This window comes from Cibotium barometz, chromosome 57, assembly GCF_041138505.1.
Source record: "Cibotium barometz isolate CiBa-2024 chromosome 57, ASM4113850v1, whole genome shotgun sequence".
Lineage (NCBI taxonomy): Eukaryota > Viridiplantae > Streptophyta > Polypodiopsida > Cyatheales > Cibotiaceae > Cibotium > Cibotium barometz.
In genome coordinates, this window is record NC_141102.1 from 13,756,986 (window position 1) to 13,901,164 (window position 144,179).

The window sequence follows — 144,179 nt, forward strand, 5'->3', positions numbered from 1 at the left end:
TTAAAAACGAGCTCTCTCTCTCTCTCTCTCTCTCTCTCTCTCTCTCATATTACATAACTCATCCATCATCAAATTGGAACATTGTGACTTGCCCCCACTAAATTTGACACCACCACAAGTTATCAAGTTTCAAATGCAAAATTGGAATCTCTCTCTCTCTCTCTCTCTCTCTCTCTCTCTCTCTCTCCACACAACTCATCCATCATCAATTGTTTGAAGCCTATGACTAAATTAACAAGTAAATTGGCCTACACCAAATAATTTATCAAGGGTTCCACTCCCTCCCTATAAAATTGAAAGCCTCTCGTCCACTCCAAATTGAACATTGTTTGATTTGGCCAGATCTAAATTGAACCACCACCATCAAAACTCTCAAGGGTTTTTAACTCCCCCCTAATAACATAACACAAACACACTCATCTTAAATGTGATGAGGGGACCTTGAACTGAAAATCAATGCTACCATAAGGACCCAAAGAACCGATAACAGGAGGGAGCAAGGACACTAATAAGAGGGAGCAATGAGAACACGAAAACCCCCTTGACCAGTTGACCAAACGAAGGGAAGTGAGGGAGGAACGGTAAGGCCCACAAGCAGTAACAAACAGCACAATGGCAGTACTTGATGAAATTGGACAAGATTAGATGTTGCTACTCATGAAAACTAACAAAAAGTATGTTCCAAAGCAAGCTATAAAAAAGGGAGCTGTACACAACTCCGAATAAAAGCAAGAGAACATTGAAACATTAGGTTGGGGTAGGGTGACCACCAGTCAATGTCACATTCTGTTCAATTGAAAACCAACAGAACACTAAATCCCAAAGGAAATTCCATAAAATCTACCGTCTCCAATTAATGATATTACATCCATGCAAATTTGCCCCCCCCCAAAAAAATCCCTTACTTTTTACCTGCTGATTGAAATACTGACTTGTTACATGCTCACTCTAAAGACATAAACGGAATGGCACCAAAACAGCTCTAAAACACTAGCCAATCAAAAACACTAGCCAATCAACTCTGTAAGAACAAATCCCAACACCCTTGCAAAGAATCTGTAGACTCTAGGAAAAGCATAACTGCAAAGACAATCAGTAGGCTTCTCTCTTGATAAATTATTCAAACAAATGGATATAGAATTTTTTTCTCTACATGATCGAACACCAGCCTTTCCTCTCCTCCACGGTGGTCGTCTGCTGTGGGAAGCTCTTGAACTCAGATGGATCATATGAAAATTCTTTAGTGTCCAGTCCATACTGAAAACCAATCAGATGATAATAAGAAAACAATGTGATTCTCTGTAAGCTGTAAAGGGACAAGACTATCAATACCTACCTTTTCTCTCATTCTAGTACTCCAAGCATCTGTTCGGGCAGGACGATTATCAGAACCAGCTACAGTGGTATTAGTTCCTGAAGTTGTTTGCCTGTTCAACAAAGGTTGGCGGCTTGTCCTTGAAGTGAGGTACTCATCATCACTGTCGTAATCCTTCCTGCGATTCGATCCAAGTGCTCGCAAAATAACAGCCAGTAATAGAGCAAAGGCCTGTTCTAATTACCATGGAAATCATTATCAATGGCATAAGCCTCTCTCTCTCTCTCTCTCTCTCTCTCTCTCTCTCCCCCACATGATCAAGATCACGATTGTGTATATGTACCTAGCCATTTCATTTTCCTCTTTTTTTTAAAACAAAATCTTAGCCCCCTTTCTTGCAGAACTCTTCAATAGGGACTTATATGAAGGCTTTCCCCCATTCTTGGACCTCTCACACCATCGTCCCCATCCATAAAGCAGGAAACCCCACCAATCTCGAGAAGACCATTATGAAGGCCATACAATGGCCAAGATCTACGGGGCAGTTTTGGAGGCTGAGATCAGTCTTTTGGCAAAGAGACAACGACAGAGCCACAGGCCAGGCAGGCTTCAGGAGAAACTACTCTACGTTGGATCACATCTTTACTCTCCGAGTGACCATTAAGGAGGCAAGGGCACAGAAGAAAACTGTATATTGCTTTTTGTGGGTTCTTTCGCTCGGTCCCTATATCCCCACTCCTGGACCGCCCCCAGTAGGTTCAGTATCGATCGGATGTAGTATGGGGAGCGATGGCTTTATATGAGACAGTGATTGGCAGAATCCGGGCACCAAGAGGACTCTCAGGAGACATCCACAGTACTATTGGGGTCAAGCAGGGCTGCCTGCTATCTCCTACACTGTTTGGATTGTGTATAGGTGAGATGATAGATGACATCATCTGTGGACATACTTGGAGGGACAGAATAACGGTTGGCTCAGATGGTGGTGGCCATCTTGCTATACGCAGATGACATAGTATGATTTTTATTTTGCAGAGGGTTACGGAGACGTCTAGATGCATTGCAGCGATTTTGTGATGAGAGAGACCTCACGGACAACCTCGGCAAAACCAACGTCATGGTTTTTAACACCTACCAAGTGCAGGCTGGCCGGTCCTTTCTCTGTAAAGAAGTCCAGGTGGAGATCGTTTCATCTTATGTCTACCTAAGAGTGGTCTTCACAGGCCCGACCTTCTCCATGATACCTGCTACCCATGTACCCCTTGCAAGAGGATACACCTCCCTAGCATGCTTGGAGAGAGAGTGTCTCCAGGCCCACTTCCAGAGGAGACTCGCAGCAAGTGTTGGTTGTTCGACACTTCAACCCCGCAGCAAGTGTTGGTTGTTCAACACTTTACCCCCGCAGTACAGTGCCAGTGCCGATTTTTTGCGACAAGATTTCGGAGTGGATAACTGGCAGAGACAAACATGGCCTTCAGATGGAATGCCTCCCCCCCTTCAACTATAGCCTTGCCATAGAGCTGTTCAAGCTCACCCCCAAGCACAGGGGGAAAGTAGCGTCCAAGACATGGCTCCACGAGCCAAGTTCCTCGTGTCCCATACCACCAGTACACACCCATCGGATGTAAGCACAGAGTAGTCTCAAGGCCTTGAATCCAAGTCTTAGGAACTATTGCATGCCGAAGCCTTGCTGTACTTGATCCAGCCCTAAGCCTACTGCTTAGAAATACTAATGCAAAAGCAATGATTAGCCAGCAGAGAGAAAAGAGAGATGAACTCTGTTTTATGTATATTGATATGATACAAAAGATATCTTCGACTGTACAGCTTCCAAGGCCTTTGGCCTTCCAAAAGGGATACCTACAACCTCTAATGGACTGACTATGACCAGCCCCAAGAACGGGGATCAGATGATCTAATGACTGACTATACCTTTCTACTTATACACTCTTAGGAATATCCCTGCAGCCACCCGACTGCTGTCGGCCAGCAGAGGAAACATAAATAATATTAAATATCTTTTAATGATGCTGACATTATCTACATAGTGCTTATGTCTTGGCCGACCAGGGGGCGAGGGGGGAGGGGGAGACTTCTTTACATATCAGATACCCTAATCCTAACCTAAGCTTGCTGCCAATTCAGTGATTAGCAAAAGATTAGCCATGTCCGCGTGTGTGCACATAGCATTCCCTCCTGCTAAACTTGATGATAGGTTGGAAACCTATCATTCTTCCTCCCTGGACTACTGACTCTATACTTTGACTGCTTGACTTCTGACACTTTAACTCAAAACCCTGTCACTCCTCTGATTCCACTCCAAGTCTAGTTTGAGAACTGTGCATCTCATCTGTTCCACTTTGTCCCCATGCCTCCAATCCCTTTCTCTTATCACAGCTATGTTCTCCTGAAGTGAGAATGATTATGCTTGATGCTCCACCTTTGGAAATGATCTGAGAGCCAATGGTATGCTCCTTTGAGCACATATGTATATATATCTATATATAGACATACCACATATATCTATTCCCAGGGAACGCTTTCCTCTGGCTTTGCTTGCAACCGACCACCTCATAAATACTACCATGGCTGCATTCTTCCATGGATCTGTGCACCTTTCTTGGGACAGGATGGCTGAGCCTGAATGCTCCGATACCAATGTTGCATGTGGTCCTGTGGAGCCCTTTGTTGGTTTTCGGAGTCTTCACGTATATGTACCTGCTTGTGTCTGTGTGTGAACTGTGTGCGAATACTCTCTTATGTGAGTAAGTGAGGAAGTGTGTGTGAACCTCTTATAGCCGTTTTATGTGTGAATGTGATACGCAATAATGTCATAGGCCTAGCCATGTGTTATTGCCCCAGTAAATGTGATGTCATCATTAGGTCTTGCAATCTCTGTTTCTTGTATTTGAGTTTGTTACATCTTTCTCCTACAAACACCACCATGGATATCTTCAAGCCTCCATACCTGTTGCACTATGCTTACCCTAATTCCCACACTTGGTATCAGAGCCAAGTTTAGGGTTTTGTTTTCGACTATTAGTCTTTAGAGTTTATAGTCTGTGAGAGCCAAGAGGTTTCTGTTGACGGCAGCGATATGCTGCATCTGACACCCGTTCTGCGACAGATGTCGGCCGAAACTCTCAATGCCTCTGCTCGCCGACAAAGATCTGCAACAGTTGCGCCGCCAACAACTTACTGTGCGCTCCTCTGCAGTGCTGCAGTGGCCACTCGCCAGAGTACCCAGACCAGCACCGTCATCTTCCTCCGCAATGGCGAAGCAGCATTTTTTCATCTACTTTAAGTTTTAAATAACCTTCAAGTCACCGTGAGGCAGCACCTGACACCTAGAAGGGCCCACACACAACGGCTGCCGATGTTTGCCTATTTAGACCTCACCAATAGTCAGCCACGCAGCACTCCCCACTGCTCACCCCAGCTGTGCCACCTTGTTTTCGTCTATGTACGCTGGTGTTCATCTACTCCCTCAGCCTGTCTGTGGTTAGTACCTCCACATCAGCAACGTGCTGAGTACCTCCATATCAGCAGCAACCGCAAAAATGTACCTGCACAGTGTTGAATCAGAATCAGATTTGGGGCTTTCAGAAGTAGACGGTAAAAATCGTCGAATTAGAGCTCCCACATTCTTCAATATTTAGGGCTTTTGCAGAAATCAGTGAAAATCAGCCAAGTTGAAGATCTTGCATTCTCCAAAATTTGGGGGTTTTCAAAAATCAGGGCAAAATTGCAAAACTTAGGCCACTTCAGTACGATAAATTTGGGGCTTTCCCATAAATGTTGATTAAACCATCAAACCAGAGGCATTGCCTCGGTAAAAATTTGAGGCTTTTCCCAAATATGCAGAAAATCAACAAATTAGAGCTCCCAGAGCCACAAGAAATTGGGACTTTTCCAAAATCGGGCATCCTGCATCAATGAAAAACCTTGGTTTTCTTCATCCGCATCTTCAAATTTGTGCACATCAAGGGCCTCTGCCTAGGCCCTTGAGCCTAAAAAGATGGCCCAATAGTCAATTGCTTGGCAACACTGTCACAAAAGATCTTCACCGACATACCACCGGCATGGAGGGTTTTTTTTTTTTTTTTTTGGGGGGGGGGGGGGGGGGGGAGGGGGGGGGGGGGGGGGGGGATGAACTCCCAAAAATTATCTTTTTCCTGTGTGTGCCAAGGAACATCCACCCGCACCCCCCCCCCCCCCCTCCTCCACCCCCTGGAAAAAGATTTGTAGTAAGAGTTCGTCATGTTTGTTAGTTATATGTGTTTTGTACCACCTTGTGTTATAAAAGGCTCCAATACTTCAAATCTACCTCTATTTAGATCAGGGGCAGGGGCAGGGGCAGGGGGAGGGGGAGGGGGAGGGGTTGTTTTTTTGAGACTAATGTAAGTGAAAGTCATGCGTGGTTAAGCGCCTCTGAGCCTTTTGTGCCAAGCTCAATTGCCTCTGAACCACGCTTACTAGCCTCTGAGTCTGTAGCAGGGAACATATCTTAGATGGAGCATTAGAGTGTAGTGTTGAGCCCAAATCATAGTGGCTGTTGAAGGTCTATCTCAGGACATCTCCACCTTCACTCCGATGGGGCGTTTGTTGGGATTCAGAGTATTCACGTGTGTACCCACTTCTGTCTGTGTGTGAACAGCCCTTGTATGTGTGTGTGAACACCATTGCTCCACGAAGAGCTGAGCAAACTTGTGACTCTTTCCTGTCGACTTGGTAGGGATAAATCTAGCCGTCTTTGTCAATTGGCCTATTACGTGTACCAGATTGAGTCATGGTAATCCAACTCCAAAATCCATCAAGACATGTTGCGATTTGTCCTCCATGTCCAAAGGATGTAACAACCCTCCAGCTCTAAGCCTTTTAGCTTTCTTAAGCTAACACTAGGTACACTTCTACACACAATCCTCAACAAAAGATTTCATGCACGACCAATAAAAATGCAACCAACCAAGGCCAAGCTTCTACGTATGCTTGGGTGCCCTGCACTGAGTGCGTCATGGCACTGATGCAATATCAAAGCTTGGATATCCAAATCACTGGGTACACAAACCTTACCATCCTTGAACCCACCTTTAATGGAATACTTTTCCAATATCTTTCTTCAAAGAGCATTCATCGTAGTGTTAAGAACACTCAGATCTTGTGGGTTGCAACCGTCTTGGACCAATTGTAAGCGCCCCATACAACGTGGTATGCTTAACAATTAATATTCCCGTTTACTTTCGATAGTTATTCCACACTTAAAATAGATGAATAACAAAACTAACTCCAAATAACTCAATGCTAAAACTAATTACAACACGTGTGCATAAGATAGCAATACATATTGGAAGTAAAGTTGAGAGACATATGACGGAGCCAGATTGAGGATTGAAGATGGGCAAACCCCTCCCCCCCCCCCCCCCCAAGATGGGAATTTATTTCTACTCAATCCAAGTACTTTAGGATTGAGTTCAGTTACAATCAACTTGAGAGTGAAGAAGAAGTAATCTTCACTTTCACAGACCGTGCAAAAGTCTATGCTAATGAACATACAAAAACAAGCAAGTATGCAAATGTATTTTCTTACAATACATAGATAGTGAGAAGCCCGAATGGGAGAGAGAGTAATCAGCCTTCTTGTTGATGTAGAGCTTTACAATGGCTGCAACTTTGTACTTGATCCAAAGATGAAGGGAAAAGAGACTTTATAAAGATCATGTGGAAGCATTGATGGAGTGGTAGGGGTTGTACCCAAGTGGTGTGGGCTGCTTTAGGGTGAGTAGGGACTGATTTACAGCAAGGGAGTTGTGTGTAGAATGAGAGGAAAAGGGTTGTATTTATAGGAAAAGAGAGCTTCAAGGCTTAAGAGGGAACGTAAGGCTGAAAAAGACAGGTGTCCAGCCACATGTTAGAAGGTGGGCAAGTGGACGGACACTTGGAAACTCAAGTGACAAGTGTAGGGACACTTGTCCATTCTTCTAGAACACTTGGAGCTCAAGTGACAAGTGTTGGGACACTTGTCCATTCTTCTAGAACTTTCTGTGGTGAGGTGTCATCTGCCAAAATAGAAACCTCCAAATTTAGCAAGCACAATTAGGATGCAAAAATTACTAAATATAGTAAGTGATTCCTAAATTTTACGAAATCTTTTTTTAGGGTTAGCCTTAGGGCAAACCGAGATCCCTATTTTTTAGGAGATTTTAGGGACCCCCCAATATGGGAGTCAAATGAAAGCTCTTTCCGTCCACATTCTTTTTTTTTGGGTAATATCCAGTGCAGTATATTTATATGCTCATAAATTTACATGATGGGAGGTCTCCGAAATGGAGAGTATCCCAAAGATCCGAAACATAAAAAGAAAAGCTCTATGCAAGAAGCATCCATATCACCCTCATGGCAGGCATCATATAAGGATTGCCGCAATGAGGCTCGGAAAGATTCATATGACTTGTGAATCTGCCGACCCAAGTATGCCAAATTATGCTCACTCCAGATTGTCCAAAGAGCCCAATATCTCACCCAGGAGAGAAATAGTGAGTATTGAGACAAAGACCTCATAAATCTGCCAAAGAGCCAAAAATGTTTCCCAAATCTGTGACTCGGGAAACGGAGCTGAAGATAATCTGAAATTCTTCTGAGGAGGATCCTAGAACACGGGCAGTGCCAAAGCAAATGAAGAACAGTCTCTGAAGGAGCCTGACATCTTAAACATGTGGATGGTGCAATGCGACGTTTAGCAAGTGTGACCCCCATTGACAATGTGCCTGTCATACATCTCCAAAGAAAAAGTCTTTGTTTCAATGGCATTTTACACTTCCATAACATCCCAAGATTCTTCCGCCACCATGAGAGGGGCTTCCTTATATGCCACACAGAATTAGCATGTTGCTGAATCCATGGAGTAGGCTGAAGAAGCCTGTAAGCTTTGATGGAGGTTAAGGCGGGAAGAGGAACAGGATGAGTGCATGTAGCAGAGGGTTGCAGTTGCCAATCCGTAAGCCTGTCTGTGTCAGCCACGAGGAACACGTAGAAAAGGATGTAATAAATCAGCAATTTTCTTCCATATAGACCTATGATGCATTCCCAATGCATAGGAAGCAGTGGCCTGAGGAAAAGATAAGACATAGCCCTGATCATCTACCACATCATGTATGTATCTAATTCCCAATTTCATGAGATTGTATGCCCGAACAAGTTCCTGTAAAGCGAGTGGAATGTCAAAGATGGCACTCCAATGAATACTTTCTTTCCTCATTGAGTTTGTCCCCGAGCAATTATCAGGAGCCCATTTGACCTTAGAAAGTACTTGTTTCCAGTCAAGTATCAGAGCAGTAGAGAAAGGACAGCCAGGTATCTTCCCTACAAATCTCCCAATGACAACCTCCCAATGATCAGTAATCCAATGACCATAAGCACAAGTCCTCATGTTGACACACATGGATGCTAGCATACAAGTCCATGGCTGTTGTTGGCGGAAAAAAGTATGCAGCATAGTCGCCTTCCTTGCAAGTACATATATCTTATATTGAGGACATTAAGTCCACCATGCATCCTAGGAGAGCACACCATTTCCATCTTCATCAGTCTCAATGCTTTCACAGTAGTTTTTGTCCTCCATAACATCTCCATAGCTTGAGACATAAAGGCTGAAATATCCCTGGAGGACCAATGCAGCAAAGGCAAATAGAACTGGACATAGGACATTACAATGGACTGTACTATTCTGAGCCTGACGTGAAGAGCCCAAGTAGAAATCTTCCAGTATTCCAGTTTATGTTGAAGTCTTTGGAAGATCCATTTTAGCTGCTGCTTCCTGGTGATATTCCATCCTATGGGATATCCCAAATGCCTGACTACATCTTTGGAATGCACCACCTGACCCAGCCAAAGAATAGAATGCCAGTCCCATTGTTTCAGGGGAAGTAATTTAGATTTGTCAAAGTTGACATGCAATCCCGCTGCCAAGCCATACAATGAAAGAGTGGTCATAAGCATTTGAACTTCCCGGGATTCTGTGGCATAAAGAAGGAATCATCAGCATATGCTTGTGCCAAAAAAGATGCAGCTCCAGGGATTTTAAGACCAGTCATCTGTCTTGTGTTTGTAAGATGATCAAGATACATTAAAAGGGGATGGGTCGCAATGGCATATAAGAGAGCACTAAGAGGACAGCCCTGTCTAACTGATCGACCCAATGTCCATGACCGAGACAGATGACCCCCAAGAATGCACTGAGAAGTAGAGCCAGAATAAAGCCAATAAACTGCATTTGCCATCTTGGGACCAAAGCCCAACTTGGTTATGATTTGAGAGATAAAATCCCATTGAACAGTGTCAAATGCCTTAGCAATATCCACCTGCAATATAAGCACATCTTGATGCGAATACTTAGCATATTCAATTGCAGTCAAGGCATTGGATATATTGTCATGGATTTGTCTTCGGGCACAAACCCATACCGATGAGGATGAAGTCCCGCATCTAGTATCCTGTGAAGCCTATGCACAATCATTTTGGTAATGAGTTTGTAAACTACAGGCATCAAAGTAATAGGCCTCCAATCTGACATACGGTCACACAGATGTTTTTTGGGCACAAGTTTGACTATGCCATGCTTCCAAGAGTGCGGCAACTGATTTTCTTGCCAGGCAACATTGATCATTTGCAAGAGGACTTCTTTCAAATCATCCCAAAAAGAAATATAAAATTCCACTGTAAGGCCATCCCAGCCAGGGGACTTGTATTTGCTGAGGTGGAACAATGCATTATCAAGTTCTGTGTCAGTAAAAGGTCTCTCCAAGGTAAGAGCTTCATCCATTTCCACTATTCCAGAAACATATTGGAGAAATTCAGTCCTAGCCTCAGTCATTTGATTTGATGGGGAACTAGGAGCAGAGAATAATTTTTGGAAATAATTCTGGCATTCATCTTGGAGATCAGAGAAAGAGTGTGTCCAAGAGCCATCTAGCTTCCTTACCCTTAGGCATGAGTTTTTCTTTCGAGTAGCATGCAAGCCCTGAAAAAAGGCTTTTGATGAGCAGCCCTTATCCATGAGGGGCTTCATTCTTGCCCTAATCTGCCATTTGTGCAATTTCCTCTGATCATTAACAGTCAATTTAAATTGAGCATGTGAAAGGGAATCCTTTTCTGAATCAGAGAGAGGCCTTAACTGAGAAAATTCAGTCAATTGTTGTGCTGTCCTTTTTGCCCATTTAACCTCATTCCTCCATTCAGTCATATGCCAGTTGCCATACTCCCTAATGACATTCTGCATACGAGAGACAAAGCTGTCCCAAGCATAATTCATGTCCTCCTGGGCATGCAAAGGCAAGGGATGAATTGCAAGTTTGATCATTTGCTGGAAATAGTGATGTCGGAAATAAGCCTGATTAACATGCAATAATCTACTGGAGAGGGGTGGTAAATCATCCATGGTAAATCATCCAGAGGCATGCCAAGCTGCAAATTCATCCACAATGGGGCATGATCTGACAAGCCCAATGAGAAATCTATAAGGAGATGAGGGCTAAAATCTGCAAATTGTTGAGGGTAAAACAAATACCATCTCTCAAGCCTTGCCCAGTATGTAGTAAGTGCATTATGATGAAAAGTATATCCAGGCACTGACTCTTGGAGAAGCACCCATAAATCTTCAGCCTGCACAGAAAGAAGCATGCTGTCCCATTTCTGCCTTTCCAATGATAGCATATGAGATCTTGAAGTGGTGTTATCTCTTGGCAAAGGGGAATTATTAAAATCTCCACACATGAATGCATTGGATCTCCATGGATATCTGCATAAAGAATCCCATAATGAAGCCCTCATGGCAGAGGTCTGGGAAGCGTAGACCGATGCAAACTCAAGAATATCACCATTGACATTACATTGTATGACCATCCATCTGCCACTGCTGTCATTGAAGGCTAACTGAGGCTCCAGCCCATGTCTAACCAGTATGCATACACCTGAGTAGGTAGTGGTACCAGCATAATATATATCATAACCGCCAAAATAAACATGATGACCAACCATGGAGTGTTGATTATGCTCTTGCAAACAAACAATATCTGGCTGCATTTTATGTACATAATTCCATAAAAGCCTCCACTTTGAGACATTGCAGAGGCTCTGTACATTGTAGGTAAAGCACTTAAGTGTTTGAGGCATGAAAGAGGTATATACAGCAAAGTATCAGATATAAAAACAAGACATCAGAGAGGCCAAGCCTCTGCCTGCATGGGCTCCATTCCATCATGACCCATGAAAGACATAGCATTATCCCCTCTTCTGAATCACATATGGGGATGCCCTTCTTTCTGTCCACATTCACAAAATAGTAATGGTTTTTCAATCTGATGCATCTAACTCATGTAAAATGAAAATCAAGCAATCACTCTAACATAGACTTTAATTGGTCATGCCATCTTATCGATTGTAATTGTCTGTTCTAGGGGATCTAGCCCACACTTCCAGGCATCAATCCTTTCTGTGTACAAGCTTGACCCTGATATGCTTGAGTTCCGGCCATAGGCGCCCAATCAGGTCATATAGATGGAAGTGTGCACTATCCATGTTCTACCCGTGCACTATCCATGTTCTAGCCCACGGCGTGGACCCACCATGACCTATGGCCACTCACCAGCAGCCAACTCCTATGCATGAATCTATCCAAATGAATGGATTTTCTTGCTTATCTAAATTCAAAGGAAAACATGAAAAACATAGAAGAAAGTATAATTATTACAGAGGATACAAAGAATTCTTTCTTTCATTTTGTGTTGAGTCATGACAGCCCTCTAGCTTTCACTCCTCAGCTAAAAAGCTTCTTCGTATGGTTCAAGAATCCTTGGATAAGATTGCATGAACTTTTAAGTTTTCATCTATCCATTTTGCATCCGTTGAGGATAGATCTTTGAATTTCAGCAAAAACTTCCGAGTCACAAGGCCACTTCTAGTGCTTTGGTCTTTGTGAAACAATATCTGTTCTAGTTCTAGCACCTGTTCAGTTTCTTCCACCAAAGGTGGATCTTCAATGATGGGTTCTTTTGATTCTGGTCCAACATAAGGCTTTAGCGAGCTTACATGAAAAGCATTATGTATCTTCCAATGAGGTGGAAGATCAAGCCTATAAGATACTTCATTGATCTTATCAATAACTTTGAATGGCCCATAATATCTATTGGACAACTTTGGAAAAGATGAAGTTTGGCCGGTTCTTGCTTCAAACGGCTTTTATCAAATTTCAGCAAAATATAGTTGCCCTTCTCGAAGACCAAATGGCTTCGATGCTTGTCAGCTTCTTTTGTCGCTCCTGAGCCGACCTGATTGTGGAGCGGACTTGATTCATTGTTGTTTTCAAATCTAAAGCAAACTCATCAACAACAAAAATCTTATCTTTGGTGCGAACAATTGGTGGTGGAATCACTTTACCTTGTATAACCTCATTTGGAGCTTTTCCTGTAGATGAATGCACTGTATTGTGGTAGGCAAACTCCACCAAAGGAATGTATTTCTCCCACTGGGTCTTATGTTCACTAACATAAGCTTTGAGCATATCAAGGAGTCTAAGATTCATGACCTTTGTTTGCCCTTTAGTTTGAGGATGGAAAGAAGAAGAAAACTTCAAGGTAGTCCCCAAGTTTTCAAATAAAGCCCGCCAAAAATTGCTTGTGAACTTAGAATCTCTATCAGATATTATTTCACAAGGCATCCCATGTAATCTAAAAATGTGCTGGATAAAGAGCCGTGCAGCTTGTGCAGACTTCAGTGTTTTATGACAAGGAATAAAATGTGATTGGTTGCTGAATCTATCAATAATAACCCAAATCATGTCATGACCTTGTGGAGTTCTTGAAATAACTAAGATGAAATCCATAGTGATGGATTCCCAAGGAGCATCTAGAACTGGTAAGGATTGCAACAAACTAGGAGTCTTTTGTTTGTCATACTTGGATTTTTGACAAACCAAGCATATGACTCTATGAAGTCGTGTCTCTTCGAAGTGTGGGCCAGTAGAAGAAACTAGTGCACTCAAAGTGGCTGCCCTTCCTCGATGACCTGCATATGGAGATTGATGGCCTTCTCTCAACACTTTTTCTTGAAGAGGAAGAGTGATATAGAGGCAATTATTCATCAAGAGATAACCGTTCTGATAAAGTAATCTGTATGAGACCCTCCTTGCTATAAATTTGCCTAAACAGCTGCAAAATCAAAATCTTTCTCATATGTGTTCTGCAGCTCCTAAAACTCTTCATGATGGGCCACTGTCATGGTTGAAATTTGAGGGACTCTAGGAAGTGCATCTGCCACTACATTATGCTTTCCAGGAGTATACATAATCTGAAAATGAAACATGGATAGGAAGTTTTCCCATTTCGCATGTTTTTCTTTGAGTTTTGAAATACTTCAAGCTTTGATGATCAGTTCTAACCAGAAACCCGTTGCCTAACAAATAATGCTTCCAAATCTTTAAGAAGCTAGGAAGGATGTCACCAGCTTGGACATTTCCCAGTATGAAAGGGGTCTGATGGACTCCAGGATCTCTAAATATTTGGAAAGTACAAGCTTTGAGAATGGGGGATTATCCTGGAATACAAAGAACCACACTCCTAAAAATTTGGAGAGTTGCTATTTTTGGCTCAAATCTGATGGAAATTATGTTCACGTCATTACGTCTGGAATTGAGCAGATACCAAGAGTTGCCAAAGTACCTATGACAAATGGGCTACTAGTTGGGATATTTTTAAAGGTAAAGATTATGGGAGAACCCATCTCTTAGATTGGGACATGTGACAAGAAAGTGAATCAAAGTGAAACAAGTGGTCTCACACTTGTCAGAAAGTGGATCAAAGTGAGACAAGTGGCCTCACACTTGTCACTTCAGCTATTGTGTGTCTCTCCACTTGTCATTATAGCCTTCTCTTGCAATTTTAGCTCATGGGAGGCCCAAATTGACTCGTGTTGGACTGTGTTATGGCATTTGTATATGGATAATCCGGCATCTCCCGTGTGGAGAATAAGGCCCACAAAGCTTGTACATGATATTATTCTCCTTGGGTAATAAAATACTCCAAGGACGGGGTCAGCCCATTCCGGCCTCTATGCGATGTTACATGTGCAAGCTCCATTTTCAGATGTCACCAGCCAGGGTATTTCCTCGTATGAAAGGGGTTTGGTGGACTCCAGGACATCTAAAAATTTGGAAAGTACAAGCTTTGGGAATGGGGGATTATCCTTGAATACAAAGGATCACACTCCTAAAATTTAGGAGAGTTGCTATTTTTGGCCCGACTCCTATGGAAATTCTATTCGCGTCATTACATCTCGAATTGAGCAGATACCAAGAGTTACCAAAGCACCTATGATAAATGGACTACTAGTTGGGATATTTTTGGAGGTAAAGATTATGGGAGAACACATCTCTTAGATTGGGACATGTGGCAAGAAAGCGGATCAAAGTGAGACAAGTGACCTCATACTTGTGGATCAAAGTGAGACAAGTGGCCTCACACTTGTCACTTCAGCTATTGTGTGACTCTCCACTTGTCATTATAGCCTTCTCTTGCCATTTTAGCTCATGGAGCCCCAAATCTATAAATTGGAGCCCTCTCTCTTCATTAAAGAAGACTCTCTTGTTGCATACTAGCCTTCACCACCGTTACAGGCTGCCCTAATGATAGCTACTCTCTTTCTCTCTCTTGAAGGCTGTCCATGGAAGAATACTGGCTGTTGGGGACTGTTTTGGAGACTTCCATCGCTAAGAAATACTGAAGGCAAGGGTATTTAATCATTTTATTATGATTTCTAGCCATTGTACTTGTTGTACCAGCCCTTGTACTTGCTGTACCCATAGTTCATAACATACGTTTAGCAAACGCATACGCATTCGGATATGTAAGAATGTTTCGAGTATGTTTCAGGCTTGGGCCGAGTAACATGTGTGACCCATATAATACCTCATAGAAAGGACGAGATTTAGACAAATAGATACAAATATACATTGTAAACTCAAGCTCTCCAAGTTCCATTATAAAAACTTTAAAAGTTACAACACTTACAAGTTACATAAAGGCTCATTGCTTACGCAAAGGTCAAGCCTTAAGGCTAAATAGTGAAAACTAGATAAATCAAAGCACAAGTTGTAACTTGTAGCAAACAAACATCCATAGCAGAAATTTAAATACTACTCTAGAGATAAAATACTTCATGAAACTTGGAACTTTGGAAGAGCCTATTCTGCTGTATTCTCATCCCCTTCTACTTCTTCCTCTTCATCCTCATGAGAGGAAGAAGAAGAATCCTCATCATCATCATCTGACTCATCATCCACATTTTCCTCAATGCCTCCAACATTTGTGGTTGTGGCTATCATCAGGCTCTTGCATCTTCTGCAAAGAAATCAGCCTTTCATCATTTTTTTCCTTGTTGATCGTGGCCAAGGTGATCTCCATCTTCTCAAACCCTCGAGCCTTAATTTTTGTGATGAGTTGTAGATTAGTATGTATATAAACCAACATTTCTATATTGGAGGGCTTCAACCTGTTTCTTCTCTTAGTATGAATGAGAGAGAAAGTGCTCCAACTTCTCTCACATGGAGAGGCACAACTTCCTTGAGAAAGCACACGAATAGCAAGCTGCTGCAATTTGGGAGTACTTGCACCAAATGTCTCCCACCATTTCACTACTTGGTGCATTCTCTTCTCCTCTTTTGCAAGGGCACGAGAGAAAGAACCCCCCTCTGATTTATACACATCCAACTCATCAATCAAGATACCCTGCATCTCTGTATCATATCCAATATATCGCTCTATGACCGTCATCCATCCATCATGCACTTCATTGTCAAACTCCTGACCCTTCCCTCTCCAAATGGAACGCAAAACAAAACCTGTAGCATGTAAAGGAGAATGCATCATGTCCCATCTATTAACACAGAGATTTTGAACATCTGCAAGCTTGGTTGTATCAATGTCCTGCATGTTTTGTATCTTCTCCACCATGCGGTCAGTTAGCTCATAAATCAGCCCCATGGTTGCTCCTTCTCGATCTGCTAATCGAAGAATCTTCAAGATGGGTGCACATATCTTGACAATCATCTTGGCATCTTTCCAAAAAGAGGGTCCTAAGATTATTTCTGTAACCTCCTCACCTTTGACTGTGTGGGATGTTTACCATTTCAACCACTCATCAGATACCACCATCCTCCTTAAGCCATTATAAACTTTCTCATCCAACAAATTGGCCAGCACTATAAACATGTAGGCAAATCGAGTTTCAGCAGAGGCTTCAAAAGCTCCTTGTTGATACATTTCTTGAAGATGCTAAGTGCCTTTTGTTTCCTTGTGATGAAGGTCACAATCTTCCTTCCTTGCTCCAACACAGGCTCAACCCATGGCAAGTTGCCAATGTCCTCAACAAGGTTGTTAGAGACGTCAGAGGTGGGTATGGTACGCGCCTCGAAAGACTCGTATTTTTTAGAGACGTTAGAGGCATCTGTTTTATAACACGCAACAGTCATCTGGTGAAGGTAACACAGCATTCATAAGCATTTACAGCATTCTAACATAGCTTAGAACAGTCCACCATCTCCTTTTCTCAGCCTCAGGTGTGCAGCCCTTGGGAAGAGTGCATAGGCTCGAGATCAGGTCATCGAGGTGTTTCTACAGCCGTGTACAGTTCAGCCAATCTCCGATCCTCCGAGATCTTGCGTTTGGCTTATCTACAGTCCACAGTCATTCTCTCTAAAGAAATAAAGCAAATACTATCTCGTTTATCGAGATAGGGGGCCCTTCAGTGGGTAATTCGGGACCCAATCTGGTGTATGGTTCTCATATCTCTCTCTCATACCTCTTTAAAGTTTGAAGTATTAAAGTGGACTGCTAAACTCACGAAACTCAGGATACAGAAGACGGTGTGAGCATTTGTGTGACACGATCTTCCAATACAAAGACTTCCGCTGCATATCACATTGGTATCAGATTCAGATTGTCCACACACACCATATCCTAGCGTGGGAGCATCCTTGGATGGTTAGATTGCGTTCCGGCACGACCACCAACTTCAGCATCATGTCTACAGAAGAGAGTACTCATCAACCGGAAGACGTCTCCCCCGAAGGAGACCATGTTCTTCCGCCTACAGCAGACACCATAGCTCTTCTTAGAGCTCAGAACCAGCTGCTCATGGAGCGTCTCCAACTCTTGGAGGCAGCAACAGCACGTCCTTCTACACCTCCAGCAGCACCCGACTACATCTCCCTCTTCTTTCAGATGGAACAACAAAGGAGAGAGGACGAGGCCCGAAGGAAAAGAGAAAAAGCAGAAAGACGGGTCTATGAGGAAGCCCAACGCTGGATCGACGAAGACCGGCGTCAGGCTGAACTCGCCGCTCGGGAACACCAACGTGAGCTTGATCAAGAACGTATGTTACTCGAGCACCAATGGGAAAAGGAGGCCATACACTTGAGGTATCAGCAGCTCTCCTCAGTCTCCCCAGTCATAGGTGTCACCAGCCAGCAGTCCGCAGCAGCATCAACCACCATCATTCGCAATCAACCAAACTTCAGTAAGTATGATGGTAAGTGTGATCATTCATCTGTTAATCAATTTATTCATCAGTTTAATGCTCATTTTCCATTAGCTAGGATCACAGACCCTCAAGACAAAGTCCACTTAGCAGCTCCCCATCTCACTGGTGAGGCAGTCACTTGGTGGCAGCGTTGGTCTAGTATTCATACAGACCAGGCCACAGGTGTCACAGCCTTTGACTGGGACGTCTTTGTCCATGACCTGAAGACCAGATTTCTCCCACCCTAGTACATGACCGGTCTGAAAGACGAGTTCTATGGACTCAGACACAACGGATCCCCAGTGCTTCAGTTTTTCGGTAAGGTTATTACTTTAGCACAGCAGTTAGGGTTATCTGAGCAGGCTAAGATGGAGCAATTCATTCGTGGAGACGAGTTCTATGGACTCAGACAGAACGGATCCCCAGTGCTTCAGTTTTCCGGTAAGGTTATTACTTTAGCACAGCAGTTAGGGTTATCTGAGCAGGCTAAGATGGAGCAATTCATTCGTGGATTCGGTTCACAGTTCGTAACTTTGAACCAAGTACATATGACCGGGCTCTGACTCTCGCTCAGAATGAAGAAATGAAGCTTGACGGGGGCAAGCCCAAGCAGTCATCTCAATCCAGTACCAAACCCCAGCAGCAGCAATCAGCTGCACAGACAAGGAAAGGTAATGCGTCTTCTAAAGATGCTAAGAAGGACAGCAGTAATAGCTCTAGTTCAGGGGGTAAGAAGGATAACCTAAGAAAACCCCTGATGAAAAGGCTAAAGCAGGCATTACTGGAGGTTATCTTCCTCCAGAGGAGCAAAGGAAGTACCAGTCAGAAAATAGATGTTTTTTCTGTCATATTATAGGGCATGGTAAGAAGGATTGCCACAAATGGCAAGCGGCACAAGCCGCCAAAGCTCCTTTTGCCACAGTTACCACAGCCTCCCCAGCTCCTCCAGCCCCGCCTACTACCTCAAATGCAGTTCAACTTTTACCTTCCATGCATCCTATGCCATCCGTGGTATTTGATGCTAAGCAGGAGGGTGAGAGTGATGCTGCTCAGAAGAGCCTCATCCGAGCTTATGGCTCTGCCCAGGGCCGACAGTTTGTAGTCCTTTTCGATATGGGTAGTTCTGAAGATGCCATCTCTCCCCAGTTGGCTAATAAATTGAATTGCACATTAGTCCCATATCATCTGGATGTGGACGGGTTTACACCTGGTCTTCGCACCCACATTTCCCAGAAGGCACAGCAATTTGCCTTTGAAGTTCAGAAGGCCTCATTTCAACGAGATTTCATCGTCTCACCTCTGTTGGGGTGTGACATGATCTTAGGAATTCAGTGGTTCCGTCAGTATGAGCCTATTCCCAATTGGGGGCAGGACACTTTTACTATTTGTAAAGGTTTTCCTGAGCCTGTCATGATTCGTGGGGATAGAAGCATTCTTGGCATCCCATTGATTTCGCATCTCCAGGCCAGACGAGCTATCCGCAAGGGAGCAGAAGGAGCACTCCTTTATGTTCGTGCTCAAACAGCCCCTCCCTCATTAGTAGCATCCGTTACATCTTCAGTCCCTCAGTTAGCAGACCTCCTATCCAGACACCAGGATATTATGCTTAGGGACGATCTCCCGCCCAGTCTCCCACCCTCTCGCCTTGAGGACTATCACATTGATTTGGTCCCTGGATCAGATCCTCCTAGCAGGTTTCCCTATCGTCTTTCCAAGACTTTAGAGGGCGAGTTAGAAAAGCAGTTATATAAGCTTCTTCGAGCCGGATTCATTCGGCCTTCTTCCTCCCCATTTGCTGCACCTATCCTATTTGTCCAAAAGAAGGACAAGTCTGCACGCCTTTGTGTCGACTACAGGGCATTAAACAAACTCACTATCAAGAATAAGTTTCCTATGTCCAGGATAGAGTACATTTTGGAGCGTTTAGACGGTGCTAAGTTTTTCACTAAGATCGACCTCAAGAGTGGTTACCATCAGGTCCGCATTTTTTAAGCTAACATTCCAAAAACAGCTTTTCGGCCAAAGCGTGGTCACTACGAGTTCGTAGTCATGCCTTTTGGGCTTACAAATGCACCCGCAACGTTCAATAAGATGATGTCTAGGACTTTCGCAGTCCACATTGGGAAGTGTGTTTTCATATTCCTTGATGACATACTAGTCTTCTCAGCCACTGCGGAGCAGCATGAGAAAGATGTGGAGAAAGTCTTGCAACTTTTGCGAGATAATCAGCTCTACATAAACGCCAAAAAGTCTATCTTTGGTGTTAAGGAAGTTCAATATTTGGGCTACATCATCAGTTCCGATGGGATTAGACTGGACCCAACAAAGGTTCAGGAGATCTTAGATTGGGACATTCCTAAGACCGCCCAAGAAATCCGTTCATTCGTAGGTCTTTGTCAGGCCTATAGTACCCATGTCCATCAGTTTTCCAACCTTGCAGCACCTCTTACCGACTTGCTCAAGGGGGTGAAGACTCGCAAGCAGAAAGTCTCACTTACAGGTAAGGCACTTGATGCATTCCGTGCACTCCAGAAAGCTGCCTCAGAAGCACCTGTATTAAAGTTAGCATCATGGAACGAACCTTTCAAGGTCATCACTCATGCCAGCAATGTAGCCATAGGTGCAGTCCTCCAGCAGGACAATAGACCTGTGGCATATTATAGTAGAAAGTTGGATGTCGCCGAAAAGAATTATTCAGTATATGAAAAAGAGCTTTTGGGTGTGATCACAGCACTCAAACATTGGAAGCCTTTTCTTTATGGTGGACAGGCTTTCACAGTGAAAACAGACCACCAAGCACTTAAGTGGCTTCAGACTATGCCCAGTGCCCAGTGGAGTGATCGACAGGCCAGGTGGAGTCAAATCTTCCAACAGTTTGGAGGTATGATTGAATACATCCCTGGTAAGCATAACCCAGTAGTAGATGCTCTCAGTCGAAAGTCCAGCATCCAGGCAGTCCAAGAATCTACCATTCTCGAAATCACGGGGAAGGACTTGGATAGTATGAAAGACCAATATGTCGACTCCCCCGAGTTTTGTACTCAGTATAGTCTGGCCCTCACTTCTGAGCCTGGCCACTATTCAGTACAGAACGGTTGGTTGTTCTACAAGAATCGTCTCTGCGTTACTTGAGAAAAGCGTTCTGCTCTTCTCCACGATGCCCATGGCTCCTTAGTTGGAGGACATAGGGGTATCAACAGTACCCTCGAGAAATTAGAACGGTCCTTTTATTGGCCAAAGATGAGGCGTAATGTCCACGCACATGTACAAGCCTGTAAGATTTGTCAAAAGGTCAAGGTTCCCCATACAAAGAAGGCAGGTTTACTTCAACCTTTGCCTATCCCCGACGGACCTTTCATCGACATATCTATGGACTTTGTAGGGCCTCTACCAGCATCCACCCGATCCCGTAACACTCAGTGTTTTACCATTGTGGATCGCTTTAGTAAATTCTGCATGCTCATCCCATGCAAGCATACGGCCAGAGCCGAGGACGTGGCCCGTCTGTTTCTCAAGCATTGGTATCCAATTTGTGGTTTGCCTAGCACCATAACATCAGATAGAGATTCCAAGTTTACCTCGCATTTCTGGAGGGCATTATTTGAAAACTTCGGAACTAAGTTGCAGTTGTCTAGTGCATTCCATCCCCAGACAGATGGCCAGACAGAAATTTATAACCAGTTGGCCTTTGATGTTCTCAAGTCATATTGTCGTGACCAGCAGGCCAAATGGGAACATTATCTTCCTTTGGTCCAGGCCATCTTGAACGACACTCATTCATCCAGTGTCAAACGGACTCCATATGAAGCAGCCTTTGGTCGCCGTTTTTCTTCTCTTTTGACGAGAATGGTGTCTCCGTATTTAGAGGCTAATAAAACCACGGAAGCATTTTCCGAGATCATTGAGTCAGTCAAAGACCGCTTGACCAAAGCTCGGGAAGCATATAGCAGACAGGCAAATAACTCTAGACGAGATGTCCACTTCAAGGAAGGCTATTGGGTCTATTTGCGTATTATGAAACAGAGATTGAAACAAGTGGACAAACATTGTCCCAAGCTTTCATTCCATACTTTTGGTCCTTTTCCAATAGTCAGAAAGTTAAGTGATGTCTCCATGAAGTTAAAGTTGCCTACCAGTTGGACAATGCATGATGTTTTCCATGTTTCTTGGCTAAAACCATATGTTGGTCCAGAAGTGTTTGATGTTTCAGATGAACAGCAGCCAGACGTGTTAGACGAAGCAGAAGTTATTGAGCCTGAGCAGATCCTTCTTCACCAATGAAAGCATGGTTCCGGTCGGCGGATACATCAGTTCTATACGAAATTCCCAGATCGAGGCACCCACGAAGCCGTATGGCTAGACGAGGAGTTCTTCCAGGAGTACCCCCAGTTATTGGCGGACTACTTGGAAGCCATGAACCTGCCGCCAAGCTAAGCAGGAGGGAATGTCAGCACTCTGCACTCAGTGCATGGTGACAAGATGGCTCATCATCAGCAGTGCAACAATTGTACATTATTAGAACCCAGTAGGATGATAATTGTCGTATGCCGTGACCCCATTGTACATCCTCAGTCCAGGATAAGTCAGGCACGAGCTACGTAGGTCATTCCTCAGCCTTAGTGGGTCAGTCAATCAGTCAAGTCTCTTAACCCACTTGGAGAGAATCATTCATGTATGTAGAGTTAGTAGAAGCCTTAGGGTTTGCATCAGAAAGCACTCTGCATCCCTCATAATATGCATTCATATGCTTGTGCATCATTTAGAACATCCCAGAAGCCTTAGGGAATTTACTAGGATTTATCTGGTATTTTTTGGTATTTATTTAGCATTTATTGTCATTTATAAATATAAACTTTATTAAATAAATGACCAGCCATCTTGACCAACCTCTAGTTAGTATAAATAGGCTTGCATAGGGCTTTCCAAGGGAATGTAGGAAGGCTGCAAACTGTGCTGAGAGATGGGCTGTTTTGGGACTGTTCTAGGCTGTGAATATGCACTATGAATGCATGAACATGCTGCGTTTACCTTCACCTTGATGGCTGAAACAAACGATGCGGTGGATGTATGCTGAATTCTGCTGTAGGCTGAAAAACGCAAGGGGCTGAAGTGCTTTCTCCTTGGCTGAATGCTTCATGATGCATTTTGTTGATGATGAATGCCGATATGCTCAAGCGATGATGCTCCCAAGTGCTAAGGACTGAATCGCTTATGTTTGATTGATGATATGCAATGGAACAGAGCAAAATTGCAAATGATGCTACTTATGTGAGCTTGATGCTGGTCAGCTGGCTACACAGCTGGCCGACTGCATCAATAATGCCACACGACTTGTTATCATGGGATAAATGTTGAAATAATGTGTATAAAATGCTAGAAAATATGGTAAAAATATGGAATAATGCTGAATAATATTCTAATGCTTCTGCAATGGTCCATATGCATATGGGATGAATGTTATGCAAATGCAAAATGCTTTCTAATGCAAACCCTAAGGCTTCTACTGACTCTACATGCATGAATGAATGATTCTCTCCAAGTGGGTTAAGGGACTTGACTGACTGATTGACACTCTACGGTTGAGGAGGAATAACCTATGTAGCTCGTGCCTGACATATCTTGGACTGCAGATTACAATGGGGCCACGGCATACGACATTTTCATATCCTAAAGGGTCCTACTATTGTACAATGATGCACTGATGATGAGCCATCTTGTCACGATGCATACTAATGCATCTCTATATGCTGAAGAGGTGATACAAGTATGATATGTTATCTACTCCTAGCTCCATCCAGTCCCATAGTCTGGGTACAATATGTCATACATCCGATCTGAGGATGCCGTAAATGTCTGGAACATGCGTCTTGGATCAGAGCGAAAATGCGATTCAAGTAGCTAGGGTGCGGATTTAATAAATCCAAGATTATTGGCTATTTATGACTAGATTGTTATTTATAGTAGCAATAAGCACTATATAAGTGAGTCTTGTGTTATTATTGATTCAATGTAGTCTAGACCACGACCAAGAGGCTTAATCCTGCCATGGACGTAGGCATGGTTAGTTAGTACGAAAGGTACGGTACGGTACGGTACGATAAAATACGGTACTAATTGGTACCTTAAAATTTTTTGAGGTACGGTACGATATTAGTACGTTTTTTTTTTTAAATACTTCCTAAACTTAAAAATTGTAGACAAGAAGTTACAAAATAGTAGAACCATGAACATAATGTCATCATGCCATTAGAGTACAAAATTGCTACAAAAGGATAGGCCAAAAACTCATGGCATGGGCGACCGCCAACATGCGTACATACATGATACTACATACTACAATACATCATCGCTGGGCTAGAAGGAGATAGATGCCCAATGCCTAGAGAGCTATAACATATCAAAAGTCTACATCATCACCAACATCTGCATGATCATCAACATGATCACTACTAGAGTGTCCATCAAGAGAGTTCTCTGAAGAGGACTCTTCGAAGGTGGACGAGACACTCTGGGGATCATTCTCGCTAAGTAGGTTGCCATCATCATCAAACAAGGGCTCTCTAGGCAGTGGGGTATCATCATGAGGGGGCAATGGAATATCATCATGAAGGCGGGGATTGGAGCTCGAGGATCCCCGCCTCACATATGTGCGAAGGCCACCCTTTGCCGATGCCGAAGGCGGAGGCCTATGAACTCCAACTGCTCGGGCCCCCGTCCATGCTGACTCCTGGTGCTGCGAGTATCTGCTGCCACAAGCTCACTATAGAGCTCCATGAAGATTGCCTCGTCCTCCTCATCAGGCAATATGATCGCTTGCCTAATATGGCAATGGCAAGTGCACACGCTGACAAACAGCTCCCTATAGGCTGCAAATGGCGATGAATGGCTCTCTAGAAGACTGAAATTGCTCCACGCAACAGCAACAACAAAAACAACAACAACGACGACGACGACGACGACGACCCAAAAAAAAAAAAAATCGTACGGTATCGTACGAATCCGTACGGTACCGTGCCGTACAGCAAGTACGTACGATTTCAGTCGTACGACGTACGGAACTAAGCCTGGACGTAGGTAGTCTTGCCGAGGGTCCTTGTGGGTAGGCACTAGTGGTATGGGATGCCAGGGCTAGCTGGCATGGACTCATAGGAATGGAACCTTAGCCCCTGGCTCAAGGGAGGTTTGCGGACGTGAACCTACGGTTGGGTGGTGAGCTTGCCTGCACCCCTTTTATTTGGTTTCTCTAATCTTGTTTATGATGTATATTAGGTGATCCTTGGAAGGAGTCCCTCACACCTTCTTCTTTATCTTCTATTTCAGACATTGTTGCATCTCTATAGGAGCCCAAAAACAGTCCACACAAGAGATAAATGCATTCTAGAACATCAGCAACTGCAGCCCTCAAATTGTTGGGAGATCTTTGGCAGCCGTTTACTACCCGTATAGAGATTAATGCAAACCCTAAACTGAGGTAGCAGTTCAGTCCAGTTCACTGAATAGATTCAGCCGTCTTGTTGTACTCGTTCTTACTTGCAGCAGTTACAGCAGATACTACTTCGAGAGGGGTCCCTTCAGTGGTATTTGGGACCCCATTTGGTGTACGGACCACAGTGTACCATTCAACTATTCTCTCTATTCTTCTTCTTCTCTATTGTCTCCCATTCTTGCAAGATAAGCTCACTTGAAATCTTTGCTTGGATTTGTTCCTCTCACATGACAAGAATACAGTACAATCCAACAAAAGCTGCAACCACTAATTTGCAGCTCCCAATGCGCTAAAAAAGTCGCTGCCATGTCAATCCTAGCACCATACAAGAACTGCAAACTGTAGGCATATGCTCACTTATGGTAGTGCTATGTGTGAACAGGGCTTAACCAAGGGCACTTTTTCCCATGTGGTTTTTCCCCTTGGACATCAGGTGTGAAAGGACACTTAATATTTTGTACTTCTATATTATATGGATGTGGCACACATGCAAGGGTTGACTTGCATTTTGTGGATACCACACTTTTGGCTCTCTCTCTCTCTCTCTCTCTCTCTCATTTCTGTGTGTGAGCTTCTCTACCCTGCACCTAACCCTAATGTGCAGGTTTGTGTGTGTGAGTGTGTGAGTCCATCACCCAACATTTGGTATCAGAGCTGGGAGCTGGGAGCTGGCCCTGATATTCTGCTGCTGGAAAAATTCCTGCAAAATTCCGTCGCCACTGTGGTTCCGTCCGTCGGATTCCGTCGCCGGATTGTCTGGTTCCGTCGGAGCTCCTCCGTCCAGCCACCAGTTTCGGGCGGCACTAGTGGGGAGCCCACCACCTCCGCCCAGCCTCGCGGGCGGCACTAGTGGGGAGCCCACCACCTCCGCCCAGCCTCGCGGGCGGCACCGCTCCCGCAGCCGGCGTCCCAGCTGCACCTCCCGCCCGTCCGTCGGCGCTTGGGAGCTCCGTCACCTAAGTGCCGGCCTGGGCCGTCGACAATCCACACCACGTCGCTCCTGTCCGGCCGCTCACAGACGGGCCGTCCCGACCCACCCGCCGTCGCCGTTCAGTTCCGTTCCCACGGCGTCGACCATCGGTTCCGTTCCAGTCCCCGTCCGCCGTCTTCGTCGCAGCAGCCGCCGGCCGTCGCTCCTGCCATCCGACTGTGCTCCGTCTCGAACCACCGCCCACGTCGTCCTTCACCGACGACTCGACCCACCATCTGTTCGCGCTCAGTGCTCCCCGTGCTGGCCCACGGCTGCCGCTTCCGCCTGCTTGCCTGCCCGCCACCAACACGCCTGCTCGCAAGTCGACTCCAGCTGCTTCCGCTTCTGACCTGCTCGCCCGACACCTGCAGCTGGGTCCGACAACTCCTCATCGTTCCAGGCCTCCCTGCACGTCTGCCTGCTGCTCGCCTACGACTGGCCCCTCGGCTGCCCACAGCCATCCGCTCGCCCTGCTCATGCATTCTCTGCAACAGCCGTGTGCTCCCCGCCTACACTCTGCAAGTATGAGGTATTTCTAGTACACATTTTTTTATCAAACCCAAATACAAAATCTGCAGCCATTGCAGTGCAGGTCATATGCCGATTTTGCAGACAATGAATGCTGTGCAAGTCAGATTGAAAGGAAAATTGCAGGTGCAATTTGGGGATTTCTCCATTTCAGGACAAATTGAAAAAATTGGGCATTTTACTTTGCCTGCAATTTGGGGGTTTTCGAAATTGAGGTCAAAATCAGCAAATTGAACCTCTCTCATTTGCGGAAATTTGGGGGTTTCCAAAATTGAGGTCAAAATTGGCAAATTGAACCTCTTTCACTTGCAGAAATTTGGGGCTTTTGTGAAAATTGGCCAATTAGATGCACATTGAAGCGATTGGAGTGCATAAAAATTGGGGATTTTCTGATTGGAGCATGTAATTGGGCATTACACCTGCGATTTGTCGCGTATGTATACACATTGAGTGTAATTGGACAATTTTGTGTAGGTTTACACTTGCTTTGGTTTGCAGGCATACATTTGCACAGGACATTTGGTTGCCTGGCAGTGCACATTGGTGCTTGGTTTGCTTGCAGTTATACTTTGTTGACATGGCACAGAATGCTACAGATGTATTTGGTGTGCTCACCCACGAGGACAAGCTGGATGGATCTAACTACTCCCTCTGGAGTTTTATGATCCGTAATTTCCTGGTAGCCAAAGGGCTTTGGGGCATCGTGTGTGGTTATGGCACACGCCCACATACCATTCAGCCAGCCACGCCTCAAAGGGGAGGTGCTCAAAGAGCTCCTGATGTAGATCCTGCTCCCACACAAGAGCAGAAGAGATGGGACTCTAGAGATGCACAGGCCATGTCATTGATAGCCCTTTCAATGAAAAGGACTATTATTCCGCACATTCGTTCATGCAAGACATCGAAGCTTGCATGGGACACATTGGAAGCAATGTATCAAGTACGCAACGAGGCAAGAGTTGCCTACTTGAAGAGGCAATTGGATCTTCTTTCTATGGATGAGGGTGACTCTATGGCAGATCATCTCACCAAAGTGAAAGATTTGCAGGTAACAATTGCTCAACATTGATGAGGTTATCCCAGACAGACAGATGGTCACCAACACTCTTCATTCTTTACTGCCTTCCTACTTGGGCTTTCACACCTCTCTCAACCTCTCGATGAGAGGAGGTGGTGATCCCGTCACTTTTGAAGAGCTCGTGGGTTTACTCTTGCAGGAAGAGCAAACAAGAGCAAACATATCGAGCAACCGTGGTGGAGAAAAGGCATTTACAACCAAGGATAAGGGTAAAGCAAAGAGCTTTAGGCATGGGGGACAACAGTCTAGCAAGGCTGGTCATGGACAGCCCTCTTCTAGTGGTGAAAAGTCTGACAAAGGGGATGCAAACAAGCCCAAAAAGAAGGGCAAATGTCACTACTGCCATAAGCCCGGACACTACATCAGTGAATGTAGGAAAAGGATTGCAAAAGAGAAAAAGAAAGAAGCAGGCAATGCAGTAGCAGACTCTTCGGATGACAAAGCACAGCAATCAGCTAATGTAATCCAGGAAGAGTACACTTTTTTGGTCACATGCACTAGTGACACACCAGGTGCTTCAGACACTGATATGTCTTGCATTGCATATGACAGACAGAATGCATCATGGTATTTTGATAGTGGTGCTTCGAGCCACATCACTTCATGCAAAGATGTATTTCAGCACTTGGTTTATGCTTCAAATGGCCGCACTATATCATGTGCAGATCATACCACATATCCAGTAAAGGGAATTGGTAATGTCATACTTATTGCAGCCAATGGTGCCAATATATGTATGAAAAATGTATTGTATGTTCCAGGGATAAAGAAAAATCTGCTCTCCGTCTCAGCCATAAACGACCAAGGTTTAAAGGTTGAATTTGAAGATGGGAAGTGTTTGGTAAAAGACCCATCAAAGGGTTATGAAATGGTCACTTCTGGAACACGATACAAAGGCTTGTATAAGCTGGACAGCTATGACAAGCGCACTTATGATGTAAATACAATGGCTGCCCACACTCCTGCTATGCATGATGCAGAGCTATGGCATGCTCGTTTTGGGCATGTAAATTTTCAGAGTTTAATGCTTTTGCAGAAGCATCATATGGTTGATAATATGCCGCCTCTTGAGTCTCCACCAAGACATGTATGTGAGGGGTGTATTTTGGGAAAGATGCAACGAAAACCATTCCCCAAAGATGGAGCTGTTAGAGCTGAAAGTAAATTACAGCTCATACATAGTGATGTATGTGGTCCAATGCGGACACCATCCATAGGGGGGCATCTTTACTTTGTCACATTCATTGATGACTACTCCAGGTTTGCTTGGGCTTACCCTTTGAAAGCGAAAGCAGATGTGTTTACATGCTTTCGACACTTTGTAGCAATGGCTGAAAATATGTGTGCATGTAAAGTCCAAACACTCCACTCAGATAGAGGTGGAGAATACATGTCAAATGCATTCAAGGATTATATGCTTCAAAAGGGCATCAAACACCAATGTACTGTGCCTTATACACTGCAGCAAAATGGTGTAGCTGAAAGGAAAAATAGATCTCTCATGGAGATGGCCAGATGCATGGTGAAAGCACAAAAGTTGCCTCTCAAATTTTGGATGGAAGCTATAATGTGTGCAACTCATGTGTTGAACAGGTGTCCAACAAAAGCTTTGAAAACCATAACACCATTTGAGGCTTGGTATAGCCGAAAGCCTACAGTGGATTATATGCATACATTTGGGTGTTTGGCATATGCACATGTGCCAGAACAACTCCGAACAAAGCTTGATGACAAAGCAATTAAATGCATTTTTGTGGGCTACAGCAATGAAAGCAAAGGATACCGTCTTTATAATCCAACTACACGAAGGATTTTTGTGAGTAGAGATGTGGTATTTGCTGAAAATTCAGAACAGCCCATGGTCAGCTTGTATAAAAGCAATGATACAGGCATACAGAACATGTTTGATGGACTTTTACCAATTGCAATTAGGGGGGATTCAGATCAGCCAGCCCCTACACAAGAAAATCCACATGTAGAACATGTGGAACAGCCAGCCATTCAGCCCCCTTCTGTGGAAGAAGTGGAAGATCTTGTCAGGGAAGAGCAAACAGCCATAGACACAGCCAAGTCAGTGCCAAGATGGTTGCTGAAAACTTTGCAAGAAAGCAAACTTGCAGCTCCACTCACAGGTAGAACAACGGCTAGTTCTAGCCATGCTTTGAATGTACATCGTGGGGAGTCTGCATTCGCAATGGGTGGTCTCTTTGATTCAGAAGAGCCTTCTTCTTATGAAGAAGCACATGAGAATGAGCATTGGTTGCAAGCTATGCAAGCTGAAATTTCTTCTATCATGAAGAATAATACATGGGATCTTGTGGAATTGCCTAAAGGCAAGCATGTAATTGGCACAAAGTGGGTGTACAAAGTCAAAAGAGAGTCTGATGGTACTATTGACAGGTACAAAGCAAGACTTGTGGCTAAAGGCTACTCCCAAAAAAAGGGAATAGATTATGAAGAGACTTTTGCTCCTACTTCGAGAATGACCACAATAAGATCAGTGATTGCATTGGCTGCCCATAAAGGATGGAAAGTGCATCAATTGGATATCAAAACTGCATTCTTAAATGGGGATTTACAGGAGGAAGTATATGTAAATCAGCCCATTGGTTTTGTAGTTCCTAGTGAGGAACATAAAGTATGCAGGTTGCACAAAGCATTGTATGGGTTAAAACAAGCTCCAAGAGCTTGGTATGATAAGATACATGCTCATCTAACCAGCCAAGGTTATGAGAATAGTCCAGCTGAAAGCACATTGTATGTGAAGAAAACCGATGCCGATATTCTCATAGTCATCTTGTATGTAGATGACATGCTCATTACAGGTACAAGCAAAGCACAAATTTCAGATTTCAAAGCTGATTTGAAAGCTGAATTTGATATGTCAGATTTGGGGCCTTTACACTACTATCTCGGCATACAGTTTATGCATACAGATGATGGCATTGTTATGCAGCAAACTAAGTACATAAAAAGTTTGCTAAAAAGGTTTCACATGGATGAATGTAAGCCCATTTCTACTCCGGTAGAACCAGGTGTACGGCTTACTATGCATGATATTGGAGAGCCTTTTGAGGCCGGCATTTACAGCCAAGCAGTGGGATGCCTCATTTACTTGTGTAACACGAGGCCAGACATATCTTTTGGAGTGTCTTTGTTGAGCAAATTCATGCACAGCCCAAGCACAAAGCATTGGCAAGCAGTCAAACGCATTTTTCGTTATCTTAAGGGTACCCTGGATCTTGGTTTGTTCTATCCCGGGGGGGCAGCTTGCAGCTTTATGCATACAGTGATTCAGATTGGGCTGGTGATTATGATACCAGGCAATCCACCAGTGGGAATTGTTTTTTTCTTGGCAGCTCATGCATATCTTGGTTGAGTAAAAAGCAACCCACTGTTGCTACATCTACTTGTGAGGCTGAGTACAGGGCAATCTTTACAGCTACAGTAGATTGTGTATGGTTGAGGAGACTATTGGCTGATCTTCGTGAGTGTCAGCAGCACCCACCACCATTCTCACTGATAGCCAACGTGCTATGGCCGTGGCACGAAATCCAGTATTTCATGCACGTACCAAGCACATAGAGATTCATTATCACTATGTCAGAGAGAGGCTACATGCAGGGGAGATCAGTTTATCTTATTGCCCTACACAGGATAATGTTGCAGATCTATTCACAAAGGCTTTACCTCGAGAAAAGTTTGAAGCTTTCCGCAAAGCTTTGGGCTTACTCTCATGCAGAGAGTGATCTGCTACCTTGTACAGGTTCACACTTCCACTACAGGGGGGATTTGTAGGCATATGCTCACTTATGGTAGTGCTATGTGTGAACAGGGCTTAACCAAGGGCACTGTTTCCCATGTGGTTTTTCCCCTTGGACATCAAGTGTGAAAGGACACATTTTAACATATAATATTTTGTACTTCTATATTATATGGATGTGGCACACATGCAAGGGTTGACTTGCATTTTGTGGATACCACACTTTTGGCTCTCTCTCTCTCTCTCATTTCTGTGTGTGAGCTTCTCTACCCTGCACCTAACCCTAATATGCAGGTTTGTGTGTGTGAGTGTGTGAGTCCATCACCCAACACAAACAGCCTCCAATCTATTCTCACATGATCTATTGAATGATTCCACGACTAGGAAACAGAGTTGACTAACCAAGTACATTCTAACACAGTAGCGTGGGAGTCCAATTTCATATGCTTGGCTGACCGAACACCTGACACGAACACCAGGTGTGGCCAACAACAATACACTGAGTTTCCACAGGAATACACACGATATCATGGGAGGGAACACAACATAAACAAGGGGATACATGACTTGATTCAAGGCTTCCAGCAGGGTTCTCAAGCACTTCTCTGAACACCTGATTCACACTGGTAGACACTTACTGAACAATACCCTTTTCACTTGCATGGGAACACTCTTACATGTGTGAAACCTCTTATAAAGAGCTATACTTTGCACAAGTAGCACTATCAAGAAGTACTCGGAAAAAACCAACTTCTCAAGTACGCACTGCACAGACGAGGACGAGCGCCGCATCGGCTTCCAATTGCATCACTTTTCGTTGATGACCGAGCTGAGAAAAAGATGCTGTTGTCTAGCTTGCGAACCAGTATAACATGGAAGTGGAAGCAATACTCGATGGTATTCTTCACCTGCAGAGTTTCTATGTTATATGTCTGCTAGACTGCCAGAACACCGTTGGCAATAACACACTGGAAAAACTGTACCTACTTCAAGTTTCACCGCTTCACATTGACTTGCCATGTGGCTGCAGGAATATCACTGCTTGGATCGTTGCAAGAAACTGTCTGAACACTACTACACAATGTGGAAAGATGTGACAACTTGAGGTCCTTGGAGCTCTCAAACTTGTGAGGAAACCCCTTCCTGGACAACCTCAAGTCTGGCTGCTGGGGAAACTCCCACCTGCTAAGTTTCAACCACTGGTGCACTTACTAATGCTGTGCTTTTGTCAACTAGATCTGCTTTTGCAACAATGTAGTATTGTCACTTGGTCTCCAAGAAGCTGCCACCAGGTTCTCCCATTTCTTCAAGTATATCACTCTACGTTCTTCCTTCCCATCTTTCACGCTCTTCAAATTCGCCAAGGCGTTCAGCCCCAAGCTCGATAGTCTTTGGCTTCTTGGGCGGCCCCCATGCTTTTTGTAGTTCTTGGTCCATGTCTGCTATGAAGAAAAACCCACCTACTACCTAGACCTATACTTGCCTAGACTCTCTCTCTAGCAACCTAATGCAGAGAACCTAAGCTAAATGCATGCATGATTCCCTAGAAAGGACCTATGCTTTGACTCAGATTTTACATACTAAGCCGAAAGGTGCTATATCAGTGCTGTAGTTATCACTAATTTAAACACTAACAAATATGCACAAACTCAAAACACACACATAGAAGAGGTACAGACTTGTGTTTCAACTCTTTCTACTAAAGATGTATTAACTGAATTAATAATCATGAAGATTTACAATGCTTGAAGCAAATCTTGACACTTGAATGTTGTGCGTTCACTTCTACTCCATGCTAATGACTAAACTGGCTGCTCCGTGGGTTGCAAATTGTTGTCCCAAGGCTGCATTATGATGATCCAGTAGTGAGGACTGCTCGTCCAATTGCTTAATGCTGAGATATGACCCCTTTGTATAGGTACAAATCTGCCAATCAGCTAGTAGTTAGCTAGTTGGCTGGATCATCCACATGCCGGCACCCGCATGGGCTGATTGCAGCCCTAGTCCCTGCCCAAAACACAGAAGCTTGTCCATGTGACACCCAATTAGGGTGTGCACGTGACACCTTCACACTCCCTAGTTCCTGCATCACCTCTTTGGGAATCGCAAAATATATGAAATGTAACAGTTACATCCTTAGAATGTAATGGAGATGGCAAATGGTACTATCCTATGGATCATGCTAGGTGTAATTTGAGCTCGCAGTTCGCTGAAGGAGAGTGAGTTCATAATCCGATAAAGGCATGGTTGGGTGTATGCAGAGCTGAGTGTTGGAGCCCTGGGTCTTGATTGAGACTAGCCTTAGAGGTAGAAAGTGGACTCTGAACTCCCTTGGTGGATCCTGGGTGTTATATGATGGAATACATCCAGCAGTTGTCCATGGGCTATGGTTTGGAGACCTTGTATCACACAGAAGCATGCAAGGACCTTGGACTAACCACTGACATGGAGGCAATACAGTTCACACACCCAGCACACCCATCTGGAGGAAAACATTTGAACAATACCTTATGCAAGGACAAGTTATGCAGAGAAGTTGAGAACACCTTGACCACAAAACTGTACCTGCACAATTACTATACCCAAAGCGACCCACTGGAAAATGTCAGCTTTGTCTTCGATGAAATCCTCTATCCTGTCCAGTTCCCCAGTAGAATCGTCTGGTATAACCTGCAGAAGAAAAACCATAGCTCCTCATTGCAAACATCTGACCAGGAAAGCCAGCAAATAATAGGAAAGATCAGATGGAAGTACTAAATACTTACATCTTGCCAGTCTTCATCAAAAAAAATGAAGGCAGTCAGGGCCAGTTCTAAGATCATAAAAAGCCCAACAAAGAAGGAGTACTGTTATGTGTCAAGGAAATCCAAGAATGATTCACCGAGAAGTGCTCAGAAATATTGCAACAGAAATAAAGTAAGAGGATACGCAAGAGAGGCAACATCCATTTGCAGTAGCCGCCGCAATGTAGCCCGAACATGTGATCAAGGTTATGACAACCCCAACAATTAGAAACACATACAGAAACCTGTGGAAATCCACTTCAACAGGTTAATAAAGACCTTGAAGTATAATATTAATGGTTTCACATAAGACATAGGCCTAAACTTGCATTCAATCCATAAAAAGCTCATGCCATTACTTCTTAGATTAAGGCCGTCCATCGTACCCCTCTGCCTTCCATCGTAAAAGCTAACAACAGGCAGTACATGAAAACATGGGAGCAAGCCCAAGTCTGCCTGTCTCAAAGGGAGAATGTCGTTCGGCACCCGACTAGCGGGTTTCCAATCCATTAGAGTCTACAGTTTTGAAAAAGGCTGATTACAAGAGGCTGGCACTCATTTCCAAGCTCTCATTGACAGGGTGGTGAGTTAGAAAACGATTGCAAAGCCTCGATTACAAATCATTTCATATTATTCCTTGCAATCTCTGCAAGAGTTTCTTTGCAAAGAACTGTAGGAAGCTGCAGTGACATTCAAACACGCTTAGCTCCTTTGTCTTTGGATCCCACTGCCTTCTGCATGTACAATTCCATTAATTGTGGTCCTGAAGTGAACCATAAAATCTGCACTGCACCTATCAACCAGGGAAGTAAACTAGAGGGACAAAGCATCCACCCATCTTCCAGCTATTCAATTCCTTGCAAGTTGCCATCAGCATCCCATAAGCTAGCATTCAAGGCTCTCTGAAATCCATTACTAATGAAAAGACTCAAATCCTTTATTGTATGCCAGGCAACCCTTGTGGAATGCATCTTTTGGATCACAAGGAGAGCAGAAAACTGAACAATCATCCACATAGACACTGACGCTGGGTCCCAATGCTGGCCACGACACCACAACCCCCCCCCCCCCTCTTCAAAAAAAAAGCCCTACCTTCTTCTTGCAGAGTGTCTGCTATGGTCAAAGATGGACGAAGGCAGCTGGATGGAACTTGATGGAACTGGATGAACGAGATGGAAATCTTTGAAGTGTTACTGGTTTGGTAACGCATTGAGAGAACAATGAGGTAAATAGTGAACATTTAGCCATTGTACTTTCACTTTCATATTAGTAGTTCCATCTGTCAACTCCCATCCAACTATATCTGTCACTTTCCACTTTCCATTTGTAACTTTTCGTCTAAATCCGTCCGTCTAGGTGGCATTTTGCTTAAGAGAAGGCTGGGGACTGATGATGATAGATGAGGAGACAAGAATGGGAAAACTCCTTCCCAACTAGCACAAGTCAGCCAGCCCTTTGCAAGCCCTAAAAAAAGTGTCATAAACGTCACTCAGCAACTTGTACTTGGCTAGAAAGGTGCCCAACCCTAGGCCCCTTGGTCAGGTTGGTATGCACATGCTTAGGCTGCCCAAAACTAATTTACAACTGCCCCAAACAAGCCCATTTCTACATCGTGGTGATTTTCTACTGTTTTTGGCCCCAAATTATGGGATCCCAAATTACTCACTAAAGGGCCCTCTCCTATAGCTAGGAGTATTTGCTTTTATTACTTTGAAGAGAATGACTGTATGACTAACTTGGGACTGTAGATAAGCCAAACACAAGACCTTCGGAAGACCAAGAGTTGGGTTGAACTATACATGGCTGTAGAAGCACCAATGATGACCAATCTCAAGGCCAATGCACTCTTCCAAGGGAATGTAGGAAGGCTGCAAACTGTGGCTAAGAGATGGGCTGTTTTGGGACTGTTCTAGGCTGTGAATATGCACTATGAATGCATGAACATGCTGCATTTACCTTCACCTTGATGGTTGGAGCAAACAATGAAGTGGATGTATGCTGAAATCTGATGTAGGCTGAAAACGCAAGGGACTGAAGCGCTTTCTCCTAAGCTGAATGCTGATGATGTGTTTTGTGATGATGAATGCTTATGTGCTCCAAGCGATGATACTCCGAAAGGCTGAGGGCTGAATCGCTTTTGCTTGAATGATGAGATGGAATGGAATGATGCTATTGATGCTATTCATATGATCATGGGCTGCTGGTTGGCAGGCTACAGAGCTGGCCGACTGTAGCATTAAATGCTACACGACTTGCTCATGTGTTAAATGCTGAAATAATGTGATAAAATGCTAAAATAATACTAAAAAATATGGTTAAAAATGCTGAATAATATTCTAAGGCTTCTGCAATGGTCTATATGCATATGAGATGAATGCTATGCAAATACAAATCGTGATCTATGCAAACCCTAAGGTTTCTACCGACTCTACATGCATGAATGATTCTCTCCAAGTGGGTTAAGGGACTTGACTGACTGACTAACACTCTAAGGCTAAGGAATGACCTACGTAGCTTGTGCCTGACATATCTTGGACTGAGGATTACAATGGGGCCACAGCATATGACATTTCATATCCTAAAAGGTCCTAATGCTGTACAATGATGCACTCATGATGAGCCATCTTGTCACCATGCACTACAATGCAGAGTGCATATGACATTTGGGGTGAGCTTGTGAAACCACTAGATCCCTAAGTGTCACGTGCACACCTTAATCCGGTGTCACGTGGCCACGATTATTCCTTACAACCACCGTAAGGGCAAAGTTGAGGTCGTATATGGGCAGTTTGAAGCCGATTTGGTGGCCCTATAGGTGCCCAGAGGTGCCCAGGAAATGCACCAATGGTTGGGACATATTATGGGCACAATATGAACACATTTTATGACATTTTTTACGACTTTTTATGGCCTGAAAAGTGAAAACCGACCTGATTACGACTTGCTATCACTTTACTATATAAAGACAGGTCATGGGTCATTCATAATCATTCAAAGACAAAGATTGTAGAGCCAAAGTCCAAGGGCATGCAGTCTAACAGTTTGGATTAGCCAAGTACATCTCCAAATCAGCGTTTTCCATTAAGGCACAGTGGAGGACAGTAAGCATAAGTTCATTCATAGCATTCATAGTCTAGATCTACATCGCGGATCTATGACAATCATTGTAATTACTCATTCATTCAGTAACATATAGTAGGAGCAGGTAAGGTAAAGAGTCTTTCTCTTCTGCTTCTCTCTATTTCTCTATGTCATGAGTATGTGATTAGCATTAATCTTTATTGCTTTGCGTTAATTATCATTAAGCACGCTTTCACATAGTACTCATGTTACATTGGTATCAAAGCATGTCTAGGTCGTTCCTAGGAAAAGTTTTACATCAATGCTAAGGTTTGCATGTAAATCAGCAAATTACCGTTTTCGTTTTAGGGTTTTCTTGTTTGCATTAAATCAACCTTTTTGCATCAGCTTTTTGCTCATTGTCAGCATAGTATAGTATTGGAAAGTCTATATTTCAGTCTAGCATGGTTCTAGGGTGTCTAGGATGCATGTAGAAGGCTAGGTTTAGGGTTTTGGGACTGATTATGGCAAAAAAACAGCACGCGTTTCTTCTTGGAAACCATAGAAGATATTTTCGCTCTTATGAAAAGGCAAAGTGAAGCTAGTTGGGCAATGTTCGAACGGGCATCCCAGGAAAGCGTAAAGATTTACCAACAAGCATGTGAAGACAAAGATCGCCAAAGGAAACAACGTGAAAAAGAAGCAAGGCAAAGAAGGAAACAACGTGAAGAAGAAGCAAGCGAAAGAAGAAAAGACGACGAAAGCTGTGAAGAAGCATAATGGAAACAAATAAAGGAGTTTTTTGCCATGATGAGTCAAAGTACTCTAATGGAAGCAAGTGCCGTAAAGACCAAGAGGACAAGAGTACCGCAGTAGAAGACCAAGGACAAAGGGATGGCACTAGAAATCGTGTCGGATCCGCAGGTCCAGGTCAACCAAGAGGTGCAGTTGTTCGAGCATGGCGAGCCACAAACAATTCTGGATTCCATGTGAGTTCTCGATCATAGCCATCGAGGAGGTGACAATTCGCAAGGTTCCCACAATTATCTCCGAATCCATTGACAAGGAGGAGAAGATAAGTACTTAGGAGGAGAAGATAAGTACTTCAATTTCTGAGGTGTTCATGGAGTCTACCATGTCAATAGAGCTTCCAAAGGCAAAGGGGTAACTTCCATTCCCCGCAATTCCAGAGGAGAGTGTGGTGGAGACACCATATGGGAGACCTAGACCACAATCGAATCAACGATATGAAGCAAAGGTGCACCATGTCTCAAAGTTTAGCAGGAGGGGATGTCACGTGCACACCTTAATCCGGTGCCACGTAGCCATGATTATTCCTTACAACTGCCTTAATGTCAAAGTTAGAGGTTGTATATGGGCAATTTGGAGCCAATTTGGTGGCCCTATAGGTGTTCGAAGGTGCCCAAGACATGCACCAATGGTTGGAACATATTATGGGCACAATATGAACACGTTTTATGACATTTTTTATGACTTTTTATGACTTGAAAAGTGAAAACCGACCTGGTTACGACTTGCTATCACTTTACTATATAAAGGCAGGTCATGGGTCATTCATAATCATTTAAAGACACAGATTGTAGAGCCAAAGTCCAAGGGCATGCAATCTAACAGTTTGGATCAGCCAAGTGCATCTCCAAATCAGTGTTTTCCATTAACGCACAATGGAGAACAGTAAGTATAAGTTCATTCATAGCATTCAAAGTCTAGATCTACATTGTATCTATTACAATCATTGTAATCACTTATTCATTCAGTAATATATAGTAGCAGTAGGTTAGGTAAAGAGCCTCTCTCTTCTCCTTCTCTCTATTTCTCTGTCATGAGTATGTGATTAGTGTTAATCTTTATTGCTTTGCGTTAATCATCATTAAGCACGCTTCTGCATAGTAGTCATGCTACACTAGGATTATGTCTGCACCTACAAGAGGGGCAACCATGAAATCACACACAAATTTTGCACCATGGATGACGGATTAGCACGGCGAGCTTCAATCTTGATGCTCGTTGTCATGCCCGTGCTAAATCCCTCCACTTTCTTATCTATCGACGTGAAACGAAAAACGGGCTCGCCAAGCAGCCTGTTTTGTGACCACGTCCTCAATACTACCGAGGTCAAACAAGATGACTCTCTGGCCACCTATGTAGCCAAATGTCTTGAGCCATTCGTTTCACTCATACTCCTGGTCATGGTTGCATTGTCCGAGTTATTGGATCCAAAGACTCCAGCCACCGAGGAAGCACCTTGTGGGGTTTTGAACCCAGGACCTCCTGGTCCTAGCCAAAAACCTTCACCACTTGCGCTATCACCTCATTGGTAATTTTCTTGATATCTTGTCTTACATGGTCCATATTTGGGGGCCTATTGCATGGGAAATAAACTTGTGCACATAAAATATTCATAGTTTTTCCATACGGCAAATGCATACGGGTATGGAAGTGCGAAAAAAGTACGGTTCACACCCCAAGAAATTCCATACGTTGGATACCATACTGTTAGCAGTCATCTCCTGTCTGTATGTTTACACCAGGGCCTCTGTTGTGGGTGTGCCCGCCCGATTTAGGTGTTTTCTCATTTTTCCCCACTCTCCATATTTTTCCCTATTTTTACTAGGTGTGAGAGGCTGTCCTATGGCTCTTGGATTGATCCAAGTGATGGCTGACTACTCCTGCTGCTCCCCGCCTTTCTCTGTAGCTGGCCGACTTCACACGTGTGCTGGCCGACTGACAGAAGCTGGCCGACTGGGATTGCAGCAGGTCGGGTGTCTTCTTGTGGTTGTCGGCTGTCCTTGCTACTGGCCGACTGGATCATAGGGGCCATATAAAATGGCCCCTTGCCCCCACACATCTTGTATTCAGTATTTTGGGATTTCTTGTGTATATAGCAAAGTTACACACCTCTCTCTCTCCTTCTCTATTGCTGTGTTTTTCTGCAGTACACTTGCTCTTGAGTTTTCAGATTTTGTCTTCATCTCCGCTGCATATTCTGACATGGTATCAGAGCTCTAGGCACTTGATAGATCTTGGGAACTGTGTGAGCAAGAGGGGGGCTGTTTTGTTGCTGATTGGTGGACTGTTTTGGACCGTTCGGGAAGAGGAGAAGCAAGAGGAAGGCGGGCTAATTTGCTGCACAGCCACTTGCAGATTTAAGTTCTTCTTTTTTCCCACCCACCCACCCTTTTCAGTTACACTCCCGCAATGGCAAATTTACTTGAGATGGCTGAGAAGCATGTGAAGATCCCGACACTCCCCACGTTCCTAGTGCACCGTCAGTTGGACGGGAACAACTACGGCATATGGAAGGTAATGATGGAATATGTTTTGGAGTCTTACAACCTTGCTGATTTCATTGTTGTTGGGGTTCCACGGCCCGAGTTAGAGGAAGGGGAGTTACCCTCGATTCGGAAGGAACACGAGGCACAGGCACAGTTGTGGGATCGTGTCAGTGCCAGGGTCCGTTCTTTCATTTTTCTCAACTGCACACCGCAGGTAATCAATCATATCAAGCATATGACCCTGGCCAGAGGTATATGGCAACATTTGGCTTCTCTTTATAACAAAGTATCGCCCATGAAGAGGATCTTCTTGGAAGTACAAATGCGGGTGATGAATCCTGCAAAGTCGTCGACGATGCGGGAGCACATCAAGTCATCAACAAGCTGCAAGCTCTTCAGCAGGAAGTTCTCCAGGCTGGGAAAGAGATATTATCAGAGGATATGGCCATCACATTGCTGTCACATTTGCCCTCTCAGTACTTAGCATTTTACTCTTCTTTGATTCCAGTGGTAGTCTTAGCACCATCACGTGGGAGGAGCTTGTGCCCATGGTCTTGGACCAAGAGGAAAGATTCTCGAACCCTCCACAAGGCAGAGGTTCGGAGGCCTTAACTGGCCAACAGTCGAAAGGCCGGAATAACAACAAGGACAAAGGGAAGGCTTCATCAGAGAAGTCTTCTGAGAAGAAGCCTAATGCAGACCGAGAGAAACTAAAGGCCGACAGGACCTGCGATGATTGTGGCGAGAAAGGCCACTATTGGAGGAAGTGTCCTAAGCAGACTAGGAAGAGTGCTGATTCTTCAGCGTCAACTGCAAAGACTCCAGCCTTTGTGCACTTAGAGATGATGGACTCGGATGCTTCATCTTCTTCGAGTGAGGAGGTAGTTGGCTTCACCGCAAAGGATACTCGGGAGGAGTGAATTCTCGACAGTGGTGCTTCCAGGCACATGACTCCTTCCCGTGACTTCTTTTTGGATCTGAAACGGCAATCAGGTCGCATTTTCATTGGCCACAATTCCACAATTCCGATACACAGTGAGGGCCAGATGGAGATCATTCCCGACGGCAAGGGGGGTAAGCATTCCTCTCGTGTTCTTTACGTCCCAGCACTTGGTTTCATCTATTGTCAGTGCATGAGGTATGCAAGACTCGCTTCTTCCGGGTGGAGTTTGAGGAGCATTCAATTGCTCTACCAGACCGCGAGACTGACCAGGTTGACCGTTGTTTGGGAAGGCGGCGTGGAGAATGGTATCTACAAACTCTTCGCCCTCTCCTCATCGACAGGTTCTCACGTTGGTGACTGTGGCACTTTCGGTTTGGCCACTTAAATGTGGATGCGCTGCGGCGAGCTTTCCGGGACCAGATGGTGGTTAGCTTGCCAGATGTTGGCAACAGGCAAGGGCGTTGCAGTTCTTGCATACATGGTAAGCAGCATAGGGAATCCTTTCCGAAGCAGGCTTCTAGGCGGGCTTCGAAACCATTGGAGTTGGTACACACTAACTTGTGTGGACCTATGCAGACACCATCCTTGGGAGAATCTCTATACTTCATGCTGCTCGTTGATTGTTCCAGATTCACATGAGTCTATTTCCTTTCTAAGAAGGACCAAGTCTTTGCTCGGATCAAGGAGTGGCATGTGATGGTGGAGAAAGAGTTTGTCTCCGGGCTGACAAAGGAGGTGAATTCTCTTCAAATGCTTTCGTGAGATTTTCTGCAAATCATGGCATCAAGAGGGAACTGGCCAATACAGGTTCGCCCCATCAGAGAATGGAGTAGTAGAACGCAAGAATAGGACTGTGGTGGAGATGGTGAGGACGATGCTGGAGCATCGTGATCTTCCTCGTCCACTTTGGGGAGAGGTGACTCCCTTTGAGTCATATTTTGGCAGGAAACCTGATGTCTACCATTTCCGTGTGTTTGGGAGCGATACGTATGTACACATTCCGAAGAAGCAAAGGGGGAAGCTCGACTCCCAAGTCCCAAAAGCTTATATTTGTGGGATATAACTCTCTTTCCAAGAGATACAGGTTGTTTGACAAGGATGTGGCTTTGATGAGCATGTTCCAGTTTCCACTGTTGATGAGCCACCACTTCTTGGAGACCCATAGGATTCTGATGACGATTCCCAGTCTATTGTTCCAGCTGGACAACCACACTCAGTTCAGGAGGTTGAGCCCGCAGCTGGAGTTGAGCCCCCGCAGCAATAGGAGGCTCCGCATTCTGTTCGAGTACCCCGGTGGTTAGTGGACACCCTTCGGGAGTCAGGTGTCACGGAGCTTCCCTCCGAATGGACCATAGAGGACGGACCTCGAAGATCGCACAGAGTCCGTGACAAAAGTCATTCAACGGATCTTTTACATGTAAACTATGCTTTGATGTCTCGTATCATGCGGGACAAAGAGCCCACTTCCGTCAAAGAAGCCCTTGCAAAGGATACTCGGAGGAAAGCCATGCAGGTGGAACTCGATGCCATCGAGAAGAACAACACTTGGGAGTTGGTACCGAGGCCGTCAAAACGGTCAGTCATTGGTGTCAAATGGGTCTTTAAGACCAAATATGCGTCAGATGGGTCGGTGGACAAACACAAAGCCAGACTCGTGGGGCTAAGGGTTATGCTCAGTAGCCAGGCATCGACTATGAGGATACCTTTGCACCAACAGCGAGGATGACCACGATTCGGACCGTTCTTGCCCTTGCTTCTTCTCAAAGGTGGCCTCTGTATCAGATGGATGTCAAATTTGCGTTCCTTAATGGTGACCTGCAGGAGGAGGTGTATGTTGAGCAGCCTCCAGGCTTTGTGGTTCCAGGATCAGAAGGGATGGTTTACAGGTTAAGGAAGGCCTTGTATGGTCTTAAACAGGCTCCCAGGGCTTGGAATCAGAAGATTGATTCCTTCTTTCTCTGGACCAGATTTCAGAGATCGGTTGCAGATCCCAATCTGTATCTCTTTCGGGAATGCGGCATGGTTACGTTAATCATCCTTTATGTGGATGATCTCATTCTCACCGGCGGTCATTTGGAGCACATTGGAGTAACGAAGGTTGCCTTGTCAAAGGAGTTTGAGATGACCGACTTAGGCTTACTCCACTTCTTCTTGGGATTGGAGATCTGGCAGACCCAAAGGGGGTTTTTTGTCTCTCAACAGCGGTATGTTCATGAGTTGCTTGAGGCCTTTGGGATGGAGAACTGCAAGCCTATTACGTCGCCAATGGACCCGGACATAAAGTTGACAGTGAATGATCCTTGTGAGCCAGTTGATGCCTCTCTGTACCAGAAGCTGGTTGGTTCATTGATCTGGTTGTTGAACACTAGGTTGGACTTGAGCATTTCCGTGGGGCTATTGAGCTCATTCATGCAGACGCCGTTGAGGTCTCATTGGGATGCAGGATTGCGGATCTTGCGGTATCTGCAAGGTACGAAGGATCTTGGACTCTTCTACATAGGAGGGGGATTGATGGATGGAGTCAGACTCCAAGGTTGGAGTGACTCAAATTGGGGAGGAGATCCAGATACAAGGAGATCTACATCAAGCTACAATTTTTCACTCGGCTTAGGAGCGGTTTCATGGAGCAGTAAGAGGCAGCCAACTATTGCCTTATCATCAAGAGAGGCAGAGTACCGGGCTGCTTGTGGTGCTGCTTGCGAGGTTGTGTGGCTGCGGAGGTTGCTTGGCGAGATTGGGTTTCCACAGAAGGAGCCCACAGTCATCCAGTGCGATAACCAGAGCTGTATAGCTATTGCTCGGAACCCGGTCTTGCTTCTTTATTGTTCTACGGAGGACAATGCACTGGACCTCTGTTAGAAGTCATCTCCTGTCTAGTTTTATACACCAGGGCCTTTGTTGTGGGTGTGCCCGCCCTTATGAGGTGTTTTCCCATTTTTCCCCACACTCCGTATTTTTCCCCTATTTTTCCCATTTTTCTGAGGCTTGGGAGGGCTGCCAGGTGATGCCAGGAGCACTCTGAAGCTGGCCGACTGGATTTACATCAGTCGTGGGCTATCAGAGTGCTGGCCGACTTGTTCTGTCTAGGCGGAGGCATCTGTAGCTGGCCGACTGCTATTTTCAGCAGTCGTGGACATTTTTCTCAGTCGTGGGCTTTCCTGATGCTGGCCGACTACCCTCTAGGGGAGTATATATAGGTCCTCAGCCCCCATGCCTTATTTGTATCATATTCGGGATCTTCTTGTGTATATCAGAGCAGAGTTACACGCCTACATCTCTCTCTTTTTGTGCTGTTTTTTCTGCCTGCGTTTTTGCTCTTGTGTTCCCAGATTTGGTCATCATCTCCGCTGCATATTCTGACATGGTATCAGAGCCTAGGCTCTAGATAGGTCTTGGGATTTGTGTGAGCAAGAGGGGGACTATTTTGTGGCTGATTGGTGGACTGTTTTGGGCTGATCGGGAAGAGGAGAAGCAAGAGGAAGGCGGGCTGATTTGCTGGACAGCCACTTGCAGGTATCAGTTCTTCTTTGTTCCCACCCACCCACCCTTTTCAGAGTACATCCCCGCTATGGCAGATCTGTTTGAGATGGCCGAGAGACATGTGAAGATCCCGACACTCCCCACGTTCCCGGTGGACCGTCAGTTGGACGGGAGCAACTACGGCATATGGAAGGTGATGATGGAATCCGTTCTGGAGTCCTACGATCTCGTCGATTTCGTCGTTGTTGGTGTTCCACGGCCGGAAGTAGAGGAAGGGGAGTTACCGTCAACCCGAAAGGACCGGGAGGCCCAGACGCAGCTGTGGGATCGCGTCAACGCCAGGGTCCGTTCGTTTATTTTCCTCAATTGCACACCACAGGTAATCAATCATGTAAAGCACATGACGCTGGCCAGAGGTATATGGCAGCATTTGGCCTCACTTTACAACAGGGTATCGCCCATGAAGAGGATTTCCTTGGAAGTACAGATGCGGGTTATGAGCCCTGCAAAGTCGTCGACGATGCGGGAGCATATTAACAAGCTGCAGGCTCTTCAGCAGGAGGTTCTTCAGGCTGGGAAGGAGATATCGTCAGAGGACATGGCCATCACGTTGCTGTCACATTTGCCCTCTTCGTACTTAGCATTTTACTCCTCTTTGATTACCAGTGGCAGGCTCAGGACCATCACGTGGGAGGAGCTTGTGCCCATGGTCTTGGACCAGGAGGAACGATTCACGAACCCTCCTCAGGGTGGAGGTTCGGAGGCCTTTACTGGCCAACGGTCGAAAGGCCGTAACTCGGGCAAGGGGAAGGCTTCATCGGAGAAGTCTTCTGAGAAGATGTCCGTCGCTGACCGCGAGAAGCTGAAGGCAGAGAGGACCTGTAATGATTGTGGCGAGAAAGGCCACTACTGGAGGCAGTGTCCCAAGCGGAAGACCGAGAAGGGTGAAGACTCCTCAGCAATCATGAAGACTCCGGCTTTTGTGCACCTGGAGGTGATGGACACCGATGCTTCATTTTCTTCAGGCAGGGAGGAGATTGGAGGACTCTCCGCAACGGATACTCGGGAGTGGATTCTCGATAGTGGTGCTTCCAGGCACATGACTCCTTCCCGTTCCGGTTTACAGGATCTCTGCAGGGTTTCTGGTCAGATTCTTACTGGGGATACGTCCACTATCCCAGTTCACAGTGAGGGCAGGATGGAGATAGTTCCCGATGGCAGAGGGGGGAAGCATTCCTCCCAGGTGTTGTATGTTCCGGCACTTGGTTTTCATCTGTTGTCAGTGCATCAGGTTTGCAAGACTGGCGTACGGGTGGAGTTTGATGAGCATTTTGTTGCTCTCCGGGACAAAGCAACAGGCCAAGTGGTTTGGGAAGGTGGAGTGGAGAATGGAGTCTACAGGCTTTCAGCACTCTCTCTCCCAGGTCCTCAAGATTGTGATGAGTGGCAGTGTGGTAATAGCTACTCAGGTGTGGATACGCTGCAGGAGCGGGCTTTCCGAGACCAGGTGGTGGATAGCTTGCCAGTAGATGGCAGCAGTTGGCAAGAACTTTCCAGTACTGAGGTTGGTAGTTCTTGTGTTCGTGAGTCAGAGGAAACTGAACAGGTCACTTATGCTCTGATGTCTCGCAGTGTTCGGGACATAGAACTTCCAGTAGTTGAGGATGTTCTTTCCAGGGGGACCTTTCGGAAAGCCAGGCAGGTGACAGGTGCCTACTTGCAGAAGGAGATGGTTTCTCCAGGCTTTGTGGTTCCGGATTCAGAGGGGGTGGTTGACAGGTTTCATCAGGTTTCCAGGACTTGCTTGTGCACCGTAACAGGTGTTGATCCTTGTGAGCAGTGTGATGTCTCTGTGATTCAGAAGCTGTATGGTTCATGGATCTGGTTGATGGACACCGGATTGGACGGGAGCTTCCTGATGAGGCAGTTGAGCTCTTGGTTGCAGATGTCTCTTTGTGAGGCAGGATTGTGTTTCCTGTGGTTTCTGCGGCATGCGAAGGATCATGGACTCTTGTACATAGGAGGGGGATTGTTGGATGGAGTCCGACTCCACGGTTGGAGTGACTCGGTTTGGGGAGGAGATCCGGACACGAGGAGATCTACTTATGCCCGAGGAGCAGTTTTACGGAGCATGAGGAGGTTACATTGCAGGTTTGGGCTTCCACTGGAGGAACCCTTGGTCATCCAGAGGCACTTTGTTCGTGAACAGATTGTTGCTAATGACATCTTGCTGGAGTTCTGTTCGACGGAGGACAGTACGGTGGACCTCTTCACGAAGTCGCTATCAGGATTTGCTCAGGCGGCACCCCAGCTCCCAGTGGTTGGTTACACAGCCAGGAGCTGAGAGGGGGTGTTAGAAGTCATCTCCTGTCTAGTTTTATACACCAGGGCCTTTGTTGTGGGTGTGCCCGCCCTTATGAGGTGTTTTCCCATTTTTCCCCACACTCCGTATTTTTCCCCTATTTTTCCCATTTTTCTGAGGCTTGGGAGGGCTGCCAGGTGATGCCAGGAGCACTCTGAAGCTGGCCGACTGGATTTACATCAGTCGTGGGCTATCAGAGTGCTGGCCGACTTGTTCTGTCTAGGCGGAGGCATCTGTAGCTGGCCGACTGCTATTTTCAGCAGTCGTGGACATTTTTCTCAGTCGTGGGCTTTCCTGATGCTGGCCGACTGCCCTCTAGGGGAGTATATATAGGTCCTCAGCCCCCATGCCTTATTTGTATCATATTCGGGATCTTCTTGTGTATATCAGAGCAGAGTTACACGCCTACATCTCTCTCTTTTTGTGCTGTTTTTTCTGCCTGCGTTTTTGCTCTTGTGTTCCCAGATTTGGTCATCATCTCCGCTGCATATTCTGACAACCTCTTCACGAAGTCTCTACCTCAGACTATGCTCCGGCGGCACTCCAGCTCCCTGGGATTGGTTCCACATCCAGGAGCTGAGAGGGGGTGTTAGCAGTCATCTCCTGTCTGTATGTTTACACCAGGGCCTCTGTTGTGGGTGTGCCCGCCCGATTTAGGTGTTTTCTCATTTTTCCCCACTCTCCATATTTTTCCCTATTTTTACTAGGTGTAGGAGGCTGTCCTATGGCTCTTGGATTGATCCAGGTGATGGCCGACTGCTCCTACTGCTCCCCGCCTCTCTCTGTAGCTGGCCGACGGACAGAAGCCGGCCGACTTCACACGTAGCAGATCGGGTGTCTTCTTGTGGCTGTCGGCTATCGTTGCTACTGGCCGACTGGATCATAGGGGCCATATAAAATGGCCCCTTGCCCCCACACATCTTGTATTCAGTATTTTGAGATTTCTTGTGTATATAGCAGAGTTACACGCCTCTCTCTCTCCTTCTCTATTGCTGTGTTTTTCTGTAGTGCACTCGCTCTCGAGTTTTCAGATTTTGCCTTCATCTCCGCGACACATACGGCACCCTAAATTTAAGGAAAAACATGCTACATATGACAAAAAACCAAAGAAACTTAAAACTACAAAGATTTTGGGATTAGAAAAAACATGAATGATGTAGAGCCAAAATCCAAACTCCGGACGTTATATTACTGTTTACATCATACATCATTACATGTATGATCAATGATGTATCATGTAACATGTTACATAAGTAGGGAGCGTGGAGTGGGCAAATGCCAAAACCCGTCACCTGTAGGCTGTAGGCTACTAGGCTGTGCCATGTGGACAAACATGAGGAGGTCCAAGTCTCAAGAATGGTATAATAGTTCTAGGCTCTTGGAAGATCTTGGGAACTGTGTGAGCAAGAGGGGGGCTGTTTTGTTGCTAATTGGTGAACTGTTTTGGACCGTACAGGAAGAGGAGAAGCAAGAGGAAGGCGGGCTGATTTGCTGGACAGCCACTTGCAGGTTAAGTTCTTCGTTTTTCCCACCCACCCAGCCTTTTCAATTACACCCCCGCAATGGCAGATTTACTTGAGATGGCTGAGAAGCACGTGAAGATCCCGACACTCCCCACGTTCCTAGTGGACCGTCAGTTGGACCGGAACAACTACATCATATGGAAGGTAATGGAATCTGTTTTGGAGTCTTACGACCTTGCTGATTTCATTGTTGTTGGGGTTCCACGGCCGGAGTTAGAGGAAGGGGAGTTACCCTCGATTCAGAAGGAACGTGAGGCACAGACACAGTTATGGGATCGTGTCAATGCCAGGGTCCGTTCTTTCATTTTCCTCAACTGCACACCACAGGTAATCAATCATATCAAGCATATGACGCTGGTGCCAGAGTAGCATTTGGCTTCTCTTTACAATAGGGTATCGCCCATGAAGACGATCTCCTTGGAAGTCCAGATGCGGGTGATGGACCCGCAAAGTCGTCGACGATGCGGAAGCACACCAACAAGCGGCAGGCTCTTCAGCAGGAAGTCCTCCAGGCTGGGAAAGAGATATCATCGGAAGATATGGCCATAACCTTGCTGTCACATATGCCCTCTCAGTACTCAGCATTTTACTCTTGTTGATTACCAGTGGCAGGCTCAGCACCATCACATGGGAGGAGCTTGTGCCCATAGTCTTGGACCAAGAGGAACGATTCACGAACCCTCCATAGGGCGGAGGTTCAGAGGCCTTAACTGGCCAACGATCGAAAGGCCGTAACAACAAGGGCAAAGGGAAGGCTTCACCGGAGAAGTCTTCTAAGCAGAAGTCCGACTCAGACCGCGAGAAACTAACGGCAGAGAGAACCTATAATGATTTGGTGAGAAAGGCCACTATTGGAGGTAGTGTCCCAAGCTAAACACCGAGAAGGGTGCAGAATCCTCAGCGCAGCAACCGTGAAGACTCCAGCTTTTGTACACCTGGAGGTGATGGACACCGATGTTTCTTTTTCTTCATGCAGGGAGGAGGTTGGAGGACTCTCTACTACGGATACTCAAGAGTGGATTCTAGACAGTGGTGCTTCCAAGCACATGACTCCTTCTCGTTCGGCTTTAAAGGATCTCTGCAGGTATTCTGGTCACATTCTTACTGGGGATACATCCACTATCCCAGTTCACAATGAGGGCAAGTTGGGATAGTTCCCAATGGCAGAGAGGGGAAGCATTCCTCCCAGGTGTTGTATGTTCCATCCCTTGGTTTTCATCTATTGTCAGTGCATCAAGTTTGCAAGATTGGCATACGGGTGGAGTTTGATGAGCATTTTGTTGCTCTCCGGGACAAGACAACAGCCCAGGTAGTTTGGAAAGGAGGAGTGGAGAATGGAGTTTACAAACTTTCAGCACTCTCTCCCCCAAGTCCTCAGTTTTGTGATTAGTGGCAGTCTGGTAATGGCCACTTAAGTGTGGATACGCTGCAGGTGCAGTCTTTCTCGGACCAAATGGTGGATGGCTTGCCAGTTGATAGCAGCAGTTGGCAGGAACTTTCCAGTACAGATGTTTGTAGTTCTTGTGTTCGTCAGTCAGAGGAAACTTTACAGGTAACCTATGCTCTGATGTCTCGTAGTTTTCGGGACAAAGAAACTCCTGTAGATGAGGAACTTCTATCCACAGGGACCTATTTTAAAGCCAGGTAGGTGACAGCCGATTACTTCACAAGGAGGTGGATGTTGCACATTCTCCAAGCTTTGTGGTTCCGGATTCAGAGGGGGTGGTTTATAGGTTTTCGAAGGCCTTGAGTGGTCTTCAGCAGGTTTCCAGGACTTGGCATCCCACCGTAATAGGTGTTGATCCTTGTGAGCAGTATGATGCCTCCTCGACTCGGAAGCAGAATGGTTCATTGATATGGTTGCTGAATACCAAATTGAACGGGCGCTTCCTGATGAGGCTGTTGAGCTCATGTTTGCAGTGGACTCTTTGGGAGGCAGGATTGTGTATCTTGTGGTTTCTGCAGCATGCGAAGGAACTTGGACTCTTTTACACAGGAGGGGAATTGATGGATGGAGTCAGCCTCCATGGATGGAGTGACTCAAATTGGGGAGGAGAGCTAGACACGAGGATCTTGACATCAGGCTACAATTGTTCCCTTGGCTCAGGAGCAGTTTTATGGAGCAGTAAGAGGCAGCCAGCTATTGCCTTGTCGTCGACAAAGGTAGAGTACCGGGTTGCTTGTGGTGCTGCTTGCGAGGTGGTGAGGTTGCAAAGGTTACTTGGCGGGATTGGGTTTCCATTGGTGGACCCCGAGGTCATCCAGAGGCATTTTGTTCGTGAAAAGATCGTTGCTGATGACATCCTACTAGAGTTCTGTTCAACGGAGGACAATGCAGAAGACCTCTTCACGAAGTCTCTATCTCAAGCTTTTGCTCCAACGGCACTATCTCCCTGGGGTTGGTTCCACATCCAGGAGCTGAGAGGGGGTGTTAGGAGTCATCTCCTGTCTATATATTTACACCAAGGCCTCTGTTGTGGGTGTGCCCGCCCGATTTAGGTGTTTTCTCACTTTTCCCCACTCTCCATATTTTTCCCTATTTTATTCTGGTGTGGGAGGCCGTACCGTGGCTCTTGGCTGATCCAGGTGGTGGCCGACTGCTCCTACTGCTCCCCGCCCCGGCCGACTTGACATGTGTGCTGGCCGACTAGGACTGCAGCAGGTCATGGACCATTCATGCTGATGTCGGCTAGTTTTCTACGGGCCGACTGGTTCATAGGGGCTATATAAAATGGTGGCCCCTTGCCCCCACACAGTTTGTATTCAGTATCCGGGATTTTCTTGTGTATATAGCAGAGTTATACACTTCTCTCTCTCCCTCTCTATTGCTATGTTTTTCTGCAGTGCACTTGCTCTTGTGTTTTTAGATCTTGTCTTCATCTCCGCTGCATATTCTGACACTCTCTCCCCACAATCATTACAGGTCCTCTCGGCCTTCAGTTTCTCTCGGTCTGAATCAAGCTTCTTCTCTGAAGACTTCTCCGATGAAGCCTTCTTACGGCCTTTCGACCGTTGGCCAATTAAGGCCTTAGAACCTCCGCCCTGTGGAGGGTTCGTGAATCGCTCTTCTTGGTCCAAGACCATGGGCACAAGCTCCTCCCATGTGATGGTGCTGAGCCTGCCACTGGTGATCAACGAAGAGTAAAAGACCGAGTACTAAGAGGGCAAATGTGACAGCAATGTTATGGCCATATCCTCTGATGATATCTCTTTCCCTGCCTGGAGAACTTCCTGCTAAAGAGCCTGCAGCTTGTTGATGTGCTCCCACATCGTCGACAACTTTGCAGGATTCATCACCCGCATGTGAACTTCCGAGAAGATTCTCTTCATGGGTGATACCCTATTGTAGAGAGAAGCCAAATGCTTTATATGATTGATCACCTCTAGTGTTGTCATGTGCAAGTTTTGCCCATGGTCATATCCTGAAGCTAGTCCAAAAGGGGCAGCCAGAAAAAGATGATTAGAACCAGAATTTAGGAGCATGTTATGCTGTTTTGGCTAGTGTTGGACTTGGAGAAGGATATGGTTGACCTGTCGGATGCACAAGGGAATTGTCGGCTGCAAGGGAACAGGTCGTAGCTGCGTTTATGGAGAATATGCCAGGCGGCTGGCCGACTGCTGTCCAAGAGCCTATATAAAGGCATGTTTGCTCATTGATGTATTCATTCACTCCCTTATGGAGTGGGTCCTTTATGTAGGACTGTTTTGGGTGTTTACACCTTTTCATAGGCCAAGTTCGGTCTTTTGGAAGACGTTAATAAAATCTTTCTTTCTTTCTTTCTCTCTCCTCTCCCTTCTGTCTGCGTTTTTGCATCAGCATGTTCTAAGTGGTGTTTAGGGCTGAAAGAAGACTCTCAGGCGGCTGGCCGACCAGTCGGCCAGCACTCCAAGTGTCCAAGAGCCTATATAAAGGCATGTTTGCTCATTGATGTATTCATTCACTCCCTTATGGAGTGGGTCCTTTATGTAGGACTGTTTTGGGTGTTTACACCTTTTGCATGAAGGCAGCCCATGGCTGTAGATTTAGGGGTACCTTTTTGTACCATATGAATATACTGAATTTCCAGCCATCTCTGTCTCCCTACTCTCCCTTCAGTCTGCGTTTTTGCATCAGCATGTTCTAAGTGGTGTTTAGGGCTGAAAGAAGACTCTCAGAGCTTCCAAGTGTCGAGTGTAGGCCTCTTGCGCTTTAGCCAATCTGTCTTTTACTGACTCTAAAATCTCGTAGTAAGACTTCGTCACTCTGTTCGCTTCAGGTACTGAAGACGAGGTCCTGGTCAACAATGACTGGAAAGGTCTTCCAAATGCTGCCTCATATGGAGTCCTGCCAATAGCTAAAGAAAAAGAATCATTCAAAACAGCTTGAACTAAAGGCAAATAAGATTCCCACTTACCTTGCTGATCATGGACATAACACTTCAGCACATCAAAGGCCAACTGGTTGTATATCTCTATCTGGTCGTCCGTCTATGGGTGGAATACACTGGAAAAATTCAATTTAGTACCAAAGTTATCAAACAATGCCCTCCAAAAATGACTGGTAAGCTTGGCATCTCGGTCTGACACTATAGTCCTAGGAATCCCGCCAATCGAGTATCAATGCCGAATGTACAATTGGGAAACATCCTCGACGATCACATTGACACTACAAGGAATAAGCATAACAAATTTGCTAAATCTATCAACAATAGTTAAGCACTGCGTATTACGCTTACTCGGACTGGGAGGCAGATTCGTGACAAAGTCCATTGAAATATCTTGGAAAGGACCCTCAAGAATTGGCAAGGACTGTAACAACCCTATCTTCTTTCCACGAGGAGCTTTCACCTTTTGACAAATATCACAGCGTTGTACATATGTAAACACATCTCGCCTCATCTTTGGCCAATAATATTGCCGTTCCAATTTCTCTAGAGTTGAATTCATGCCCCTATTGTTGGGGTAAAGGCGTTATGCCCACCCTTATAGTGTGTACAAGCCCATAAGTTATAGTACATAGTACACTTAGTACTTTTAATGTACTAAGTGCACTATGTGTACTAGTGCAATATACATGTGTGATAGGGGAGTCACACACTCATGCTTTTCATGAGTTGACTTATCCCCACAACTCTCTCTCTCTCTCTCCCTTGCTTCTCTGTGTATGTCTCCCATGAATGAACTCTAACCCTAATTGCTAGTTTCTCCCCATCAACTGGTATCAGAGCAAGGTCTTCCCTCCCTCTTCCCTCTTCCTACCTCTGTGTGAGCTGCTGGTCGTTTTTCTTCTGTGTGAGCCATCTTGGTCCCTCCCTCAGTCTGTTCTGGTCGTATTCAGCTTCAATCAACTGCTGGTCGCCTGCTTCCATCAACTGGAGCAATTAAACGTGGTGAGCGCTGGCCCTTCATCGTGAGATGTGAGCAGTCGAGCAATACAGAGTCGACTACAAGCGTGTGAGCAAAGCGCATTAGCGCTGGGCGTATAGGCGCTAGGCGAGTGAAGCGAACAGCAACCAGGCGGAGCATAGTCGGGCGAACACACAACGCGTGTAGCGCAAGCGGCGAAGGCAGCAACGCGTGTAGCGCAAGCCACTAGGCGGAGGCGGCAACGTTGACTCGACGGTAGCTGGTAGGTAGGCGAGCGAAGAAGAACACCAACGCTCGCAACTAATAGCGTCGACGCCGCTGCACCCAGGCCTACGGCGCCTACTAACTTCTTCGACGACCTCATCTTGCTGATCTGGTTCAGCGCCGGCTGCAGAATGTTGAAAAGCACCCGGCAGCACCAGCCCAGAAGCTAAGCGTAGGCAGCCAGCAGCGTGGGTGTGCAGCACAGCACGCGCATCTCCATCAACACATGCTCCCCCTTTTCTCCTGCAACAACTGAATCTCAGCCTGCAAGTCAAGAAACTCAGAAAAAAACAGAAATTTCAGAGGTATTTGCCTCTAATTTTTGCGAATTTCTTATCAATTTAATCAATTGAGCAGGTACAGGTGCCCAATTGCTCAATTTTTGAGCAAAATTGGCAAAATTGGGTGACATTGGTCACAATCAGGATCAATTTGCAGGAAATTGGTCAAATCAGGATCAATTTGCAGGAAATTGGATGTCGAAATTTGGGGCTTTTGATGTAATTGTGCAATTAAGCACTCATACATGCTGTATGATGTGAAAAATCGCACATTTGGGCAAAATTGCAGCAAATTGCAGCAATTTGCAGTGCAAATCAAGGGGCTTTTGTGCCGAGTTGGTTGATTTGCATGCAGGCAATCGCATTTGATGCTGTGAATAATGTGTTGATGCCTTACAAGCACTCAATGTGCCTGTAAATCAAGGGGCTTTCATGTATTTGATGTATATGTGGCCAGGGGGAAGCATCGTGAACACTCTGGATGCCTTCATGTGCGCCAATGTACCATGCATGATCAGAAATTGATCTCAAATCAAGGGGCTTTTCAAGTTTTCATGCTTGTTGAGCTTGGCAAAGCAGCAGGCAAGACATTTATGCCTTGAATCCTCAAAAATCAGCTTGCAGTCAAGGGGCTTTTGCCCAATTTCTGTTCGGGACTGTTTTATGCAGTGTACAGGACTGTAAAAGTCTGATTTTCACTCATTTGGACAGCCAGGAGAGCATTTATTGCTATTGTACCTGCTGGTACAGATTTGGCACAGCTTTGTGCATGTTTTGGCATGGCTGTACACTGTTTTGAGTGATCAAAAGGTTCAAATTCAGCTGCTGAAATTGCCGGTACAGGTTTGGTACATCATTGGTGAGCGCTTAGTACTGCTGTACAGTACTTTGGAAGGGCAAAAGAGCACATTTAAGGTGCTGTCCAAAATCTGCAGCAACCAGATTTTGGTGTTTTCATCACAAAAAAGTGGGAGAAAAGTTGCATTCTTGCTTCCGCAGTGGGAGATAAAGCTTGGGAGAACATTTGTGAGCACTTTGTGTGCTTTGGGTGCAGTGTTTGCACATTTTGGGTGCAGTGTTTGCACATTTGCAGGGAGTCAGGCATTGACAGGTTGCATTTTGTTATGGCAACCACAGGTGAGAGCTCTTCATTGCTTCACATCAAGAAGCTTGAAGGCTCCCATAATTATGATATTTGGCAAACCCAGTGCTACAATGTGTTGCTCCAGAAAAAGCAGCACAAGCCTATCAAAGAAAGGGGTGTGATGCCCGCTTCTCTTACTGCTGAAGAGTGGGAACATATGGATGAGCTGGCAAGATCTACTATCATGTTGTCTGTGTCAGACTCATTACTTTTCAGCATTCGTGAAGAGAAGACAGCTTGGGGAATGTGGCAGAGATTGCAGGACTTGTATGCCCAACAAAGTGCCTCAAGCAAAGTGTATTGGTTGAAGAAACTCATAGGTCTTCAGATGAAGGAAGGGGCGTCTATGACAGCCCATTTAAATGAGTTTAATGGTATTGTCAGCCAAGTCATTAATCAAAAGTTGGCAATGGACGATGAGTTCAAAGCCACTTTTTTGTTATGCACTTTGCCAGAGAGTTGGGACACATTCAGGACAGCCACTAGCAATTCGAATGCTATGCTGTCATATGCAGATGTTGAGGGTGCTCTTCTTCAAGAAGAGATGAACAGGAAGAACAACTCTGTTGGAAAGTCAAATGCAATGAATGCACGTGGGAGATCCCAGCAAAGGGGGGAAAGCCAAGAAAGGGGGAGGAGCAAGTCTCGCTCCAAAAAGGATTTGGAATGCCATTATTGTGGCAAAAAGGGACACATTAAAAAGCAATGCTACAAATGGAAAAATGATCAAAAGGAAAAGGGAAAAGGCAAAGACAAAGAGAAGGATGAAGCCAAAGATGTAAAGCCAAAGGGCAAAAGTGGAGTCAAGATTGAAGAAATCAATGTGTCACATGCAGGTGGCAGTGAGGATGAGGTCCTATTTACTTCTTCACTTGATGCCCATTCACTTCTTACAGGTGGTCATGGTATGCACTCATGGATCATTGATTCAGGTGCCTCCTTTCATGTCACAGGTTGCAGAGACTTGTTTGTCAGGTATACTGCTGGCAATGAAGGAGTGGTTTATTTGGGTGATAACCATGCATGCAAGATTCTTGGCAGAGGTGATGTGAGGCTTGTGTTTTCAGATGGCTCACAGCTTATGCTCCATGATGTCAGGCATGTGCCTGAGATCAAGAAGAACCTGCTTTCTACTGGACAGCTTGATGATGCTGATTATGTTACCACATTTGGTAGTGGAAAGTGGAAAATTAGTAAGGGCTCACTGGTTGTTGCCAGAGGCTCTAAGGTGGACACTCTTTATTTTATGCATGCAGGTGTTTGTCACCATGCTAATGTAAATGCAACCGAGCTGCCGGAAATTTCTATGTGGCATAGCCGGTTGGGACACATGAGTGTCAAAGGAATGGAGCAATTGTCTCGTTTGGGTTACTTGCCTTCTCTAAAGTTTTCAAGTTTTCAGTTTTGTGAGCATTGTATATATGGTAGGCAACTACAGTGCCCCCACAAGAAAGCTCTTGGACAGAAAGATGCTCAGTTAGAGCTTGTGCATACAGATGTATGTGAGATGCCTCAGCTTTCTTTGGGAGGGGCAAAATATTTTGTGTCTTTTATAGATGATGCCACACGCAAGGTGTGGGTTTATCCTCTTCGTTTGAAGAGTGATACATTCTCAGTGTTTCAGAAGTTTGTTGCTCATGTTGAGAATCAAACTGGCAAAACACTGAAGGCTTTGCGTTCCGACAATGGTGGAGAGTATACGTCCAAACAGTTTCAGGACTTTTGTGATGCTAAAGGCATCAAGAGAGAGCTCTCTACTCCTTATGATCCTCCACAAAACGGGACAGCAGAGAGGATGAACAGGACCATACAGGAGAAGGTCCGTTCTATGTTGTCACATGCTGCATTACCTCATGGTTTTTGGGCTGAAGCTGTTATGACAGCCGTTCACCTTATAAACAGGTCACCTAACACGAGGCTTGGTGGGAAAGTGCCAGAAGAAGTATGGACAGGGAAGCCTCCGTCATACAAGCACTTGAGAGTGTTTGGTTGCGTTGCGTACGTGCACATACGCAGGGAAATGCGCACCAAACTTGATCCTAAGTCTCATAAATGCATATTCCTAGGATATGGTGACAGAGGTGAAATGGGGTATAGACTTTGGGATCCCATAAATAGAAAGATCATACGCAGCAATGATGTCATTTTTGATGAAACATGCATGTATAAGGAGCCTGCAAGGCAACAGGAGCCTGGCAGAGTCATCTTTGATGATGATGGACATCATGGACAACAACAAAGGGCTGTAAATCAGCCATTACAGCAGGAAAACCAGCCCTTAAATGGTGCTGAAAATGGTCCAAATGGACAGCCAGAGATGGCAGAAGATATCCCTATGGATATACCACAGTTAGAGGAGATACCGGGCATTATATTTCAGCCTTATGGCATGGAACAGGAGCCACCAATGGGTGATATGCAGGCTGGACAGCAACCTGCAAATGATGGTCATTGGGTACGGAGGTCCACTAGACCCTCCAGAGCCCCTGACAGGTTTGTTCCAGGGGTTGACTATTTGATGCTTACTGACTGTGGAGAGCCCTCATGTTATAAAGAGGCTTTACAGAGGGCAGACAAAGCTCTATGGGAGCGTGCCATGAAGTCAGAGATGGATTCTCTGCATAAAAATGAAACATGGAAGTTGGTGCATTTGCCTGCAGGCAAGAAAGTTTTGCCATGCAAGTGGGTATACAGGCTCAAAGTTGCACCAGATGCAAAGCCAAGATACAAAGCCAGGTTAGTGGCTAAGGGCTTCAAGCAGGAATATGGTGTGGACTTTGATGAGATCTTCTCTCCAGTGGTCAAAATGACCACACTTAGAGCTGTGTTGGCTTTGGTTGCGCATGATGATCTGGACTTGATTCAGATGGATGTGAAGACTGCTTTTCTTCACGGTGATCTCCATGAGGAGATATATATGCAGCAGCCAGAGGGTTATGCAGAGAGTGGAAAGGAGAAGCTTGTATGCAAGCTGAAAAAGAGTCTTTATGGGCTCAAACAGGCACCAAGAGAATGGTATCATAAATTTGATACATTCATGAAATCTCAGAAATTCAGGAGAAGTGACATAGATCACTGCTTGTACACCAAGAAAGCTTTGGATGGCAGTCTCTTGATTCTCATTTTGTATGTTGATGATATGTTGATTGCCGGGAAATCTCGTAAAGAGATGGATGCATTGAAAAAGAGGCTGCATGAGACCTTTGATATGAAGGATCTGGGTGATGCAAATCACATCTTGGGTATGCGGATACTTCGGGACAGAAATCAGCATGTGTTGTATTTGTCTCAGAAGGAATACATTGGCAAAGTCTTGCAGAGGTTCAATATGGACGGGGGGAAGAAAGCTAGTACTCCTTTGCCTCCATATGTGAAACTCAGTGCTATGGACAGCCCACAGTCAGATAGAGACAGGGCTGATATGGCCAAGATTCCGTATGCTTCAGCTTGTGGCAGTCTCATGTATGCCATGGTTGCTACTAGGCCGGACATTGCATTTGCAGTGGGAGTGGTTTCTAGATACATGGCCAACCCTGGCAAGAAGCATTGGGAAGCAGTGAAAGGTGTCATGAGATACCTGAAGGGCACACAGGATTTGTGCATTTGCTTTGGCAAACAGGATGCATTAGTGCATGGTTACACGGATTCGGATTATGCCGGTCATCCAGATAACCGGAAGTCTACTACCGGTTATGTATTTACATTCACAGGAGGTGCTGTGTCATGGATATCCAAGATGCAGAAGTGCACTGCCTTATCTACTACAGAGGCCGAGTATATTGCAGCCACAGAGGCTTGCAAGGAGGCATTATGGCTATCTCGGTTAGTGGTTGATTTGGGCTATACAGGGGATATTCCATTGTTGCATTGTGATAGTCAGAGTGCCATCCAGTTGGCAAAGAACCCTGTCTTTCATGCAAAGACGAAGCATGTGGATGTGAAGTATCACTTCATCAGAGAGGTGATAGAGAACAAGCAAATTCAGCTTGTTAAGATTCATACGGATGACAACCCGGCTGATCTGTTGACGAAGAGTTTGCCTCCGGAGCGGTTTGCTCATTGCAGACACTTGATGGGCATTGGATGAAGCCATTTTCAGCCTTGATATGGCCTTGTATATTATCATGTACATGCTGATTTTTTCTTTTCCTTTACTTAAGGGCACTTTGCCTTTAAGTGGGAGGTTGTTGGGGTAAAGGCGTTATGCCCACCCTTATAGTGTGTACAAGCCCATAAGTTATAGTACATAGTACACTTAGTACTTTTAATGTACTAAGTGCACTATGTGTACTAGTGCAATATACATGTGTGATAGGGGAGTCACACACTCATGCTTTTCATGAGTTGACTTATCCCCACAACTCTCTCTCTCTCTCTCCCTTGCTTCTCTGTGTATGTCTCCCATGAATGAACTCTAACCCTAATTGCTAGTTTCTCCCCATCACCTATGACCACCAGTAATGGCGTCATGGGCATCATGGAGAAGAGCTGCCCTAAACGACTTCATGACACACAGCCGACCTTTGTAGAAAGCCAACCATCGCGTATCAGAAAGTGGCATGGTCCTGTGGCATCGAATGCCTATTTCCACTGTGTACCGAATTCCTCGAAATCCGCGTACGTGTGCTTCATGTCATCTAGTCCTGTACCAACAAGATCGAGTCTAGTGATCTGAATTGAAGTCACTAGTCCCTTCCTGCTCAAAGCATCGGCCATTGGATTGGCCTTTCCTGGAAGGTACTCAATCATACCACCAAATTGCTAGAATATCTGACTCCAACGATGTTGTCGATCACTCCACTATGCACTTGGCATTGTCTGAATCCAGCATAATGCCTGATGGTCAGTGCGAACCTCAAAGTCACGGCCATAAAGAAAATGTTTCCAATGTTTCAAGGCCTGTATAACTGCTAGGAGTTCACGATCGTAGACTGAGTAATTTTTCTCTGCGGGCCGTAACTTACGAGACATGTAAGCTACTGGATGACCATTTTGTTGTAACACACCTCCAATTGTGATGTTACTCACATCGGTGATCACCTGAAATGGCTCGTCCCACGAGGCAAGTGCTAAACAAGGCGCTTCTGATAAAGCCACCTTGAGGTTCTTGAATGCCTCCAACGCTCGTGGAGTCATTCGAATCTTTTGCCTTCTTGTCTTCCCACCCTTTAGCAGATCGGTGAGATCCACCGAGAGATCAGAAAACTTGTCTATGTGGGTGGAGTATGCCTGGCATATACCCACAAAGGATCTGATGTCATACGCTGTATGAGGTACTTCCCAGTTGACAATCTCGGCCACTTTGGCCGGATCAAGTCGAATGCCTTATGCACTAATTATGTATCTCAAGTAATGTACGTGGAACAAATAAAATTCCGACTTCTTTTCATTGACGTAGAGCTCGTTGCTTTCCAGCAACCTAAGGACTTTCTCCACATCAATGTCATGCTGCTCAACCGTAGCTGAAAATACCAGTATATCGTCCAAAAATATGAACACACTTTCCAATCAAATCCCGAAAAACACGCATCATCATGCGGTTGAATGTAGCTGGGACGTTCGTCAAGCCAAATGACATGACCACAAATTCATAGTGGGCCCGTTCCGTACGGAAGGCTATCTTGGGGATGTCTCCCTCTACAATCCGCACCAGGTGGTATCCACTCTTTAAATCAATTTTCGAGAACACCTTCGCTCCACTTAGCCTCTCGAGAATATAATCAATTCGCGGCATCGGGAATCGACTCTTGATAGTCAGCTTGTTGAGTGCATGATAATCGACACACAACTGAGAAGACCCATCTTTCTTTTTGACAAATAAGATCGGTGCTGCAAATGGCAACACGCTGGGGCGGATGAAGCCAAATTGCAACAATTCTTGGAGCTGGCGGTCCAACTCCGATTCCATTGCCTTGGAAAGGCGATACGGAAACTTGCTTGGGGGTTACGAGCTTGGGAGGAGGTCAATTTTGTGGTCCTCCAGTCTGGACGGGGGGAGCTGCGAATGGAGACTGTCCCGAAGAAAAATTTTCTGGAACTTTTCATGGAGAGTCGAGTACTTCTCGGAAGCACTGGCCACCATCTGGGCTGTCTGGATGTATATCATCACACTATGCGCCTTTCTTGACTGCTCGCTTAGCCTGCAAGTGGCTTATGAGCGGAAAGTTCGGAATTCCTGGCTCACACTTAATGGTCACTGGGGCGTTTGACACATTCCGATTGATCAGGAACGTGTGCTTGTCCCACTTGACATCAGGAAGAAACTTGTGAAACCACTGAATACCCAAAATTATGTCTGCTCCTACAAGAGGGGCAACCATAAAATCACACACAAATTCTATGCCCTGAATAACCAACTTAGCACCGAGAGCTTCATACTTGACGCTCGTTGTCATGCCTGTGCTAAAACCCTCGACCTGTTTGTCCACCGAAGTCAAGACGAAATGGGCACGCCTAGCGGCTTGTTCCGTGACCACATCCTCCATGCTGCCCCGCTGTCAAACAAGACGACGACTCTCTGGCCACCTATGTAGCCAAAGAACTTGAGCAATTCGTTGCGCTCATACTCCTGGTCATGGGCGCCCTTCTGCTTATCTTCGAGCTCCCAGCTAATAATTGCTCCAACTGAAGCACCGGGATTTGAAGAACTAGGGGCAGCCATTGGGGCCTGTGTGGGAGCTGAGCTCACCACCACGGAAGCTGTGGAGGCAGCGGCGGCGGGCTTTGGAGGCTTCTTAGGACACTCCCGGGAAGTATGTCCTTTTGTATGACAAAAGAAACATCTACCCTCCTCCTTGTATTGAGAAAGTTCCTCGCACTCAACTTGCCACCTGTCTTGCCTGCCTCCGCTTTCTGGTCTGGAGTAAGCTTAGACACATTGTTCGAGTTCTTGGAGCCAGAGGCTCCCCGGCTCTGTCATGGGGAAGACCCCGTGTGGTTCTGGCCTTTGCCCCCCGAGGCAGTAGCCTTAGGAGAAGCCGGCTGGGAAGTCTTGGGCTTGCCACCATTATGCTTCATTTCTGCACTCTGCGCAAGCGAGAGTGCGTCTTCGAAGGTGGCTGGCCTAAACATACGCACCTCCCATTGGATTTGCGTGTCAAGGCCATACAAAAACTGCCCTTTCTTGTCCGAATCAGATAAGCCTAATTGCAAACATAAAGTCGAAATTCTATTGGTAAACTGAAGGATTGGTTGCGCATTTTGACGCCCTCCCCTAAACTCGTCTTCGAGTCACTCAAGGTAATGGGACGGTAGAAACCGCTGCTTAAGGTTGCCGACAAACTCGTCCCACACATAAGCTGCCATTCCTAATCTGGTGTGGGCATGAGCCCACTGAGTCCACCAAGGAATGGCCTCACCTTCCAAGTACCAACTGGCTAAGATCACTCTGTCAGTATCTGTCTTTCTAATTGCAACAAGGTAAGCTTCAAACTGATGCAACCATGAATAGAGAGTTGTGGGATCGAGTTTACCATTATACTTACTGAAGTTCATTTTATCGAAAAAATGAGTCGTGGGCGCCGCTAGTGTCAATCTGGCGTCCAAAGCTGCTAGGTAACACTCGTGTTCCACGCGTCGCATGGCTTCGTCTTCACGTTGTCGGATCTCCAATGCACGCATCTGCAACTCAAGCAAAGAGCTCGATTGCGGTCGTGACCCCGCGAGAGTGTCCCTGTGTCGACGATCTGGAATTTGGGATACGGAAGGAGAGGGAGGAGGAGATGGAAAACGTGACGCTGGAGAACGGGTGCGTTCTTCCAGAGCCTCAATCTGCGCCTTCTGCTCTTCCAACTTGGTCGTCTGGTCTGCGATTGCTCGCATCATCTGCTGGAACATCTCTGCAACACTCAAGCCTGGTGCCCTAGCTGGGCTGCCTGGTGCACTCTGGTCCCATGGTTCTTGGTCTCTCTCGTCGTCGAAGCTAGCCATAGCAGGAAACGCACTTCCTTTCTGGAACGCAATCTGACCATCCACTATGTGTGTGGGAGGCTTCCGAAGGCTGAAAACCAACCGTCCTTCAAGGGACAAGAGTCACTCTAAAAGGGGTAGTCCACCGGGGTCTAAAAACCAAACACACGAGCGAGAAAAAATTCTGGTTTCTTTGCTGAATCTTTGCACTTGAAGTAGGCTCTGATACCACTGTAACATGCGGAAGCTTCGGGGGGGATCGGTAACTTCAATGCTCAGAAATCAGCACACTTTTTGCGACGGAATTAACGCACAAACTGAATGAAGATGTGCAGAAAATAGAGAGAGAGAGAGAGAGAGAGGGAGGGAGGAGAGGACACAGTATTGGGTCCCAAATACCCACTGTAGGACCCCTACCACAAATGGTGTATTTGCTTTATTAGAATGATGTAAATCTGAAAAGAAAATAGAGAAATCTTGACCTTTCTTGGTTGAGAAATCTCTGCCCTTGACCTGCAGTCCTTCACCCCTTTGCTTTAGCAACTCCTTGGCTTGTCTGGCCCTTGTTTGCTTGAGCACTTGGTGAATTGTGAGATAACACAAATGAATTGTGGCTCTCCTATTTATACTACTCCCAATGAGCAGTCAACCAACTTATATCCAGGCGGCCAGCAACAAATTGTCCCACAACTGATAAATCAGCATTAAATGCTGGAAAATTCCCATAAAATCTGTGCATCTCTTCCTGGCTAGCTGGGCATCAGGCGTAGGCTTCTACATGGGCTGGACACTGTTTTGCAAACAGTCTGGGGGCTGGGCAGCCTGTATGGGCTGCCCCATACCTGCCCTACAGCCATACAAAGGCTGCATCTCCTGAATGTTTGCCCTTAGCCTTCCCCTAGGGCTATCCTACAGCCTCTCCATGGCTGGTGGGTTCAGCCAGGGCCTTCTTGGCCCTCATGGGGGTGGTTTCACACTATCCGCATGCCCACATTAAGACTTGGGGTAGCCCTATGGGCTGGCCCCTTTTCCTAAAAGCAAACCCTAACTACCTACTCAATGATCTAGCATCCGGTACCATATCAGATTCACAGAATCACTGACATCATTCCAGAGGGAGACTTACAACGCGGACTGGCACTGTTTCATGTGCAGGACAGTGCACACCTGACCTTGGAATCATGTGCAGGAAAATGCACACCTGACCTCGGACGACTGAGATGGATCCCTGGCTGACTCGTCCCGGACTGGGGCTCACATGGGACCAGTTCACCATCCCAAGTCCTGCACCTTCTATACAGAAATGTCTACGTGGCATCCAAGTGCGGGATGCACGTGACAGAGCAAGATTTGTATATGGACGGCAACAATGCCAGAACGAGATTTGTATATGGGAGGCAACGATGCCAGATGACCCATTGGACAGCAACGATGCCAGATATATTGGACTTTGCAATCGGGCGATCATTGCAACCAGATGGCCTAGATGACTGTATTGGATTTCGCAGTCGGGCGGTCATTGCAACCAGATGGCCCAAATGACTGTATTGGATTTCGCAATCGCCCGCAGTCATTGCAACCAGATGGCCCAGATGACTATTGATGAACTCTCGGGCGGTCCCAGTGACCAGATGGCCTTGAGGAAAAGTCTGAGCGGTCCTAGTGACTAGATGGCTCAACACGGTTTCGATGAAACTAGACAGGACAATCCATGAACAGGAGGATCATTACTTGTGCATTGCATACTGATGTATGTCTGAATTTCTTTGACTTTGTGTGTTGTTTTTGATGTACTCAAAAAACCCTAAAAATTGCTTTTTGGAGGTCTTTATCACCCGAAAACCATTAAAACAAGTTTTATATCAGTTTTCTTGCCAAAAAGAGCTTCTCTAGGGTTTTCATCATTGACAAGGCTATAGGAATTGTGGAGATTATTCATGGGATGAGCGAGTGGATTTAGAGCTTGGACATGGAACTTCGACATAGAACTTGGACATGGAAGCTTGAACTTAAGCATAGACATGAAGAACTTGGACATAGAGCTTGGGCATGAAGCTTGGACATGAACATGGAACACAGAGCTTAGACATGGAGCTTGGATTTTGGACTGGGATTTGGACTTGGACTTGGACTTGGGATCCACTGGATTTCGATATTGGATCTAGTACTAGCCCGTTGAGAGATACTTATGGGTCATCCCCGTGGTGTGCTCGACATCACAGATCTTGTGCGTTGACATCGACATCAACTTGGATATCCTACATTGGCATATTTGTTTGTTTTGTATTCATTGATTGTATCGATCTTGGCCAACGTGCCCATGGATTGTTCCTGAATAAATTCTTGAAAGGGGGTGGGACCTATTCCCCGCTCAATGTGGTGTATTGTGCAAGATCCCCATTCCCTTTTCTCTCTCCCCTCTCTCTCTTTATATTTTTATCTCTTGGACACGTGGTTGAGTTTGTCGCTGCACACCCTGCTGGGCTTACAATATGAGCTCCGCGAATACACTGCAAGGCTCTTATGAATGATTCTTTGCAACCCTGACTCAAACTTTCTTTTCTTCTCGTCCTCACTAATCGTCATGAAAGGTGTAACGTTGAGAAGAATCCACCAAAACTTTGAGACATAAGAGGAAACAAATTCGCCTTCATCCTGTGTTAGCCAATCCCATCATTCCTTACATTCATCTTGGAACTCTAGGAGCAAGAACATACCTAGAAGGTGGAGACACCACCGACAATGCATGAAGATCTTCTGCATCTCTCAAATGGGCCGAAAACCCCTCATCATCCCCTCGAGCTGCATGTCGATGTACATCTCCTCAGGCTGCATGCCCCTCATATCTGTTGCATGGGCTACAAGGCCCCTCAAAACGCTAGCTCGGGTTGCATGCTTGCTTACATCACTTGCTCGGGCTACATGCCTGCTTACATCACTAGTGCGGGCTGCATGCCCTCTCACAACATCATCGGAATTCCCTTCACGGGATAGCCTGCGAGGCTGTCGTGTGAAGACCCACTTGCCCTCATCATCAGACACAACATCACCACAGCTTTTCAAATAAAGAACAACCAACTCTCGAGGTTTGTCAATTCCCATCTGGTGGACAATTGCACAAAAGTGACCACATCAGACTTGACATGAGACTTTGATTCAATGACCCTCTGTACATCAGGATCTCTTTGCAAAGCACGGAACACATTACAAGGTTAGTACACACATTCAATATATCTAAAACAAGGGTATGGTTTCATACTCACCCTCTGCAAAACCCCTGGGTCAATTTTGAGTGCACAGTTTGAACTATAATTGTTAGAGCACACTTGTCCTTGTGACGGCCACGGACATTTCACATACATTAAATCTAGGCAATGTTCGGTCCAAAAATATTTTCATAGTTTTTTTCATATGCATCCGTTTGAGGTTTGGTACGTCCGCCCACATCAGCGTCCGCTTCCGTCCGATAGAGTTTTCCGTACGGTGCCCTAAATTTTGGGGCTTTTTTGAAAATCTCGATTTTTGGTCTGTTGATTTGACGTTCCATGAATCCGCTCTGCGTAGCTGCTGTGTCTTTTCTGCCTGCGCCCACCTTTTTTTTGCCTTCGCCGCCCTTCCCCCTCTCATGAGAATTTGTCACGACTCACGTGTGCACTCAGCACACTGTGGCTACTGCCTGCTGGCATGTGCACTGTGCACTGTGTAGTATCATGTATGTACACTTGCTAGTGGGCCACTATGTGCACTCCATGGTTTGTCAAGTGACAAGTCACAAGTTCACAACTTACAACACCCTCCGCAACGGATACTCGGGAGTGGATTCTAGACAATGGTGCTTCCAGGCACATGACTCCTTCCCGTTCAAATTTACAGGATCTCTGCAGATATTCTAGTCACATTCTTAATGGGGATACTGTTAGAATGCACAGCGGAAGACTAACGCACGCAGGAGACGCATCACCATCGAGCACCACGAACACCCCCAACGGGCTCTGCAACATCCCTCCACCGGGCTCCCATCTCTCGGGTGAGCTACCTCCCAAAACACCGACCGGAGGAGATGATTATGACAAGGTGCCACTCTAGCCTATATATGGCTCTTCAACTTCCCATGCTTCTACTTATGGGATAATCCAAGGCACCTTCTAGCCATAGATCACAAGCTCGAAATCGCCAACCTTCCAACACCCTCCCTCGATTCGAGCTCCACAAGCCATCAAGGCGCGAAGGGATCGCCCAGGACCACACGCCTGAGCCGCCCAAGACCACACACGCCCACGCTCTCAGACCATGTCAGAATGCGCAACGGAAGACTAACGCACGTAGGAGACGCATCACCATCGAGCACCACGAACACCCCTAACGGGCACTGCAGCATCCCTCCACCGGGCTCCCATCTCCCGGTGAGCTGCCTCCCAAAACACCGACCGGAGGAGATGATTATGACAAGGTGCCACTCTAGCCTATATATGGCTCTTCAACTTCCCATGCTTCCACTTATGGGATAATCCAAGGCACCTTCTAGCCATAGATCACAAGCTTGAAATCGCCAACCTTCCAACAGATACATCCACTATCCCAGTTCAGAGTGAGGGCAGGTTGGAGATAGTTCCCGATGGCAGAGGGGGCAAGCACTCCTCCCAGGTGTTGTATGTTCCGTCACTTGGTTTTCATCTGTTGTCAGCGCATCAGGTTTGCAAGACTAGCGTACGAGTGGAGTTTGATGAGCATTTTGTTGCTCTCCGAGACAAGGCAATAGGCCAGGTAGTTTGGGAAGGCGGAGTGGAGAATGGAGTTTACAAGCTTTCAGCACTCTCTCTCCCAGGTCCTCAGGTTTGTGATGAGTGGCAGTCTGGTAATGGCCACTTAGGTGTGGATACACTGCAGGTGCAGGCTTTCCGGGACCAAATGGAGGATAGCTTGCCAGTTGATGGCAACAGTTGGCAGGAACTTTCCAGTACTGATGTTGGTGGTTCTTGTGTTTGTCAGTCAAAGGAAACTGAACAGGTAACTTATGCTCTGATGTCTCGTAGTATTCGGGACAGAGAAACTCCTGTAGATGAGGATGTTCTTTCCACGAGGACCTCTCGGAAAGCCAGGCAGGTGCAGTTGATTACCTGCAGAAGGAGGTGGATTCTCCAGGTTTTGTGGTTCCGGATTCAGAGGGGGTGGTTGACAAGTTTCAGAAGGCATTGCGTGGTCTTCAGCAGGTTTCCAGGACTTGGCTTTGCACCATAACAAGTGTTGATCCTCGTCGTGAGCAGTGTGATGCCTCTTTGACTCGGAAGCAGAATGGTTCATTGATTTGGTTGATGGACACCAGATTGGACGTGAGCTTCCTGATGAGGCTGTTGAGCTCATGGTTGCAGATGACTCTTTGGGAGGCAGGATTGCGTATCTGGTGGTTTTTGTAGCATGCGAAGGATCATGGACTCTTTTACACAGGAGGGGGATTGATGGATGGAGTCCGACTCCACGGTTGGAGTGACTCAAATTGGGGAGGAGATCCAGACACGAGGAGATCTACTTCAGGCCCAAGAGCAGTTTTATGGAGCAGTAAGAGGCAGTCATCTTTTGCCTTGTCGTCGACAGAGGCAGAGATTCGGGCTACTTGTGATACTGCTTGCGAGGTGGTGAGGTTGCAGAGGTTGCATGGCAGGATTGGGCCTCTACTGGAGGAACCCACGGTCATCCAGAGGCACTTTGTTCGTGACGGATCGTTGCTGATGACATCTTGCTAGAGTTCTGTTCGACGGAGGACAGTTCGGTGGACCTCTTCACGAAGTCACTACCTCAGGCTTTGCTCAGGCGGCACCCCAGCTCCCTGTGGTTGGTTCACAGCCAAGAGCTGAGAGGGGGTGTTAGAAGTCATCTCCTGCTGCGTATTCTGACAGGAGGCCCGCTACGCATTCGGGCACACATTTTGGGCTTGGTTGGCCATGGTGTGGGCCTTGCGCAAATGTATCAGAAGAGGTTAAAGATGTTTGCAGGAGGTTGCATGCAGACAATCGTAGCAATGTTCATAGCCGAGAGGCTTTTCTGGATGCTTTGGTGAATGATTTGGGTGGAGATGTATCTCAGGGTGCAGGGTCCGCATCAATGGGCACACACGGAAGTACACAAGTTAATGGCAGTGCAAATGTTGGGTCATCTGTCACAAAATTCCTTATAGCTTATGTTTTTCTATTGTTCATGTGTGGTATCTGGAGCCTGACATGACATACATGTATGGCTGGTGTAGCCTGACATGGTGTCTGTGTGGCATATGGAGCCTGACATGACAACACATGTATGGCTGGTGGAGCCTGACATGATAGTACATGTGTGGCTTGTGGGGCCTGACATGGTGTACATGTATGGTTCATGGAGCCTGACATGATGTAATTCTCTAGGACTAGCTATCCTGGAGATCTTCTATATTTATGTTCTGGGAAGGTTCCGAAAGGATCATGGGACCTAGACATTTTATCGGATACAACTAAGCAGATGGGTGTTTCTTCCAGTCTAGCTGCACTCATGTGTATGCATGACTTTGATTTTATCTTTGGATGACTTGTTTTGTTTGCCTGGACAATGCTTGGATTTTCTGCCTGTGTTTGTCCATGGGCCGCCGGAGACGCTTGGGCACCTTGTTGACGTGTCTGTGCACACCTGTTCGGGACTGACAGGTGGTCTATATGTGTTTTGCAGGTGGTAAGTGTACCCAAAAACCCAATTTACAGCTTCATGGTTTCATATACTAATAATTATGGGTGCAGGTTCACATACACTTATAAGTGGCCGGACAACTTATAAGGTATTCACACTGGGCATGACTATTTTAATCCACGTGGCGGCCAAAGTGTCACTAATTGGCCGACCATTTGGTCCATCTCCAGTTTTTGCGTCTCGTTCACTTGAGGCCAGGCCAGTGTCTCGTGTGAAGAGGCCAGTATTTTGCTGACATGGACGGGAGCCAGACTGGTGCCACCCGTGTGTTAGCAGGATGGTGTCGTATGGACGGGAGCCAGATCAGTGCCACCCGTGTATGACCTGGACTGTGTTCGATCCATGGGACTGTCACGCCATGGAAGAGCCAGTATTCGTGCCGTGTTTTACCTATGGGACTGTCACACCATAGGGAAACTCGTGCCTGGAACTGTGTCTTACCTATGGGACTGTCACTCCATAGGAAGACCAGGTTTTTATGTTTTTATGTCGTGCCAGTTTTGTGCCGACAGATATTTTGTACTTGTTCCATGAACGGGTTACGGGAGATATGTCCATGTTACTATTTGCACATGCACACATGATTTGCATGCTTGAAACTGTTTTCGCATGACATGTATTTGTGTGTTTGCCTGCTTGACGTGTTACTTACTGAGCGGGGACGCCTGCCAGTGAGTCGTGAAGTCTGCTCTGTATTCTGACGAGTTTTAGTGCATGTGAACAGGTGGTAAGTATGTTGCACATGTAGTTTTTAATATTTAATTCTAACCCTTTTGTTTTATAAGGTTAGGTGTTCACACTTATTTAAAAGTGGGCACCCACTTTGGGGCCAAGGTGGGGAGCCCCACTTTTAAGTGAGTGTGGGGGTGGGCATGGTCACCTACCCCCACTAATCCCCCACATGCATGCGTGGGTATCACTAAGGTTAACTCCACATGAATATTATTAAAAAAAGCTCCCTCCTTCAAGCGTAGAATCAATCGCTTCCTTCTGGCGTTGATTTTTCATCAACCGGCGATCATCTTCTCTTGCGCCTGATTTTCCCCAGGCGGCTGGCTGCAACTGTTTCTGTACCCTCTGTACTGCAGGCTGTACCTTCTGTACTGCAGGCTGCGTACCTTCTATACTGCAGGCTGTGTACAACTTCTCTCCCTCAAGCTGACGGCTGCTTTCCCTGCACAGCGACTGCAATACCCACTGCTCTGCTGGCTGCGCTTACTACCCTACCAGGCGGCTGATGTATTGTTGCTCCTTCAGGCGGCTGCTACTGCACTCAGACGTGGGCCTTCTTCACAAGGCACTGCTGCGCATGTGCTACTACAGCCAGGCGCCCGTTACATGTTTTGCCTACACAGAGTTGGCTGCCACCATCTGAAGGCCACGCCTCACTCTACTGCTCCTCTCCTGCAGGCAACTGTGCCATCTCCACAAAGTGGTTGCTCTTACTGTCCAGCAGGCTGCAAGTGACTGTGCACTCCTTCTCCAATCAGGCAAGAGCAGGCGGCTGTGTCCTATGTGGCGGTACATCATCTCCACTGGTGTTCTACAAGGAAGACTTCGCATTACCTGAGTGGCTTCATCATACCGCAAGTTTTGGTCTTCTATCAACCAACTACAAGTAAGTGATTTTCAGATTTGAGTAAAGCATTTTATGTTTAAATCTGAGAAGGGATTCATCCTTCTACGGCCACACCCGTTCGGTGCCGGGTTGTCCAAGCTATATTGGCAAACCTCGGTCCAAAGGTGCTGAGATCGGGAGAGCCAGGCGTTAGTACGAGAGCGCCTGTTTGTGCGTGGTCTCGGAACACCAGTGAGGCGCTCTCCGCGGAGTCCAGTGAAAGCACAGGACCGTAGCGATTGGAATTTGGACCACACTAGTGGTCGTTCTGCTTCGAGCTTCTACATCGAAATTCGAGCCTACTTGTTTGGTACTGTTTTCATATGTACATGGACATTATCTGGTTCTCAGAACCCATGGAGCATTGTATTTATTAAAATACTCCCAATAAATATATCATATATTGAGGGGGGGGTCGGCCCGTTCCGGCCCCAGTGCTGGTGTCCATCTTTCCATTTCATTTCATTTAAATTTTCAAGTTGATTTAAGTTGTCCATTTCATATTTGTGGTTTTAAAGTTGTGCTATTAAGCGTGTGGGTGTCCAACGGAGTCTTTCCCACTTGACGGGATCGGTTTCATTGGTATCAGAGCACGGTTGTTTCCCTCTCTCTAGTGGGGAAACGAACCTGTGTACTGGACATCCCGCTTCTAGCAAACTTTGAACACAATGGACAGCCAAAGCAACCCTTTGGAAGTACCAAATTCGAGGGGTCCATCTAGTGCTTCTCGTGGGTCTGATGCCCTGCGTGGTAGGCACAAGCCCCTTGAAAGGGTTATGGATAGTGAATCCAAGGGTCAACTGTCTCCAGGAAAGACAGTTATGCTTGAACAAGAGCCTGAAGCTATGAGGGCTGAAATGGAACATATGAGAAAACTTTTGCAGGCTCAAGAGCAAGAATTAAAGTTTTTGCATGAAGATCCACATCTGCAAAGTGCTATTGAAGCCAGGAAGGCTGATGCTATGGTTGATGTAACTTTTGAATCAATGGCTTGTGAAGTGGGCAAGAAACCAAGGGAGTTGGCACTTGCCTATCTCCTTCGCAAAGGTGATATCAAAGAGGGGGATGACGGAGAGCTAAAATTCAGAAATCCACCTCGTTTGAAGCATGGAGATCCCGCATCCCAGAGGCTGAAATCTTTTATGCAAAAGGAAGAGGTGACTGTCACCTCTCGTCATGCATCCTCTCCACAAGGCACTAAGCCTGACAGATATATGTATGCCAGTGCTCATGGAGGGCACGAAAGTCACATGCATGCAAGATATGTATCTCATGGTGACAGGTCTACTTCCAGAAAAATTTTGCCTTCTGAGTTGTCTCATGGAGAGACCATGCCATATGCACGTAAGTCACATGCATCTGAGCTTCGAGTTCGTGGAGCACATGCCACCGTGCCCCATGAAGCTTCTATGACGGCCCATGGAGCCCATGCAGATAGGGCTACCCCGTTGGATAAGGGGAAAAGAAAAAGAGAAGACCATGAGCCTCATGCCAGGAAGCTCAAGGAATTTAAAGCAGGTGATAAATCTGTCAAATTTGATGTCTTTCATGGTGAACATGATGCTTCTAAGGTGTTAGCGTTTGTGGCACAGTTCGACATTGCTTTTAGCGATGAGGACTTTACAGAAAAATCAAAAGTGCGCCATGCTAGCATGTTTCTGAAAGGGACTGCTGCTCATTGGTGGATCACCGAAAAGATCACCAAGGATCCCATCTCTACTTGGAAGGAATTCAAAGACAGATTTTATGCTCAGTTCTTGCCACCCAATGCAGAGCAAACTCTCACTCAAAAGTGGGATAGGCTGGAACAAAAAGACAATGAGAGTGTGCAACAGTATGTTAACAAATTTTGGAAAGTGTTGCTGGAAGTGACTCCCTTCATGCAAATCACCGAGGATGAAAGAAAGAGGAAGTTTCGTTCTGGACTGCAACCAGCTTATAGATCGGGTATTGAATTACACCCAAAACATACGTTGCAACAACTCACAGCTTCTGCTCTTGCTACAGAGCAATTGGTGCTCAAGATCAAGCGGGATCAAGGAGGTTCGAAGGGGAAGGACAAGGCTGTCCCAAATCAGCAAAAGGGTGGACAGCCACCTAAAAAGAACTTCCGGGAGCCCTACAAGGGTGGTAAAGCTGAAAATAACACATCTAAAGAACAGGGCCCAAGGAAGAACAAATTTGGATTAACCCCGGAGCAAAGAGAGCAATATGCTAAGGATGGAAAATGCTTTTCTTGTGGTAGCAAAGACCACATGTTTCGGCAATGCCCAAATCGCAAATCAAAGCACGAGGACAAGCACACCAAAGCAAATGTTCATGCAGTGCCTGATGTGCAAGGTAATACAGGTCATGATGCAAAAGAGCGTATGGTTTGCAAGGCTTGGGGGCAAATCAAGGATCAGCCCGCACTCTTTATGTTTGATGACTGTGCAACTGACAATTTCATCTCTATGCAAATGGCAACTGCATTGGATATTGAGGTTGAAAACATGGGACCTCAGATTGAAGCCGAAGCTGCATTTATTGGTAAAGAGGTGCAGGTTACCCCTTTGATTGGGAAGTTGCGCATCCATATACAGGGCTATCTTGATAATGAGCATTTCTTAGTTGCTCCTCTGAATGGATGTGATGTATTGTTGGGCAAGCCGTGGCATCATAGGCTTGAGCCCCGCAAAGACTACAAGTCTAATATGATTTCTTTTATGCATAAAGGCCGCATGCATTTTATTGATGCTGGCAAAGAAGGGGATTCTATCCCAGTTGTATCACACATCCAAATTAATAAAGCAATGAAAAAGAGTCTTTCAGCGTACTTGGTTTTTGTGCGTGATAGTCTTGTGCCAAATCATCAAAATGTGGATGCTATGTCTAATGATAGGCTGAATTTTCTTAATGCATTCAAAGATTGTTTTGCTGACTCGTTGCCAGGTGAATTACCTCCCCAAAGGCCCGAAGATCACCGCATAGATCTTGTGCCAGGTAGTTCTCCACCTAACAAACCCGCATACCGAGTAAGTGCTGCACAACAAGAAGAAATTATGAAGCAGGTAAACGAGCTTTTAGAGAAAGGTTTGGTTCAGCCCAGTTCCTCACCTTACTGCTCTCCTGTGCTTCTTGTTCAAAAGAAGGACGGATCATTCCGTATGTGTGGACTACAGAGCTTTGAACAAGCTTACCATCAAGAACAGATTTCCTATTCCACGTATTGATGATATCTTGGATAAGCTTGATGGTTCGGCTTGCTTTAGCAGACTTGATTTGAAGAGTGGTTATCACCAGATACGCGTGGTGCCACAAGATGTCCATAAGACTGCATTCAGGACAGCCTTCGGATTATATGAATTCTTGGTAATGCCTTTTGGTCTCACCAATGCTCCTGCTACTTTTAATCGTATGATGGATAGGATATTCCGACCCCATCGCAAGTTTACAGGAGTCTTCTTTGATGATATCTTGGTTTTCTCCAAGAATGAGCAGGAACACAGAACTCATTTGGTCACAGTGTTCGAAGAGTTGCGGAAGCATAAACTTTTCGTCAATGCCAAGAAAAGTGAGTTTTTCCTTTCAGAGATTCATTATCTGGGACATATTGTATCCAAAGATGGAGTTACAATGGATCCTGCAAAGATAGAGACTATTCGGAATTGGCCCGAATTGCAAAACGTACATCAAGTACGTAGTTTTCTGGGATTATGTTCGTACTACAGGCGTTTCATAAGGCATTTTGCTATGATTGCCACTCCTCTACATGATCTCACGAAGAAAAAAACTGCTTTCAAATGGACTTCAAAGGAACAGGATGCTTTCTTGCAGCTCAAGCATGCGATCATATGTGGTCCAGTATTGATTGTTCCTGACTTGCACAAGTCATTCGTGGTTGAATGTGATGCTTGTGGTGATTGCATAGGAGCTGTCCTAAATCAAGAAGGGCATGCAGTTGCATACGAGAGCCGTCGTTTGATATGATGCTGAGCTTCATATGGATATCTATGAGAAAGAGCTCTTGGCTGTAATTCACGCCTTAAAGATTTGGAAACACTACCTTCTTGGGGCTGAATTTGTAGTCAAGACAGATCATCAAAGCTTGAGATACTTTCTATCTCAAACCAAGCTTTGAGAGAAGCAGATGAGAATGGCAAATTTTCTTTCCATATTTCATTTTCAGATTGTGCGTACTCCAAGAAAGAAAAATGTAGTGGCCGATGCACTATCTAGGAGGCCTTATGTTGCTGCAGTCTCAGTGGCCTCTCATGGAGATCTATCTGCTATGAGAGATTTGTATCATTTGGATGCTGATTTTTGCCATATATGGACTGATTTGATGGCTGGTCATTCACATGCCTCTTATGTTATCAACGAGGGTTATCTTATGAAGGATAATTGCCTATGTGTGGTGAAGGATTTGCGTCCAAAGGTTATGGACGAATGTCACGCTCCACCTTATGCTGGTCATAGAGGTATTATGCCTACTACTCGCATGATTCAGAGGTACTTCTTTTGGCCAAGCATGCGTAAAGACATTGAGGCTTATGTGCGCGCATGTATTACTTGCCAAAAGGTGGAAATTTGAAAGGCAAAAGCCTCCAGGTTTGCTTCAGCCATTGCCTATTCCCTCGCAACCTTGGGAAAGTATCACGATGGATTTTATTATGGATTTGCCTAGATCCCAGCATGGGAATGATGCTATTTGGACTATTGTGGACAGGTTTAGCAAGCAAGCTCACTTCTTGCCCGTCAAGAAAACCATCAAAGCTGATCATATGGTAAAGCTTTTTCTTGCCAATATTTTCAAGCATCATGGTATGCCTAAATCCATTGTTGGGGATAGAGATCCCAGGACTACAAGCCTATTTTGGAGGGCTTTGTTTGATAATATGGGTACTAAGCTTGAGTTTTCATCAGCTTATCATCCACAAACGGATGGCCAAAGTGAAGCTGCAAATTCAGCCGTGTTGGATTTGTTGAAGTGTTATGTGGCAGATCAAAAGAGTGCATGGGAGAAGTATCTTCCACTTGTTGAGTTTGCCTACAACAATACGATCCATGCTTCCACAGGAAAGGCTCCGTTTGAGATTATTTATGGCAGAGTGGTCTTGCCACCCATCCTTCGTACAAAGGATGAGATTTTTGCAGCTGATGAATATGTTCGTGACTTGGATGTTGCCTTTGGTCAGGTGCGGACAGCCATTGCAAGATCTCAGGATAAGCATAAAATGGCTGCTGACAAGCATAGAAGGGACATGGAAGTCAAAGAAGGTGATTGGGTATTGCTGAAATTTGAGAAGGCTAGGCTTCGGAAGAGGCCAGGACGAGAAGGATCATATCCTAAGCTTTCCCCTCGCTATTATGGACCCTTCAAGGTGATTCAGAAGATCAATGAAGTGTCCTACAGGCTTGCTTTACCTAGTCATTGGAAGATTCACAATGCTTTTCATGTGAGTCTATTTCGGAAATATGTGGGGACAGATCCTGATGAGCCTGTCACAGAAGATCCGCCAGAAATTGAAGAGCTTGAGGAGATCCTCCAGCCAGAACAGATTGTTTTTCACAAGGAGAGAAAGCTACCTGCAGGAAAGCTTTCCAGGAGATACCTTGTGAAGTTTAAGAATTATTTGCCTATTGATGCCAAATGGGTAAATGAAGATTACTTTGCAGATTATCTGCCATTGTTGCAGGCATATCTTGAGGCTTTTAAGTTGAGGTCAACTCTTTAGAAGCCCGGGGGGATGTCACTAATTGGCCGACCATTTGGTCCATCTCCAGTTTTTGCGTCTCGTTCACTTGAGGCCAGGCCAGTGTCTCGTGTGAAGAGGCCAGTATTTTGCTGACATGGACGGGAGCCAGACTGGTGCCACCCGTGTGTTAGCAGGATGGTGTCGTATGGACGGGAGCCAGATCAGTGCCACCCGTGTATGACCTGGACTGTGTTCGATCCATGGGACTGTCACGCCATGGAAGAGCCAGTATTCGTGCCGTGTTTTACCTATGGGACTGTCACACCATAGGGAAACTCGTGCCTGGAACTGTGTCTTACCTATGGGACTGTCACTCCATAGGAAGACCAGGTTTTTATGTTTTTATGTCGTGCCAGTTTTGTGCCGACAGATATTTTGTACTTGTTCCATGAACGGGTTACGGGAGATATGTCCATGTTACTATTTGCACATGCACACATGATTTGCATGCTTGAAACTGTTTTCGCATGACATGTATTTGTGTGTTTGCCTGCTTGACGTGTTACTTACTGAGCGGGGACGCCTGCCAGTGAGTCGTGAAGTCTGCTCTGTATTCTGACGAGTTTTAGTGCATGTGAACAGGTGGTAAGTATGTTGCACATGTAGTTTTTAATATTTAATTCTAACCCTTTTGTTTTATAAGGTTAGGTGTTCACACTTATTTAAAAGTGGGCACCCACTTTGGGGCCAAGGTGGGGAGCCCCACTTTTAAGTGAGTGTGGGGGTGGGCATGGTCACCTACCCCCACTAATCCCCCACATGCATGCGTGGGTATCACTAAGGTTAACTCCACATGAATATTATTAAAAAAAGCTCCCTCCTTCAAGCATAGAATCAATCGCTTCCTTCTGGCGTTAATTTTTCATCAACCTGCGATCATCTTCTCTTGCGCCTGATTTTCCCCAGGCGGCTGGCTGCAACTGTTTCTGTACCCTCTGTACTGCAGGCTGTACCTTCTGTACTGCAGGCTGCGTACCTTCTATACTGCAGGCTGTGTACAACTTCTCTCCCTCAAGCTGACGGCTGCTTTCCCTGCACAGCGACTGCAATACCCACTGCTCTGCTGGCTGCGCTTACTACCCTACCAGGCGGCTGATGTATTGTTGCTCCTTCAGGCGGCTGCTACTGCACTCAGACGTGGGCCTTCTTCACAAGGCACTGCTGCGCATGTGCTACTACAGCCAGGCGCCCGTTACATGTTTTGCCTACACAGAGTTGGCTGCCACCATCTGAAGGCCACGCCTCACTCTACTGCTCCTCTCCTGCAGGCAACTGTGCCATCTCCACAAAGCGGTTGCTCTTACTGTCCAGCAGGCTGCAAGTGACTGTGCACTCCTTCTCCAATCAGGCAAGAGCAGGCGGCTGTGTCCTTTGTGGCGGTACATCATCTCCACTGGTGTTCTACAAGGAAGACTTCGCATTACCTGAGTGGCTTCATCATACCGCAAGTTTTGGTCTTCTATCAACCAACTACAAGTAAGTGATTTTCAGATTTGAGTAAAGCATTTTATGTTTAAATCTGAGAAGGGATTCATCCTTCTACGGCCACACCCGTTCGGTGCCGGGTTGTCCAAGCTATATTGGCAAACCTCGGTCCAAAGGTGCTGAGATCGGGAGAGCCAGGCGTTAGTACGAGAGCGCCTGTTTGTGCGTGGTCTCGGAACACCAGTGAGGCGCTCTCCGCGGAGTCCAGTGAAAGCACAGGACCGTAGCGATTGGAATTTGGACCACACTAGTGGTCGTTCTGCTTCGAGCTTCTACATCGAAATTCGAGCCTACTTGTTTGGTACTGTTTTCATATGTACATGGACATTATCTGGTTCTCAAAACCCATGGAGCATTGTATTTATTAAAATACTCCCAATAAATATATCATATATTGAGGGGGGGGTTGGCCCGTTCCGGCCCCAGTGCTGGTGTCCATCTTTCCATTTCATTTCATTTAAATTTTCAAGTTGATTTAAGTTGTCCATTTCATATTTGTGGTTTTAAAGTTGTGCTATTAAGCGTGTGGGTGTCCAACGGAGTCTTTCCCACTTGACGGGATCGGTTTCACAAAGGATGGGCACCGGACAATATTTGGGCTATCTTCAAGTAGGCGCCTCCTTCTAGACCTAATAAGCACACAAGTGAGCTGTTTCCGGGGGGAGCCTCTATTATTGAGAAAAACTTCATATTTGAGGAGGGCGCATGCTTTTCAGTGGTGCATGAGGGCTGGTCGACCGGTTTTCAGCCTGTGGGCAGCCTACTACAGCTATCTATCGCAACAGATGTTCACCAGATGCATGGGAGATGCTAGCCAACTCCCTTTGCATGTCTTCCACTACTGACCGGCTAGTTTTACAGCTTGAACAGACGTTGGACAGGTCATAAGAACAGAGAGGAGGAGCTAGTCGTCACCATTTGAACAAGTTTCCATCCGACCGGGAGCTTGCAAGTTTGTGTGTTGCTGCTGGTCGCATCCTTTTGTGGCTGCTGAGGGCTGGTCGACTGCTGCAAACAGCTTTCCATGGCTGGTCGACTTGCCCTGTGAGCCAGATAGGAGGAGGGTGAAGACACAAGGCTGTTCCGGGCTGATGCGGGAGTGCTATGGGCTGTGACGCTGTCCATAGTTGTCTTGCATGTGCTTGATGCCGGAAGTGCCTTTTATGCTGAGGAATTTCAGCAAAACTTTGCACATGTATTTGCTTTGCTTTCATATTGTACTAGAAGAGGTAGGTGCTAGCCTATGGAGAATCCCTGGGCACCCGTGAAGTTGTATTTGGAAGCAAACTCCTTTTTGGTAATCTAACCATAAATGGGGGACGGGTCAGCCCATCTTCTGGCCCATAGTGTGGTGTACTGTGCAGATTTGTCATCTTGTTTTATCAGGCATGCTTGTGTGTATTTTCAGTTTTCATGATTGATAAGATTTCCGTGATTAGTTGCCCTTCCGTTTACATTGGTATCAAAGGTTGGTTTTCTACACAGTTGTGCCTAATATGATGCTGGATATGGCTGTAAGGAGTCATTATCTGTGAGAGAAGGTTGGGATTCTGAGGTAGCCCTCGTCTTATTGTTGTGCCTCGAAAGAGGTTACTTTTGGTTTAAGCGGCAGTGAGCATGTGGAAAAAAAATCACATAGACCAAAGGATAGAAAATACTGCCAAACAGTTGGCAAGCTTGGCCACGTGGTGAGGTTACCACACATGGAGCTGGTTGATCAACCTTTGCAGTGGGAAGGAAGCACCACCTTGAAGACCTAGCAGCCACGACCTGTACTGATGCCTGTACAGAACACAGTTGTATGGCCTGTTTCCCTACTACAAAACCGTGCTGCAGCAGCCCATGGCCTCTGTACGACCCTCATCAAATGTATGGCCCTGTGCAGCGCTGTTGTACAGGCTATTCTACTACCACGCGATCTTGTTTCCATGCTGTGCGGGCTGTACACAATTGCACAACCAGCTCCGGTGTGTGTGCTTGCTTGTGGACACCTCGTGCGTGCTGCCTGGCAATCAGTTATTGGTGCCTGGCATCCTGTTTCCATTTTGGGTGCCCTGGGCCTGGAGCCACTGATCAGTCTGCCCGGTAAGTTGCCGGCTGACTGGTGTGTGTGGCCAGCCAGCTGACAATACAGAATTTGGAGAACCTACTTGGTAGGGTACCAACAATGAAAGCTTTGGAGAACCTGCTTGGTAGGTTGCCACCGGTGAAATCGTCATCGAGCTGATAGATATTTGTTTAATTATCTTGAAGATTTGATACCACGGGTAAAGTTTTCCCCAGGTGCCCGCAAAGCTTTGTTCTCAAAAAGTCTCTGCTGCTAAATACGAATCCAGAGAAAAGGAAGAGGAGGGGGACGGGGACAGGGACAGGGACAGATGGGGGCAGAAGGGGGGGGGGGGGCATATTGGGCCCCTGGTGTGCTGTACTGAGGACCAATCCACAGCATTCATACGCACAGGCATAAATCTTGCAGATGTTCATTTGTGCATTGTCTTGCTGGTGTCAACTGGGGTGACTACTCTGTGAATGACTCTCAAAAAAAGTGAGAACAATGCTCAGAGCTGCTGCTAATTTTGCTACTCATCATCCTCGAGCTCATTATCCTAATGATGAGAATCACAGCCAAAACCATGAGTCCAAGTCCATGCCTTGTGAGGTTTCACAGCCAACTGGCCATCAACTTAAGTAACAGGTCCTCTTCACCGAGTATCCAGATACTACTGAAAATCTTGAGCTAACTCCTCCACAGCTCTAGGATGCTAAAAAAGAGCAGGCTAGTTTAGTCAATGCCAGAATTCTGCATTTTGCAATCTACTATTGTAGCCCTATAGCTTCACATGTCATATTAGTGACTAGATTATACCCCTTGGTTGTGTGACGCCACTAGATCCTAGGATTATGATAGATACTAACCCAAAAGAGAGAGGTACGGTTATGTCATACTCAGCATAAACATAAAAACTGGCAAACTATTTACCAAGCTTTCAGTTTCAACCTTGCCGGAAACCTTCTTTGTACGAACCAAAAGGCTTATTATTAGCTAGTGAGTCTATACTTGCTGGCTTATATGTCCTGAAAAAACAATGTGACTCAATATTTACATTCATCATTTCCATCCAAAACTGTACCAGCCCCAGCACACACATGAAGTGAAGATATCGCCTTTTTCTAGAGTTTTGATCTAACTTTTAGCTTGCTGGCAAAGAGAAGCTCACCATGCTCTAAGAAGGCTGCTCCAAAACGATGATGAGAAGATAAGCTCGGACTTCGGAGCTTTCTGAAGCAAAGATCTCCTCAGCTGCAAAACACCAATGCTGCCATCTGCATATTCTATTTCCACATTCCAAGCTGGTGGCGATCTGTATTTCAAGAAACTCTCGTCTGAAGGAGGCGGGGGTGGGGAAGGTGGAGGTGGTGATGGGGGGGGAGGAGACGGGGGAGGTGGGGGAGGAGAGGGGGGTGGCGGTGAAGGTGAAGGTGGGGGAGGAGATGGAGGAGGTGGAGGTGGTGGTGAAGTTGACGACGATGAATTGTTGTAAGTGACAACCATGTAGATGCCATAGCCAATCATTGCGAGGCCAACTAGGGTGAACAAAAAGTTGATCACTTTCAGCAAAAGCTGGATGAACCCTCTGCAAGTCATCTTGTTGAGGCTCCCTGCTTCTCGAAACCCTGTGCAGATTGTGGTAGATGTAGGCTGATGCGACAACGGAGTACCATGACAACTTAAAAAACTAAAGAATGCTGTGAGGCTTTCTGCTTTTAAGGTTTCTGTTGCCAACAGACAGATGATAGTCGCTGCACAGTCCATGCTTAATAAAATGCAGAATGCACTACATGCAATGCAGCTTAGAGCACTCTAAGCTGATGGATCAAAGATTCCAAGATGCTGAAAGTTTAGGGTTTTCAAGATGTTAAACTAGGTTTTGATGATGAAAATACCTGTTGATGAGAGCACAGGCGGAAGAGGACACTGAACCTCTGCGTGATGGGACCTTCTGCGATTTCAAGGATAACCACGCCCCTCGGACGTCTGCGATAATAGGTCTCAGCGTTAATCCATGATTAGGGTTTCGAAGCAGAAGCAGTAAAATGGGCGTGGCTTATCCTTGTTTTTCTCTACATTACCAAGGATGGCGATCCATATGCATGTTCATAGAGACACGAGCTCTCACTCACACACACAGCACGTGTGCCACTTTTGTGGGTGCCTCTTTTTCTTTCCAATGAGCATACTAAAATGTAATAATAATACAATCATACTTCGTCTCAAAATATATTTATTTATTTATAATCATTCCTTAAAATAAGGGATATCTCAGGAGTGATTGATTAGCGGGAAGGTGGATTATTTCATTGGCTCACAACTAACCCCTGTCGCGTAAGCCCCGATACTGGGACCGAGCCGTTCTACCACCAAACTACGCACCCGTGGACTATTGCAAGGGTGAAAGAGTGTGTATTCAGCCTCGAGCATCTTTACTAGAATCCAATAGCCAGGAGCATACATGCACACCATGCCACCTCAAACCCACATGATGTCGCTCGTGCAATATAAAAGCCTTTACAATCCTCACCTCGACCTCCCCTCATGCCAAGACAAAACACTATGAAACCCAATGCATGTTGCACACTTTAAGATGACACCTCTCTCCCCTACACCAATGTGGAGGCTTTGTAAAGTTGAGCAGTCTACGATCCTCACGTGTGCATGGCACCAATCTCCTTGCATGTGTGTGTAATCTCTATGCAATTTCCCCATAGTGATTAGCATCTAGATATACTCTTCTCCTTGTGACTATCCAATGCTAGCTAGCATCTAGATATACTCTTCTCCTTGTGACTATCCAATGCTAGCTAGCAAGACTACTTGATTCACAACATCATGGTCACATGGCCATTAGCGTGCTAATGACCTTGCAAGCAAGAATCATTTATTAATTAGAATCGGAACAAGACTATGGCATGTCACTCTTAGTATGAAATTTGTGATGCACTATTAATTTGTCAAACAAAGGCTGGCCTCCCCAAGTCCATTCCTTATAATTCAAGATTAGGTGCACCCCCACTCCTCCATAATGAGCTCTTGTAAGGGGGATTTGGGAATGTTCTTAATGGTGCACCCCCACTCTGTAATGAGCTCTTGTAAGGGGGGTTTGGGAATGTTGTTATTGGTGTTTGTTCTATTGTCACTTTGGTTGTTCCATGATTGCATCAAGCTCCTACTTGAGGTGCTTACCTCTTGCTAAGGATGTTCTAACCCCTAAAACACTCTAATACAATTGATACAATAGCAATGCCCTTAGATTAGCTTAAATATCTTCTTTTTTCATTATCAAGATGACCTCGTTGTTGCAAAGGTGTAAAAACCTTTAGAGGGTCAAGTCCCCACATGTAAGGGTGTTGTAGCAAGTTTGGCCTACAAATTTTGTCTTCTCTTACAACAGTCACAACTTTGTAAAGATTCTCTTATCAACAACAAGGTACTCTATGTCACTTCATGGTGTGAAGTGAAAGGGACTTTGCAAGGATTTATTTTACTAGGAGAGGAAGGTAACTTAATCACTTTTAATAGTACTTTAAGCAAACTATGCTCTAAGCAAACTTTGAATAGTACTTAAAGCAAACTATGCTCTAACCGGTCATAAATAGAAACCTTTGTCTTATTTTCATAAAGATACAAGAAATTTGTTTCGCTTGCATTTGGTCGCAAGAATCTAATTCATGGATAATATCTAGCCAAAAATATGTAAAAAAGAAAAATCCTTATCATGTTGATGCCTAATAGCACACCAAAAAGACGGTGGATCATATTAAGTACAACAAGCAAGGTTGGGTAGAGCTTGTAATTATGCTAATATGTTAGCATGATATATTCTATACCTATGCATTTTTTGCCATAAGATAGGGTAGAGATTGTGCTCTCTTGTATAAATTCAAGATCAAATATGAAAGTTGGGTGTAAATTGCAGCAAACTGTTTTGATTTATGTTTACTTTAAGCTCATGCACTCGTCCTCTTAAAATTCTTATTCTTTCCTTTGCAATATCATCTTGAATTGTGGGAGCCTAAAGTGTGTGAAGGGGAACTTAGCCTTTGCAAGGCTTTGATACCATGTCAAAATTATGGGGAGTATGCACAACGGAAGCAATAGTTGATGGCAAGATAGAGCAACATATATGAGAGAGAGAAAGAACACAAGATGTATAGAAAGCTTCTATATTACCTTCTATTTCAGCCACTCCAAAGTTGGCTTGACATTCACCTTGTGAATGTATTGATTGTGTTATGTTACAAAAAGTGAGGCCTCATGCACTTTATATAGGGTCCACCAAGGGTTAGGGTCGGGCCACCCTAGATCCCTTTTCCACCCACATGCCCACTTTATATAGGGTCCACCAAGGGTTAGGGTCGGGCCACCCTATATCCCTTTTCCACCCACATGCCCACTTTATTTAGAGCGTGTTCACACCTACATGACCTCTTTCTCTCATCCTTTATCACTTGTACATCATATATTTCAATATCTAACATCATTCATCTCTTTCATGCCTCTCTTGACAACATCCTAATAGTCTTTGGGTTGGCTTCCAAGTGTAAATTCTTCACTTTAGAGAACTTGGCAGTATAAATAATTAGCTATGAATATGTTATATAAAGTCATCCTTACTATTTATACATTTAAAACTTTAAGCACGTGATGGGGTTGCCTATTCTCAAAAAAAGGTGAACGTTGACCTTGAAGCCCTTGAAGTCACTAATCTCTTTAGTAAGTGGTAACACCCTTTTTGGGTTTGACACATTTTGTATACTTATTTATACATTTTGCTATACTTATTTGTACATATATACATTTTGATATACATATATACATTTTGATATACATTGATATAGAGACAAAAAACATTAGCCACCAAGAGTTATGTTTTTGAGTCCGTGTGAGACTCATGTCATAAAGCCAATTATTTGTTTGTTTTTAGACTTTCTCATGCCTTGATTGGCCACAATGTGAACATATGGACTAGTATATAAGTCACTTGTGATGACTAGTGTATGGACACACTCTTTGGCTAACTTGCACCTTGATCGGCCATAGTGTGCATATGGCCTAGTATGTAAGTCACTTTGTGACTATAGTATGGACACACTCTTTGGCTAACTTGCACCTTGATCGGCCATAGCGTGAACATATGGCCTAGTATGTAAGTCACTTTGTGACTATAGTATGGACACACTCTTTGCTAGCTTGTGACTACTATTGTATGGACACACTTTGCTACTATTTTATGGACACTATCTTTTAGCCTTTTTCATGTCTTGATTGGCCACAACATGAACGTATGGCATGGTATATGTAAGTCACTTGTGACTATTAAATGGGCACACTCTTTGCTAACTTGTGTGTGAGAGGGAGTGAGCTTAAGAGATTTCATAATGTTATGCATTGTGCTGCTTTGATTCTTGTTTTATGTTTATGCAAGTGATTGAATCAAAGATCTTAAGTGAGAGAGTGAGCCATCTAGTATTGCAGAGAGGCTGCCAATTGAGTGACATGTCTAGTGTTATAGAGATATTGTGATGAGTGACACATCATTCGAGCGCAAGTGGAGGAGAGGAGGGGCCAAATGAAAGTTGTACTTTAGAGCATAGCTTAGTGGTGGATAACAAGTAAGTTCCCAATGATAACTAAATTTCATTCTAGACTAGATGAGGGTGGGACGTAACATCTTTGGCACCATTACCAATGAATGGCTTGTTGCCTTCCCTTTTTTACATTACTAGCTCTACTCATTAGATGTGTAAATCTTACCCATGGCTCTTGTGAGCATCATGATTTTTGTGAGTAAAGAAGAAAGGATTGTTTTGGTGTTTAAAAGGTTGCTTTTGAGTTTTTAGCTTTTTTTTGCATCGAAGGATTTTCACCTTTGTTAACATTGGAGAAATATTATCAATGAGAGTTGTTGCATAGAATAGGTTTTATTTTTGTTCAATTTTTGCATTCATTCTTTTTTTTAAATCAAAAGCTTAAAATATATATAAAAACTATGTATGTTTTCAATTGTTTGTTAGATTTGGTGTATATATGTTTTATGTATTCATTGGAACCTAGCTCAAATTTGCATAAGTGGTTACTAAGACAGTTCTTAAAAGTGTTTTTCTGTGATGTATGCAGCAAGTTCTTTGCTCAATTCTCTAAATTAGTTGTGAGGTTTATTTACAATTGAAATGGAGTGATCATAAAGCTCAGATTAGGGACAAATCATCAAGGATTAATACAAGATTAAGGATAATTGCATACACTGGCCATGATGCCTAAGTGAGTTAACCTCCCACCAAGATAATGGCTATCAAGCTTGCCATGAGCCCTAGACCATGAGTGGCTAGCTCCAAGAAAGGAGCCAAGATATCAAAAGGTAGAAAGGTAAAAAGGTAAAATGATAGTCCATGAGCTCCCCCCCTTTCATACTTGAGCCCATGACCAAGGTCCTAGACCTAAACTAAAGGTGTTGCTTCATTACAAACCATCCCCTCCTATAATGATTTCATCCTCGAAATCAAAGGGTGGTCATGCCCAAATAATAGACATATACAAGTGGTTATGTGCAAAAGCCAAAAATCACATCCATGACAGAATGTCGTTGTAGCAGACCCATACATGAATCATATGCCCCCAGGGTCAAATGGAAAGGATGAAGGGCTCCCGTCCGATGATGAGGCTATCTATGCAACCGCTTGGATCGAAAGGAAATCCGAGGCATACAAAATCCAAGGCAATGGCCCCATGATTATCTGGTACAAGTGGAGAGGAAAAGGAACCACTGTCGAGATGAAGCTAGTCGAGTATCCTCCAGGATCAAATGGAAAAGACACTAGTGTCGCCTTGAAGATGAAGTAATCCACACAAGTGTGACCACATAGATGGAATATAAATCCAAACCATGTAGGCTCCAAAGCAATGACTCTCAAACCACTTGGATTGAATGGAAAATGTAGAGAGCCAATGTCAGTGTCATGGCCAATCCTCCTGGCTCAAATGGATAGACACCCATGTCAATGATGTAACTCGCTATAACTATGCCTGGGTCAAATGGATAGCCAAAGTGTAGATGATATAACCATGGAATCAATGTGTGACCACCTAGATCAAAAAGGAAGTATCCAAACTCCTCATCCAAAGTGAAATGACCACCAGAAATATCATCAAATCCATGGTCCAAATAACTGCTCAGTGAGAATCTGGATGTGATGCATGTAAATCCACATAATGCACCATATAATCAGATACCATGCATCCCAAATGACATACTGCATCCAAAAGTAAATGTCATGGCTCCAAAGAAAACAAGATCGTGTCGACATCCATAGAAGCCAAAAGAACATACCTTAAGGTCGGCATCATGCGAGGGTAAGAGTGAACCAATGTCGTCATCCCATGTAGTGAGGCAGTCCGGGGCGGGCAACAAGAAGAGCGGCCTCTAAGCACTCCTCAAGGCCCCCGTGTTGCTCAATGGGCTTGGGGCACAATGCAACACAAACATAAGAACCCCAAAACCACACACCCAACAAGAAAAGGGGCACCACCTAGTTATGTGTGTGAACTAGGACACCAAAAATCTTTCCTTGTAGTAAATCAATACAAGCTAACCATATACATCAATAAAAAGTCACACACACTCTCAACAAACACTCATAACATATGATATTGTGTGTGGAGGAGACTAGCATAATACAAATGGATGCACACCAAACTTGGAGAAGAACATAGAGAGACAATATAAGCTTGATTTTGTTGTCGGTATACACATGGTCTTAAGGTTACGGGAGCCCTCTCACCATACAACCCTCTTACCATGGAATGAAAGGCAACAAATCAAAAACAGGCCCTCAAGCCGCCAAGCATAAAATCACACCACAAAATATAAGGATCAAATTTACCTTAAATCAAAAATCAGACCGCTTCGCTAAATAAACTTTGGAGATGTAGGAGTCCAAGATTTTGTACACAATTGCACCCAAACTACTAATCTTATTGATGCACAAAGGCAAGATACAATTATGATAGGGAGTATGGCATCACTCAAGCCCTCACAATGACATAACTAGTTTCAAGCTTCAACCTTCACTATCTCCTTCCACACTAGAATTAGGAGTGGTGTACAATGTGTGTAATCTCTCTCTACAAGGAATGGAGGGGGCTCTATTTATAGGTTTGAGAAGCCCCAATTAGGATTAAGCCTAATCAATCTTATTATGAAAAATCATAGATTATGGATTTTTTATTTTGAAATGAGAGTGGGCCTCTTCTTATCCCTTGAGTCACATGGATGTGGGCTCAAGGTGAGAGAATTATTGAAGATGAGAGGAGAGTGTGATGTAGAGGTTTGAGCAAATAACTTGTAGTAATGCCTACTCCAAAAGTAGTAGAGTGGGTGCTTATCTACAAATGTTAGTGTGGTTAGTAGTTAGTAATCACTATAAAAGGTTAGTAATACAATGTACAAAATGAGTGAGAGGAGTAAAGATTTGGAAAGATCCTTTGTGTGGTTGAAAGCTCGAAGAAGCTTGGATTCTTCCATGTGTAGATCTTTAAGTTAACCGCCGATCTCCCTCTTGCATTTGACGCCACAAAAGTTGATTAAGGTGAAGAACATGGGGGTTTTTGTAGATGGAAACCCCATATTTGCAGAGGTTAATATGATACATTCATGCTAAATTTTTATGTATTTTTTGATATTGGGAAAATAATTTAGTAATATGGGAGTAGTAGGGAGAGAAATGGAGATGAGATATGGGTGTAGAGTAGATATGAGAGCAAATGGAGATGGAAGGAGAGGAAAAAGGTGGAGAGGATGATCTAGGACATGAAGTTTGCAGGTTTGATGGAGTGAGAAAGGAATGAGTAAGTGTGTAGGTGATGAATGTGTAAGGGAGGTGAGAAGAGACTAGGTGTACCTTGCCAAAAAGTGGGCAGACTGGGGTCCAATAAAAAATTCATATCTCACCGCCATTAGCTCCAAAAATTCTCAAAAAAATTCCTCAGCTCCCGAGCTAACTTTTGTCTTTTGGTGACCAGTCCAAATTTGGAGTGGAGGTTGGCGCAAAAAATTCAGCAGAATCATGTATTTTTTTGAATTTTTAAAATCTTTGTGTGGGTCCCCATTGGTGGAATTTCTTGATAGCTCCAAGAGTGAGCCCCCCCAATACATCATACCCTGACCTTAGAGACTCAAGTGTATGTGGACACTTGCATGGAGGAGATTTTTTCCATTTTATGAAGGATTTACATAATAAGAAAAAACAAGCTAGTATTTAACTAGTCAACATATCATGACAATATGGTTATTATGATAGGAAAATAAAATAAACAAAGAGATCTAATTGTGAATAAAATATACAAAAATAATTGATATATGAAAAAGTATTTAATGAAAATATATAAAATATTTAATAGTAAAAAATATATACAAAAATACTAAACTATGGAAGTCAAAAGGGAGGGAGACCCTCATTATTTTAGGGTAGATGAGAGAATAAAAGATGAAATAGTCTAAGGGAAAAAGTGATTTGGGTAGTGGGCTTTCTACATGGTGTGGGTAGAAATGTGAGGGCATAGGATTTACTTATGTATGGTGAAGTTGAAGCATATGTACAATGATGGTCCAAAAGTATTATGAAAAACCTTATGACCCAGCAAGATTACTTCATCCTCACCAATATGACATTTGTCGGGATTGAGTTGGCCCCCCATGTCGTAGAGTTTCTTCAAGCCTTCTTCCACCCTCTGCACATGCAATGACTTAGAGCTATAGATGCAAAAATCATCTATGAACACTCTAATGGATTTCCCAAAGAATGCTTGAAACACCATGTTCATGAAACGTTGAAATGTCGCTGGAGCATTGGTTAAACCAAACGGCATGACTCTGAAAGCATAACAACCCCAAGGAGTGATGAAGGTTGTTTTCAATTGATCCTCCACCAATTTGAAAGTAACTCGAGTAGCCATCACATATTGTATACTTCTCATGACCTGCTACCTCATTTAGGATCTCATCTTGAAATGGAAGAGGAAAGTGGTCCCTTTTTGTCGCCTCGTTGAGTGGACGATAGTCCACACACACCCTCCATTTGCCGTTCTTCTTGGGAGTGACCACAACGGGAGAGACCCACTCTGAATTTTCTACAGGATATATGAACCCCGCTGCTAGAAGCTTCCTCACTTCTTTGAGTAGTGCTTGCTCCTTGATGACTCCTAGTCTTCGTAGCTTTTGTGCCTTAGGTTTGGCTTCTGGCTTTAGCTCAATCTTGTGTTGAATGGCCTCTACGCCACGCACATCTGTGTAATCTTTAGCAAAAAACCTAGGAAATTTCCTTAGTACACATTTAAACTCCTCTCCTTCCTCCGATGTAAGCGTTTTTGAGAGCATAGCATCAAACATTTCTTCATCATGCACAATTTGGTCTTCTTGAGAGCCTACCTCCTCCAAACCTTGACAGGGTGTCTCTTTGTCTTTTGCTCTGAATCTTACCCCCATGACTTCAATGGAAGACTTCTCTTCCATAGTGCTACTGCTGCTTTCTTCCTCTGAGGCGTCATCGGTCCAATCCTCCTCTGTTTCGCCTTGAGAAGATTCTTCATTTATCTCCTCTTGTCGTTGCTCCTTCATGTCAAAGATAATCTTCTTACGATTTTCATTCCTGCAAATTAACTTTCCATTTTCCCAATCCTGCAAAGCTCGCATTCTCATTAGCCATGGTCTACCTAGGATAAATGGATAACCACTTCCCTTGGTAGACATAACATAAAAATCAACAACCTTCTTAATGCCAAAACTTCCACAGAAACATTCTTACAAATCCCAAGACACTTTGCTTTGCTATTGTTTGCCATTTTCACCTTAATTTCAGGTGTTTCATGAATATGCATGCCTAGTTTTTGCATAAGGTCCTCTGTCATGATACAAATTTGTGCACCCCCATCTACTAGACCCTTCTTAACTAGCCTTCCCTTGATGTAGCAATCTAATATAGGTGTAATGTCCTCATCCATCTCGGCTTGTGAAATTTTTACAACAGGCACATTCTCTTTTGTTTTTCTCCTAGTGCTCACGGCCTTTGTTAATTCCCTCCTAACTTGTGGACATAAGGCTAGAAATTGAGGCCACGAGATATCAGGACCCTTACCTCTCATGTCTTCCAAAAGGTTGTATGGAGCCATACCATGTCCAAGGGGGAAATCTTGGAGGTTTATACGACGTCGTCTCCTCTTGACTTCCTTGTTTTCCTTCACTTTCTTTCCTCGTCCATGGTCACTTTGTGATGCCACACCCTCCTTTTCCTTCTCTTTTCCATGCCCTCGTTTGACACCATTTGCTTCAATGTCTACCTCCTTGGCCTTTGTTACCTCTACCACATGTACATTTGGGTCCGGCAAGGGTGGCATTCCTTCCACTCCTCGTGGAGGTGGTCTTGTTGCATTGGGCCTCTACAAAATCATCGGTTGTTGTTGACTAGTGCCTTCACCTGCATTCATCACTCACTGGATAATTCATGTTAGGCTTCCCTGGCTCCCCACGAGGCCAAGGACAATTATACATCCCATGCCCTGACTCTCCGCAATTCCAACATTGCAAGAGTCGCCTAGGTCGTTGCTCTCGTTCTTCAACCCTTTTAGCTTGGCCCTTCTGTTCCACAGCTTGTGCAAAGTGGATAGACAAGTTATTTAAAGACTCATTTAACTTTTCTATCACCTCGACTGTGACCTCAGGTAATTCTCTACGAGTGCAAGACTGTACCTCTTCCCTAGGCTTTGAGTCATCAAAGATAAAGCCCCCCCCAAGCATACACCTCATCTTTCGGAGTTTCTTGGTAGCCCTAGCCTCAGCAGCATCAAATGTTGTGGGCTCTCCTAACTCTACTTGCAATTTTAGTGATGGGTACATCCCTGCAATAAATCTCTCCTTCTTCAAGAATTCTGCACCATCTCCAAGGTTAGGAAGACTACGCAACCAAAGAGTCCAAAGACGTAAGAATTCTTGCTTATAACTCAAGTAGTCCTCTAGATCCTTTTGCTTATGAGCAACTATTTCTTGCCATAGCTTTTGTGTATTCAAAGGAGTGAAGTAATTGTCTCTAAAAAGTTGCATGACCCCCTTGTAATCTACTCGTGCGGGTGCAGGTAGAGATTGAAACCAAGTGGAAGCATCTCTTCGTAGGACCAACTCAAACATGTCTAAGCATTCTTGGTCTCCTACCACTCTCTTTATGTGGAGTGCCATTCTAAAGTTTGATAAGAATAACTCGGCATCCTCACCGGGCTCTCCAAAGAATAAGGGATAGCCACTCATTTGCCTAGTGGTATCCATGCTTGAGAAGAAGGAGGCACAAATATGATTGCACAAAGGTCTTCCTTCACTCTCTTTCTCTCTCACTCCTTTTTTTCTTTTTTCTTTTTTTTTTCTTTTTTTTCTTTTTCAAAGAAGAATGAAAATGTAGACGTCAAAGCTTATGTCATAATGAATCAAAGGCAAAATAAATGGATTAACTGAGGCATTAATGGCTGCTACTTGCCTAGGTCCAAACATACGACGAATGACACGCTGAAATTGTAACTTACTACCAACAACTATGTGTATTTCTTGCCTAGCATAAGAGATTGGCCTACAGTATAAGTCTTCTTGATTCATAAAACTAAACTAAAACAAGATGAAAATATGCACATCAAAGGAAATGGTGTAATCTACAATGGGAAGTATGACAGGATTAGGTGATGCTAAAATCTCACTTAGTCTTTCTGGACCAAAAAGAAGAACCATGCGTTGTTGGTAGAAAATCTTTCTATCAATGCAAACATTCACTCTAATGGAGTGCACCCAATGAAACTGGTTGAATTGAATCCCAAGAGGATTAGGAGGAGGTGGATTGTTCATGAAAGATCACACAAAAGTACCACTTTCCTTCTTAAAATATGATACCCAACAAGCAAACAAGGAAATTTATGTGTTAGAGAGATCGATGTACCTTAAATACCCATTCAAAAACTGCTCGATCCTCAGTGGAGGCACCAAAATTGAGGTAGTCCGGGACGGGCAACAAGAAGAGCGGCCTCTAAGCACTCCTCAAGGCTCCCGTGTTGCTCAATGGGCTTGGGGCACAACACAACACAAACATAAGAACCCCAAAACCACACACCCAACAAGAAAAGGGGCACCACCTAGTTATGTGTGTGAACTAGGACACCAAAAATCTTTCCTTGTAGCAAATCAATACAAGCTAACCATATACATCAATCAAAAGGCACACACACTCTCAACAAACACTCATAACATATGATATTGTGTGTGGAGGAGACTAGCATAATACAAATGGATGCACACCAAACTTGGAGAAGAACATAGAGAGACAATATAAGCTTGATTTTGTTGTCGGTATACACATGGTCTTAAGGTTACGGGAGCCCTCTCACCATACAACCCTCTTACCATGGAATGAAAGGCAACAAATCAAAAACAGGCCCTCAAGCCGCCAAGCATAAAATCACACCACAAAATATAAGGATCAAATTTACCTTAAATCAAAAATCGGACCACTTCGCTAAATAAACTTTGGAGATGTAGGAGTCCAAGATTTTGTACACAATTGCACCCAAACTACTAATCTTATTGATGCACAAAGGCAAGATACAATTATGATAGGGAGTATGGCATCACTCAAGCCCTCACAATGACATAACTAGCTTCAAGCTTCAAGCTTCACTATCTCCTTACACACTAGAATTAGGAGTGGTGTACAATGTGTGTAATCTCTCTCTACAAGGAATGGAGGGGGCTCTATTTATAGGTTTGAGAAGCTCCAATTAGGATTAAGCCTAATCAATCTTATTATGGAAAATCATAGATTATGGATTTTTTATTTTGAAATGAGAGTGGGCCTCTTCTTATCCCTTGAGTCACATGGATGTGGGCTCAAGGTGAGAGAATTATTAAAGATGAGAGGAGAGTGTGATGTAGAGGTTTGAGCAAATAACTTGTAGTAATGCCTACTCCAAAAGTAGTAGAGTGGGTGCTTATTTACAAATGTTAGTGTGGTTAGTAGTTAGTAATCACTATAAAAGGTTATTAATACAATGTACAAAGTGAGTGAGAGGAGTAAAGATTTGGAAAGATCCTTTGTGTGGTTGAAAGCTCGAAGAAGCTTGGATTCTCCCATGTGTAGATCTTTAAGTTAACCACCGATCTCCCTCTTGCATTTGACGCCACAAAAGTTGATTGAGGTGAAGAACATGGGGGTTTTTGTAGATGGAAACCCCATATTTGCAGAGGTTAATATGATACATTCATGCTAAATTTTTATGTATTTTTTGATATTGGGAAAATAATTTAGTAATATGGGAGTAGTAGGGAGAGAAATGGAGATGAGATATGGGTGTAGAGTAGATATGAGAGCAAATGGAGATGGAAGGAGAGGAAAAAGGTGGAGAGGATGAGAGAGGACATGAAGTTTGCAGGTTTGATGGAGTGAGAAAGGAATGAGTAAGTGTGTAGGTGATGAATGTGTAAGGGAGGTGAGAAGAGACTAGGTGTACCTTGCCAAAAAGCGGGCAGACTGGGGTCCAATAAAAAATTTATATTTCACCGCCATTAGCTCCAAAAATTCTCAAAAAAATTGAGCATATTCCTCAGCTCCCGAGCTAACTTTTGTCTTTTGGTAACCAGTCCAAATTCGGAGTGGAGGCGGGCGCAAAAAATTCAGCAGAATCATGTATTTTTTTAAATTTTTAAAATCTTTGTGTGGGTCCCCATTGGTGGAATTTCTTGATAGCTCCAAGAGTGAGCCCCCCCCCCAATACATCATACCCTGACCTTAGAGACTCAAGTGTATGTGGACACTTGCATGGAGGAGATTTTTTCCATTTTATGAAGGATTTACATAATAAGAAAAAACAAGCTAGTATTTAACTAATCAACATATCATGACAATATGGTTATTATGATAGGAAAATAAAATAAACAAAGAGATCTAATTGTGAATGAAATATACAAAAATAATTGATATATGAAAAAGTATTTAATAAAAATATATAAAATATTTAATAGTAAAAAATATATACAAAAATACTAAACTATGGAAGTCAAAAGGGAGGGAGACCCTCATTATTTTAGGGTAGATGAGAGAATAAAAGATGAAATAGTCTAAGGGAAAAAGTGATTTGGGTAGTAGGCTTTCTACATGGTGTGGGTAGAAATGTGAGGGCATAGGATTTACTTATGTATGGTGAAGTTGAAGCATATGTACAATGATGGTCCAAAAGTATTATGAAGAATAATAATAATAGTAATAAATAAATAAAAATATATTTAGGTTTTGTAATACACACACCTAATGAAGTATTTACATAACTAGAGAAAATAGAGACCCCCATATTTAGGCCCTTATATGAAATGAAATATTTACACAAAATAGGCCGTAATAATTTTATTTATTTTTGATGAGTAGCTAGCAAAAAATATATATATAGAAGATATGGGTAAAGTCCCTAACGCACACACGCCTATTTACAGTGAAAAGGTATTTATGAAAAAGAGTTTATATGATCTTCCTTGGCCGAGGTAGCTTCTTGTGGTAATGTGGATAGTCAAAAAATGGCTATCAGTAGCATCACTTAAAATGTCAAAAACATGATCCACCACATCAATAGGTATATGGACATGAGCCAAACCATGCACTACCTCCTCATGTGCAAAACCCTCTATGTGTGTATGATGATTTAAGATATCAATATAATCATCAACATCATCATAATCATCGCTTAAATGAAGAGGTATCGTCACATGAAAGACAAATGGTATCATCTCCTAAATAATCATCTATGGCATACCCAAGGCCTCCAAGGTCATCCTCATAAACATGGTCTATCTCCATCAGTGATGCCCCTATGTGGCCTATATCCCATGATAAATCTATCTCCAACAATATAGGATCTAAGGAGATGTCTAAATCAAATGCAAATCTCTCAAGATCTATACCATATGATCTACTATGGATATGATGATCATCCATCAAGTCATTGACCATGTCATCCTCCTCACAATCTCTAAAATCTTCATCATGATCATGGTATGTATCCATCAATGGAATCCATATATAACCTATATCCAAAGATAGGTCAATCTCTCTAATCATTGGATCTAGAAAAATACCCAAATCAAATGCAAAGCCCTCTAGATCCATATGCATAATCATCTCTCTCCTATGAAGCCTCACCTCAACAAAATCATTGCTATGCTCATGTGCAATACTTGATTGTCCAAGTACATGCACCACAATCTTCTTCTTGCAATGCTTCTCCAAGAACTCAAGATTTGGGAATCTAGGGTTTGATCTTAAAGAAATTAGGCCTGAAGGATTGATATTTGAAACTGCAGTGGAAGAAAATCACTCAATATTGGTTACTAAAATCTGTGCAAACCCTAATTTTAAAAATCAAGAAAAAATCAAGAAATCAAGATTAATAAGATCAAGAAATCAAACAGTATAGTGGATTAGGGTTCTAAAAATAATTATTAATATAAATTTGAAATGATTAACACAAATTTCATTGCTAATCTTGTCAGAACAAGAAATTAGCAGTTCTGAAAACTGTGTAAAAATCAATTTCAAAAATAATTAACACTAATCAAGATCAAGAAAATTCATTTCAAAAAATCTGGATTAGTAGTAATTCGAAAATGATTATTATTAATCAATATCAAGAAAATACATTCTAAAAATTAGATTAAGCATAATCTAAAAATGATTATCACTAATCACTCCTTAAGCAAGGATCTAAGCCAAGAGCTTTGATACCAATTGAAATGGAGTGATCATAAAGCTTAGATTAGGGATAAATCATCATGAATTAATATAAGATTAAGGATAATCTCATATACTGGCCATGATGCCTAAGTGAGTTAACCTCCCACCAAGAGGATGGCTATCAAGCTTGCCATGAGCCCTAGACCACCATCTCCAAGAAAGGAGCCAAGATGTCAAAAGGTTTCAAAAGGTAGAAAGATAAAATGATAGTCCATGACCCCCACACCCCCCTCTTTTATACTTCAGCTCATGACCAAGGTCACCTAAACTAAACGTGTTGCTTCATTACAACAATAGCGGGCTAGATAAGAGAATGGAGGGTAGAGAAAGATCATGATTATTTCATTTGGGAACAAAGTCTTCTCATACATACACAACAATACGTGGTCAAGAATTACCAGGATGAGCATAAGCTTTTGTGTAGGCGATGGAGGTGTACGGAAAGTGAAGATGATGTCTTAGCTAAATACAGATATATATTAGCATTGTGGGGTAATGGCAAAGTGGCAGACGAAAATATTCTTTCCATGGATTGTTGGCTGAGCTTATGGAATGTATGATACCCTCATTGGAGAAAACAACTTCTTGGGGTGAGAGAATCAATGTTGGTTTGCGGTAGTTATGTATCCATTTGAAATTGAAGAACCTACATTTGTACGTGAAAATTTTACAATGGTATATTGGATTATTCCAACGGTATGATATACAATTGCAACAAAACATGATAAGGTAAGTGAATAACATTATATCCATTATGGACAAATTAAAATTGACACGTGACATATGCAATCATCCAATTACTAACTAATCTTATATGTACAATTGGTTTTGTATATTGGGCCATTTGATCGGTATGCATATTTTTACATTTCATACACTAAACAATTCTAATCATACATCGTACATTTTTAAATGATCCAAAATTTCTTCATATAATTTAATTGGTATGTTGGATAGTTTGAAATTTTGAGAACGTGAGAACTCTTGGACTAGGTAATATCCTAGGAGCATTAAAAAGGTGAAAATTCTAAGTGGATTGGTTCAAACGTAAACCAATCCATTTAATGCACATGAGGTCCAGATGAATTCTTAAAAACATTGTCTGCCCCGACCACTGTGCATCAAATGGTCTTATATACTTGTATCAAAAAATCTTATGTTCATATCACTCACCGTATATACTTAGGGAAGCCTAAGAGGATAGGAACCTTAGACAAGACATCAAGCAAAGGAATACATAGATCAAAGAGATAAAAAGCAAAGGAATCCATAGATCAAAGAGATAAAAAGCGTAGACATACACAACAAGAATATGTAGTTGGAGGGGACTATAAATTAGTCTATTTGGGAGAGCATTAGGTTTACTTGGAAGGATCCTTATCATATATGACCTTATCTAGGGAAAACAGATAAAGGGCTTAGGATTGATGGTTGTCACTACCTTAAGGAACCTAGAGTTAGATGAACAATTAATAAGGAGAGTGGTCACCTAGAGTAGTGTAAACTAAGATTATGTTGTGGCCTCACCAACTAGTAATAATTATAAGAGCTCCAACTAACTTTGGAAGGGTATAATGAGAAAGATCTTTAATAGAATCTACATTTGATAATATATATTTATGAGAAGTAGAAAGGGTTGGGAAGAAAAAGCATGTTGAAGATCATCATGAAGAGCATGATGCTATCGTGGCTAAAAACAATTTGCGAGTAGTCAAACTTCCATCTAAAGTATACAATGCAACTCCATTAATCAAATTACCAACCCATTAGATGGAACTATCACCTCCTTTTGGTAGCCTATGGTTATAAAACCATCCATTGAGACAACTCCTTATTAGGATACCATAGCCGAAGGGAAGAGAACTACTGAAATGTATCTTGTGCCACTTGGCTTAACTATAATCACAACTAGGACGAGTGGAGTTCTATCATGAAATGGACTAAGTGAGGTTAATCCTCCCATTTGAGGAGAGAATGTCTCTATATGTGGAAAGAGTTGTAGCAACAATATAAATGAGACCCACAACAAGTGTAACAGAGACCCAAGGAGTGCTATAAACAATGGGGATGCATACCACATTTCTACATCTCCATACACCATTGAAATCATTAGTGGTTAGACCAAGAACTATTCCTTTGGCAAATGAAGCTAGAAGACCTATAATAAGAACCCTATTAGGTGGAGTGACTCCAATGATTCCACCATTTATACCAATGATGGCCTCTAATATAATACTTGGAGGTGGATACATACCACTAGCTTTACCAACACCCCTATCTATGATGAACATTGCAATAGATATATGTAATGGCACAATAAGAAATAAGAAAGGGGGTGTTAAGGGAAGTTGGAAGAGGAACAAGAGATCCTATGGGTAACCAGATCAAGCCAACATGCCTAAGTTGATTCATAAGTTTTAAGGTGATACTAACCCTATACAACACTTGGAGATCTTTGCATATCTTTGTGACACATTTGGTGAGAGCTTGATGATTTACCTTGCATCACAAAATGACTAGTTTAATATTGAATAGGAGAGCAAGTGATTGGGACCAAAGTCAAGATTAGAGCATTTGTATCCTCTCATTGGGTAGTGTGGTGTGCTATTGTCACTAGAATCATGAGTGTCCTCAATTAATTGTAAATAATACGCATTGTGTGTGATGGGGTAACCATGATACCAATCAAGGTAGTGTGGTGTGCTATTGTCACTAGAATCATGAGTGTCCTCAATTAATTGTAAATAATACACATTGTGTGTGATGGGGTAACCATGATACCAATCAAGCATCTACCAACATTGTAGGAGAGAACCATCACAACCATCTCTTATTGCCTCCATCTAAGTATAGAGAGTTGTCCCTTCAAGTTTATTTACATATTAGGTCATTCTATTTTCATATACTAGAAGGGAAAAACCCTAGTTTCTTGGTGATTTGTATTAAGCCAAGGAATAGCTTAATAATTATGATTATGAGTGGAATCAACTTCAAAAAAATGAGCATTAAGCTCCATTAGGTATGTATTAGAGTGGGATAATTATTTTTGGTTCATATATTTCATATTTTTTCATGCATTGTTTGAATTGGCATTAAATATTAAAAAAAATACTTAATTACTTACGTAACCACCATTAGCTAAGATTAAGACTCTTAATCACCCCCATCATCAAGTCTAAAAAACCTAAAAAATTTTCAAAAACTAAGCTAAATGAGCTCTCGAGCTGGAAGATGTGAGCCCATAATCCCATGAAAAAAGACGTCACAAGTGAGCTATGAGCTTACAGACATGCACATTTGTGTGTGATGGGGTAACCATGATACCAATAAATGTCATTATTATCATGTCACTAATGCCTTACCATGCCAACAAAGACCCCCACTTGCTTTATCCATCTCCAAGGCCAAGTGTACTAGGCTCAAACAACTTGCTTATAGCAAATATACAAAGGGGAGCGTATAGGCTACCACAAGTTCCCTTACCTCCATATGTGTTACCACCATTGTAACCCATAGCACCAAAAGTGCACTCAATTTAATCAAGTGCCAATTGAGGAACCTATAAAAAGATGAGGGGTATGAAGTTAAGATCAACTCAATACATAGAGGAACCCCAAGAATCATTGCCTACTTATTATTAGGATCACAAACAAATTTCCAAGAATCATTGCCTACTTTAATAAGATTGAATCAAGTCCTCTTTCCAATCGGGGGTACAGTCCTAAGGGTGGGATATTAAGTTAACAACATGTCAATCTCTAATATAGTGCTATAGTAAGGATCCCGCGCAATTGTGGAGTGTCTAGTTAAGAATGCTTTGACAACTTAAGTAGTAACCTCAAATGGCTTCAACTTGTAACAAATATAGTGTGAAACATAAGGACTACTATGGATGACCATGTTTAACTTTACAAGCCCTACCATAAGTATTAATGCTAACCACTCCATAGGTTAACATGGTTTCACCCCGCCATAAGGTGCTTTGTCATCTCTTACCCGCTCGAATGGGCACTTACCTTGTTTAAAACAATGCTAAAACATATAAAGCAGCCTTATCTTGTGCGTAGTGTCAAATAGGAAAAGTATAAGAACTTTGTGTACATACTTGCTTAAGACTAGTAATAGAGGTAGTACCATTTTTAAGTTTGGTCAACCTAGGATGAAAACTAGTCACTTGTATATAAATCATTTTTTACAATATGCAATGGACAATCATTCCCCTACAACAATTTACTTGTGAGCTTCCCTTCTTCCCTCTTCTTGCTTGTTTGCATGCTATTGGATTCTTACATGCTAGATGGATGCTTGTTTTGAATAGGTTAGATTGTAGGTTTTTTCTTCCATCAGTTTTTTTTCCCCTGCCTTTGAGCAATGCACCTAGACACGTAAGCCGTGATCCTAGAAACATGAGTCAATAGATATGAATCTAGAGTTAGATATACCTAATATTGTACTAACTAATTATTATTGCCCTAAAGACTTGTATACGGATATACCTTTACTCATGTTCATTAAGGATTTTCTTATCATACAATTTGTACCACCTACAATTGCCAATGAAAATTATTATCCTTTGTAATTATTGAGACATCAGGCTATAATTATTACCCAATAATCACACAACAACCCTTTCATAGGCCTAGTACACAAAATTTTATGCCCCAAGTAGGCCTATCTCATAAAAATAAAGTATGTGAGCCTAGTTCATACAAAAAAAGGGTGAGCTTATATACATGAGCATGTAGGCATGAGACTATAGACGTGAGCCTAGAGATACAAACTTGGACACGTGAGATTAGAGACGTGAGTTTGGAGGTGTGAGTTAATAGACGTGAGTCAACACACGTGAACTTAGAAAAAATATTTTTTTAAAAATCTTTAAACTTAAAAAATGTAATTTTTAGCTCAAGTAGAATAGATGTGTCTGAAATCAGTTTTAGACCTGCTTCACAAAGCACTAGAGACCGTTTTACTGAAGCGAAACCCTTGATGTGCACTTGATCTAGACTAATAATTGGAAATGTTAATACAATCAACTATAGTGCATTAAACCAAACTTCCTTAAACCCACCTAGCCTTCTCCCATTAAAGTCCACCCCTATTAAGAAGGTAAAACTCCTTTGTATCTCTTAAGCAAGGAGCTTTAGGATAAAATGAGCCAACTAAACATAGATGTGAGCGGAGGAACATCAGAACACCTAAAAATAGGAGCCAACTAAACATAGATGTGAGCGGAGGAACATCAGAACACCTAAAAATAGGAGCTACCACAATCCTCCAAGCTCATTTATCAAAACCCTATACTGAGAAGTATTATAGACCACCACCAATACCATACCCACCTCTAGTATTTCCACCCCAACTGGTTGTTCCTCCTAGAACTACACCAGTACAACACTACTCGGTGACATTTCCAATGGACCTCGAGAATATGTACAAACCACCACAATTGCCATACCCACCTCTGGTTTACCACCCCAACTAGTTCCTCCTAGAACTACACCAATACAACACTACTCGGTGACATTTCCAATGGACCTCGAGAATATGTACAAACCACCACAATTGCCATAAACACCTCTGGTTTACCACCCCAACTAGTTCCTCCTAGAACTACACCTTGGTAACATTACCAATGTACCTCAAGAGTCTAGAAGAGGAGAGCTATAAGTCATATGAGCAATATAATTCATATGAATAGAGAAACCCCTAGACATTAGCTATGTATCCTTATTTGAAGCTATAATGTAGAAAAGGGTGAGAGACTTCAATGAGATGTCATGAAGGTCTCCTCCATAATGTTTCCATTATAAGGACATGCACCATCTTGTTGAGTGTCTTCATGGAGCTGCTATCACAACCAAGTACCTAAACTCCATCTCTTGAATCCAGTGCCCAACCCTAATGTCATTCCTATTGAGATGTCAAGCTCAACATGAGATGACACTCATAAGGCACCTGCATGACCGTTCAACATTTACATCACTGGCAAGTTTGGTAGCTGGCACCGATATATCTTCGCCAGAGATTCTACAGCTAGACTACACCGACTAGTCCACACCTACCCACTCCACTTAACATGTTCACATTATGGACCACTTGTATATAATCTATTATGTGTGTTAGTCACTTTATCTTCTTACTAGACCTCTTTTTTTGTGTGAAGAAGAATAAGAATTTTCAGTCTCTCACCTTGAGTGTTCTCTTCTAAGGTTTGTGTGAGTGTGTGAGTGTTCTCTTCTAAGGTTTGTTTGAGTGTGTGTGCTTGCAAGAGCTCAAGCTCTCTTCTCCCCTATATCTTTTCATGGTATCAGAGCCTGGTTCATGCTAAGGGCTGAGCGGTAAGTAAGATAATCACAAGAAGCGGTACGAGGGTAACAGTTTCATCTGCTCTTCCCCCCTTGTGTTAGCTACTACACCCTTGTCGGGGAGCTCTTCGGGAGGCACCGACAAACAAACTCTGATTGAGGAGCTTTCTTCACGGGAGCAAAGCTATAAGGCAACTATAAAGTCTGTTGAACAGAGTTTTTCAAGTTGAAAACGCGTTTCGAGCGCGTTTGGACCTCTGTTTTTCAATTCGCGGCATTTACAGACACTACAGGTAAGTTTCGATTCTCTACAGAACTCTATTTTTGGAACTGCAGGAAGGGCAATTGGTTGTGTAGACACTATGTGTACTGTAAAGAGGTCTCAAAGTTATCATTGGGTGTATGTATGCAAATTGAGATCACTGGTTGTGACAGTTTGGGTGCAATATAGTACCGCAGAGAATAGAACAGTTTGTGCAGGTCAAACAAGAGTGCTGTTTTTGGTAAATTTGTGTTGTAGACAAGATGTCGAATGATGGAATAAACCAGATTGTTACTTACAGAGAAGCTTGATAAGAACAACTTCCATGCTTGGAGGTTAAGATTAACAAATTTATGATGGGAAAAGGCTATTGGGACTACATTGAAGGTGAACATGAGGAGGCACCAGAGATACCAGAGATACCAGAGATACCAGCGATTAATCCAACTCTTATAGATGTAAAAGAATTCAAGGATTGGAATCAAGGAGCAAGGAAAGTCATGTATTGGCTTTCTATAAGTATACATGACACCATGATTGGGCATATACAGGATGCCAAGTCACCTAAGGAAGCATGGGACACCTTGGTGAAGTTGTATAAAACTAACACTAAGGCACGAAAGATTCAGTTGAAGAATGAGCTTCATACTGTGGAGAAGAACAAAATGTCAGAATGATTATGCCTTGAAGATCAAGGGCATTGTGGAATCCCTTACATTAATTAGTGTTTTCGTTTGATGATGATAATAAGGTGGAAGTATGGCTATGTGGTCTCGGGCCACAATTCAAGGCATTCAAGATGTCTATTCAGACTTGGGAGAACATTCCCAACTTCACAGATTTGGTGTCAATGCTAATCATTGAAAGAGAAGAATTTGGGTGAAGATCAATAGTCTTCGACATGCCTTCGACACAAGTGTAGGTAGAGGACGAGGTAGAGGTCATGGAGGTGGCTAAGGTGGTGGCCGAACAAGTAATCTGAATTATGGTTAGCAGCAGCAACATTCCCAGGATTTGCAACAATAACACATAAGTGGAAGAGGCCAGTTTAGAGGCAGCGGGAGTCAACGAGGTCGTGGAAATTGGCAAAGGGACAGCATAATGATACACGAGGCTGTTTTTACTGTGGTAAGCCTAGACATGTGCAGACAGATTGCTATAAGAAGTAGAGTGACATGCGAAATGGAAAAGTGCAGCAAAATAACCATGCATCCTCTAGTAGAAACAATGAGGATAATGAGAGGTTTTTTGTTATGCAATATGTAGTTAATGCTATGTCTGAAAATGATGTAGCAGCATGTAAGGATGATGTATGGTATGTTGATTCAGGTGCTTCAAACCACATGACATGTCATGGTGACTGGTTTAAGGAAATGAAAAGTCTTGAAAGATGAGGTTTTGTTGAAACAGGGGGATGACATTGCTCATCCAATCGCCCATGTTGGAGATGTGCCATTGTCTATGCAGGATGGTAAGGTGAAGTACCTTGCAGATGTACTTCATGTTCCGAACATTACAAAGAATCTAGTTTCAGTTGGCTAGATGATTGACCAGCAGGGTTTGTAGGTCAGGTTTAACCCTGATGTTATGTAGAAGACTTTAAAGATAAGTGTAGGTTGGTTGCAAAAGGCAATAGAGTGGACATAATATTTACATTGAATGTAAATATGCCTGAAGTGAGTGCTGCAATGTTTGGAAATGGTTTAGGAGTTGTTGCAGATATTGACATTTGGCATAAGAGAATTGGGCATGTAAATGTACAAAGAATGAAGTCTAAGCAGACTAAAGAAATTGTGACAGGGCTACCTAAGTTTAAAGTTGAAACAAAGCATGTATTTCCATATGACAGAAATGTGAGCAGGAATGTACTAGATGTTGTGCATTTAGATGTATGGGGTCCTGCGAAGACTGATTATGGATGGCTGCAGGTACTACATAGATGACCGCCCACCACGAGGAAAGTGTGGGTGTATTTCATGAAGGAGAAGAGTGAAGTGCTCACTTGTTTTTAGAATTTCAAAGTGATGGTGGGCTGAAAAATAGATAAGAAAGCATGTGAAGGGCCTAAGGTTAGATGGAGGGGTAGAATACTTTTCCAATGAGTTCTCTGAATTCTTGCGAAAGAACAACATTAAGAGACAATTTACATGCAGATAAACTCTATAGCAAAATGGAGTTATTGAGCAGAAAAACAGGCACATTGCAGAGATAGCACGAGCATTGATGGTAGATAAGAATATGCCGCATAGCTATTTGGCTGAGGCTGTGTCTACATTAATTTGGCTGAGGCTGAGGCTGTGTCTACATTAATTTATATCATGAACAGGACTCCTACTATAGCCATACATGATGTAACACTAGAGGAGAAGTTTACTGGCAGGAAACTTGATTTGTCTCACTTGAAAGTTTTTGGATGTATCGCATATGTGCATGTGCCAGATGAGTTGCGTACTAAGCTGGAACCAAAGGTAGAAAAATGTGTGTTTATTGGGGTATTCCCTTGAGCAAAGGGATATAGATGCTATAATCCTGCTACACGTGAGGGTAAGTAGGCATGTTATATTTGATGAGATGAGTAGCTGGTATGCTGATTCTGAAAAAGATGCTGTTTTAGGGCTGATGTAAGTGGAAACGTGGTTGCACAGAATGCAAGTCAATAATCACAGTCATTGAGTGGACCAAGAGAGTTCTTATCCAGTGGTTCTGTTAATAGACCTTGGAGTGGCAGGTTGCATCATAATACCAGTCGTGAAAATGTTGTTGGTACATCACATAAAAGCAAAGAGAAAGTGGTTGAGCCCCTTGGTATGCTTGATATTTCTGTAGGGCATTCTATTATTGATGGGAGTCTAGTGGCTGAAAGATGAGCCTTGATGAGAAGCTTGGGATTCCAGCAAATGAGGACACCTGGTGTGAAGAAGGCTATGGAAACCATGAATGCAAAGTTACAAAGATCTAGAAGAGTCGAAAACCTTGTGCAGAGGCTGACTTATGATGGTTATGTGGCACATCACTATGCTAATGTGGCAAAAGTTGTGTAGGTTGTAGAACCCACATGTTTTGATGAGGCTATTGGAAATGTGTATCTTCGCCAGAGATTCTACAGCTGGACTACACCGACTAGTCCACACCTGCCCACTCCACTTAGTGTGTCCACATTATGGACCGCTTGTATATACTCTATTATGTGTGTTAGTCACTTTATCTTCTTAGTAGACCTATTTTGTTGTGTGAAGAAGAAGAACAATTTTCAGCCTCTCACCTTGAGTGTTCTCTTCTAGGGTTTGTGTGAGTGTGTGTGTGCACTTGCAAGAGCTCAAGCTCTCTTCTCCATTGCATATTTTCAATTCCATATTGAGGCACATGTTACAAGTGTGGATTTGAACATGCTTTTAAGGATTGTTTTAATAGATTGACATTCACCCCAGTGGTTGGAGTATCAACCAATTCAACATGCCTTAACTTGTTAAGTGTATAAGGTGGACTTGATCATATAGTCCCCCTTAATTTTGTTCACAAAGGATCTAGACTAAAATGAGGGCAGTTCCCAGGGAAACATCCAAGGCATCTAAGAAGCAGAAAGCTCAGATATGAAAGAGCACAAGAAGTTATTGGTGGGGAGTTTAATCTTTTTTTGTAATACACGATTTGACATCAACTTTGCAGTTTGGTGTCCTTAGCAGGTTCTCAAATTAGCTCTGAGAGAAACATTGGCAAAGGTATCATTGAGTATGGTATCACTTATTACAAATCGTTCAATATCTTTATTTTATGACTCAGATTAGGGAGGAGGTTGTGATAGCAGAAAATCTGTTTTGGTTTATTATTTCTTATTAGGTATGGAATACACGTAGTTTAGTAAGAAGCACTCTACAATGGTGCACTTTTTGAGTATAAGGCAACATGTTGTACGTCATGTGAAGTAGTATGATTGAGAAGGATCTTAGGAGACATGGGTGTTGCTCAAAAGGGAGAAACACCCATGTTGTTGTGTAATAATCACAGAGTTGCATGGCGATCGCTATGAACCCAATGTTTCATGCTCATAAGAGGAGCACATTGAGATACAATATTATTATGTGTGTGAGCTTATCATGGATGGAGAGGTGAAGCTTGTCTACTACTCAACAATAAAGAATACATTGTAGATCATTAAGAAGCAGCCTATAGTGGTGCACTTTTTTAGTACAAGGCAACATATTGTACATCATGTGAGGTAGTATGGTTGAGAAGGATCTTAGGAGACATGGGTGTTGCTCAAAAGGGAGCGATGGTGTTGTTGTGCAATAATCAAAGTTGCATGATGATCGCCATAAGAACCCAATGTTTCATGCTCATAGGAGAAGCACATTAAGATATAATATCATTATGTGTGTGAGCTTATCATAGATGGAGAGGTGAAGCTTGTCTACTACCCCCGACAACAAAGAATTGTGCATATATAATCACAAACACTTTGGGGAGAGATTTGTTAGAGTGTCATCTTCATTGACTCAACATTAGAACAAAGAGATACAATATATTATTATATGTGTGAGCTTATCATAGATGGAGAGGTGAAGCTTGCCTACTACCCACCATCGACAAGTGAGAATTGTGTATACATTTTCACAAAGACTCTAGGGAGATATTTGTTGGAGTGCCATTTTCATTGACTAAGCATGAGACTGAAGAGGTACATGAATCTCAATGCTCCACCCTTATGTTGTTACTATGGATGACATATGTGCTCTATTTTATAAAGCCCCCTATATGAGGAGTAGCCATTGCAGTGGGCACCGGGTACCCACCCTAGAAGTTATCACAGCAGTTTAGACACTAGATAGTGTGGCTAAGTATGGCCAGATGGTTAGGAGACAGCTTATGTAGACTTGGCACTCTGCCAAGTATGATGCATGCTTGTGAGGGCTATGTGATCACATTAGTTAGTGCTGGAGCAAATTGAGAACACTGTTCTCAGGTTGTGGGGCTTGTTTGAGGGTCCAGATGGTCTCAAAGGTAGTCGTGTGGTCGGATGATATGGTCGATTGGTCATTTTAAACCAAGTTGTAGGTTGGCCAACATGGCCAACTTACTTTTATGTTAACCTTGGGTCCAGATGGTCTCAAAGGTAGTCGTGGCCAGATGATATGGTTGATTGGTCATTTTAAACCAAGTTGTGGGTTGGCCAACATGGCTAACCTACTTTTATACTAACCTTGGGTATTATATATAGACTAGTTTCGTAGCCTTAATTCATCATTGAGCTCATTATGTTTAAGCACTCTTGTAAGTAAGACATCCTCTTGTAAAGCAATCCACCCACTCTTGTAAGCAAGTTCATTGAGTTTTCTATGGTGGGCTAAAAAATGGTTATAGTGTGCAATAATGATGACCACTATAAACAGGTCTTTAATGATGGTGTGCGCAGTAATGATGACCATTGTAAACAGGTCTTTAAAGCTCCCAGCAGTGATTTCTAACCACCCTAATGGTACGACCTTGGTGGTGGAACTTTAGCATAGAGAGCAACTCATGTGGGTAGTAGACGATGTATATGGGTGGCACACTACTAGGTAGAGAGGGGAGTTATGGTCATGGCTATGCAAATTGAATGGGAATCATCCATGGATTCTCATTGGTTACTTCAACGTGCTTAAAGAACATATAGATAGACAGGGGGAGCTCTATCCTAATGGGCAAGCAAGAAAAGCCATTGGGGAGAGTTAGTTAGCAAGAGGGGCTGTGTTGATGGGTGGAAGCTTGGGGAGTGGTGTTCAAAAAAGTGGCACACATATTTCACCTTGTAATATGCTAACAACTCATCAAGATTGGATAGAGTCTATTTTGGGTGGACGGTATTAATTGGTTACCCCACTCACTGAAAGTTTAGGTTGACATTAGCTCCTCCCTCTCTGATCACTTTCTGCTTAGATGGTCTTGGGAAGATCTGGTCTAGTGGGGCAATGATTTTATTAGATTTCCTAAAGGAAAGCTGATAGTAGTGAATAACTCCCTTCTCAAGGATAGCCTCTTTCATCGTTAAAAGCCATTTCTTTGCTGGAAAGAAGGGATGAGGATCCCTTTAATTGGTCAAAGTTTAGTGGGGCACTGGTCTGGTGGGTGTTATGGGTTACCACACCTTCCAAGAAGGAACTCTAAACATTCATGAGAAATAGATTACAACCGTCGCGTAGGGTACTTACCAATGCTTCGAGTTCGTGTCCATTGAGGTCTCCAAGCTCACTTTGAGAATCTCCAATCCTCCAAGCTCCATTTCCACGTTGTCACCGTAGAGTCACTCACACCACCACACAAGGCAATCTCTCTCTCTCATTCCTCTACACAAGCATAAAAGCATAGAGAAGGCACATGCACTAGAGTACACTCTCACACTCTCTCTCAAGACAAGGCAAGAGCTCTCATAGCACAAATTGAGATTTTTCCCATTCATTATGAGAAAATACCTTATATATAATTGGCCCTTATTCACACTTGGGTGCCCAAAACTTACTAAGGCCTTGGGTGGCCAATATCTCATAATATACAACTTTTGTAGTGCCTTTGCATGACACTTATTAATGTTCTCAAATGGAGGAGTATATTTGTTAATCCAACATGGGATTAACATCCCCCCTACCTGATGTAGGTTTTGTTCTCAGAACCTGTTAACCGAGGTCTAAAGACCTAGTCGCCAAACTGATGTCGATGGAAGTTTTGACATTGACTGAAGCTTTTTTAGGGTTCTTCAGAATGCAGAGTGGGAAGTCCAAAACCCGGTGTTTACCATATCTTCAAATGTGACATGCATGTAAGATGGTAGACACCTGAGGCGATGGTAGTATAGCATCATGCCTCGCTCATTGGGTCCTTGGTTCATGTCAAAGAGGAGTTGAGTTGCTTCAAAGCCATCATATCTTTCTTTTGGTTGGTCAATGAGCACCACGATCAACACTCGCCCCATGATAGCTGGATCTGGGATATGGTGCCATGCACGTATCCATGTCAGCATGTGCTGTCTTTATTGTGCTATCTAAAAAAGCTGCGGGGACAAATAATGGAAAGTTGTATAGCAAACATGTGAATCCCGCTGCTTTGCATCATGGAACTCTAGTGTTGTCATCCTTCTTTTGATGGACATATACAGTGGATCCACTCTCTGTGTGGGTGATGCACACTGGTATTGTTGACTGTATTCTGGAATGGTTAAGTTGCTGGCTGTACACTAAAATCTTCTATCCTGGGATATGCATCATCCATGACAATTGTTGTATAGCCGCTGCGTGTATGTACAGGATGTGCTTTCCGCCCACTAGCAGAAACAATAGGCTGATCATAAAGGTAACAATTTTGATCTCCAGTAGATTTGCCTTGACCAGGTTGGTATGCCTGGCCACATTCGCCCATAAAGTTCCTTCTCCCGCCCCATTGGCAATAATTTCTCCAATTATGGCATTAGTGCGTGGAGAGGATATGGTACATATGGCTGTCGTGTAGTAGGTGTAACTTCAGAGTAAGCTTTCGGCATTATGCGTCTGTTGGGTTCAAATGGTGTGATTTGCATCAACACCTTGAAAATTAGCTTTGATTTAGCAATGGATTTCCAGCTCTGATTAATCCTTCATACTCTGCACCATATAAAGACTTAAGAACACGATCATCAGTAAATGGCTGTATATCATCTTTAGGTGGAATTGAACATACCTCTTGAATTGGCCGTGGTTGAGATGGGTGGGGTGCTGGCAACTCCTCGTCGGGGGAGAGAGTGTCATTGTTGGGAAATTCTAAAGGGATAGAAGGAAGATGAGAGAATATGCAATCCACCTCAAACTTGTTACTAGGAATAACACTAGGGTATGGATGTAGTAGTTTACTTGCTATAGAGGAAAACACATGATAAGTGGTAAGATTTGAAGAACTTGGTGTTTCCTCTTGACCCTCTCCGAAGCTAGGGAGTGGGTGGGTGGGCTTGTTAACTTTCATAAACTCCTGGAGTTCTATGATTTCTTCAGGAGTTATATCAGGATATTTGATATGTACTTTATCAAAATTATATATGACATTAGTTATCATGGCTTCCAAATGTTTATGTATATATCGATAAAAGCTTAAGAATGCCATAAGGGTGATAAAGGGTAGATTCACTTATATTTAAGTGTTGATGTGTGTTATAGACCTCTAGCCACCCATGACTAATTATCCATTGATAGCTCCAAGCTACAACCTCGTAATTGGCCGGTGTATTCAGAATATTCTCTGGTACAAACAAGTCAAGTTTGTCAACACTGTTGCTGCCCAAGATGTCTGAATTTTGCAACACTTGACATAGGTTTAGCACAATGGGATGCATGGGATAAAAGAAGATATCACTAGGGTCTGTTAGTACTACATTCCCCCAAAGAATACCCATTATTATAGTTGGGTCTACATCTCGTTCTGTATTTTGGTTAATTAGTGTTAAATCACCTAAGCTGAAGTCTTTAGATAAGTTAATTTTGTATTGAAGTAATGAGAGGGTTAGTGTAGATAAAAACAGAGTTAGAGTTTGAGGAGGGGCCCGAGGAGTCACTAGCACGAACCTATCTGTGAGGCTCGTTCAATTAGTAGTCTCAATTCGTCCGGTGGCTCTTGTCTTGCACTTCTTTCCCTTACAACAAGTTGGCACTCCAATTCCTGTATTCTTGAGTCTTTGTCTCTGATAGAAGAGTCAATATTGTCGTTTCTCGAAACATTCTAGCCACATCCAAGTCCTCAAACGTGCGTGTGGCAGCTTCTTGTTCTCTTTGCTAATGCTTCCAAACCTTGGGCCTCTTCAATCCTCTTAAGCCTTTCTGCTCTGCCAACACTTGGCTATCCTTAAGTTGTTGGGTGATTTGTTCCATTTTTAGTTTGTGGCTCTTGGACATCTGTTCCATCTCAATGGACTTGGCCTTGGACATCTCATTTGATGTTTTAACTTTTTTTGCATGTGCTTTGTTTGCCTGTTCCCTTTCAGCCTGAAGATGAAGAATCTTTTGGTCAGCAGATGCGAGGGCCTCATTGATTGTAGCTATGGTCTTTGTGAATTCTTCTTCCTTTTTGTTAGCCACTTGAAGTTTTTGAGCATGTTGTTGTGCTTGTTCCTTTGTGTGTGTGACTTCTCTTTGAAGTTGTTCCTTGGCTTGCTCCACTTGTGCCTTTAGTAGTTATGTATTCTCCTTAATCCTCTGCACAATTGTTTGGCTGAGGACTTGATTGTTGCTTTTTAAGACGTGGTATCTTGCTTCCTGCTCTTATACAACCTTTAAACCCTTGAGGATAACATTCTTATGTGTTGTAGCTACTACTGCCATTTGTTCTTGAAGCATTTGTACTTGGTCGCTGGCTTTATGAACTTGCTTCTAGAGAGATCCCAGAGTATGTCTGTAGTCAATAGTAGATGGCAGCACCATACTCTTTGTTCATGTTTTTCTAGATTGAAGCGCTACTTGACGCAGGTTCTTCTAAATCCCGTAATGGTAATTACATTAAACTATCCAAGCCTTCCATAGTTTCTTGTAGGAAGCAGTCTATATCCAAATTAAACTATCCAAGCCTTCCATAGTTTCTTGTAGGAAGCAGTCTATATCAAAATTATGCCAGAAAGAATCAATGGGCTTTTTCTTTTGTCCGCTTCTTGGCTTTCTTCTAGGTTATCTTACAATCACAGGGGGCTATAATCAGCTGCTTTTGCAAGCTGGGGGTACTGACTGCCTTCCTCGGCTAGGGCATCACAGAAATCTTATGGTTTCTTTGAATTGTCTCGTTCCATCCCTGGAGAGGATTTTTCTTTGAAGTCCTCACTTACATGTGGAGTGTTGGGTTGATATCTGTCCATGATCCGGACTACATCTACTGCAAACAGACTGATTAAATTAGCATTCTGCTGGAGATATTATTCTTCCTCATCGAAGTCTAGTCCTTCAAGCATGTTGATCCCTTCGGCTATTTCTGGACGGGATGGTTTTTTTGCTTTTTGCCTACTACTGGCGAGACAGAGATCTTGATCTTCTTCTTTCCACGATGGATAGTGATTATATCCGCGTCCCAATCTTGCTTAATCCGTGCTTGATGGAGCCAAGGTCTTTCGAGTAACATTGGATAGGCACCTTTGATATCGTCCATCTAGATTACTACTACTGCTATCTCGAAACTATATCTAGAGACCTCTAGTGTGAGCTCACGAATTAATCTGAGTGGCTGCACTCACTCGCTGATTTGCCATTTTGACAGCAAATGGTGCGGGTTTCCATCTGCTCAGCATGTGGCATGTTATATCTGATAGGATATTGACTCCGGAACCACCATCTAGCAGAACTTTTGCTATATCCACTCCGGCCAACTTGACCTGAATCATTGGAATGGCTTCATCATATATAATGGGCTTTGATTTAGTTTCTGCTTACTCTAGATTGAAAGCTTGTGGTGTCTGGAGGGGTGGTATCTCCTCTTTTTGAGGTTTAAGGCTACCAATCAGATGTTCCCTAAAACTTGGAACAAGTGTGAGTAACTGTTCCACATACATATGTATTGGCAGTCGCTTCAGATCTTCCCAGAGATCATACGGCTTCTGGGTGGATTTTGTGATCCTTCTTGTGCAGTTTTCCTGCTCTTGTGCTTTCCCACCTTCTTCTGGCCATAGTGTCTCTGTGTACCTGGCATTGGTCGATGTGTCTTTATTGAAAGGGCATTTTACCTTGTTCTTCTAGGTTTATTTCTGGAACATTGATTTGGGATTCCGACTAACAGATTGGCTTGAGTTTTTTTAGGTCTTTTCTCTATAGTGCCTCTTTGGCCTGCTGCTCCTCCACCCAAGCAGAGACTTCTGTCCAGACTTTGTGTGTTGTTCTTGCCAAGTAACTCCTTTTGGCTTTCCCTTCTTTTTCGGGGTCGGTTTCTGTGCCACCTCCAGAGTCTTGGACTGGTCATTGCCATGGCTGATGATTCAACTGGTTCTATGGTTGGACGCTTTTTTGCTTGCTCATCCAGAGCTTGGATTTCCATTGCATTAACTGCAGAGGTAGGCTAGATGCGAAAGCCTGAGCTCTCTCTAATTTTGCTTTATGCTTTTTCCATAGTTCACATTCTGACTTCTGGTGTCCTTGGCCACGACAATAAAAGCATATAAAGATGGGCCTTGGGGAACCAGTTGCATCTCTGGGCGAAAATTTTTGCGTTGGCGGAACTGCGGTGGTCTATGGAACCGGTCTTGTGCAACCATTGGTTGGGTTGGCTGGACTATAGTTACTACCTGGGTTGCATCATTGGTTACGGAGGTGCTCTCATGCCATTGCAGTGGCATGCTTCAATTGCATGTGCGGAAGTTCTACAAATGGCACACCAAAGATCATTTAAGCCATAGTCTTTGGCTCCATGTCTTGGATTGCCACATTTCGCACACTAAATATCTGACTGGAAGGTAGGAGTAGGCTTTGCACCTTGAATGGCCAATTGCGCCATGGTTGCAGCCAATTCTTTGGTTGTTTTCCCTACCTTCTTGCTCTTGGACCTGGCCTTGTGCTCCTCTTCCTCCTCCTCTGAATCGTCATCACTGGCTGCTGTGAAATCATCAGAATCATTCTGTTCATTCGAAAATTCAAATGAGGACTGTTTGGACTTTTTTATTTTTTTAGATTTCTTCTTACTTTTGACTGGACCTACTAATACTCGCTCTGCTCTGAGAGCTGAGTCTACTAGCTATTCCAAGGTAATGGTAGATAGGTCCACTCAGATTTCTTCTTACTTTTGACTGGACCTACTAATACTCGCTCTGCTCTGAGAGCTGAGTCTACTAGCTATTCCAAGGTAATGGTAGATAGGTCCACTCTTCTTACTTTTGACTGGACCTACTAATACTCGCTCTGCTCTGAGAGCTGAGTCTACTAGCTATTCCAAGGTAATGGTAGATAGGTCCACTCTAGCTACAGAGTATTTGATTTGCTTGTTAAGGCCCTTCATGAAATAAGAATTAAGAATTTCTTCTGTAGGCTAATTAGTTGTATCTAATCTACGGAGAAGTTTGCGGGACTTTTCAGCATAATCTTCCACTGTCATTTTCTTCTGGGTCATTCTGGACAGCTTATCCCCAAGACATGCAGTGATGTCTTATCCTCTCTGAAGAAGCATTGAAGGAATGCATCCCGGATGGCGTCATAGGTGGGTAAATGGGCATAGTCATACTGAGGTACCCAGAGAGTAGCACTTCTGTGAAGTGTGGGAAGAACGAAAGCAGCCTTCTTGAGATTCTGATCCACTAGGCCAGGAACATTGACACGTTAAGCTATGTCAAATATTAGGATGTGGGCATTGGCATCTGAGGACTTGCTGGAGAATTCGGGATACTTTACGGTGATAATTGGCCACTACATGATGGTGTTTTGGTAAGTGAAGGATTGAGGCTATGGGGGTGGTAGTGAGGTTGGGGTGGGGGAAGTTGGTGGTTCTACTTTTGAGTGGGATAGGGATTGTTCACGGTTAGATTCTTGGGGATGAGGGGTGAAAGGGTTCTTCTTCTGAATGGGAGGTGGGTTCTTCTAGTTCTGATTCAGCGGGGTGGTTATCAGGATTATCAAAGAAGGTTTGCTGAGCTTGGTTACGCTCCAAGTAGCATCGTTGGCGTGTTGACATGGGGGACGAGTTTGAAAACAAGGGGGAGAGCTTCAAACACAACGACAATTAGATAGCATGCAAAATGATAGTAACAGGAAGCAACAACAAGCATCGTGAGTCGCCAAAGTGTTAACGAGAGGAAATCGATCACTTATTTCCCCAGCAACCTACTGAAGTTCACTAGTTATACACACAACATACACTAGACTAACACGGCGTTAAATCAAGCAATCAAAGATAGCTTATAGGTTACTAGAATAATTACTAGACTGCCTATTCACTTAACAACAAAAGAACACAATAATACAGAGGTAATTTTAATGGAGTTAACAACCAGACACAGACATCAAGACCCAGAAACATAACATGATGACTCATGTACAATGAAGCTAAAACCCAAAAAAGGCAGCAGTCTTGCCAATATATATATATATATATATATATATATATATATATATATATATATATGCTAAGAAGAGCAATGATATTAAAATGGCAGCTAATCTCTGCAAGGCTTAGGACTCATTCTTTTATACTACTTGCTTACTGCATCTATCATTACTACTAAGACTTCTTCTAGATCGTAAGATGCGCTTGCGAGGCATGCAGGAGGCGCCGCTGAGTAATAATGACCTTTTAGCTACCATCCAACTATCACTGGTGGTGATGACTGTTGAGATGTCAAGCTCAACATGAGTTGACACTCTCGAGGCGCTAGCATGACCGTTCGACATTTACCTCACTAGTGGATTTGGCTGGCACAGACATATCTTCGCTAGAGATTCTACAACTGCACTACACCAACTAGTCCACACCTACCCACTCAACTTAGTATGTTCACATTATGAACCGCTTGTATATACTCTATTATGTGTGTTAGTCACTTATCTTCTTTGTACACCTCTTTATTATGTGAAGAAGAAGAAGAATTTTCAGCCTCTCACCTTGTGTGCTCTCTTCTAGGGTTTGTGTGAGCTTGCAAGAGCTCAAGATCTCTTCTCCCTTGCATCTTTTCATGGTATCAGAGCCTAGTTCATGGTAAGGGCTAAGCGTAAAGAGAAGCACAGGAAATGGTACGAGGGTAAGAGCTTCATCTACTCTTTCCCTTTTGTGTTGGCTACTACATCCTTGTCGGGAGCTCTTTGGGAGGCACTGGCAAACGAACTCCAATTGAGAAGCTTTCTTCATGGGTAGAGCTATAGGGAAACTAGTATATTCATTGGATGAAAAGTTTCGGGCTGAAAACGTATTTTGGGCACGTATGGACCTCTGTTTTTTAGTTTGCATAGGCGTTCACACGAGCAATGTTGCGGGTAAGTTTTGATTCTCTGGAGAACTCTATTTTTGGAACTGCAGGAAGGGCGATTGGTTGTGCAGACACTGTGTGTACTACAAAGAGGTCTTAAATTTTCCATTGGGTGTATGTATGCAAATTGAGATCACTTGTTTTGACAGTTTGGTGTAGTATAGTACTATTGTAAAGAATACCATAGTTTGTGCAGGTCAAACAAGAGTGCTGTTTTTTTTGGTAAATTTGTGTTGTAGACAAGATGTCAAATGATGGAATAAACAAGACTGTTGCAGAGAATCTTAACAAGAATAACTTCCATGCTTGGAGGTTTAGATCAAAAAATTTCCTGATGGGAAAAGGTTACTCTACTAGGACTATATTAAAGGTGAACATGAGGAGGCACATATTAAAGGTGAACATGAGGAGGCACCAGAGATACCAGAGATTAATCCAGCTGCTGTAGATGTAAAAGAATTCAAGGATTGAAATCAAGGAGCAAGGAAAGTCATGTATTGGCTTTCTATTAGTGTACAGGACACCATGATTGGGCATATATAGGATGCCAAGTCACCTAAGGAGGCATGGGACACCTTGGTGAAGTTGTATGAAACTAACACTAAGGTACGAAAGATTTAGTTGAAGAACGAGCTTCATACTGTGGAGAAGAAAAAAATATCAGTGAATGATTATGCCTTGAAGATCAAGGGCATTGTGGAATCCCTTGCATCTATTGATGTTTTTGTTGATGTGATGATGATAAGGTGGAAGTGTGTCTACGTGGTCTCGAGCCACGATACAAGGTGTTTAAGACGTCTATTCAGACTCGAGAGAACATTACCAACTTCATAGATTTGGTGTCAATGCTAATTATTGAAGAGAATAATTTGGGAGAAGATCAACAGTCTTCACAAAACAAAAATAGTTCAGAGCAGCAGTCCTTCTACACAAGTTTAGTTAGAGGGGATGAGGTAGAGGTCGTGGCTAAGATGGTGGATGAACAAGTAATCAGAATTATGGTCAGTAGCAACAACAACAATCTCAAGATTCATAACAACAACAACATAGGTGGAAGAGTCCAGTTTATTGCTACTGAAAAAGATACTGTTTTGGGACTTATGTAAGTGGAAATGTGGTTGCACAGAATGCAAGTCAGCAAAGCGATTCTGTTTTGATAGACCATGGAGTGGCAGGCTGCGTCATAATACCAGTCCTAAAAATGTAGTTGGTACATCACATAAAGGCAAAGAGAAAGTGATTGAGCCCCTTGGTATGCCTAATATTTCTATAGGGCATTCTCTTGATAGAGATTCTAGTGGCTCGGAGATGAGCCTTAATGAGGAGCTTGGGATTCCAGCAATGAGGACACCTGGTGTGAAGAAGCTATGGAAGCCATGAATGCAAAGTTACGAAGATATGGAAGAGTCAAAAATCCTGTGGTGGCAGAGGTTGCCTTATGATGGTTATGTGGCACATCACTATACTTATATGGTAAAAGTTGTGCAAGTTGTAGAACCCACATGTTTTGATGAGGCTATTGGAAATGTGTGTTGGGAGAAAGCTATGGATGAGGAGATGGATGCATTGTATGTAAATGAGACTTGGGATTTGGTTCCATTGCCTGAAGGCAAGAAAGCTATTGGTTGTAAGTGGATGTATAAGGTGAAACATAACAGTGATGGTAGCATAAGCAGGTACAAGGCTAGATTGGTAGCCAAAGGATATGCGCAGACACATGGGATTGATTATGAGGAGACATTTGTCCCGGTTGCAAAGATGGCAATTGTGAGAGCTGTGATTGCCGTGGTTGTAACTAAAGGCTGGTTTTTACATCAGATGGATGTAAAAAATGCATTCTTGCATGGTGACTTGCAAGAAGAAGTGTACATGGATTAACCACCTGCTTTTGAGGATACAGGTCACCCAAAGTATGTATGTAAGCTTCATATGGCTTTGTATGGGCTGAAGCAAGCTCCACGAGCATGGCATGACAAGATTGCTGAGTATCTTGTCACTGTTGGTTTTCATATGGTAGATGCAGATCACTCTTTGTATGTGGGCAAGAGTGATAAAGGTATTGTGATCATCACCCTCTATGTAGATGATCTTATTGTTGGGGGTGACATCTTGGATGAGATTGAGCATGTGAAAAGTCATCTTGAGATGAAGGATTTGGGAGATCTTCGCTACTTTTTGGGAATTGTGGGCTCTACAACCTGTATAACTTTTGCCATGTATGCATAGTGATGTGCCACATAACCATCATAGATAAACCTCTGTAGCACAAGATTCTTCACTCTCCCAGATCTTCGCAGCTTTGCATTCATGGCTTCCATAGCCTTCTTTACACCAGGTGTTCTCATAGCTGGTATCCCAAGATCCTCATCAAGGCTCATCTCTAAGCCACTAGACTCTCCATTAACATGAGAATGCCCTACAGAAATGTGAGGCATACTGAGGGGCTCAACCACTTTCTCTTTGCCTTTATGTGATGTACTAATCACATTTGCAGGACTGGTATTATGATGCAGCTTGCCACTCCATGGTCTATCAACTGAACCACTAGATGAGGACTCTCTTGGTGCACTCAAAGACTGTGATTGCTGACTTGCATTCTGTGCAACCACATTTCCACTCACATCAGCCCCAATAGCTTCTTTTTCAGTAGCATACCAGCTGATCATCTCATAAAAAACAACATCCCTGCTTACCTGTGTAGCAGGGTTATAACACCTGTATCCCTTTTTCAGCAGCATACCAGCTGATCATCTCATAAAAAACAACATCCCTGCTTACCCTCAACTCATGTGTAGCAGGGTTATAACACCTGTATCCCTTTTGCTCAAGGGAATACCCAATAAACACACATTTTTTAGCTTTTGGATCCAGCTTAGTTCTCAGCTCATCTGGCACATGCACATATATGCAATGCATCCAAAGACTTTTAGATGAGACAAATCAGGTTTTCTGCTAGTAAACCTCTCCTCTAGAGTTACATCATGTATGGCTGTAGTTGGAGTCCTGTTCATGATATAAACTAGTGTAGAAACAGCCTCAGCCCAATAGCTACGCGGCATATTCTCCTCTCCCATTAATGTGTGCTTCTCTTGCTTGTAGCTCGGCCCTTAGCATGAACTAGGCTGCTTTGATACCATGAAAAGATGCAGGGGAGAAGAGAGCTTGAGCTCTTGTAAGCACACACACACTCACAAAACCCTAAAAGAGAACACACAAGGTGAGAGGTTGAAAATCTTCTTCTTCTTCACACAACACTCAACACACCAATACAAAGATAAGAGTACACACAATATGAAAAGGTGCTCAACCAAATATATACTAGGGTTCTCTATAGTGTGTACCCAACTAAATGAGCTGGCGCTATAACTATGCCAGTCTCTAGAATGGCTATCACACAGCCTGTCATCCCACTGGCCGCATATCACCCATGATCTCACCAACCATGCCAGTGGTGTAAGTGTGGGGCCTATCCCCCAGGCGGGTCATCGTCCGTTGCCTCACTAGATGAGCTCGATATCTCAATAATCAAGAAATGGCATCACTATCTGTATGGAAGCAAATTCTATGTGCGAAGTGACCATAGGGTTCTTCAATTCTTCCTATCTCAGTGTGGTAAAACAATCCTAGATTTGTCATGTTATTTTACCTTTTTTTTAAATGACCTTGGTGGCATAGTGAAACCTACATACATGGCAAAAGGAATAATTGTAACCTTATTGGTTGCATTATTAAAGATTTTGCTCCTTAGATCATCTTGTAAAACATTCTAGCAATTAATGTGAGAAATCATTATTATCACACACTACTTTGTGTGGTGATAAAAGTAAGCCATGTTGGCAATCATGCACTAAGTAGCATGGCACGACCCCAGAACATGGTATGAGAAGATACATGCATACTTGGTTGCACAAGGTTTTTACAATAGCACTACTGATAGCACCCTCTACATTAAGAGGACTAAAGATGAATTTTTGGTCATCGTGTTATACATTGATGACATGCTATTCATAGGCCCTGATGATGATCATATTTCGTCTTTTATAGTAGCTGATTTACAGAGGTCTTTTGAAATGTCGGATCTTGGTGCATTGCACTATTATTTGGACATTAAAATTAGATAGCGCAATGATGGCATTGTTATGCTATAGACATAATACATAGAATTATTGTTGAAGAGGTTCAATCTTGGAGAATGTAAACATGTTGCTACACTTATGGAACCTTGGTTTACGACTTAGTCTTGAAGATACAAGTGATGATACTTTTGATGATGGCCTATATCAAGAAGCTGTTGGATGCCTTATATTCTCATGGAACACCAAGCCTGACATTTAGTATGGGGTCTCAGTATTGAGAAGATTTATGCATAGCCCAGACACAAAGCATTGACAGTCTATCAACCGGGTATTCCGTAACCTAAAGGGCACCAAGCACTTTGGGTTGTTTTATTCGAAGGGGTAAATCACATTTGCATGCATTTATAGACTTAGACTATGACACACGAGTGTCCATAAGTGGTTTTTGCTTTTGCCTTGGTGATTCATGTATATCATTGCTTAGTAAGAAGCAATCCACTATGGCCACTTCTAGTTTAGGGGAGTGTTTACAACTATAGTTGAGTGTGTATGGCTCATGTGCCTTATTGTGCTGATTTGGGTATTGGTAAGTCCTTTGTTGCTACCATATTTATTGTCAGTCAGAGCACTGTGGTAGTTTTGAGGAATTTAATTTTTCATTCTCACACAAAGTACATTGAGGTGCATTATCATTATATTAGGGCAATATGCTCCATAGGGGAAATCAACTTGGCTTATATGCCAACATAGGATAGCATGGCAAATTTATTCACGAAGGTTCTCTCATGAGAGAAGTTTAAAGTTTTTAGCAAAGCTTTCGGAACTTACTTCCCTTTGGGGATTAGTTTGGGCTCCCTCTCATAGTCTAAAGAGCTTGGCACACCTCTATAATTTTTGTGCCAGCTCACCCCTTGTTCACATCATCATTCTTAAGGGGATTTGTGGCCATATTTGGTAGTGGTGTGTGAACACAGTAGGACGAGTTGGGACACTTTTTCCCTCTTGGGGTACACTCATCTTGGGGTATACTTATCATCTATATACAACACACATTCATTATCTATCTACCATCTCATTGTGTGCTACCTTGAGCTTCTCCACTATGTGTGTGTGTGTGTGTGTGTGTGTGCGTGCACGCGCGTGTGTGCATTCTTTCCAATAGGAGTCACATTTGAGGGACATTATTTAAGCTATCAAAATCACATGGGATTTGCACCCAGCTTCAACTACACCACCGTCACGGAGTTCGCAAGTATTAGACCTAAGTCCATGCACAAAGATGACCCAAACACTCAGCTAGGCACATGCATCTCCTATACATATCCTAGAATAATATGTAAGTGTTTAATTTATGCTTTTTACTACCTCAAGTTGTGTATTTGAGCTTGCTATACATTTGGTTCAACCCTTACTCTTCAAATGTCACCAATTTTCTTTTATCATGCCTTCAATCCTCTGGAAAATCTTCCAACTTTTTAAAACTCTTTGATAGTTGTCTCACCAATTTACCTCCAATCCTTTAGATATTCTTCCAACTCTACAACACTCTTTATGTTTCTGTTTTGGAATTTAGCAAATGAATGCTTAATCGATCAACTAGAGTATGAATATTTGAAGGATAGCTTGCACCACCAATACTCTTAAAGATACTTCACCACTCTATGCAACCTAATTGCCTTAATACCTTCATGCTCACAAAATCAGGGGGCACAAGGGTTTATTGAATATGTACTGATTCTTAAACTTGCAAAGATAACTAAACACCAATCAGGATTTCTAGGACTAATATGAAGAATTAAAAAAAAGTTTAAAAAATATACATGAGTAAAGAGAAATCTGCTTATCATATTGACCAAGATTGACACAATTATATATAATAAACTAGATGTTAGTAAATCTCATAAACTAGGAATGTTCCTTCAAATCCTAGAGATGGTGGCCTTGTAAACACTATGAATATTCTCTCAATCCTAGAGATGGTGGCCTTGTAAACACACTAGCTAAGAATCTAATTACTCTCTAATCACTTCTCCTCAATTCTTGATTAATCTAGATTACAATGGATGCATATAATGAAATTTTACTATGCTGGACTATACAATGGCAAATGCAAAACCTAACGAACTAATGTTTTCTTCCAGTATGATTTTGTGGCTAGGAGTAGCCAAATATGAGATATAGCTTTGTAGAAGAAATTGTCTCCAAATTCTTCACCGATGATTAGCTGCAAGATATCATGATTTTTGCAATTGATATCTCCATAAATGTTTGCATTATGAAGTTCCACACGAGTGACTAAAGTCGATTTCTACCAATTATTCCACATAAAAAAGAGAAAGGGAAGTGAATTTGTACCAATCCTTAAGCCTCCTTTAAGCTTGAAACATTGTTAAACTTTCACATTATAATCTACTTCTTATCGATTGCCTATGTGCATGTGAACTGGGTCATTTGATCTTGGCTTTTACTTATATGTCCATTTTATTGTCAAATTATTGGATGGGGCTATTGTAGTGATGATTATCTTTAGGAATTTTCTATTTGGATGGGCTATTGTAGGTGATGATTGTCGCTTGAAGTTCTCTAGCTTTGTTATCATCATTATAGTCACCATGTCTTTTTACATTATAGCACAAAGGCTTCAAGTGTAATAAAGGAAGATGCCTTGCCTTAAGATACCTAAATGTACAACATAAATGTACAATTAATTAACGTTATAGCACAAAGGCTTCAAGTGTAATAAAGGAAGATGCATTGTCTTGAGATAGCCTAAATGTATGGCATAAATGTACAATCAATTGACTTTTGCTTGAGCTTTTGCTACGTTGTTACCTCAATGAACTTGGTCTTCCTTGAAAGTTTCCTTCAAAATCCTTTTAGTGATTTCCTTTCCGAATCCTCTTCTCCTTCTTTAATTTTTTTATTATTTTCTATAGCTTTGGGTGATGGGGCCCTTCTCTTCCTCTTGGATTCTTCTCCGCTTTCATGCTTGCTTCTTGGATCTAACCTTGTCTAGCAACTTCTTTTTTGTGATTCTTTTCAGCCTCTTAGCCTTGGAAAATTTCTCATTCTTATAATTCTTAACCTCTTTGGTAGCCTTCTTTAATGTGTTTTGAAGTGATGGAGGCTTGTCGTTATCGAACTTTGTTTTCTTTTGATGGGGTTTTAAGCCTTATGTATAATAGTTTTCTTCCTCTTTCCTGAGCTAGAGGTTCTTAAGAAAACAAACTTTTGATATTTCTTAGCCTTCTCTTTAGCTTCTCCTAATTTTTCAAATGTTTTAGCAAACTTATGTACATAGTTGGAAACTATGATGTGCCGAGAAGATTGCAAAAATGAATATGATCATTTAATTATTATTTGAATGATTATGTGCTATAATTAATAGATGGAAAAGGTCACACTTGTTGGGGTGTTACCCTTCTTGACTAGCATTACTTATGATTAATGTTTGATTAAGCTAATTGCTAATCATAGCCATTACATATAGATTATCTTGACATCTTCTTTTTGTTTTAGAAGAAAAAAATTCATTTTGTCTATTATAATTGGTTGCTTATCACATAGATTATCTTCACATTCTCTTTCTTTTTAGAAGAAAAACTTTAATTTATTTATTGTAATTATTATTGTTGTTGTTTTTTGATTTTTTGTTAATTGATTTCAGTTTTTTAATTTCTATAGTTTACTTTTGTGTAATATTTTTATGATTTTTGTGTGTGTGTGTGTGTGTGTGTGTGTGTGTGTGTGTGTTTCATCTTGTTATACTCTCCCATGATTGCTTCAATCTCATATTCTCTCTTGTGTGTCTTTCCTCGATCTTTTGTGAGCTTTGCTTTTTGTGCATCTACACCTTTTGTTAAGCTTTTACACACATTTGGAGGTCACATGAATCCTAAATAATCATGAAAATAATAAATTCATATTTTTATTATTTTCATCAACCATATCATCATATTTGTTAGAATAACTAACCTGCATTCTTTCCCTCCTTGTTTGTTTTCATTGTAGGCTTTCTTCAAGCACTTGAAAGCATTATGATCCATTTTGTCACAATAATTACACATTGAATGACTCTCCTTTTAATTGGTATGAAAGATGCTCGTAGACTTTGTGGTAAAACGATCCTAGATTTGTCATCCTATTTTACTTTTTTTTATAAAAATGACCTTGGTGGCATAGTGAAACCTACATACATGGCAAAAGGAATAATTGTAACCTCATTGGTTGCATTATTAAAGCTGCTCATTAGATGATCTTGTAAAACATTCTAGCAATTAATGTGAGAAATCATTATTATCAGACACTACTTTGTGTGGTGATAAAAGTAAGCCATGTTGGCAAAATCAAGCACTAAGTAGCACGAGACACTACTTTGTGTGGTGATAAAAGTAAGCCATGTTGGCAAAATCAAGCACTAAGTAGCATGGCACAACTAATTGGGTGTTAATGAAGTTAATTGGGAAGCAATATCTGCAGCCTTATAGGAAAACTTTAGTTTGTTCTAAATTTCCTTGAATCTACACAAAACCACGAACTAGTTCAACATGTATATCTCCTAGATTCAAATCAAGCTAGAACGGGATTTGGAATAATTACAATTCCAAGTGAGAAGTCTCGTTATGGAGGAGTACTAAGATCTATGAAATGTATTTCTTGATGAAGCCATAATGACAATTTTTTTAAAAAAGAGGAGAAGTATCTATTGTGAATGTGTGTGTATGTGTGTGGAGTGTATGAATGAGGGCTTAATAAGGTTTATTTATACATAAAAAAGTTTCATTTAAGCCTTTGAAATATAAAGGTTATTTAAAAAAGAAAGGTTGATGGAAAAAAACAACAACAAATGCTTATCTTTGTATTGTTTTTGAAATGTGGCTAGTTGAGGAAATGGGACATTGACGAACGCTACTTGTTGATTCTTGCTGATCACAAAGTGGGTGAGGGTGATGGCAAGCAGGATTGACCATGGTTGTTAACTATTGATTTTAGCTTATGCAAAGATGAACATAATCATTTGATTATTGCTTGATCAATTATGTGTTCATCTCTTGGCTTAGTGACTTGCTTGGTCATGGCATAGCTAGGTTTATTAGTCATTATATTTCTTTTTTTCTCTCTTTTATGTCTTGCTATTTCTTAAAGGATCTTTTTATATTCCTCTTCCCCCTTTGTTTTTTTCTTCAAGACCCATGTTGCATGCTTCCATACATGCTCCTACACATCTTGTAGCAATTTCCTTTTCTTCTAGGGTGGTTGTGCTTGTGGGAACAACTACTCGTCCTTGGCTATGCGTGATGTAAATATCCATGACAAGAGTCGTTACCCAGGCCGTCCAATCAACAAGCCTTATTTTTTAAAAATTCTAATCCTGGTGGGCACCTGCATGTCACCATCGAACTCATTAATTTTTGCAATGCTGAATGGCTAGAATCCGCTGCAGTCGCATGTCATTTATCAGAGGGTAGAATCTGAGATGTTGAAATCTGGTCCACCTGCTTGTCCCTATCTCATCAGGAATCGATTTTGCAGAGGCTAATGTGGCCTACACCGATTGCTTTTTCTCTCACTCCTCCGTCCTTGATGGTCGGGAAAGGCCATTGGTCGGGCTTTTCTAGGGGAAGATGGGTAGCCGGCTATAGATCTTCCTCCTGGGAAAGGCCTCCCGATGGCCTCCATAACCACACGAATGCTACGCATGTGAAAAACCTCGTTCCTGTGCAAAACCTCGGTATGTTCTGCATGTATTATTATCCCATCATTCAGCTAACTTCAATCTTGAGACATGATAACCTCCATGGTGGGATAGACGACATATCATAGTGGATAGATGACATATCATGGTGGATATATGATAGACTATGGCAGTAAAGGGAGGAGGGCAATTAAGGTTGGCATTGAGAGGGCATGTTTACAATATCAATGTAATCCAAATGAGAAAGCAAAGGGGTCAAGATCTCCATTATGTGAAAGGAACCAAGGTCCAACTTCGTGACGAGGTCCATATACTAAATGGAGCTAAGGCAGGGATGGTCTAAGGTCTTCCACGGGGATGGCTCCAGCGAGCTCTGGTGGGGGAAGCGTGTGGACTAAGCCAGAAGAAGCAGACAACCATGCAAGGCCCTCTCTCTATGTCATGGTGAAGATGCTCGGGATATTACAGTATAAAAAGCTGCATTGGAGAAAATCCAAACTACCACAATCAAGCATCTTCATTTGATGCTTGATCTCTGCACCAGCATGAAAACCACCACCAAACGCCCATATGGGCGTCCCTTCCCCCTCCCCCTTCCCCTCTTCCTGGCTTCCCTTCTCTTGTTTCCCGCTCAATCAGCCCCCATCACCTTGCCCGACCTCACACAGTGCGCGCTCGCGGTTGGCTCTTCTGTCTTTGGCCCTCCCGTTACGCTTCCCTTCAACTGCTGCCTCGCTGTTAACAGCCCCGTCGACTTCTTATTGAGCAGCTCCTCCGGCGTGCAAACCCGCTTGCGAAGAGCCGCCCACCTGGCGGACGCCGCTGCCGCTGCACAATACGCCAAGGCTTACGAGCTGATGCGTGCGCTCCCTCCCGACGACCCGCGCAGCTTGTCTTCCCAGTCCAACATCCACTGCGCCTTCTGCAACGCCGCCTACGTGCAGACTGGCACTACCATACCACTACAGATTCACTTCTCGTGGCTTTTCTTGCCCTGGCACCGCTGGTACCTCTACTTTCACGAGCGCATTCTGGCCAAGCTCGTCGGGAACCCCGACTTCGCCCTCCTCTTCTGGAACTGGGACAACCAGGATCCGACTGAAAGCGGCAATGTAATGCCGGCGATTTTCACCGACAGCAGCTCCGCCCTGTACGACGCCAAGCGCAACCAGGCTAACCTACCACCCACGCTTGTGCGGCTGAGCGCGCTGTCCAACGCCACCAACAACACGGAGGTCGCGAACGAGAATCTCAACGCCATGTATCAGTCTCTGGTCACTGCAACCACTGCAGACCTCTTCATGGGAGGACCCTATCGGTAAATAAAACTTAATCGTAAGCATAAATAACTTAATCCAAATGTAGACATGTCGTTAATGCTTGCTAATCATGATTAAGTAATGGTTGCAGGGCCGGCACCGACCTCTCCAACTCCACTGTGATCAACGCCCCCTTGGGCGGCAGTATCGAAAATGGAGTCCACGGATCCATCCACTTCTGGACCGGCGACCCTACCCAGCCTCTCCTGGAGGACATGGGCGTTTTCACCACCGCCTCTCGAGACCCCATCTTTTACGCCCACCACAGCAACACTGACCGTCTCTGGGATGTGTGGCGGAATGATCTCCCTGGCGGCAGGCGGACGGACCACTCCGACACGGACTTCCTCAATGCCGAGTTCCTCTTCTATGACGAGAATGCCAATCTGGTGAAGGTGAAGGCCGGCGACGCGCTCGACTCCACCAAGATGGGCGTGAGCTACGAGAAGGTGCAGGCGGACGCGCTGTGGATTAACTACGCCCCGCAGCCGGCCTCCACTGGGAATGTCGCCGCCAATGCGACGGAACTGGGCCTTGAGGAGGTAAGCTCGGCACCGTCCAACAGCAGCAGCGGCACTAGAAGTGGTGATGAAATCCAGCTGGGGAAGAAGCTCAGTGCGGTGGTGAGGCGGCCGTCTGGTGCGAAGCCAGCGGGGCTGGACGAGGTGCTGGTTGTACAGGGCGTCGAGGTGAGCCGAGACAGCTTTGTTCAGCTGGTTGTATTCGTCAACTTGCCGGAAGCCGACGGAACGACAAAGGTGAGCGGCGCTGAGTACGTCGGAAGCTTCAATATCATCCCTGCGGCCGGCAAGCACAAGCACCTCTTCACGAACGTGAAGCTGGAGATCGGCGACAACCTGAAGAGAATCGGCATTCAGAACGACGACAACGTGGTGATCACCATCGTGGTCAAATCGGTCACACAACACGTGGACATCAGCATACGGGGAATGGAGATCCATTACGAATGATAACACGCCACGCGGCCACGTCTTGTTTGCCCTTGGTTATACTCCATGAAGGCATCGTATGGACAATGTCAATATTGGAAAAGGAGAGGCATGCTTAACTACGAAGTTTATGATTAGTGTTGGAAATCAGTGTCAATACATTGTTTGATTACAACTACTGCTTTACATAGCTATCTGGTTTACTGGCTATACACAAGTGTTGAACACTCATAAAAAACATGTTTTTGATTGTTGTGTCCCATTGCGAGGACCCGAGTTCGATGCCATTGAGTTGTGTGATGGGGGTACTGTGTTGTGAGCCAGTGTATAAAAAACATGTTTTTTGAGCATATAAAAAGCAATCACAAGTCAAAACAATATTTCAATCTAAGGCCCAATGAATTTATCTTTTAGATATATGACATTGTCAAGGGTTAAATCTAAGGTCTTTTATCATATATGGTAAGACTAGTGCGATAGAACTTGTGTAAAATGTTACATCTACACTTGGGTCTAGTTCTAGGGACCTAACTTCAACACAGATCTACACTTGGGTCTAGTTCTAGGGGCCTAACGTCAAAGTCACATCTACACTTGGGTCTAGTTCTAGGGGCCTAACATCAACGTCACATCTACACTTGGGTCTTGTTCTAGGGACCTAACTTGAACACTTTTTCATGTATGTTACCATTGGCTTGCTAATACATGCATTAAATCATTCCAAAAGCTTTCTAACATATGCGAACTACCTCTAAGAAAGATGTCTTATTTCTTAAAACTAAAACTGCCCCCTCCCCTCCTCCTACCCAGTCACACTCAACTAGCAGGTGGGTTGAAAAAAGGTGTGTAGGTAAAAACGATCACACAAAAAAATACAGACCTTGTGAAACTAGTTATGTAAGGTGCTTCAATGCCTTGTGAGATCATCATTGTATATCCTAGTGCAACCATTAGGGGAAGGTTGAGGTCTATGGGGGCCCTTTAAGCTGCCATATTATGTTTTTAAGTACTTTTGCTTAAGGACTCTAAGCATACTTTGACTAGGCCTGACAAGGGGATCTTTATGCAATCATTATTTGAATTTCTATTTTTTTAAATATATATTTGCTTGAGCTAAAATGGGGGTAACTTTTTGGTTTCCCCAAATTCAAAATGGCTGGAAAGCCTTCCCTCCTCTCTTCCCTCCACGTTTAGGTCCCCCCCCACTTTCTCTCTCTACATTCTCTCTCTAAGACGCCCTCGTTTCTCTACCACTCTCTCTCTTCCCCTTTCTCACATTTGGGTGTGCCATGGCTCTGCATCTCTGATTAGTAAGCTTCCATAACCTCTGAACTTCCAAATGCAGATATCTCACACTCTCTCATCCTCCATGCCTCATCTTTTTATCATTTTCTGCTCTCTCTCTCTCTCTCTCTCTCTCTCTCTCTCTCTCTCTCTCTCTCTCTCTCTCATGTCTTTCCCCCATTGAAGTGCAGAAAATCCCTCTGTCAACCTCCATAGCTTCAAAGCTTACCATTTTCCATTCTTGCATTGTTTACCATACATATCCCCTACTTCTGTCTGCAATCTACATCTCTCTCTCTCTCTCTACTGCATTATGCTGCAAAACCTCAATCTACCATTTTCTATGCCTCTTGCCATCTTCCTTGTCCTTTCTCCTATTACCTAATCAGAAGATCTATGACCTTCTAATATTTTTTACAGCAAAACTTCATTGCACTCTCCTCAGAATACCCTATCCTCACTCTTGCATTGTGTTCTACAAGAAGCTCTTTTCAGCATTGCCTAACCCTAAAGAAAATGCCACTTGAAGATATATCTAACAGAGCACCAAAGTTCAGGTTACATGTAGATTTGGCTGCTGAGTATGCTACAATCCGCAGCACAAAATCAAGTGGTGTGACCGATGTGCCATTGGGTACTCTTCGATCACAAGGGCGAAAATGTATTGACCTCTGGACGAATGGATTCATATACCCTATTGACCCGCTCACCAATGCTCCACCTCATTTTGTTAATATCACTACATTTCTTAGTTATGTAGGTGATGGAGCTAATGGTCTATTTGGCTATTGTAGGAGGCTTCCTTTTGTTGCAGCTCAGGAATCGCATTCAAGACTGCATTTTCGAGGTTTATGGCTTGAGTTGCAGAAGCAACACAAGAAGGACATTGATAGGCTTGAAGAAGTGGTGAACAACTTGAAAACTCAGAATCAGGAGCTCCAGCATAACAACTTTTTGCTTAAGAAGGCCTTTGATACTGAACGGGACAAGGTGAATGCAGCCAAACAGGATGCACAAAACAAGCAACGACATCTTGCAAGCCTGAAGAAGCTTCCAGTAGGCTTTCGACAACGGAAAAGAAAGCGTCAGTCCCTAGAAACCTTGGCAATCCTAAGTGGAGCAAGAAAACGACGTGTACGAGCAACAAGGTAACTTCTATTCTTGCCATTGTTTTGCAGGCCTTTCTGTTTTGTGAAACATATTGATGTTATTTTGTATTTATGTTCCATGTAGAGATATTGCTGGGGATATGATGGGATATGAAGGTGGTGCTGAGGAATGTAGAGCAGGCATATTGAAACATGTTGTTATCAGACATATATAAGCTGCTAGAAGATCCCACATGCAAAATATCTAAGCAAATCCGAAATAGAATTTCTGGAGAGCTGCAAAATATGGTAAGCCCCATACAGATTATGGATGCATGTGATAGTGCTAGTGTCAGTAGGAAGGGATATGAAGCCATCTACAGGGTGTTTACACTAGGTCATCATGCTAAAGGTTTTCTTCGACCCATGCTACTAACTCCATACAGTGTAACCATGGCAAGAAAAAGTGCAAACTCAGAAATTGCGACCATGTTAGGTGGCTACCGTCATGTGGAGGATGCTCTGCCTGTACGTACTACAAAGGTATTTGAATACAACAAGTACAACAATGTCTTTATTGATTTAAGGACCCTTCAAAGAGCTATGATTTCTTATTATGGTCTAAGCATTGAGGAGTGCCAAGGTCAGGCTGTGTTTGTGTTAAAGCTTGATGAGTGTCAAATTGTAAAAGGACGAAAATTAGAAAGAGTCAGCCTAACACTTATGAACAGGGCTATCAAAGGAAATATGGAACAGGATGATAATCTTCTTGACTGTAGTGCACAAGCCTCAAATTCCAACAAGGGAAGTCAATCTCAGGGAAAAGATTACTACGGAGTGCAATCAGAAAAGAATATATGGTGGTTGGCAGCATTTGAGCTTCCACAGGAGACGAATGATACATTGCGATGGTACCTTACCCGAACAGGCATCCCAAATGTCATATCATTGCAATCAAAAGGAGAAACTTTGCATGTGGAAGATGTAGGAACATTTACAGTTGAGTGGCACATGGCAGGTGATTTAAAGACATTGAAGTGTATGCTGGGATGCAAGCTAGGAGCAAATACTTTTTTTCCATGTATTTATTGCTGCCATTCAAAATCAGAGTATATTGATCGCGGCAAAGCTTCAGGCAAGGTTGCAGCCACCAAGACGACCAAATCTCATGCAAAGGGCAAGAAAAATGTACAACCAACTTCAATGAGTGCAACGCAAAACAAAGATCCAAAGAAACCTATGCAGTGGGTTAATGGCATCATGAATTGTAATACCGATTGTCCGCCTAATTGTGATCAAGAAGATATCTCATGGAGCCCTATATTAGAGATTCCACTTTCCCGTGTTCATATTTGCACGCTTCATGCTATGTTACGCATAATGGACAAATTACTGAAGTTACATATCAATTATGCATGGAATATGGAGCCTGAACATCTTCGCAACGAATGCATCAGTAAGCTGGAAGATGTCCTTTCAAGTGTGGGGCTTCATGGTGGTGCTGTAAAGTTGACTAAGGATACTAAAAAGTCAGGACCGGGTCAGGATAATCCAAACAAAATATGCATGGGTGGGTCCAAAGCAAGACACCTTCTCTCAAATTACGAGGGGTACAATAGTCACACAAAATATGAATTATGGAAGGCCATTTGTGAATGCACCACTTATCGTGGGAATAATGCAGAGCTTGGTCTCAAGCGGGCAAGGCTGTGGGAGTCACTTGACAAAATGATTCAATTGCTAGAAAAGGCTCCACTTGTTGCTGAGGAGATTGCAAACTTGAAGACTGCAATACATACATTTACTCAGCAAATGGTTGATGCATGGGGAGAAACACATATCACCCACTATATGGTATTTACCTTTCTATCTATTTACTGATATTAATCGCCAAATAGTAAAATTCTGATATGATCTTTGTTGCAGCACATTATATTTGCCCACGCACAGTTTTTTCTCGACGAATATGGTCCAATGGCAATTTGGAGCACCCAAGGAATGGAGCGCTCTCATTATCAAGCTAAGGCAGCATACTTTAAGAACACGCGACATGGTGGAGGTGGTAAGGAAAAAAGTAATGCCTTGCATGAGATGTTTAATTGGTTTTATCGCAGTTTGGGAGGTCGACGCCGACAGAAACCAAAAGGGCAGGTGTCATTACTACGAAGGGTTGTAAAAAATGTCAATCTGCAAAACGAGCAATTGCATGGCGAGTATCAAGTGCCGTGCATGGGATGCGTGAGTGGTTCGCTGCGCGGAGGCGTATGGGTCGAAAATGGGTTCCATATTAGAAAATTGTAACCTTTTTTAAGTTAGAGCTTTTTTTATTAATGTCGAGATTTTTTTTATTAATAAGTTTTTTTTTCAAAAACTATATAAACCTGTGAAAGTGAGTTTTAAAATTACATTTTCACGTTCATTCACTCGTGTAAGTCAATGGATGGCTAGAACTAAGCACACTGCACGCAAAACTGAGAACCCAAACGTACCGTCTGGTGCACACAACTTAATACACGCAGTAGCCGCGGCACAGGCATTTCAACAAGTGCAAAAACGTATCAAAAAGAAGCATACAAGCATGGACAGAGAGGTAGAGACCCGACAGGAAGATGTACAGCCGGATGTGTTCTCAGGACTGGACAATATTGAGGATGTCTCCAAGCAGCCTGGAGACACCGGCTCATTTAGAGCCACGCGTACACCATTCCCCCGACCTCTCTCAGAGGTTGAGCAGCAGGAGCGTGTGCTGGAAGAGCAACAACGCCAGATTGATGAGGAGGAGCATAGAAGAAGAGAGCAATAGCAAGCCCTATTCCCTCAGCAGCTACAAGAGGAGCTAAGGGTCGCATTTGAGGAAGACCAGGAAGCACTTCTGTGTATTGAGCAAGAGCAGTTTCAACAGGCTGCTGACTTCTATGAAGCAGAGGAAATAAGCCATCGTGAAGAGCTGGATAGGCTCTTAGCACAAACACTACATGAGGAACTTGAGAGGCGTCAGCCCCCGTCTCCACCTAAAAAACAAAGAATAAAGATTCGTGTCAAGAGAAAGAAGGAACGTGCAAACAGGCAGCAAGAGGTGGAGATGGAAGAGGAGGATCGACGACAAGTAGAGGAGCAAAGGGAGAGGGAAAGACTGGAGGAGGAGGAGCAAAGGGAGAGGGAAAGACTGGAGCAGGAGGTGCAAAGGGAGAGGGAAAGACGGGAACAAAGAATTCAAGAAGCACGCAGATTAAAACAAGAACAAGAAAAGAAGAAGGCAGAAGCAAGTAAGAGAAGACTAAATCTAGATCCAGCCGAGCAAGTAAGGCGAAAAAAATTTAGAAATGATAGACAACCATGGGAAGAGAGGTCGCATCCACCACCACCCCCTGTAGCCAACAAGAAGAGAAGATGGAAACCAGGGACCGTGGCTCTGCGAGAAATCAAAAAGTACCAAAAGAGCACAGACCCCATCATGGCGAAGGCCCCCTTTGCAAGAGTTGTAAAAGAAGTCATCGACAAGTAGAGTGACAGGGTCACTCGGGTACAGAGTACGGCACTGGAGGCCCTCCAAGAGGCGTCAGAAACAATTTTGGTCTCTTTGTTTCAAGATTCGGTGTTGTGCCATGCTCACGCCAAAAGGGTGACCCTAAAGCCTGTTGACATGGCACTTGCACTACGTTTACGTCAGGATAAAGCGCTCCATAAGGAAGGCTTTATAGGATAGGATTAAGCTTTTAGGCGGCGGCCTTTGTGCCTTTTGTAATCTCGACATTGTAATACATTTTTTTGAATCTATAAGATATTGTTAATGACTCGTTAACCAACGTATTCATTTGTTTCAACTGTTATAAAAGCAGACATTTCATTTCTTGTACTGTTGTTTGAATGAGAGAAACTGTTGATCATGTATTAAGAGCCTTAGTTAAACAGGAACAAAATTTATATTACTGATAAGGTGATTGTGAAACATTATCTTGTTATACGTGGCATGGTTGTTGGCATTGAACAGAGGATCCTTACATAGTGCAGGAACAAAATTATATTGAATTTATTTTCGGTCCGAAAAAAAGGCTTAAAGCTCAATAAGGCCTTAGAAAAGCTCAGGGACAAAAAAAAAGTTATTTGGGGCTCAAAATCACCTGGTGAAGTCTGGCATTAGATAGAACATTTTTTAAAAAAGCAACAGTTTTCTTTTTTTTATGGTTCTAGGCAGAGTAATCATCAAAATAAAGTGCACACAATGCATTTTTGTGTGAAAAAATGATCAAAAAAAGGACTGTGCGCTACGGCGCGAATTTAAGCCTGGCCTGCAATTTGAAAGGCTGAAATTCGCGCTGTAGCGCACAGCCCTTTTTTTTTAATTTTTTGACTCTATCCAGCATTATGTGCACTTTTTTGATGAAAAATATGCTTACAAATATCAAAAAACATAAAAAATTTTGATTTTTTAAAAATTGTTCAGATTTTGTACTGCCAGATTTCAGCTGGATGTTAAGTGACATTCAAAGAACAAATATTTGATCATTATCAATGAAATTTCCTACACATTCACACGCCTGCCAAAAGTTTAGAGGGCACAGTGCTGACACAACAAATAAACAAGAGAAATGGTTCAGACTTCTTAGAAACATTACAATTAAAAAAGTATACATTTTGTATTGATTTCGTAGAAAGAAAATTACAAGTTCCTGAGAAGATTTCTGAGAGCTTCTTTAGCTTCGTCACTCTGTGTGGTTTTCTCACCTAGGCTATTAGCTATAATAATAGGATTGGTTACACCTTTGGAGATTGAAGTGGCACAGTGGCTTAGCACGTGGCCGGTGTAGTTGCCTGCAAATGTGTACATGGCTGCCTCCCTGCTAATAAGTATACATTTGTTTGCATTATTTGCTAGCCCATCTTCGGTGAGAACCCCACTTAGAGCTTTACACTTGATGAGCTTTGCTTGTGCCTCCTCAGAGTACTCTAAATGGATTACTCGAATAAATGATGGAGAGAGGCTAGGAAGGTAATGAATCAGGGAGGTGTCTCGTCCATCGGATTGCACACGAACTCCACCTCCACGTGCAGCAAACTTGTCAAAAATATAAGCTTTCTACAAGAGAAAAAAATCAGGTGTTAGTAATAACTCACTTATAAATATGAAGGCACAACTTTGATTTAAACCCACCTCAATGTCATCATCACATTGGCTAATGCGTGGGTTGCATATGTCTATAATGCTTCCACGCTGCTCAACTGATGTATCTACATGCAAGCGCTTATGTGGTTGAAATGCTTCTTGAGGGACACTTTCATACTCTGCTGCTACATTTTCTATAGCAACAAGAGCATTGGAAACAGTTTCCTCAATTGTACGTTCTGTATCATAACCTTGGAATGCTAGCGCTTTGGTAAGATCATGGTCATCAAAATCAATCTGTACACCTGCAGTCTGTTGCTCAAGTGTGTCTTCTTTGCAGAAACCAGACCCAATTGCTAATATGCTTAAGGCCTCATCCTCCCTTAACCCCAAGGATTTACAAATGTCATCAAGGAAAAGAAATTCCTTGTTATCCATGATGATGGGATTCAAAGTGGTTACATCCAACTCAGGGATCTCTTCCACAATTTCATCCCCTTCGAGGTCACGATGAGGCTCTTCATCCTCAGTTGACCCTTGTTGGAGAAGCACCAAGGCCATGGACGCTTCAGCTTCTTCTGAGAAAACCTCTTCCACCTCGCCTTTGGATTCCTTCACAAGAGCTACTTCCTTTTTCACTGCCTTTCCCTTCTTTTTTTCTGTATCCCTGGCTTCTTGCAGAAACAGTGCTAACGTCATATCCCATGAAAGGAAGGTGGTGTCTACATTACCAACCTGCAATTCATAAACGGTGTCATCATCTTCAACCCTATAATTGCTAGATGTAAGCCCTTTCAAAAATCGGTTGAGCCTGAATCGGAACGACTTGTCACCATGGTACAGATGCCTGATTAAGTCCACTGGAACCCATTTAGTGGTGGATTCAGGCAATTGCACGACATATTGTGCCACTACATCATTCATGTACTGGACCTGCTCTTGAAAAGCCTCTGCATGAAGGTCTATAGTTTTTTGCATATCGATCACCCCCTCAAAAATGGCGATGTTCTCACCTGCACCTGCTGAGAGCCCAATTTTCTCAAGTTTTGCGCGTAGCGAGTTAGAGCTTGAAGCCATGGCGGGATATTGAAGGGAAATAGAAACTGCAAGATCTTAAGAATGAAATGAGCTTTATAGAGCAAAACCTATTCTTATAAAGCATTCCACTATAAAGTTTAATAAATTTATAGAACATACTTAAAAATTTTAAAATTAACAAAATTAAAATCCAAATTGCAGTGAAATACAGAGGACATTGGGACTATGGTGCAATTAATAATTTTGTATTCAGAAGTACACCGCTACAAATTATCGCCCAAAATCACTCAAAATGTTACCTAAGTCTGCAACTTAACAGTCTTTCAAGCTAAGGACCCTAGGGGGCTCCAATGACACACAGAGTGTATGTTTCTCTGACCTTTGACGCATGGGTCGATTAGAAACAACAAACTTGAATTGGTTTCTTACATTAAAGGACATGACAATACGATCTCTCAACTGAGCAAAATTCCAATCATCATTAACTACCATTGTATGCTCCTCTCCTGGGTGAACTTCAATATGAAGTTCTACCTCCTCCCTAGCATAGAGATCAGAGTCCAAAGCCTCCCATTCACCATGCGAGCATTTCCACCTTCTAATAGGGTACACCATAGTTAGATTTTGCTTGCCTATCTGATACCTGCATCTTACCATTGACATTACTGCTGAGCACTTTATTACATCGCCCTTATGTTCTGCCACCTTGGTGGTCCAATCGCCTTTTAGAAATGTATCTAGAGCTTCAAAGGCCCCATCTTTGCTTATCCACATTGTTGGGGTGCGATGGAACTTGCCTGCTTTGAAAATAGCAATAAACACATGTAAAGGCATGAAAAGAGATACACTTATCCTGTGGGATCCATATGCAGCCTTTAGGCTTGACTGAATGTCATGGAAAATCTTGCGCTGAAAGCTCTCCATTGTAGTGGGTCTGGAATGGGCCATTCCGGGCTATTTAGTATAGGAGGAGAAATTGGCTCAAGTGCTCCAAACCTTCCCCTCTGTGGCACAACATATGTTGCAGCAATGAAAAATACTCCTCTATTTGCAAGTTCGGAACTTGTTTCCCCAGCATACATAAGCCTACCTAGATCAACATGACATGCTTCGAAGGTCCCTGTAAAACATTCTAGAGGCTGCCATTCCACACATGTTGAAGGGAAAACATCTGCATACAATAGAATACATTGGAGTTCTTGATATTCACATAGTCTTCATGCAAGCATTTCTCCAAAGCAAAGAAACATTAAACAAGGACTGAAACTTACAGTTAGTTGGGAACCGTGGTGAGTTCTCATCTTCAAGATGTATTTGGCTTGAGGTGTAAACATGTTGCACCTTTGCAAGCCGCTTTCCATCCTTGTTGCAAACTTTGAATTCTAAGATCCTTCCTTTCCAGTGATGGCTTGTGGAATCCATGTGCCTTCGAGGAACCTTGTGTGCACCCCTCAAACTGGGCTGCATTGTTATCCACATGAACCGCTTAAAAACGGTAGGAATCCAATAACCTTCATCATCCTGTACTATGGAAATAGCCATGGACTCGATAGTGGATGATGGCCTGCGTACACACTGAAGAGCCATAGATGGACCAAATGAAAAGAAAGTGAATGTTAAGAATATGGCAAAAAAGCAAATATCTGCTCAGAGACAGACAGAGAGAGAGAGAGCTAGCTAAAGCTTCAAAGAAGTTTGCTGCAAATCCATACACACACACACACACACACACACACACATGCACACACACACAGAAAGCTAAACCTTCAAAAGAAAGCAAATGAGAGATTGCATTAGGTGCCTGCATGCAGAGAGAGAGAGAGAGAGAGAGAGAGAGAGAGAGAGAGAGTCTGATAACAGAGCTTCCTCTAGAGAGAGAGAGAAGGGCTGATAACAGAGCTTCCTCTAAGTAGCTGGTAGCAAAGAGCTTTCCTCAAAAGAAAGCTAATGAGAGATTGCATTAGGTGCCTGCTTGCACACAGAGAGAGAGAGACCTAGAGATAGAGTCTGATAACAGAGCTTCCTCTAGAGAGAGAAAGAGGCTGATAACAGAGCTTTCTCTGAGTAGGTGGTAGCAAAGAGCTTTCCTCAAGTTGGGGATGAAGATAGGGCTGCAAGTGAGGGTGTAGTGAGTGGTAGATGGGGAAAGTGGGTTAGTCTAAAAGGGAGGAGAGAGAAACACGCCCCTACTTTTGGAGGGAAGAGGGAAGTGAGGGGGGGTAACTTTTTGAAACTTTTCCTTTAAAAAAATATTTAAAAAAAAAGATATTGAAGATTTTCTTTGCTGGCAGATCTGAAAAAGGTAAGATTCCACCTTTGACCACAAGATTTAGGGTCTTAATCAACCCAACGTTTTTGTACACATGTATTTTTCCTATTGGCCTTCACACTAATCATCTCCTTAATCTCATGGCAGCTTAAAGGGCCCCCATAGACCTCAACCTTCCCCTAATGTCGACAATTTTTTCAAAGGTTCTCTATGACCTTAAGACTAATCTTCGTGTCAATTTTCTCAAAATGCCAATTCCATATAATTTTTACATTTAGGCTTCAATCATAGGTCGACATGCACTAAGATGTGAAAACATATTCCATGCAAAACAAAGTGTGACATTATATTTTTAAACATTTAACTAAAGAATCCTAAGAAAATGATTGAAAGTTCATTTAACATTACTTAGAATTATATAAACAGGTCAAATTCATTCCCATGAAAGGAGATTCATCTTAGAGACACTCTTTACTCAAAGTATTGAAAATGATTATCTTGATGGCTGACACATCCATGGACCATGTGTTATGTATCTTATTTGAATTTTGAGCATGTTAATGTCAAATAAATATATATGCCAAGCTAGTGGTGTGCTAAGGATGCCTCACTTTGCTAACATGGGGGGAGTTTGTGATAAGCAATCCACCCATATCGACCAGCATTTTTTAGCAATAAATGCAAGGTGTGTGGACTTTGTCATAGTGTGCATTTACAATAGTGTGGATTTATCACGGGACATGAATAGGGTTAAAATTAAGGAGAAGTTTACTTTATACAAGTAAAGTACAAATTATACCTCTAACAAGAATTTACCTTGTTATTATGGTCATAATGAGTATGATTTCCAATGAAGTTTCATGTGCAATTACGGTCTTATGTGTGGCTTATACAAGGCCTAAAATGGTCTATTGGGCTCCCTCTCCTATGCCAAGAAGAGCCATTGACTAAGCCCATTACCAAGACAAGGAAGTTATTTATTGCTTCTCCCATTAGTTCACTCTTCCACTTCCCATGTGGCTTAAAGCCACTATGATAACATTGGTTTCAAAAGGAGTATGAAAATTTATATTGATAATTTCTTAAATGTACAACATTACATATACATATAAATATTTTTTTAGACTATATACTGTATAAATTTTTTGATTGTACATTGTATACATATAGATAAATTTTTAGACTATACATTGTATACGTTTTTAGATTATACATTGTATACATTTTTAGACTATACATCGTATACATATAGATAAATTTTTATACTATATTTCTCGCCTACTCAGTTATTGTATTTAAGGGGTTTCCAAAGCAGGACTTAAATAAAATTGAATATTTTTACTAAAAGAATCTAATTGATAACCATGGAAAAATATACTTTGTAAAGTGTTTCGATACTACATGATAAATTTGCATATTTTTTGACTACTACCTTGTGTCCATATCATTTTCCTAGAAGAAAATTCATTGGAGACTTTTAGTTAAAGAGAATAACATTTTCCATTTAAAAAACTCTAAAAGACACTAAATTAGCTATTTCTCTACTATTATTGGATGATTAATATGAGGAGGGTGATGTTTGAAATCTCTCCCCTCTAGCCAACCTCATTAATGAGTACTCAAGCTTAAGGTGTATTGTGTGTGCAAACTCATGATTACTTTCCTAGTCTATATTATTTCAGGTTGTAATGAGGCCCTTAGAAATGTTAAGTACTCAAGATTAAGGAGGAGAGCTCTTAGCATTGTTGAGTACTCAAGATTAAGGAGGAGTACTCTTAGCATTGTTGAGTACTCAAGATTAAGGAGGAGTACCCTTAGCATTGCTGAGTACTCAAGGTTGTGAAGTACTCAAGGTTGTGAAGTATCGTGTGTGTAAATTCATGATTACTTTATTATGTTACGTTTTTCATCACTAAGAGAAAGGTGAAGATTTTAATGAGACTCTTGGACTGAAGTGCATGAGGTGTAGAGAAAAATAAATGATTTAATCAAAGGTTTGAGGACTTAATTAATTAAACTTCAAAGCAAGCCTTAGTAACAAAGACTTATCAAGCCCAATCAAATTCTGCACATAGAGTTGTCCATCTTTGTGTAGGTAGACAAGTTGTGTAGGTAGACAAGTTGTCCATCTTTGTGTAAGTAGACAAGTTGTCCTGATGGATACACTAAGGAGCCTTACTTTATATAAATAGTAAGTGGACCCTACTTCCATGGAGACCATTACAATCACTGTCTATAAGAAAAAGAGAATCAGCAAGAAGAAGGCCGTCAGCAAAAAAAGAAGAGCTTGTTGGTGTTTGTGTGTAATTGATGTAAACTTTTTCATGACCAAGATAAAGAGAAGGGAAAGTTTTTATTATGCATATATTTA

At 43.4% G+C, this 144,179-nt stretch overlaps 2 protein-coding genes across 4 annotated transcripts; one reads left to right on the forward strand and one right to left on the reverse strand.

The window, feature by feature from the left end:
• Positions 1-829: 829 nt before the first annotated feature.
• Positions 830-83,826, reverse strand: LOC147606459 (tobamovirus multiplication protein 2A-like). 3 transcript variants are annotated; one of them, XM_086791656.1, is made up of 8 exons: positions 83,777-83,826; positions 83,591-83,681; positions 82,864-83,320; positions 34,635-34,734; positions 34,472-34,552; positions 34,272-34,376; positions 1,337-1,546; positions 830-1,257 (listed from the first exon to the last, which is right to left on the reverse strand). In XM_086791656.1, the coding sequence occupies exons 3-8, from the start codon at positions 83,289-83,291 to the stop codon at positions 1,150-1,152; spliced, it is 1,032 nt and encodes a 343-aa protein (XP_086647782.1). In that variant the 5' UTR covers positions 83,292-83,320; positions 83,591-83,681; positions 83,777-83,826; the 3' UTR covers positions 830-1,149. The 3 variants fall into 3 exon arrangements, with proteins under 3 accessions (XP_086647782.1, XP_086647781.1, XP_086647780.1); XM_086791655.1 differs by having other exon boundaries at positions 83,591-83,806; XM_086791654.1 differs by lacking the exons at positions 83,591-83,681; positions 83,777-83,826 and having other exon boundaries at positions 82,864-83,385.
• Positions 83,827-129,301: 45,475 nt separating this feature from the next.
• LOC147606460 (polyphenol oxidase I, chloroplastic-like) lies at positions 129,302-131,285 on the forward strand. The gene is made up of 2 exons (XM_086792214.1): positions 129,302-130,074; positions 130,167-131,285. The coding sequence occupies exons 1-2, from the start codon at positions 129,302-129,304 to the stop codon at positions 131,044-131,046; spliced, it is 1,653 nt and encodes a 550-aa protein (XP_086648340.1). The 3' UTR covers positions 131,047-131,285.
• Positions 131,286-144,179: the final 12,894 nt, after the last annotated feature.

Bases quoted from the DNA above. Each gene is read 5' to 3' on its own strand.
- LOC147606459 (XM_086791656.1), bottom strand. From the start codon at position 83,291: ATGACTTGCAGAGGGTTCATCCAGCTTTTGCTGAAAGTGATCAACTTT. The intron at 34,377-34,471 runs GTAAGTATTTAG...TTTCTTCTGCAG, and splicing joins TTGATGAAGACTGGCAAGAT to GTTATACCAGACGATTCTAC. The intron at 1,547-34,271 runs GTACAGTTTTGT...TAATTAGAACAG, and splicing joins TGGGTATAGTAATTGTGCAG to GCCTTTGCTCTATTACTGGC.
- LOC147606460 (XM_086792214.1), top strand. From the start codon at position 129,302: ATGAAAACCACCACCAAACGCCCATATGGGCGTCCCTTCCCCCTCCCC. The intron at 130,075-130,166 runs GTAAATAAAACT...TAATGGTTGCAG, and splicing joins TTCATGGGAGGACCCTATCG to GGCCGGCACCGACCTCTCCA.